Source organism: Peromyscus eremicus, chromosome 17, assembly GCF_949786415.1.
Source record: "Peromyscus eremicus chromosome 17, PerEre_H2_v1, whole genome shotgun sequence".
NCBI lineage: Eukaryota > Metazoa > Chordata > Mammalia > Rodentia > Cricetidae > Peromyscus > Peromyscus eremicus.
This window is the reverse complement of record NC_081433.1, coordinates 61,026,348-61,159,891: the sequence shown is the minus strand read 5'-3', so window position 1 is coordinate 61,159,891 and position 133,544 is coordinate 61,026,348. Positions and strand designations below refer to the sequence as shown.

The following is a 133,544-nucleotide window of genomic DNA, read 5'->3' as shown; positions in this document are numbered from 1 at the left end:
GGTCAAGGACAGCCTAAAGAAACGACGCCATCCCTGCTGTATCAAGAGTAGAAGACAAGATATTCTAGAATGTTCCAGAACATTCCAATATTTTGGGAACATTGTGGAAAAGCCCAGAATGTTCCAATAATTCCAGGTGGACATGATGTAGAAGGTCACAAGAGGTGCCAGAAAAAGCTCAGGGAAAGTGACGGGGCCACGGTGGCTCAGTGGGAAGTGGGTGAGGCGGAGCAGAGAGAGTGTCGACAAAGATGTATTGAGAGCGGCTTCCTCAGTGTGTGGGACGCAGCTGCGCCCGAGACGCCCAGTGTGTCGCATCTGGCAGAGGGACCATTTATTACACCAATCATCACGCAGTGAACAAGCAACTGCTTAATTGTCAACATGATAAAAACTATAGTTGAGACATTTTGACACAGGTTTTGGGCCAGAGTTGGGAGGCTCGGCAGAGTCCTTCAGGCCAAAGAGCTGGTCAGGTGTGCACAGGGAACAGCCTTCAACGCACAAGGAACAGCCCTTGTGGGGGCCAAGAGGCAGCTTTCGTGGGAATCTGACCTTCGCCACGTGCTTTCTCCAGGAGGAGGCCACGAGTCCCCATCCTCCCCTTACAGTGCTCAGGGTGTCCACGCTGCAGGTCTGCTGTACAGCACAGCTCTCTCCTTACCTAGCCCTGGCAACACAGCTACACCCCCCTCTCCCCGCTGCTCTGTCCCTGGGGAACGAGGATGCTGGTTCCCATGGCAACCCCCTGCTACCCGGACACATGGGTGTTCCTGCAGCTTGCCATGAGCCAGCCAGCCAGACACCTATTACCACTTGATCTGCATGCCACACCAGATGACGAAGAACAGAACCTTGGGGACAACTAGGGAAACTGAGGCTTCAAGGACTGCATCAAGGTTGGATGTCAGCCATGTAGTCAAACAGCCTTATCTCTCCTGACAGTCTGTAGAAACCAGTGGCTAGACAGCGGCAGGGAGCCCTGAGCTCCTCATGGGGTGGAGCCCTGCTTAGGATCCCCCAGGGAGGGGCTGGGGGCGTGGCTGGAGATTCCTCTAGTCTCCCTGCTCAACCCACTTCCCTAGGGCAGGCACAGACTGAAGCAGGCTCAGCCACTCTATCTTTTTTATTCACTTTATTTAAAGATTTACTCCTCCTCATCCCCTCCCAGCAGGGAGTCCCCATCCCTCCCTTTGGTAGGGCTGGGTCACCAGAGATAAAGGGAAAGAGCCTGAGCAGAGGGGAACCCGAGTCCTCAGACCCCAAGAGAGGACACAGAGAAAGAAAAAGAAAGGTGACAGACCAGGTTCATAGCCAGAGCGTGTGAGAAAAGCCAAAAAGCCAGCCCCAGAGAAAGCAAGACAGTGGAGTGGGGAGGCCAGTCAGGCCTCTGTCTCAAGGGGGCTGAAAGATGTGCTGGCAAGCGAGGGAAGCAGGACTGGGGGGTAGACGAGGCCAAGGCTGGTCCCCACCCTGACCTTGGACTTCAGGGTGCAGAGTGAACGAATATGGAGGGGCCCCCTGCAGGCCAAAGATTACAGCGTGGTCAAATCTAGCTTCAACTTGTAGGGCGGGGGGCTGTCCTCATAGGCAGGTGGCGGGGACGGGTACAAAGGCCAGGCTGACTCCATCAGGAGACCCTTATGCTGCTCTGCGGTCAGAGGCTGTAGGAATCGGGGCAAAAACCCTCATTTGGCTTACCAGGGCAAGCAGGAGTCCCCAGCCCTAGACTTCCTGCCCCACCCCAAGACCCTAGCCACCAGGTGCTACTCACTTGGAACCTGAGGTGCTGGCCCGGTGTGCTGACCAGGGTACAGCAACTCAGCCACAGCATGATCAGGACGGAGAGGAAGAGACAGCAGAACACCACCCACCGAGGCAGCCCGGAACGCCTGTCTCAAGGGCAGGCAGTGCTCAGCTGTCTGCAGCCTCATCCAGCAGCACCTAGCCCAGCCCAGCCCACGGGCACCCACCGGGACATGCAGCTGAAGAAGTCATTCTCTTCTTGGTCCTCAGACTCCACCTTGGCCTTGCTGGGCTTCACTCGGGTCTTAGCTCGCCTCACTTTGTCCAAGGTGCCTAGGGGATCTGGAAGGCGGGGGCAACTTAGCCCCCCTCCTCAGCTAAGAGGGCAACCTGGTAAGAAGTGGGAACGAAGGCCAGGACTTGGGCAGGAGGAGGTGTAGGGCCGGAGTGGAGGTGCAAGGGATCCTGGGAGATTAACTACAGAACGTGGAGACTGCCCACGAATCCTGGGAGACCGTGGAGCCCAGGACACTGGTTATGGAATTGTTGCAATCTTACCCATGTGCAATTCCAGGCCCTCAGGGTGGGACCCCCTCAGGGTCACCTCCACTCGCTGAAGACGACTTCCTTGGACAGCAAAGTTCTCTACCACAGGTTGGGTCTGAGCAGGGAATGAGACGTCACAGGAAGACCCAACTGGGCTAGAGTTCCTTGTTTGGGTGCCCAGGTAGCCCTAGGTCTCCTAGGGGTCAGGCAGGAGAACAACGCCCCACAGACCTTAAGCCCTCTGATAACCCAGGAATAGGAAGATACCCAGGCCAAGGACACAATTACAGATTGGCTAAAATGGTCACGGGACACAACCAGTGTGAACCCCTATTCAGATAAAACCCCACATGGGGAGCAGGTAAGATGTCTCAATGAAGAAGGGTGCTGGCTGCCAAGCCCATGACGGAGTTCTGTCCCTGGGACCTACATGAACGAACTGGTGAGAACAGGGTCCTAGATGTCACCTTGCCTGAAGCTTCTCACCAGGACTTCACATGCCATGAGGTGACCACTGGGTGGTTCACCCTTTCTCAGCTCTCACCTGGAAGACCACCACCTTGCGGTTGTCTGTCTGAAGGGAGTATGTCCAGGTGGAGGACACGAAGCCCTGGGCGGAACTCATGAGGCCATTGCACATTGTGGAAAGTAAGCTCAGCAGAGACAGAGGCCCCCTGGGCAGCTCCAACGCCGTTTTCTGGGAAGGGGAGGCCCAACCCAGAAATATCAGTAAACTCATGCTGGGAAACTGGGCCACGGGGAATTAGACTAACAGTCTAAGAGAGACCCCGTCCTCCAGTGGGTTAGCTGGCGTTCTCTGAGCCCTTCAGGGTTACCTTCTGCTCCGGCCGGGTCTCGGGTTCGGGGGTCTGGCCCCAGCATCCCTCACTGCAGGCCCGTTGCTCTGCTGCCTTCCCGTAGGCCTCAGTGCAGGCTGTGGGCCAAATGATGGAGAGTCACTGGGGCTGCTTCCCAGGGCACCGCTGCCACAGCCCCAGGTGCACCCAGCCCCGAGGACTCACCTGCTTCACATTCCGTCTCTGTGGCATTGGTCCCAGAGCTCCTGGCCACGAAGCGGCAGATGGAGAAAAGCCGACAGCCGCGTTCACAAGCACTGGTGAGGACGGCCTTGCTCTTCAGGGAATCTGAGGGGCCCTCCTGCTCACGCTGCGAGGGGAGACAGGGACTCAGGCAAAGGGCCTCAGGGAAGAAGACTGAGGTCACCTAAAAGTCCAGGAGACTGCAGTGAAGTTGTGGGGAGGTAGGATCATCATGGGGAGGGCTTTCTAAGCAGACTGGATAGTGAAGGCCCTAGTAGAAGGAGCAGTGGACCCCAGAAATCCCCAAGGTGGAGGCTGGCAGGGAGGGCTTCTCAGAGAAGGGCAGAGAGCTTGTCCTTTTGGGGATGGGTTGGGGCAGAGCTGGCTCAAAGGGGAAGGCAAGGAAAGGGATGTGGAGAGGGGAGGTGCCCACTGGTCCTCGCACAGCGGGGGTGGGGGGGTGGGGGGTGGGGGGGGTGAGCTCCAAGGCTTCTTAGGAGCAGGTCTCAGCCTCCCTTGGGCATGTTCCCCTGCACACACACACACACGCACGCACGCGCGCACACACACACACACACACACACACACACACACACACACACGCACACACTGCGTTCATCCCAGGTGTCAATTCAGCCCTCCCTGGAAGGAAGGACAGTTCTGAGACACCCCTCCCCCCTTCAAGTCACCCCCCATTGCAGGCACCCCAGCTCCTCCCCCTCCTGAAGAGCCTCCATCCACACTCCTCGCCACTTCTAGGGACTCTCGCGCCTATACAAGGGTCCTGCATCCCTTCCCTACTTAAGGAACCCCCATCCCAGGTCTCCTAGCAAGGACCTCTCCCCCACCCGAGGTCCCCCCATCCAGACCCTTTCCCCTTCCGGGGACCCTACTCTCTAGCACGAGCATACTAAGGATTCGCATCCCCTCCCCCACCCGAGGGTCCGCCACTCAGGCCACTCCCCGTTTCCAGGAACCGGTTCCCGGGCACCCGTCTCTTACCTGAACGGGTGGCGAGACAGAGTGGCTCTGGCGACACCGCTGCTGGCACCTCTGCGTGTCCCCGAGCTGCGGGGCAAAGGGGTCGCGCGCTGGCGCTGGGGCGGCCTGCGACGCCAGCAGCAGCAGCAGCAGCGGCAACGCTACCGCAGCCATGGCCGAGCGTGCGCAGCGCGGCCCGAGTGCGGGCGTCGGGATGCGGGACCGGGGGTTGACGTCACTGAGCGAGGCAGCCTGGGAAGGGGGGGGCTGCGGCGAGCGGGGCTGGCAGGTGAATCCCCACCCCGGCCCGGGACACCTTGATACTCATGGCTGTGCGTCTCTGCCCGGACTTGGACCTGCCGACCATGGAGACCAAGGAGGGGCCTGGTCAGATGCGGTAACACTTAGGCACTCAGGGATGGAGGCAGAGAACAGCCAGGATCCTTCACCAAGGAATTAAAAAACAAAACACACAAAAAAAGAGGAAGCAGAGCGAGGAGGAGGAAGGGGACCAGGAGGATGGACAGGCTGAAGGCCTAGGGAGATGATGGAGGAGGTAGAAGATGGGGGAGGGGAGGGGCAACACGAGGTGGTTGAGGACCAGGAGGAGGAGGGGTAAGACAAAGACTCTGGAATGGAGGGAAAGGAGGCTGGAAGGAGAAGGGAGGCCAGGAGGGACAAGAGGACGATAGGGCTGGAGCCAGAGTGGATTTGGAGCTTCAGAGGGCGCGGAACCCCACCCCCACCACCACTAGCCACAGTCTGCTGCTTCTGGGACACTAAGATTCTTGGAGAGATACCTTCCCGGCAGCTGCCTCTTCCAGGAAGTCCTCGGGGACCTTCAAGGCGCAGCACTAGGGTGGCCTCCGTCCATTCCAGCTCAGAAAAAGGCCTGAGGGAACCCAGTGTCTCCCTGGGACTAGGAGACCCCCACCACCCTAGTGAGCAAGGCCGCTGGGCCGCTCACTTTTCCAATTTGATGGGAAAACTTGAGGCAAACAGGGATCCTGTGCCGCCTTGGGTTCGGAGGTCCCCCCAGCTTTCTCTCCCCAGGAGCCGAGGCGGGGGCTCTGAGCCCCACTGGCCTGCTTGGCACAGGTGCCGGCGTCCCGCGAGCCCCGTCGCTCCGCCCCAGCAGACAAGGAGGCCGCTTGAAGGGTCGTCGGGTCACAGGGAGCCGCAGGTTCCGGCCGGGAGGAGGGGCTGGCGCGCCCCGGTCCCCGCCGGCCGCTCGCTTTCATCTCGGCGGCCCCGGCCGGCCCCCACGTGGCTTAATCAGGCGCGGCTGTGCCTGGCGGACCTGAACATCTGGATCCCGGCGCGGCCCCTCCCCCGCCCCTCCCAGGCTGGGCCTCCCTCCCATCAGCGCACCCCTGGCAGTCCCTGCGCACTGGGACCCCAACTGGCTCTCTAAGTCATACGCCTTGGCGCATGCCCATCATCCCAGCTCGAGGAAAGGCTGAGGCAGGAGGATCGCCGCGAGGTCAAGGCCAATGTGGGCTACGAAGTGAATTATAAGTCAGCCTGGCCCACAGAGTGAGACCCTGGCTCAATAAACCAAACACAAAGCCTGCTTCCCCAATTCACAGGTGGGAAACCTGGCATCCGGACGCCTGGGCAGAGCCGGAATTCAAGTTCACACTTGTCATTTGCAGAGTCCCGGGCACTTAACCCTCCCGCAATCACGGCCCTTCATTCATTTCAGACAAACACTCCTTTCAACAAAGATTTTCTTGCCACGACTATTTTTTTTCCTTGCAAAAGCCCTATAGGGTAGGGCTGCCCCTCTTCCAAATTAGGTCCTTGGAACTCGGAAAGGCACAGGGGATGGGCCTCGGTGACAGGATACGGGAGAGGAGAGGCTGCCAAGGTGGAGAGGATGGGGGCTCAAGAGAAGCCGGGCCTGAAAATTTCAACAAGGAAGGCTGAGGCAGGAGGATGGCCAAACATCTGAAGCCAGCTTGGGCTACACGAGGGGGAGGGGGGCGTCGATAAACGTGCAAAAGAACATCCCGTACTTTTTGCAAAAGGAGAAACTGAGGCATGAGGGGTTGGGTCGCAGTCTGGAGCGCCCCAGGGCTGTTGGTCCCAGCTCCCTCCCCCTTTCCGCTCCTCGAGGCCGCAGGGGGAAGCGGAAGAGGACTTGACCCCGGCCCCCCAGGTGAGCCCGGGCGCCCCTCCCGGCGTTCCCGGGGGAGCTGGTCCAGGTGAGGGGCGGGCGGCCGGCGGGCGGCCGGGGTCGGATTTCAGGAAATCCGCCGACATTCCTTCGGGGCTTAAGAGGGAAAGTTGACTCGCCGCCGCCCCGCGTCTACCCCCCCACTTCCTACCCCCCGGGGCGGCGCGGCCGGGGGCGGGGGGCGCTGTCCGCGTGAATCAGCGTGCTCCCAGCGTCCGGGAAGCAGCCACCCGGGTCAGGGCGGGCCGCAGACAAGCGCCCTTTGTCCCTGGCCGCCCTCAGCACGACCCTACTGACCCCCACCCCCAAGCCGAGCCCAGCCCGGCAAGGCTGGGTGGCGCCGCTCCTTGCTGACGTGGAGGAAGCCGTGAGAAGAGGGGTGCGATTCTCCCCCAAACAGCTGATCATCCCGGGACGCAGCACCAGCCTCTGAGGGTGCAGAGAAACAAGGAGCCCAGGCTTGGTGGCCCCAGAGCACACAAGCCCAGGCTGGGACCTCCCCACACCCATCCCTAGTACTTCGGTTGCGGCACACTATAAAACTGAAGTGTGGCATCTCCACTGTCTAGGCTGAGGCACCAGGGTGGGGAGAGGGCCTGGGGCACCCACAGGCCCCAAACCAGGCAATCAGACCTTCACTACCCCATTACCCAGAGCACGACCAAGTACAGGCGGGAGGGGTGGTGACCCTGGAGGAATGGTCAGGTCACAGGGAAGGGCATGGGTCGCGGCTCTGTCCTCAGACAGGCTTTGGTTTCCACTGGTCCTGTCGCTGTACCTCGGTCTCCAGTGGGTTTCATCTGATTTAAACCTGCCCTACTCCTGTACAGGAGACCCCTGGGTGAAGAGTTCAGGAGTAATGAAGAGCCCTTCCAGCCACCCCTTCTCACATTCCCAGCCACATTCAATGACTTAGGTCAATATTTGTCAGAAGGTACACCAAGAGTACCCTCCTTTCCTGAGCAAAGAGAGGGCTGAACCGGGGAGGAAAGAGTTAATTCCATGGGAGCGTGAGGACAGGGAATGGGTGGTGCACCTTATGGTCAATTCCCTTGGCCCAAAGGGCAGAGGTCAAAGACCAGAAAGGGATGTCTGCCAGCTTGGGTCACACAGCAAAATGAGGTGTGTTTGGCCTACTCCGAAACCCTGGGTCACATCACTTGCTGGGTCTGTTTTCTGGCTACTTGGAGGGCAGGATTCTTTCACGACTTTCTCAGGCCCTCACTGGCGCAGCACGGAGTCTAGGGCCCTCAGGTGTTCAGGACTTACACAGTTAGGTGCTATGGACAGGCGCTTTGATGGCCTGTGCTACAAAGACAGGGAAGGACAGTAAAGGGGACAGCAGGGGCTCAAAAAGCCACTCACGATAGAAGGGCTTAGAGAAGTCTTCCCGAAATCACAGCCCAAGGGCTAAGGCCCCTAAAAGCAGCGAGCAGGCCTTAGCCCAAACAGCCAGCAGGCTGGACTGTGGGACGCAGGCAGGGCAGAGCTGGGTCTCGCTTCTTTCAAAGCCCCTCTGCCTGTGGTTAAATCAAAGACAGGAGGGAGGCGGAACGAACCCCGGAGGAGGCCCTCTCAGCATCTCGGGAGGACGAAAGGCCTGGACCAAGACTGGGGAGGGGGCTCCATCTCAGAATGGGGGTGTGTTTTGGAACCAGGGCCAACAGGATTGCTGATGGATTGTCGGTGTGGGAAGAGGGGAAAACACTCCTCATTCAGCAACTCCCAAGTCGCTGCCTGCAGCACCTGGGTACGTGGGGAAGCTAGCCCTTTCCACCGGGGACTGGGGGAGGAGGGGCGTCCAGGAAAAAATGAAATAAAGATCTTCGCTGCAAAAGCCTCCCAGGAGCCGAGGTTCCCACCTCCCCTACCTATGCAGAGCAACTGGAGTGGAGCAGGCGCTGTGGGGGAGGGGCCGCGATGATCCTGGAGACCTGGCCCACTACCCCCACGTGACCCACTACCCCCACGTAACCCTCTCGGCAACCTGGCCACATTTCTCAGAGAGGACCTGCAGGCCAGTGGGCCAATACTGCACTCTTCTGTTCTCACCAGAGTTAAGGTTGGTTGGTTGGTTGGTTGGTTCTGGACATTTCTTCTGTACTTGATTCTTCCCATGTAAATTTTATAATTGTCCCCAAATTATCCACTGTGTAAAAGAAGAAACTGAGGTACAGGAGGCCTGGTTTGCCACCAGCAAATGGCAGTGGCTTCTTTGGTTTGTATTTCCCGCCTTTGTCATTTGAGGCTGTCCGGGGGGCCTTTAAGGGAGAGGCAAGCCTCTAAGGCAATCGCCGCTGGGTGGGAAGAGTTGAGCCCTTCACTTTCGGGGAGCTGTGGCTGGGCGCTGTTACCCAGTCTGGGGGTGAGACCACCCGGGAACTCTATTTCAAGAGCCACCTCACCACAGAGACCTTGCAGGCCAGAGACCTCCTTTCCCTTCGTGGGCATCCGGATAGGGTGGAGACGAAGAGATCAAGGAGATGAGATGCCAGGGCTGGGCTGGCCCGGGAGGGTTCCCTAAAACCCCAAACAGTGGCCAACAAAAATAACCCAGAGAAAGACTTAGGCGCTCAATCGGAGATAACTATGCGTCGCTGGAGGCTGCCCGCGTTACCTGAAGTTGGCGGGCGGCGGCTGCTGCAGCGATTACTCACCGCGTGGCGCACCCCACCCGCGGGCCGCTGAGTGGATTTTTCCGTGGGGGGATGTGAAGAAGTCTAGGAAGAACTCCTTTGCACCGATGCCCTCCTGGGAACTAGGAATGCGGGGTTCAGTCCCGTTCCCCAAGGGACACACCTCTCCCAAGTGCCCACACATAGGGGTTCCCTACGCACGCTACCGGACATCCCCAAACCTAGCACACGCAGAGGACAGGCGAGGAGTGGGACGGGAGGCTGGGGACTTGGCGCCTTCTGACTTTTATTTTTTCCTGCGCGGGCAGAAGCTGAGCACCGAGGATGGAAGAGAGAACGGAATGAAGACAGGGTGGGGACCGGTGGGACCCGCGCGCCCAGGGCGTGGGATTCAGGGACAACTTTCAAAGCCTGTGCGGAAGAAGAGGGACTGAAAGGGAGGATGGATGGGTTCAGGGACTGCTGGGTGTGTAGGGGGCACACGAATCCTAGAGGGTATAGGGGCCCCCGTAAGAGGGGCAGGGCGGGGAAGGCGGATAGGAAGGATTGGGGTAGACGGGGGGGGACACTGGAAAGGCCCCAGGGCTGCGAGCTAGGGACCGATGCGGAGTTAGGGGCACAGGGTCCCAGCCTGGAACGGGCGGGGCCGGAGAGGGAGGTCCCATGGGCGGGTGGGGAACGAGTGGGGGGCTTCACGCAGGAGGATGGGGTGCGCTAGGATGGTGGCGGGGCGGAGGCCGGCCGGGTGGGGCGCGCGGTGCCCGCGGGCGGTGGGAAGGCCGGTGCGGGGCCCGCGGTTCCCCCCCCAGGGGCCGGGCCGGGGGCGGGGCCGGGCGGGGCGAGCGGCGCATTAGCGCCTTGTCAATTTCGGCTGCTCAGACTTGCTCCGGCCTTCGCAGTCCGCGCCCAGCGACCTGCGGACAGCCCCGAACCCTAATCTGCACCCCGCAGAGTCTCCCCTGCCCCATCCCGGCGTTGCAGTCACCGCCCGCTGCGCGCCACCCCCATGCCCGCCGGTCGCCCGGGCCCCGCCGCCCAATCTGCGCGGCGGCCGCCGAGGCCGCTGTCCTCGCTGTGGTCGCCTCTGTTGCTCTGTGTCCTCGGGGTGCCTCGGGGCGGATCGGGAGCCCGTGAGTACCATGCGCCCTGCTCCCCACCTCCCCTGGGAAGCCAGGATCGGGCGCCCCGGGGGGCAGCCGCGGGGGAGGGAAGAGGGGGCGCGAGCGCCACCTGGACAGCCCGGGAACAAAGGAAGGCGGCCCTCGGGGCGCCCTCACCTGCGGGGCGCACGGTGCCACCACCCAGTGGCCCAAGAGTACCGGGTATGTGCCCGAGGCCTTCTTACCTGGGTCGCCTTTGCGAGGCCGTCCGGCCAGGCTCGTTTGGAGGGACATCGTAGTGTCCCGGAACCCTCTTCAGGGTGCTGGGACGCCTCGGGGAGCACACGTCTGCGTCCTGGAACACAGAGCGTAAGGGACGCCTCACGGGCCCGGGGCGCACGCTTGGGTGCTTTGGGTTGGGTGCTGGCACGGAGTGGGGTCCCCTCCCCCATGAAATGATGAACCCCGCGGGGAGGGTGGGGCTGTATCGGGGCCCCCCTGCTCTGACCGCCTGGCGTGCGGCCCAGGGGGGTCCCCCGGGACGTGCCTCTCCGCGGGGCCGACGCCGCCCCCTCCCCCCCGCCGCAGACCCCACGCTTTGGGATCCTCGAAGTCCCCTCCACCGGTGGGGCTCACAACCAGCCTCATTCAGGCTGCGCTGGGTTGAAAGCCTCCAGCAACTGAAATCTCATCTCGATGAGAAGGAGCGAGAGCCAGCGTGTCGGGGCACCGCGGGCCCAGACTTCATTGTGTAAGGGGCACCCAATGGGGCTCAGCTGCCGAGAGAACCCCACTGTCCCTGGAGGAACTCCTGGCCTTGGGCCCCATCACCCAACGCTTACCCTACTCCCCCATCCCCGCCAGGATACGGTCTCCACATCCAGACCCTCTCTGGGACACACCCAAAGACACACAAAAGAGCCCCGCTGGCTTGTGTCCCGTCACCCTGCCCTCCGACGCGCGCTGCAGCCCAGATGCGTATTCGCACACCATCGCGGCGCTCGCATTCCATCCTCGACACATACACACACACACACACACACACACACACACACACTCACACACACTCACACACGCACGCACTCGTGGTCCCACATTCATTCCACAGGGGAGGCAACACTGGGGCATGCATTTGGCCGAGTGCGCTGGACGACCTCTTACTCTCTGTACCCCATCTGAGGACACAGGCCACCCCGCTGGGGCACCACGCTGCGCTGCTGCTCCGGGGCTAGTAGCCTGTGATGTTTGGCTGTGGACACCGCCCCCCCCCCCCAATAACGGATCCACACTGTAGCTTGCCCAAGGCTTCTGGGCAGGTGATGGGGTGACAACCCGGGACCTTTCTAGGGAGCCGGTGTCTCTGCCAGGTCGTGGGTAGTCTTTGAATGCCACCATAGCGCTAAGCTTTGTTTCTGGGCGGGCTGCAGAGCAACAGGCGAAGGTGGCCGGGTGGGGGTGGGGGTGGCGCGCGTGTTTTTTCCTTTAAGGGGGAGAGAAATTAAATAAGAACTTCTCACACCTCTGCAATCTGTTTGTACTTACGGTGTGCCTTAACACCTGACCGGCCGGCCGGTGGGTCGTAAAAGTGTGTGCAGGTACCAGGGGGACAGGACATGGAGACCCCTGGGGGACGGCTGGGATGGAGGCCACCTTCCCGCTGGCCTTTCAGGGAATCTCACACTTTTCCCTTTTAAAACACATGGTGTTCTTTTTAATAACGGCAGCAACTCCGCATTGGGAAAGGGGAAAGGCGCTTGTTTAGGCCCCAGCTTTGTGAGGGAAAGGAGGGGAGAGGGAGGGAAGGGGGCTGTCTCCCTCTCCAGGGTTAGGGGGCTGCAGCCGGCTGCTCCTCTGCCGAGCTTGGCATGTGTGCGCCCCAGTCCCCAGTGGCCTTGGCCCATTGTTCGTGGAAGCCAAGGAGTAGGCTGGAGTCCTCTTGTCCTGGTGCTCCAGGGTGCCAGGCCTACGCTTCGCCCCTGTTCTCAGACTGGAGACGTCTTCCCTGTTTTATGGAGGATCTGGGAAGGGGATGCCAGGTGTCCTGAGTACTGCAGGGGGGCTGCACCCAGTTGTCCTGAGGAGAAAGTTGGGCTGTCCTGTCCAGGCTGGCTTAGCCTTGCTCTTCGCCCCCCCCCCCCCAGCCCCGAAGGGCAGCTGCAGCTGCCGGCGAATCCAGGCCAGGCGGGTGTGGTAAAAGGGCAGTACCCCCGCCAGGACCCCCCAGAGAGTCCCCTTCCTGGCCAGACAAAGGCCAGGGAAGAACAGAGGGGTGTGAGCATCGCCCCGGCGTGCAGACCGTGGGGTCCCGGGTCGGGGCAGTGCCTCCCACCCTGCTGAGGGGGGCGCCCGGGCAGGAAGCGGTGGGTGGGCCAGGGTACAGACGCTGGCACGTCCCAGTTCATGCCGAAGGAATTCTGAATTAGCGGGCGGCTGGCTGCCTGGGACCTCCGGGGCGGCCCCCTGGCCCCCGCCTCCTCCGCTCTGGCCTGCTCCATCGGCTCCTTCGCACGGACGCCGAGACCTCCCCGAGCCCTGGGCCAAGCCCCAAATACAACTGTGATCACAGGCTCCAGCAGGACCCGCCTCCTCCCAAGGCCGAGTTTGTCCGGAGAAGTCCTGCAGAGCCGGGCTGTGTCACCTCACCAATGTGGGGCATGAGGGACCGTCCAGGGCTTCAGTTTAGCTTACCAGGAGCCTGGGGTGGTGGGGGTAGTGATGGTGGTCAGGGCAGCCCATTCTCCCAGCCACTTGGGGAACCCCTTTTAAAAACCCAAGTCTCATCCCCTCTGACCCCCCCACCCAACCCGGCAGTCAGTGTTCCTCCCTAAGTGTTGAGAGCCCTGCAGCCTTTGCTAACTTCACTTCTGCCACAGGGCCTTTGCACACACAGGCCTCCTTGCCAAGTGTGGCTACTGACTCACCTTCCTTTGCCTCTTGCTTACTTAACTCTGGTCCCAGGGCCTCAAGCACACAAGGCTACAGTCCCAACTGTACTTTTTCTTCTCTTCCTCCTTCCTCCCCTCTCTCTTTTCTATTTCTGTGACTTTATTATTATTTTTTGGGGTCTTTCAAGACAAGGTTTCTCTGTGTAACCCTCCCTGGCAGTCTCAGAACTCGCTCTGTAGACCAGGCTGGCTTTGAACTCAGAGATCCGCCTACCTCTGCCTCCCGAGTGCTGGGATTAAAGGTGCAGCCACCAACCACAACCAGCGAGGAAAAGCATTTTGCTGTATTTTCATTCCCGTCGTGACCTCAGTACCTGGCACACTGTAGGCTCTGAACGAGTGAATGAGTTTTCCTACCCTGGGTGAAGAAGTTATCTCAGAGAAGTGAATGGAGCTAGGTTTCCAGACAAGCTGGGCACATTTGAAGCCCGGGACAGCCTGGCTTACCAGCCTTAGGGGGCTTCCTGTGAAACTTCCCTCACACCTCCAACCATCCTGTGTGGCCGATATCAGGATGGCCACTGGCCAGGAGGGGAAACTGAGTCAGAAGGGCTTGGAATATGTTCCCCTTCCCATCCCTGAGGCTTTGATGTCCCCCTGAAGTCCCAGCCTGTGGGTAGGACAGCTATGGGCCACCCTAAGGGAGGGCAGGCCGGCAGAGAGACTGGTGGTCCCAGGGATGGTCACAACATGGTTGAGGTCACTTCCTTAGTGGCATCACAGTGGCCCTGGGGAGTCAGTCCTCTCTCTACCCCGTGGATTAGGAAGATGGGAAAATGGAGTCAGAGGGTGCTTGGGAGTGGGGTTGGGCCAGCTCTGGTGACAGCGAGTGTGGGACCCGTCAGGTACAGACACGTGCCAGGCTAGGGCTTTCCTATCTAGATGCGCCCACTTTCTCGTGGCACATATGTGAGAGTTAGGGTGTCAGAGAACTCTGGAGGCTGAGGCAGGGGGATGAGGAGGGTGGCAAGTTTGAAGACAGCCTAGTGTGCCTAGCGAGACCTTGTCTCTGAAGGAAAGGAGGGAAAAAGTCTTACGGGCTGGTAAGATGGCTCACAGGGTGAAGGCGTTTGCCTCCTGACGTGAGTTCCATCAGTGGGACCGCATGGTGGGTGGAGAGGACCATCCCCAGCCAGCTGACTTCCACAGTGCATTATAGTACACACAGGGAGCTGTAATAAGTTAACAGAAAAGACTTACTTAGAGCCGAGTGGGCATCTATGACTAACTTGTTAAAAATTTATTTATTTTTGATGTTTTCATGTGGCATGGAGGTACTTTTTTTTTTTGGGGGGGGGGTCTTTCAAGACGGAGTCTCTCTGTGTAGCCTTGGCTGTCCTGGAACTCACTCTGTAGACCAGGCTGGCCTCGAACTCAGAGATCTGTCTGCCTCTGCCTCTGAGTGCTGGAATTAAAGGCGTGTACCACCACTGCCCTGCAGAAGTGCACACTTTTAACTCTAGCTCTCGGGAGGCAGAGGCAGACAGATGGCCTGTGAGTTCGAGGCCAGCCTGCTCTACAGAGTGAGTTCCAGTTTCAGGCCAGCCAAGGATACATTGTGAGACCCAGTTCTCCTCACCCTCCCTGCAAAAAATCCCAAAATGTATTTTGTGCTGGTGTATATATATGTATGTCACAGCATGTAAAAGCCAGAGGACAACTTGTGGGAGTTGGTTCTCTTTCCTCTACAATATAAGTCCTAGGTTCAAACTCAGGTCTTCAGGCTTAGCAGCAGTCACCTTTACCCACTGAGCCATTTCACTGGCCCCTGTCTTGGTTGATTCTTTTTTTTTTTTTTTTTTTTTTTTTTTTTGGTTTTTTGAGACAAGGTTTCTCTGTGTAGCTTTGCGCCTTTCCTGGAACTCACTTGGTAGCCCAGGCTGGCCTCGAACTCACAGAGATCCACCTGCCTCTGCCTCCCGAGTGCTGGGATTAAAGGCGAGCACCACCACCGCCCGGCTCTTGGTTGATTCTTGAGATAGGGTGTCCTGTAGCTCTGGTGGGCACAAACTCACTGTGCACTTCTGACTCCCCTGCCTCCACCTCCAAGAGCTGCAGTGATGGGCAATCGGTGCCTCTCCTGGCTGTGACTGGGAAGGTGCTGGGCTGTGGCGTCTCAGCTGGCTTTGGCCTTGACTCCATTGCCTTGGCTGCAATGGGTACTTAAGCCTCATTGGTTCTGTTTATCTGTAAAATGGGTGACGATTTGCACCTCCTCAAGACTTCCAGATCCCTGGATGTTCGAGAGGATTAGGGGCTTGTGGGTCCATCCCATGCCTGACAAGTGTCTCTCTTTGACCCTAGACACAGCTGTGATCAGCCCCCAGGACCCCACGCTTCTCATAGGCTCCTCTCTGCAAGCTACCTGCTCTCTATACGGAGACACACCTGGGACCACCGCTGAGGGTCTCTACTGGACCCTCAATGGGCGCCGCCTGCCCTCAGAGCTGTCCCACTTACTAAACACCTCCACCCTGGCCCTGGCCCTGGCCAACCTCAATGGATCCAGGCAGCAGTCAGGGGACAATCTGGTGTGCCATGCCCGGGATGGCAGCATTCTGGCTGGCTCCTGCCTCTACGTTGGCCGTAAGTGGGGCCCCAGGACACCCAGGGCTAGGTCTTCGGGAGAAATGACAGGTTTGGAGAGCAGAGTATGGGCCCTCTGTTACGGGGCGGAGCCATAGGCAGGCTGGGTTGGAAATGAGCGTGCATGCTGGCATGGTCACACCCAGGACAGGCACTGTAGCTCTGGGGGCAGCTGTGACTCCACTCTTCCGTGTGTACCCAGCGGCTTCTGAAAAGCTCTGTCACCTTTTCCCTCACAGTTCCCCCTGAGAAGCCTTTCAACATCAGCTGCTGGTCCCGGAACATGAAGGACCTCACTTGCCGCTGGACACCGGGGGCACATGGGGAGACATTCTTACACACCAACTACTCCCTCAAGTACAAGCTGAGGTTGGTGCCCAGCCCAGCCTTGCTGTGTGACTTCAGGCAGATACTTGCCTTCTCTGATCAAATATGTTCCTGTTGAAACCCTGGGGCTGCAGAAACTAGGTCTAAGGACTAAAAGGGGACTCTCCTGCCTCCACAGGTGGTATGGTCAGGACAACACATGTGAGGAATACCACACTGTGGGTCCTCACTCCTGCCACATACCCAAAGACCTGGCCCTCTTCACTCCCTATGAGATCTGGGTGGAAGCCACCAATCGTCTGGGCTCGGCCCGATCTGATGTGCTCACACTGGATGTCCTGGACGTGGGTGAGCCCCCAGTGTCCACCCGGTTTCTGTCCCAGACGCAATAGGACCTTCCCCTGGAATTGTTGGTTCTTCTAGGGATCTGACCCCCAGCCATGGTAGCTGCAAGAAGGCGGTGTCCACAACTCAATGGAAAGACCTTCCCCCCAAGACAATCAAGATCCCCCCACTCTTCAGAAAACACCTGGCCTTATTACTCTCCCCTCAGCAGCCCAGGTGTTCAGGAGGGAGTCCTGGGGGATCCAGGAGAGGGCGCCCAGGTCGGGAGGCGCCCCAGGAAGCCGAGGCCTGGAGCTGGGGGGTGAGGGTGGGAGGCAGGAAGTGGATGATCCCTGAGCAGAATTGGGCCTAATCTAATTAGGGTGTTCCCAGCCCAGAGCAGCCTGGGCCATTTAACCCTTTCAGTGCCTCACTGAGGACTCCGGGAGAGATCAGCTTGTACTCTCTCCATGGTCCCCAGAAGGGTTCCTGGGTGCTCCTGGCTTGTTCCCACATCCCTAGTCCACTCGTCTCTTTTTGGCATCCTGAAGTGCCATCTGACCCTCAATTGTGCCCTGTGGCTGGCAGAGCTGCCCCATGGAAGCTCTTGGCAATGTGCAGGGCAACAGAAGTGGACATGAGGTGGGGTACCTTTGGATGGAGCCAAACAGCAGCCTGGGGTGGGGTGAAATATGGTAACGCTTGTCATCCTGGTGCTCAGGAGGCCCAGGCAGGAAGATCACAATTGCCGAGGTCAGCCTGGGCTACATAGTGAGACCCTGGCTCAAAACACAGACAATAGCTTTAGCAGTCAGCTAGAGACTTGATACTTGGAGTGGGACTCAGGGCCTCACAGGTGCAGGGCGGTGCTCACAGGTGCTGGGTGATACAGGTGCAGGGTGATGCTCACAGGTGCTGGGTGATACAGGTGCAGGGTGATGCTCACAGGTGCTGGGTGATACAGGGGCAGGGTGATGCTCACGGGTGCAGGGTGATGCTCACAGGGGCAGGTTGATACTCACAGGGGTAGGGTGATGCTCACAGGTGCTGGGTGATACAGGTGCAAGGTGATGCTCACGGGTGCAGGGTGATGCTCACAGGGGCAGGGTGATGTTCACAGGGGCAGGGTGATGTTCACAGGGGCAGGGTGATGTTCACAGGGGCAGGGTGATGTTCACAGGGGCAGGGTGATGCTCACAGGGGCAGGGTGATGTTCACAGGGGCAGGGTGATGTTCACAGGGGCAGGGTGATGCTCACAGGGGCAGGGTGATGCTCACAGGGGCAGGGTGATGCTCACAGGGGCTGGGTGATGCTCACGGGTGCAGGGTGATGCTCACGGGTGCAGGGTGATGCTCACGGGTGCAGGGTGATGCTCACAGGGGCAGGGTGATGCTCACAGGTGCTGGGTGATGCTCACGGGTGCTGGGTGATGCTCACGGGTGCTGGGTGATGCTCACAGGGGCAGGGTGATGCTCACAGGTGCTGGGTGATACAGGTGCAGGGTGATGCTCACGGGTGCTGGGTGATGCTCACAGGGGCAGGGTGATGCTCACAGGGGCAGGGTGATGCTCACAGGGGCAGGGTGATGCTCACGGGTGCAGGGTGATGCTCACGGGTGCAGGGTGATGCTCACGGGTGCAGGGTGATGCTCACGGGTGCAGGGTGATGCTCACAGGGGCAGGGTGATGCTCACGGGTGCAGGGTGATGCTCACGGGTGCAGGGTGATGCTCACGGGTGCAGGGTGATGCTCACGGGTGCAGGGTGATGCTCACGGGTGCTGGGTGATGCTCACAGGGGCAGGGTGATGCTCACAGGGGCAGGGTGATGCTCATGGGTGCAGGGTGATGCTCACAGGGGCAGGGTGATGCTCACGGGTGCAGGGTGATGCTCACGGGTGCAGGGTGATGCTCACGGGTGCTGGGTGATGCTCACAGGGGCAGGGTGATGCTCACAGGGGCAGGGTGATGCTCACGGGTGCAGGGTGATGCTCACGGGTGCTGGGTGATGCTCACAGGGGCAGGGTGATGCGTACTCCTGTTTAGTGAGACCTCTGCCTCTAAGCTCCAGCCCCAGCTGGAGGGTTGCTGCTCTGTGCCCCTGAGGATAGGATTGTGTGTCTTCCATCAGAGACGGTAACGGTGTTATCAGCTCACTCTAACTGCTGCTGGCTGTTTCTGGAATCTTAAGTGACAGTGGTCTACCAGGCCTGGGTGGATCGACAGCAGGTGTGGGGGCGGGGGGCGGTCTGGCAAATGCAGGCAGGCATCCCAGGAGCCACTGCAGCCTGGATCACACCACGGGGAGGATCTGTCTCCAGACAATTCTCACCAAGCATTGTCCTCAGGGCTGGGCCCACTGTTGCAAGCCTTTAATCCCAGTATTTGGGGAGGCAGAGGCAGAAGGATCTCTGTGAGTTCAAGGCCAGCCTGATCCGCATAGCCAGCTCCAGGCCAGCCAGGACTACACAGTGAGGCCTTTTCTCAAAAACAACAAAAGAGACATCTCCAGTGACCAGGCCTGCTCCACCCTCAGTGACCACGGACCCCCCACCCGACGTGCACGTGAGCCGTGTTGGGGGCCTGGAGGACCAGCTGAGCGTCCGCTGGGTCTCACCACCTGCTCTCAAGGACTTCCTCTTCCAAGCCAAGTACCAGATCCGCTACCGAGTGGAGGACAGCGTGGACTGGAAGGTGCCCGTCCCGCCCCGGACCCGCCCCTGACCCCGCCCCCCGCATCTGACTCCTCCCTCACCGTGCAGGTGGTGGATGACGTCAGCAACCAGACCTCCTGCCGCCTAGCGGGCCTGAAGCCCGGCACTGTATATTTTGTCCAAGTGCGTTGTAACCCATTCGGGATCTACGGATCGAAAAAGGCGGGAATCTGGAGCGAGTGGAGCCACCCCACCGCCGCCTCCACCCCTCGAAGTGGTGAGCACCTCTCTGGCTGGCCCCACGGGAACCCCATTCCAGCCTGTCTCTCTCTTTTTCTTTTTGAGACAGGATCTCAGGTAGCCCAGGCTGGCCTTGAGCTCACTGTGTAGCCAAGGATGACCTCGAACTCCTGATTCTCCTGTCTCTGCTTCCAGACAGGATGATAGGCAACCACCACCACCACACTCTTGAGACTAGCCGTGTCACACTTGTGGCTCCGGACTCTCTTTAGCCTGTCGTTTGGCTTGGCGAGGGGTGGGAGGCAACAATGTGACCTATTGTAACAAAACTGAAAACAGGCTGTTTTCACCCAAATCTAGAGTCTCCAGAGAAGATCACTTTATATAACATAGAACGTTACAGCCCGTTACTGTACTGCATGGTGCCACAGCAGAGGGTAGCAGCTTTTGTCCCACACCGAGACCACGGTGCCTGTGTCTTCCGAGTGGGGTCTCTACTGCTAGCCACCCCCCCCCACCTTAATGTTTGGAATCTCCTTGCCTCAGCTTCCTGAGTGCTCAGAAACCAGGCATGAACCCCCACTTTTTTGAGTCCCTTTCTCAAGACGGGAGGGGTTGAGGTCCACTTGTTTGCCCTGCAGACTTTCTGAGCTCCTGGACATGCATTCCCTCCTATGAAACATGTTGCCTGAAATGTCTGACCTCAGTTTCCCTATCTGTCCAAGGCTAGTGCCCCCCTTAGTGTTTGCAGGCAGCTGAGGAGGCCCCCATTCCCTAGCCCCTTCCATCGGTCCCCCAAGAGGGAAAGAATGCTTTTTCTCTCATGAGGACACGGAAACCGAACTCACACAGACACATACGCTCAGTTTGGTGAGGATGAGATAATGGGGAAACTGAGTCCCGGAGAGAGTCCTAGAGGAAGAGAGGGTCAGAACCAGCTCTTGCAAGCTCTCCAGCCCCCATCCGGGCCCCTCCAGGTTCTGGGCTGGGCGGGAGTGAAGGCAGTCGGGAGGGGCCGAGCCGCGGAGCTTTGGCCCTTGCTCGTGCCCAGCACCTGCGATTCTTGCGCGGGAGCCAGGAGGCGGCTGCGTCCGCCCGGGAGACTGGGGAGGCCGGGGGTAGGGTGCGGGGGGAGGCAAGCAGGGGCTGTGGGGGCCGAGGCCGTGCCAGGGCCTGTCAGCGAGTCCCCAGCTTTATTTATGACGTGAAGCCGATGTCCTTATCCGCCGGCCTGCTGGGGGATGGCTGCGCCTGGGGGTTGGACCCGGGGCCGGCCTCCACCTGGCCCTCCCAGCCCACTCCCTGTCACACCCGATCATTTTCTCAGGCTTATCTTGGGGACCTGCCCCTTGAGCTGTGCTTGCTGTCTCTCTCCATTTCTGTCACCCACTTTCTCAGAGCCTTTTTTTTACACTTTCGTATAATTAAACAACTCTTAAGATTACTTGTTTTTGTCTGGTGTGTGTGCTTCGTGAGCCTGCGTGCCACAGCACACATGTGGAGGTCAGATGAGAACTTCTGTGAGTAGGCTTCTCCCACCGTGTGGGGCCAGGGCTGGTGGCAAGCACAATCGCCAACTGAGCCACCCAGCCAGCGCCCCCAGCCTGCCTCCCTCTGGCTCTCCCTCTCTCCGGAAAGTCGCAGGTAACCCAAACTGGATTTGACCTCGCAGCGACCCTGCCCCAGGCTGCCAGTGCTGGCATGACAAGCTTGTGCCACCATGCTCGGGGAGGGACCCTCTCTCCCAGTGACTGGGGGCGCAGCCCAGGCTCTGCCTTCTCCTTCTTTGTCTGGTCCCACCTAGTTCCCATTGTTTTCCTTTCCGACCGAATACCCGGGTTTGCCCGTCTCTATCGCCATCCCGCTGGGTGATGCCCGGGTCCACACCTGACACCCGTTCCAACTTCCCGGCCGCGGCAGGTCTGGTAGGGGAGGCCGCGGCTCCGCCCGCGTGCGCCCCCTGCCGGCTGCGCCCCGACACTGCTGCTCCACTCTCTTTAGAGCGCCCGGGCCCGGGCGGCGGGGTGTGCGAGCCGCGGGGCGGCGAGCCCAGCTCGGGCCCGGTGCGGCGCGAGCTCAAGCAGTTCCTCGGCTGGCTCAAGAAGCACGCGTACTGCTCGAACCTCAGCTTCCGCCTCTACGACCAGTGGCGTGCTTGGATGCAGAAGTCACACAAGACTCGAAACCAGGTAGGAAAGTGGGGGAGGTCCGCGCGGGGGCGCGGGAGTTGAGGACGGGCACCGGGTGTGCAGCCTCCACAACACTGCGCTCTTCTTTCCAAGCACAGGACGAGGGGATCCTGCCCTCGGGCAGACGGGGCTCGGCGAGAGGTAAGAGGGTCCTGGTGGGTGTGGACTGGGGCAGTCCACCCTCAGGTTGTTCAAATGGGACTCTCCTCTCACCACTTAGCATGTATGAGCACCTACTGCATACCAGCCTCAGGCCAAGCACTTTACTGCATGATCAACCAAGGCGCAGAGAGGGATCCAGGCTTAGTGTGGTCTCTTTTCTGCTCTCAGGCCCTGCCGGATAAACTCTAAGAGCAAGCCATCATCCTCTTGCCTCTTGCAGACCGGAGGCTCGCCCCAACTCCTCCGTACTCGCTTCGGGGGAACCGGAGGAACATCACTAGGGGCTGGGGCAAGCACAGTGAGCTTCCACAGCCACAGATCTGGTCCGCATGATGGTCAGCTTGGGTGTACCCCAGTGTGGATACGGTTGGAGTAATGACTTTGGTGACCCAGGGTCCTCCAAGAGTCTCCTTAAATAAAAGAGTTGTTCAGGTCCTCTGATGGTGTGTTTGAGGCCTGTGTGGTCTGGGGGATCGGAACATCCTCCACCTCAAAAACCAGTCCTGTTTTCCAGGACACTAGACTACCTGTCCTCAACTCCTTAGGGGGATGCAAGTCTCCCACCTGCTCTCCCTGTTCCCCTGGGGAACGGCCCCCAATCGCCGGACTCCACACCCCAAGATACAGAGCTGATGGGAACGCTGCAGAGGGAGAATTCTTTATTTTGTGAGGCGCGTTGGAGGGCAGCCCGGCGGGGCACGACCTCAGCCAGCTGGCGGTCAGGGCTGGGCTGGACGCCATGGGCCTCTTTTCCCATCTTCCTCTGGTCCCTTGGGAGCCGCCCTCACTCTGCAGATTCGGCATCAAACCTGAGTTCCTGCAGAACCTCGCTGATCGCCTCCATGGTTTTAATTACCCTACAAGAGCGGATGGAAACTATAAATAAAACCCAGATGGGGTGAATTAGCTGAGCCGCACAGCTAGCAGGGAGGGGGACTATGGCAAGCCCTGGGCCCTCCTGCCTGCCGCCAAACCTCAAGCCCGGCCTGGGAGCATGCCTGGGAGGCAGGGTGGCTCGGTGGGTCACAGTGGGCTCATGGGAAAGGCCGCGGTGGGGGGAGGGGTGCTTGCCACCAAGAGGTTGGGATGTGCGTGCTTGCCTGCCTGTGCTTGGAGACCTGCGATAGAACTGCAGGGGCTCACACAGGGGAGCAAGCGTGACTTTGGCCATGTTCAAACTCCTGAAAGCAGCAGAAACTGCAGGCGACACGATGATGCACATCCCGGGAAGCATGCATCTAGGAACGCCAGTGTGCAAATCAGAGCGCCCTCTTCCACTGGGCGGGTCAGCGCTGTGCTAACCATGGCCATGTGGTGCCAGTCTGAGGTGTTGGGCTAAGGGGCCCACAGGGCTCACTTTATTTTCAGCTGGCGCAACTTTTCAGGGTCCTCCTGTTCTGACACTCCCGGTGTCCCCATCACCTGCAGCAGCGCCACCTGGAGGAGCAAATGGGAGTCACAAGGCCAAAGCCACATTGCCCTTTCTCAGCTGATCAAGACAGAGAAGGCAGAGCAGGAGTAGAACCTCGGAGAGTGGAGCTTGAGTGTGTGTGGGGGGGGTGGGGGGTTGCTTTTAGGGCTCTCCTGTGGAAGGGCAGTACAGAATATGGACAAAGCTTGGAAAAGCCAGGGATGGATGGCAGGTGTGGCCCCCAACCCAGAGTCAGGGCAGGGCGTTATAATTCCAGGATGGAAATAAATGTGGAACTCAAGGCAGGGTTTGGGGTTCTGTACTATGAATTCTAGACCAAAGAGCTTCCAGTAGGCGAACCCTCCCTTACTAGGATTGGATATAAGAAAAGGGCAGGTGGAGTCTTGGGATCTGGGTCAAGGGACCTAGGAAGTTGTGCGTTAGGGTGTGTGTGGAGGATGTAGCTTGTGGGTCCCAACAGTGATAACCCAGAGGTAGAGAGAGAAAGCCACAGTGTTGAGGCCACGGGGTTCTTGGGAGAGCTCTCCAGAGGGACTGGAATAATTAAGCGGAATCTGGGAGGGAACTGTAGGCAGACAGCGGGAGAGGGCCCAAATGCACCGAGGTGTGTAGCAGAAAGTAGTGGCCGGGGTGGCCGGGCATGGGCTGTGGCCCATGCCCCACCCTGAAGAAGAGAGGTGGTAGTCTTACTGTGGCCAGGCGCGTCTGTTCCAGCTCCTGCAGGCTGCGCACGTGGCGAGCGAGCATCAGCTGCGCGCGAGGCCCCGCAAGTTCCGCTTCCACCGCCAGTACCTCCCGCGAGGCGGCGGCGAAGACCTGGGTCACCTCATGCACGACACTCCGATAACGCGGGAAGTCGTGGTGCTGGCCACTGAGCAGGTACTGGCGGTGAGCTCTGCGGTGGGCGGGGAGGATGCTGAGCCCATGGCCCTGACTCAGACTACGCTCCCTGCTCCAGCCACCTGGAAGACCCACCCAACTTGGAAGCGCCGAACCTGAACCCTACAGACTGGAGAGAGACCAGGGCGGCCCCATCTCTGCCCTGGAGAAGACAGGCTGGCTGCGGGCCACGCCCCCTCGGGGCCACACCCCCACTCCTCCCGGCCCCAGCCCCACCCAACTCCTCCAGGTGGACTGTTTCTTCCGAGTTTTCAGAACCACCACCCACGGCTCCGCCCCGCCCGTCCTAGACCACGCCTCAGAGCACGCCCTGCTCTGGGCGGCGCCTGGCCACTCCCTTGTATCCGGGACCAGATCCCCGGCCTCCCTGCTCCTCCAACCACGCCCACAACCGGGTCCTCTAGCCACGCCCCTAGCCCTGCCAACTCCGCCCCCGCAGGCCCCGCCCCGAGCGGCTGCCCGAGGCCCCACTCGGGCCCGTCTCCCAGGCCCCGCCCCTCGCCCAGCACGGCCGGCTCACTGGTCCAGGCGGCGGAAGGCCTGCGCGCGTTCATTCTGCAGCTGCTGGATCCTCCGTACCAACGTGGCGATCGGGGCGTCCCTCTGTGGGGGTGCGGGGCCATGAAGCCGGATCCCTGAGCCCATCCCGCCGCCCCACGCCCGTCCTGCCCACGCCAGGGCTCACCCAGGCCCACGGCGGCTCCGCAGATCCGGGGGCGTCCGCAGTAGTCGGCACCTCTGCCGTGGCGGTGAGCATGACTGCGCAATCCAGCGGCGCTTGGGAACGGCCGCAGCGCTCCCTGCCGGCCGGGAGGCCCACGACCGTCGCGCGCGCATCTGGCTGCCTTTGAACTCTATGGTTGGTTCCAGGACTGCATCTGCCGATCCTCGCGACACTCGTAGGTCAAATAGGGTCGCAATCGTAGTATGAGGTCACAGGAGTTTCCCAGTGTATTTCGGCATGAGTGATAGTAACGAAGTATAGCTGGGAGCTAGACCGATGTCTCAGCGCCTAAGAGTACTGGTTGCTTTTGCAGGACCAGACCGAATGCCAGCACCTACACACGAAAAACTAAAATCCCAGGAGATCCAGTACTCTCTTGATTTCATACGGTATCAAGCAATCACGCAGTGCACACGAAACATTGATAAACCTTTAGAATATAGCTGGACCTACTGTGAACTGGATCTGTGCCAAGGCTCTGGGAGCAGATGGCACCGTCCTTCCGAAACAGCACCAGTGGTGTGACTGATGGTGGATGCACAGTGTGACTGCAGGTTCTCCTGGCACACCACATTCAAACCTGCACAACCCTTCAAAGGCCGAGTTGAACTGGATACCTGACTTAATTAAGATGTGGAAGATGAGGGCTGGAGAGACAGCTCAGAGGTTAAGAGCACCAACTGCTCTTCCAGAGGTCCCGAGTTCAATTTCCAGCACCCACATGGTGGCTCACAACCATTCATAATGAGATCTGGCGCCCTCTTCTGTGTACATAATAAATAAATCTTTTTTTTTAAGAAAGCGTTTTTTTTAAAAGTTTATTTCATTATACATATACACAGTGTTCTGTCTGCATGCCAGAAGAGGGTGCCAGATTACATTACAGATGCTTGTGAGCCACCATGTGGTTGCTGGGAATTGAACTCAGGACCTCTGGAAGAACAGCCAGGGCTCTTAACCTCTGAGCCATCTCTCCAGCCCCTAAATAAATAAATCTTAAAAGATGTGGAAGATGAAAACCCTTGCCCCCTTAAGACTACAAAGTCGGGCTGGAGAGATGGCTGAGGTTAAGAGCACTGACTGTCCTTCTAGAGGTCCTGAGTTCAATTCCCAGCACCCACATGGTGGCTCATAACCATCTGTAATGAGATCTGGTGCCCTCTTCTGGCATGCAGGGACACATGCTGTAGACACAAATAAATCAAAGTCAGCTATGCTCACAGGTTCATGTGCAACAGAAAACTCAAAGATGGATCTAGCTTCAGGACCATAACTATGGTGTGCACTGCAGCATGGGCCTGTGATCCCAAAGCCCGGGAGGGAAGTCCCAGGGCTGTGCCTGACATAAGGCTGATCTCCGGATCAGCAGCCTAACCTGCATCTGGAACTGGCGTATGGACACTGGGTTGGGTGAGCTGGCCCTCCATACAAACCCCAGAATGTGAATGCAAGGTCACTTGGACATGATGGGGACAGAGTGGGGCAGAACAGAAGCTCCCTGCGGCAGTACTGTGGGCCCCACCCACTGGTCCACCTTCCTAGCACCTTCCTTCCAGAAGCAGCCGTTCAGATGTGCAGATGGGAACCATGTGCAACCAGCTGGGTGTGGCACATGCCTGTGGCTGGCAGCCTGGTCTACATAGTGAGATCCCCTTCTCACTGGGAACACGCCTCCCAGCCCATCCCCGAACAAAAGAGCCACTTATGACACCAGTTACTGCTCCAGTCGATGGAAGGGGACTTTATTTGGTCCCGGGGTCACGGGCCAGGTACGGCCCCAGCTTTATTTGACCTTCTTCTTGGGGCGCAGGTTGTTGGTGTGGCCGCACTTCTTCTTGCGGCAGTTGACCGCACGGGGGTGCAGGCGTGCATAGCACTTGCGGCAGATCATCTTGTCACAGTTGTACTTCTGGGCGAGCTGACGAAGGGACGGCTCGATGATGCCACCACGCAGGCGCAGCACCAGGTGCAAGGTGGACTCTGGGAGGAGGACAGAAGCTGAGCCCTGCCCCGGCAGCTCGGGAAGACCTCAAGGAGAAACTCCTCAAGAGGCTTCCCCACATTGCTGCCAGAGGCCAGACTTCCCTTGAAGGACTGAAACCAAGTTCATCCACTTTTGTAATGTACTGAGGCCTGAAGAGGGAGCTAAACAGCAACGCAGGCAGCTGGGAGCCACCGCGCAGTACAGGGAGCATTCAGGTCGTGTAGGAACACAGGTCAAAAACAAAACAAAACAAAACAACAAACAGGAAAGTGTCCAGATGTGGCCAGCCTGATACAGTGAGGTCTGCCCCACAGACAGAGCCCGAAAGCATTCAAGTGCTGTGACATCTCTGCAGTCCCACCAGCTCCTTTTCCTTCTAGGCTGCGTCTTGTTGACACACCCCAGTGCTAGGCAGGCAGAGGCTCAACAGGGACAAGGAAAAAAAAGCTGCCATGTGACAGTGGCATGGGCCTCAATCCCAGCACCCAGGAGGCAGGGGGATCTCCCGAGTTCAAGGCTGGGACTATACAGAGAAACCCTGTCTCAAACAAACAAGGGGGGAGGGGGGCTGGCAGCGGCACGCAAACCCCCAAACACAAAGATTCGATCATCTAAAAAGTGAACAGGCATTATGGCTCACACCTGCAACCCCAGCTCTTAGGGCAACACTGTGGGGCCAGCCTGGGCTAAAGCCGAGACTTAGCTCAAAACAAAACAGGAGTAAAGGCTTGGCAAGTGAAGGCACACCACAGAGGCCTGGAGACCTGGGTTCAATTCCTGAAGCCCACACACGGGTGGAAGGTAACTGACCTCTCACTTCCACACATGGCTGCCACACACACCCGTGGCAAATGAAAAGGGACAAGACATGCCACCGCCAGGCGACTGAAGCAGCACTCCCGGGGCCCACCCCTTCCTTACCTTTCTGGATGTTGTAGTCCGACAGGGTGCGGCCATCCTCCAGCTGCTTGCCGGCAAATATCAGCCTCTGCTGGTCTGGTGGGATGCCTGTGCACAGGAGAAACCAGGCTGGCGGCAGCTCCTCGCCGCAGGAGCTGGGACCACCCCAATCACTCAGAGGAAACAACGGACTCCGACCATTCCAGAGCCGGGTCAGCACTGCCATCAACACCACCCCGAGCAGCCCAGCCCACCTTCCTTGTCTTGGATCTTGGCCTTGACATTCTCGATGGTGTCACTGGGCTCGACCTCAAGAGTGATGGTCTTGCCCGTCAGGGTCTTCACAAAGATCTGCATGTCGGCGTCTGCGAAGCAGAGAGACCCACCAGTCACACGCTGCTTGTGCGTGGGTCTCTGCCTAGCGGGCCCAGTACCGCCCTCCACTGCCCCGGGGAGGCGGGGTATTCCTTGCCTACCGGCCCGAACTGCCCTCCAGAAGACCCAACCCCACTGTGGACTTAAGCTCAGTACTCCCCCGCGGCCAGTCCCCACCGTCCCAGCCAACGCCACCGGGTGGGACGGGAAGCCTCTCCCTGTCCTGCAACTCAAGGATCGAACACCGCACACTGTCTTCTCGATGCGGCAGGCGGGACTCTGTACCCGACTGCCCTGCGCCGCCGCGCCGAACCCAGGCAGCCCTCGCGGCCCTCGGGGCCCCGCACCCCACGGCCACCCTGGAACCAAGCACCGGTCATCTCTGGACAGGCCGCGGAGTCGTGCCGGGGCTCGGGCCGCAGCGCCCGTCCTTCCGCCGGGGCTGCGCCGGGGCCGCGCGTGCCCGCCGCGCGCCCAGGTCCCCGGCCGAGCCCCGCCGGGCGTGCGCGGGGCCAGGCCGGCGCCCACGAACCCCCACATTCCCCTCGCCGGCCCCCGCCGCGCCCCCGCCCCGAACCAGCCGCCACCAGCCCGTCAGCGACGCGGCCACCGCCAACCTGCTCGGCCGCCTCGTTGAAGAGAAAGAGGACGGCGGAACCGGAAACCCCCGGTCTCCTCTCAGAGCGCCTGCGCACTGAGCACGCTGCGCGTCGACGTCACAATCCACGCCGCACGTCGTTCCCGCCCCAGGCTTCGTCCGGCGCCATGTTGGGTGCTGGCAAGAGAAGCCGAGCAGCGGTCGGACTGTCAGGAGCCGCTTCCGGGTGGAGCTGCGCCACCAGGCGTGAGTGACGGGCGCCCTGCGGGAGCGTCCAGCGCCGCCTTCCCGCGTTCCTCAGCCGGTCGGGACACGCTTTTGTTTCTTTTAGGAGGTGTGGCTGGCGTGGTGGCACTCGCCTTTAATTCCGGCAGATGGGAGTTCGAGGCCAGCCAGTGCTCCATAGTGAGAGTCTGTCTCAAAAACCAAACAAAAATAATACAACCACTAGACCCTGGAAAGAGGGGACTTAAATTTCCCGTGGGCTTGGTGGTGTGGATCATCATTTCTCGAATACTCCCCAGGGCATCAGGCTAAAAGCAAATGTAAGCGGAACTATCTGGGAAGATACCCCCTTTTTTTTTTTTTTTTTTTTTAAATATATCTTCCCCCATACAATATCTTCTGATCAGGACTTCGCCTTCCCCGGGTCCTCCCAGATTCTCCCCACTTCCCTAACCACACAAACCAACACCCTTCTTCTCCTCTCTCAGAAAGACATATAAAATAAAATAAAAGCAGAACAGGACAAAACATTAAGAAATAAAACAGTTCGAGGCAGCCTGGCCTACAGAGCAAATTCCAAGACAAGCTCCAAAGCTACACAGAGAAACCCTGTCTCAAAAAACCAAACCAAGGGCTGGAGAGATGGCTCAGAGGTTGAGAGCACTGACTGCTCTTCCAGAGGACCTGAGTTCAATTCCCAGCACCCACATGGCAGCTCACAACCATCTGTAATGAGCTCTGGTGCCCTCTTCTGGCATGCAGGCATATACACACACTATATACATAAAAAATAAATAAATCTTTAAAAAAAAAAAACAACCAAACCAAATAAACAAAATAAACACAAAAATCACAAGAAACACAGACACACTCATACACACAGAGATCCCATAAAAACACAGAGTTGGAAACCATAATATACAACTAAAAGGCAAAAATTCCCAGACAAAGTGTAAAACAAAACCCTCCAAAATTACCATTGAGTTCACTTATGTGACCTGCCCTTAAAGTATGGTTTGTATGCCTAGAAAGACTCCATTAAGAGAAGACAAATTTTTCACTTGTGAGTGGTTATCAATTGGAGGTAGCATCTGGGTTAGGGATGGGGCATGTGTCCACTCCCTGTCATCACTGAGACCTGGCCTGACTTAGCCCTGTGCAGGCCCCATGCACTGGGCCAGTCTCTGTGAGTCCATGTGCATTGGCCACGCTGTGTTTAGAGACCTTGTTTCCTTGGTGTCCTCCATCCCCTTAGATTTTTTTTTTTTTTTTTTTTTTTTTTTTTTTTGGTTTTTCGAGACAGGGTTTCTCTGTGTAGCTTTGCGCCTTTCCTGGAACTCACTTGGTAGCCCAGGCTGGCCTCAAACTCACAGAGATCCGCCTGGCTGCCTCCCGAGTGCTGGGATTAAAGGCGTGCGCCGCCGCCGCCGCCGCCGCCGCCGCCGCCGCCGCCGCCGCCACCACCACCACCACCACCACCACCACCCAGCTCATCCCCTTAGATTTTTACACTCCTCCTCCCTCCTCTTCCGAAGGGTTCCCTGAGCTCTGAGGGGACGATCTGATAGAGACAGCCCATTTGGGATTGAGAGTCCCAAGGTCTCTCACTTTGCGCTCTGTCCAGCTGTGGGTCTGTGTTTGTTCCCATCTGCTGCAGGAGGAAGCATCTCTGATGGTGGCTGAGCAGACACTGACCTGATTCCCAGTCTGGTAGAGTAGCTCCTGGGAAGAATTTTTTTTTTTTTTTTTTCCGAGACAGGGTTTCTCTGTGTAGTTTTGGTGGCTGTTCTGGATCTCGCTCTGTAGACCAGGCTGGCCTCGAACTCACAGAGATCCTCCTGGCTCTGCCTCCCGAGTGCTGGGATTAAAGACGTTCGCCACCACAGCCCGGCATGGGAAGATATTTTTAATGACTCAAAAGGTATCTATGTTAATTTGGTTTCTCCTACTAGTTAGTGCACCCCGTGTGGAGTGCAGTGTCTGCAGGGGCCAGAAGAGGGCGCTGGAATCAACTGCCGTTCAGGGCATCCAGCCTGGCTGTTCTCTTTCTTTCACTGATGGTATCTTCAGTGCTGGAGGTGGCCCCTAGCTGGGACCTAGTGCCTACTTGTCAGGGGCTCTGCAACCAGGGTATTATGTCCTGGAAGGTTATCATTTAAAAGTGCTCCAGGGAGCTGGGCGGTGGTGGCGCACACCTTTAATCCCAGCACTAGGGAGGCAGAGGCAGGTGGATCTCTGTGAGTTCGAGGTCAGCCTGTCTATAAAGGGAGTTCCAGGACAGCCAGGACACAGAGAAACCCTGTCTCGAAAAACAAAAACAAACAAGGAACTGCATGGCATGTGGAGGCAGGTGTCTGCAATCCTAGCCATGTCAAAGTAGCCGTCCATCAGGAACAGCTTTCCAGAGGCCGCCAGGCCAGCAGCTGTCCTTGCCAGGGACAGTGATGTCTCAGAGGTGGTCTCAGAAAGGCTTGGCGCCGGCTTTGCCCTCCAACCTCACGGGGGTGCCTCTGGCACAGCCCTGTTTTGGTAGTTCACAGGGTTTGGTGTTTGGGCAACCCCCTCCAGCAGGGCCCCCGGTGACATCCAGAATCTGTCCATGCTCTGGGGTGTGAGCCCCAAAACAGACGCAAGCCACGGCATGCAGTGTTCCCTTTTAATAAGACTTTACCGGTAACTTCCCAACAACATCTGTAAACATCGATACAAAAATATTCCATTCAGTTCCTGGAGACGCCTGCTGGACCTGTGAGAAACAGCTCCCCACAGTCAAGGCTGCCTCTGTCTTGAACCTTCTACCTCTCCCAGAATTCAACACGACAGGAAAAAAAGTACTCCACAGAAGGCAGGGAGACCAGAGTTAAGTCAGCAGCTGCCAGCAAGTGGAGACAAGCTCAGCCCTGCAGGTACCTTCCTCCTCCAGGGGTCCCACCATGGTGTGGGGGACATTTGGCTTTGGTCTGGGGACTTTAGAAGTACTGTTCAAAGCTGGCCCAGGCTGAGCTCAAGGATACCTGTAGCCAGCCCCACTGCCCCAGCTGGGGTGCATGTCCTGGCATGGGGAAGTCCTGCTCTCAGGAGGGGGGCAGGAATTAGGGACCCTGCCTATGACAGAATGGGGCAGCAAAGCTGACTGACCCCAGGAGGACCACCGCTGCCCCGAGCCTTTCTAGGATGTGGGAAGGGGCTATTCTCCACGTGTCTCTTCCTCGTCATCTGTCTGGCTGTGGCCATTGATGGCAGGGGAACCGGGTCGAATATGTGATAGGTCCTCAAAGCCAGGGCTGAGAGACGGTGAGACAGTGTCAGGGCTGGTATCACAGGAGCCTGTGCTCTGCTCCGAGGTGGCGATGGTCGTGGTGATACTGGGTGGAATGGGGTCTTCATCTTCGTCCTCCAGGAATGAACCCTCCGGGATGTCTGGGGAAGGAACCCCCATGCTGGTCAAGTCACAGATCCAGGTTTTCCTGTAAGGGTGGCCCTGAAAACTCTTTCCCACCCATGGGTGCATGACTCAGCCCATTTTACAGAGGAGGAAACTGAGGCCTGGGCAGGTGAGTGAGGCTGACTCAGAATGAGCATGCCCATTTGTCATTCAGTATGGGAGACTGAAGCAGGAGGAATACAAAGAATTTGAGGCCAGCCAGGACTACAAAGTGAGAGCCTGCCTGAAAACTTAAAAATTGAGACAAACACAACAAATGCCCAAGTTAGGCTGGCCCAGGTAGGAGGCTGGGTTTGGCTCCCTCTGCAGCAGCAAGGCATCCCTGGGCCAGGTACCACACCTGCCCTGCTTCATCTTAGCACTCTATGGCGGAGGCAGGAGGGTCAGTAACTCAGGGTCATCTTTAGCTACATAAAGAATCTGAGGCCAGCTTGGGCTACATGAGACCATGTCTCAAAAACACAAAGCAAACAAAAGAAACCCCAGGAATCCACCTATCACTGGGGTGGAGACAGGCCCACTCAGCAGATGAGGTGACCTCAGAGAACCCTTTGAACTGCTGGGGTCCCAGTGATGTTACAGCCATAGACCTGAGAACTTGATTCTTCTAGGCCTTCTGGCGCCAGCTCACTCACACCCAGATAGTATCGCTTCCCTCTGGAGTTTCCCTTTGTGAAATGGGATGTCCAGTCCCCACCTCACCGGTGCTTAGGGGTGACAGCCTGGCTTACAGGGCCCCTGGGTTGCAGATAAGAGAGCTGTCACCATTTACTCCTCCCACTGCAGAGGCATCTCCACCCACCACCCATGGGACCCGGATGGGCAGCTGTCCAGGCAGCCAGTCCTCCACGAGGGTGCTGGCAGCAGCGGGGGTGGGTGGGGGCGGGGCCACACTTACGACTGAAGGCCTCTGGGTGCTGCCGGGCCAGCTTTCCCTTCAGTGTCCTGTGGGGAGGGGACAGACAGGGGTGAGCCACAGCAGGAACCCGGCTGGGCTCTGGGCACTTGTCTCCTGCCGTGCCGTGCCCACGGTGCCTGTCTCTAGGCTTGGTCCTGGCACCACCCTGGGGGAGGTGGGGGCTGGGATCACGACAGGAGGTGGCCACCACCTTGCTGCTTCCTGTACCTCATTCTTTCCCTTCTGGCTCCCAGGTGTTGGGGTCGGAGCTCTACACTGGGCCTTCTTCTGTCCACCTTGTATGTTCAGACAGGGCCTCCGTGGACGAGGAACTGGGTATCAGCTGGGCTGCCCGGCCAGCAAGCCCCAGGCCTCACTGTCCCTGCCTCCCCAGCACAAGGGTGACAGTCGTCAGCCACTGGCTGACATTCCTTTACAGCTCATTTTAACTCGTGTTTCTGTGCACGCGCACGTGTGCACATCCCCAAGGCTGACTCCAGTTCTCGGGAGCGACCTGACAGGGCAGGAGAACCAACCCCAGTCCTCTGCAAGAACAACGCACTCTTCACCACTGCCAGCCCCCAGCCTCTGCGCCTGACTTTTTTCATGTGTTCTGAGGATTTGAACTCAGGTCCTCACAATTGCTCAGCAAGTACTTTACCCACCAATTCCTCTCCCTTTTTGTTTTTAAGATAAAGTCTGGCTGTGTAGCTCAGGCTGGCCCCGAGCTCACCATGCAGCCCAGGACCCTCCTGTCTCACCCTATGCGTGCCAGGCGTGTGCCGTCACCCCGCTGGCTTTATTACCTTCCGAACTGGCTGCTGGTTGTTCTGCCCTGACGCCCTGCACTTCACAGGCAGCGGAGGGGCTTGAGAGCGCACAGCCTCCACCCTGACTGCAGCCAGCCTGCTGTCGTGGCAAGCACACAGCTGAGTCACAGCACATGACGCGCTGGACCTGTCTCCTTTCTGCGGAGCTAGAACACATGCTGCTGCCCAGCAACTCCTGGGGCTCACAGGGTTCTTGCCTACTCCCCAAACTACCTGCAGAGTCAGCCTGGCGTTGTGAGCCAGAAATGTGTGCTTAGAGAAGAACTTAGGAGCCAAGAGTGGCAGGGCATCTCAGCACTAGGGAGGTGGGGAGGCTGGAGCATAAGGAGTCCAGGGTCATCCTCATCTATATGGCGAATGTGAAGTCAGCCAATATCAAGACTGTAATAAAATAATAAAAAGAGGCCAGGCATGGTGGCACACACCTTTAATCCCAGCACTTGGGAGGCAGAGGCAGGTGGATCTCTGTGAGTTCTAAAACAACCTGGTCTACAGAGTGAATTCCAGGACAGCCAGAGCTATCTAGTAAGACCTTGCCTCAAAAGCAAAAACAATAATAAAGAATACTAACAAAAAGAACTAAAGCCAGGCATGCTGGCATATGCCTTTAATCCCAACACTTGGGAGGCAGAGGCAGGTGGATCTCTGAGTTCAAAGCTAGCCTGGTCTACAGAGGGAGTTTCAGAATTTGAAAATACTGATCTAGAACACCTAGATCTAGACTTCAAGGTAGAGCTTATTTTGTCCCCTTAGCTCCAACGAGGCTCCCCAGGCTTGAGCTGAAGGAAAGGTGCATCTGTGGTCTAGATCCCATGGCTCTAGCTGTCCTGGGTCTGGGCAGCTGGCTGTCCCCACAGCAGGGATGGGTGAGACTGTGAGGTACGCCTGGAGATCATGATCCGGGAGCCTGCGCCATCGTGGGAAGAACCAAACTGACCCTGACTGGCCTCTCTCCAGGACAGACCCCAGGGCCTCGTGCTCTGCAGGCCGCTCAGCCTGCCTTCAGAAGCGGAGGACCTGGCCTAACTACCCCACTGTCTTCCCTCCTGCCTCTTGTGTCAGGTCCAACTGTGTGGAGCAGACGCCAAATAAAAGGGAAATCCACTACTTCCAGTTCACTCCCTCAGAGGTCAGAACTGCCCTGTCAAACAACCGGAATAGAGCCAGGGCTGGAGAGGGCAGAGGGCAGAGGGCAGAGGGCAGGCTCCTGGAGGGGAGAAAGGGACGAGGAGGGGACTCAGAAGGGCGGGGAGAGGAGGCGAGGGAAGGGAAGGGGCCTCAGAAAAGAGGGACCCAGACACAGGCTTTGGAGAAGCGAGAACCCTGAAGGCAAGGGAGGGCTGCAGAAGGAGGGGCATTTGAGGGCCTGGGAGGGGGGGAGTGGGTCCGGTGGGCCTCAAGGGAAAGGGTGCGGCTTCGGAAGGGACTGAGGGTGCAGAGGCCAGCTAAGTCCCCGGGACGGGCCATCTCAAGAACTGGGTGACAGACCGGGAAGGGGCCAATACTGTAGGGTTGGGGATAAGGGTCTGGAGAAGATGTGCTGTAAGACAGGGCGTGGTCTCAGGATGGAGGAAGAAGATGCTGGGGCAGCTGGCTGTGGGGCCACAGGGGAGCTCTGGGGGGTGGGGCCACCTGATCCTGCGGAAGATGCTGTCCAGGTCCCTTTTCATATCCACCAAGGTGCGAGTGTGGTGCATGAAACGCTCGCTCATCTGTTGCAGCCGCACGCTGGACAGATTGTTGAAGTTCAGAAGCATCTCGTTGGTTTTCTCAAAGCGGTCCAGCCTAGGTGGGGAAAGGGTGAGGGCCCCTGCATGAGGCCTAGGAGCCTTAGCCCGAGCTGAGCCCTGTGAGGGTCACAGCCTCTGCATTCAGTTACCAAGGTACAGCCTGAAGATTTCTGTCTGCTGTACTGGTCACCCAACTCCTACTCACCTCTGTTGCAGCCTGAATCTGGCGTGAATTTGTGTGCGTGAGTTTGTGTGTGTGCATGAGTTTGTGTGTGTGCGTGAGCTTGTGTGTGTGCATGAGCTTGTGTGTGTGCATGAGCTTGTGTGTGTGCATGAGCTTGTGTGTGTGCATGAGCTTGTGTGTGTGAGTTTGTGTGTGTGAGTTTGTGTGTGTGCATGAGCTTGTGTGTGTGCATGAGCTTGTGTGCGTGAGTTTGTGTGTGTGCATGAGTTTGTGTGTGTGCATGAGTTTGTGTGTGTGCATGAGTTGTTTCTCACAGGTTCCTGCTACACACCCTGGACAGTGGCCCATTCTATGTCCCTGAGTTTGTTTTCTTTGTTTTTTCGAAACATGGTTTCTCTGTAGCCCTGGCTATCCTGGAACTCACTATATAGTTCAGGCTGGCCTCAAAAGATCTGCTGCCTACCTCTGAGTGCTGGGATTAAAGGCATGTGCCCCCACCGCCCGGCCCAGTCCACGTTCTAAGCTGACCTCAAACTGTTTCTACAGAAGTCCTGGGATTACAAGCGTGTGCCACTACATCCAGCTAAAAGACTGACATGTTTATTATTATTATTATTATTTGCTGCCCTTTTCATAAGTTTTGGGGCTTTCTCTTTGTTTTAGGTTTTTTTTTTTTTTTTTTTTTTTTTGGTTTTTCGAGACAGGGTTTCTCTGTGTAGTTTTGTGCCTTTTCCTGGAACTCACTTGGTAGCCCAGGCTGGCCTCGAACTCACAGAGATCCACCTGGCTCTGCCTCCCGAGTGCTGGGATTAAAGGAGTGCGCCACCACCTCCCGGCTGTTTTAGTTTTTGAGACAGAGTCTCACTATGCAGCCTTGGCTGCCCTGGAACTGAGAGTGCAGGGGTTTAAAGGTGTGTGCCACACGCTAGGCCCATACTCATTTCTTATTATATACACGGGTGTTTTGCCTTTGTGCATGTCTGTGCACCATGTGCACATGTGTGCATGTCTGTGCACCATGTGCACATGTGCACACAGCACCTGTGGAGACCAGAAGGGCGATCAGGCCCGGGACCTGAATCAGCTGCTGGGACAGAGCCTTGGCCCTCCTCCAGAGCGGCCAGTGCAATCTGGCATGGTGGGCACGCCTTTAATCCCAGCACTCGGGAAGGAGAGGCAGGAGGATCTCCGTGAGTCTGAGGCCAGCCTGGGCTACAGAGAGAGTTCCAGGACATATTGAGACTCTGTCTCAAAAATAACTAAGCAAACAATAGGAGGTGGGGAGCCCCAGGGGACGACAGCAGTCATCACCTCTGGCCTCCGCTGGGAGGGCGTCCTCTAGGGGACCCAAGGCCTCTTCATGATTGGCACCTCAGCCCTGTACCTGCCTTTCACCCCAAGCCTAGGTGAGACCAGTGTGAGGTGGTTCTAGCGAGGGAGAAAAGCACCCTAGGCCAGGCACCCTGCACACCGGACTGGGGTCTAGGTCCTGATGCCAAGATGCTCCTTTGCCTGGGGACAGGAGCTCCTTGGCACTGCCAAGCCATGCAAAGCTACAGGACCCAACCCCTTTGCCAAGGCCTGGTTTTCAAAGCAGGAAGGAACTGGCTCAGGAGCCAGGAACTCATTTTCATTAATTTATCACAACTGGGGGGTGGGGTGGGTGTCCTTCCCATGCTGCCCACGGCCTGCTCACATGTTCTTCTGGGCCAGGATGATGGCGTTGACGTCATCGGCGTTCACCATGCTGAGGAAGCGGCCACAGAAGACCCTCGAGGCCGAGTCCGGGGGGTCCATCTCTTTCTCCTCCCCTCTGATGCCTGAAACGACCAGACCAGGACAGGAAGTCAGCACTCGGCTTGGTGAGAATGTCAAGAGCAAATCATGGCCCCAAACAGGCACCGCCCCAGCCTCAGAATACTTAGGCTGGGAACTTGGAGTGTTTAGGGGCCTAACAGATCCATCCTTAGAAACACATAAGCCAGAGGAGCTGAGCATGGCAGCACACCTGTGATTCCAGCATGTAGGAAGCTGAGGCAGGAGGATGGAGAGGAGTCATGCTGGCCTAAGAACCTGAACTTGTCACATGCACGGGTTGGGCATCGCCATTTCCCCTTCACTGTCCTCACTGGACTCCACAGGGCTGTCATCCCACCTCCTGTCAAGCTCTGCTCCTGTGTGGCTGTAGGTTAGGGTTTTGTATTTGGCTTCTGTGGGACACGCATGGGTGCCACAGCACTCATGTGACAATACGGGACAAACTGCAGACGCTGCTCCTCCCCGGACAGAGGCCAGAGGTGACGGATGCCCTGGAGCTGAGCTACAGGCAGCCACGGACACAGTCAGAACTCAGGTCCTCTTCAGTGCAGCAAGTGTTCCGAGACGCCTCTCCAGTCCCCGTCCTCCATTGTTTGACAGGGCCTCTCACTGGCCTAGAACGTTACCACAGAGGCTAGGGCAGCAAGCTTACATACTTCCAGGGATCTGCCCATACCTGATCCCATCTCACCATCACTGAGCCCCAGCTTTGTGTGTGGTTTCTGGGGACTGAACCTGGGTCCTTAAGTATATTATCACCTGCATTATTGCAGAGAGTGCACCACCTTCCGTGAAGACAGGGTCTCACTATGTAGCCTTGGGTGTCCTGGAATGGCCTACGTAGACCAGGCTGTTCCTAAACTCACAGAAATCTGCTCGCCTCTGCCTCCTGAGTGCTGGATCAAGACTGTGTGCCACAAGCCCCATCTCTTGGGTTTCTGAGGCAGTTTCTCACGTGGTTGTGAGGGCTTCTGACTTACTGAAGAGCTGGAGACAACCTTCAATTCCTGAGTGCCGGGACAGCATCTCAAGGGCCAGCTGGACTCCATGGTGGGGGACAACAAACGTGAAAAAGACCTACGAAGTTCTGAGGCTGACCTCTGCATGTGCACTGTGGGACATGCACACCCATACTCCAAAGTTTCCAAATTCAGCTCTAAACTTGGTTTGGGGGCCAGCAAGATGACTCAGGAGTAAGCACGATGCCTTGTTTAAACCCAGGGACCAACAGGGTGGAAAGAGAGAACTCCCAAGAATTGCCCTCTGACCTCCACGTGCATGCTACAGCACACACATGTGCTTGTGCACGCACATGCTCATGAAATATACACAGAAATATGTATAAAAACCAGGCTGAGCAGGGCACAGCAACAGAGCACACCTTTAACCCCAGCACTCAGGTCGGAGAGGCAGGTGGATCTCTGTGAGTTCAAGCCCAGCCTAGTCTACAGAGCGAGTTCCAGGACGGCCAAGACTATACTGAGAAACCCTGTCTTGAAAAACCAACCAAACAAACAAACAAAAATGGTGGGGGCAGCCAGGCGTGGTGGCACACACCTTTAATTCCACACTTGGGAGACAGAGGCAGGGGAGAATGAATGGGGAGGAGGCTGGGTGTGTAAAGTGCTTGGATGGGAACTTGATGAGCTGCCTTGGGTCCGTCAGAGCTCATGTACAGGTAGACGTAGTAGTAGTGCCTCCATTTGCAAGCCCAGCACCTTCACAGGGAGACAGGAGGCAGAGGCAAGAATGCAGCTGGAATCTCCAAGGCCAGCTAGCCTGGCACACAGAAAGGTGAACACTGTCTCAAACACAGTAGAAGGCGAGCAGTGAGTGGTGCCCAATGGTATTCTCTGACCTCCACACCCCACACAGGCATACCAAAAGACAGAAGCCATATTTAAGCCTGGCGTGGTAGCAGAGGGCAGCCTGATGTACAGAGTTCCAGGATAGACAGGGCTACATATAGAAACCCTGTCTCAGGGGTTAAAAAAAAAAAAAAAAAGAAAGAAACTAGCTATGGGCAGGACATGGTCCCTTCCATCCAAGGATCACACAGTCCAGTCACCCAAGGTCATCAAGCATCACCTTGGGCAAAAGGCAGATACATGGTGGTAGACCCCAGCACATGGGGAGAGGAGGAGTAAGGCAGGATTCAACGTTCAAGACCAGCCAGGACTTCATAGAGCTTCCCAGGCACCCTAGGCAACATAGGAAGACCCTATTTTAGGAGAAAGATGGCAGTGACATGGCTCAGTGTCTAAAAGGTGCTGGCCATCAAGCCAGAGGACTCCAGTTCAAGTCTTGGGACACATGGTAGAAAGAAAACCAACTCCTGCAGGTTGTCCCCTGATCTCAAGACATGAAGGTGCATGCCCCATCCCCCCCCCCCCCCCCGATCAATAGAATGTAAACATTTCTTGAATGTAAATATTTTTTAAGAGAAAAAAAGACTTGTGGTTAAAGGGTGGAGTCAAACGGGTTAATGGCATCCCTCGGATGCAGAATTTTGACTCGAGATTTTGTTCTAGATCACATTATTAGTCTTGGACTGGGGCTGAATTGGTAGCACGCAGAGTGCCAGCTTGGGCCATACATACTGAATCTAGGCCACCCTAAGATGCATGAAGCCCTATCTGAAAACACAGGCCTGGCGCGACAGTTCAGGTTGTCATCCCCGACTCAGGCGGCTACAGGACTGCTGTAAATTCAAGGTTAATCGGGGCTACATAGTGAGTTCCAGGCCAGCCTGGGACAAATGAGACCCTGACTCAAAGCACCACAATACAGGCCAGGCGTGGCGGCTCTAAGCTTCTAAGTCCAAGCGCGCTCCAAGGAGCTCAAGGCCAGCCTGTCTCGAAGATAAGTTTACTGACTTTCCTCTAGTCCTGGGGCGGCTGAAGCAGGAGGATGACCAGGAACTGAAGGCTGACTTGGGCTACTGTCTCAACCTCCCCCAGGAACGCAAGGCTGGGCGGAAGGGCTTTGCGCCTCAAGGACACAAGCCAGGAGCACAAGGCAGCGTCGCGCCCGAGTCCCAACCGAACTCAACTCGACGACCCAAACTCCTCCGAGGGGGAAAACAAAGAAAAACCACACCGGATAAGGCGGGGCTCAAACGTGCACCGAGGCCCCGCCCCTTCTAGAGGGGAAACTGAGGCACGGGCGGGCGCACTCCGGCCGCTCAGGACTCGGGCTGCGGACCGTCACACAGCTCGGGTTCCCATCCGGTCCGCCCGCCCGCGCCGCGCCGTCCGGGAAACTGAGGCCGGCTCGGCCGCAGAGCCAGGCTGGGCCCTCCTTCCCCGCGGCGGCACGGCCCGCGGCCTCCCGCCACCCGCGACCCCGCCCGGCCCAGCACCGGCGTCGCCGGCCTCGGCACCTGCACATCTGGAGGCCTGCCTCGCGCTTCCGGGATGGCGCCCGCGCCGCCTTACGTCATCACGCAACATCCGTGCGCGACCCGAAAGCAGGAAGGGGTTGGACCAATATGTAAGAGGCGCCACAAGAACGTCAAAAGAGTGACCAATCACAGGGCGGCCGATGCGCATGCGCACTGTTTCCAAACCTGGCTTCCTAAGCAACCTAGAAGTAGGCAGTTAAATGTAGTATACGTATTATTCCTTTTTAAATTGTGCACGTGAATATAATGTATTTTGAGCTTATTTGCCCCCACTGTTCCCTTTAGCCCCAGGGCCACCCTCACCACTAATTTTATTTTAATTTTTTATATTTATTTAATGTGTTTAAGTGTTCTGCCTGCAGATACGTATGTGCAGCATGTGATTGATGGGTGCCTATGACGTCCAGAAGAGGGAGTCGGGTTTCCCTGGAACTGAATGGTTGTGCGTCTCCATGCGGGTGCTAGGACCCAGACCATGTTCTCTGCAAGAACAAGAAGCGCTCTTAACCACTGAGCCAACTTCCAGCACCATGCAGCCCAGGCTGGCTTCCAACTTTTCATGTGGCTGAGGTTACCCTTAAACTCCTGGTCTCCCTGCCTCTACTTCCTGATATGACAGATGTATGGCCACTACTGTGACTTTCAGGTTTTTGAGATAGCTCTAGCCCAGGCTGCCCTGGTGCTCACTATTGTGAGAGACAACCTCCACTCTAATATAAGACCAGCTAGTGCAAGAGAAGCAGTTTTGTTTTGTTGTTTTTGAGACAGGGTTTCTCTGTGTAGCCCTGGCTGTCCTGGAACTCACTCTGTAGACCAGGCTGGCCTAGAATTCACAGAGATCTGTCTGCCTCTGCCCCCCCCCCCAGTGCTGGGATTAAAGATGTGTGCCACCACCACCCAGCTAAAGTAGTAGTTTTTAAAGTCCTGATCATGAGAAACCTCTGGCTTCTTTTCCCCAGAGAGTTACAGTCTTTGTATACTTTTAGCATAGCCCCTTTAAATTCCTCATTCTGTTCAGGGGACTCAAAATTTCATCAAATGAATGTTCTGGGGCTTGAGCCTGACTATCCCTTCCCTGATGGCGGGCATGGGTCATAAAGCATAGTACCTGCAACTTTCCAAACATCTTGAGTTCGGAGAGAAGTAGACAGGAGCTGCCAGCTTGGGGCAAGAGGGGCCTAGCACTTCATGCTCAGTTTGACTCTGAGATGGATTCTAAGCATACTTGACACTGAAAATGCACCAGAACAAATGATCTCTTACACTATGGACAGAGAGCTGGCCTTGAGCTCATGGCCATCCTCCAGCCCCAGCCTCCCAGACCGTATCTAAGGATACTTCCGAAGTTCAAGTACCACAAGATGTCCCGTGAGGCAGGGCATACCTGAAGACTTAGCTTTCTCCAGCAACCTGATTTTGTTTTTGTTTTTATTTTTGAATAAAAATACTCCTATTATTGTATTATTTGTTTTGCCTGCATATATGTGCCATATATGTGTCCGGTGCCTGTGGCAGTCAGAAGAGGTCCTTGGGAAATGTCACTTTCTCCTTAGCTCCAAGCAGCTTGATTCTTCTGTTTGCTGTTTAGAAAGAATCCTGATTTTCGTTGCTCTATTTGTATGGATGTGCACTGACCCTGAAGGTCTGCACGCCATCCTTAGGTGTCTGAAAGACCCATTCCAAAGTGATGAATACGAAATGTGAAGCTGCTCACGTTGTTTCTACAGGACGGCACATTTTCCTCGTTTTCATCAGCTCTAGCTGCCTTAGAGCTGGGTGTGGTAGCGCACACCTGGGATCCACTTCTGGAGAGGCTAAGCAGGAGTATCACCACAGACTTAAGGCCAGCCTGGGCTCTACATGTAGTGAGACTTTCCCATCTCAAAAAGAAAACAAGCTGGGTGGTGGTAGCACAGACTTTTGATCCCAGCACTCAGTAGGCAGAGGAGGGTGGATCTCTGTGAGTTCAAGGAAAGAGGGAGAGGGAGGAGAGGGGGAGAGGCTGAGAAGGGGAGAGGAAAAAATAAGTAGTAAAATTAAGAAAAGAAAATACTTTTTTAAGTTGCTGTTTCCCAGAGAGCTCCAAACTGGCCGCTCATGAGCGGAGGTGTTTATTGCTTACGTCTAATTCATATGTGAGCAGGATGAAGCCGACCCGAGCTCGGAGCCACACCGGGACATGCCGCCACCCTCCCTACAGAGGTCCAGGCCAGAGTGCTCCCGTCTTCCACGGCCCATTACACCCCCAGCCTTCGACCCCTTTAAGAACAGCTAGCCGAGCCCAGCAGGAAGGAGGCGGCATCTGGGTCGCGAGACGGATGTGCTCACGAGCCAATGGGCGCGGCGGCCGCGGCGCCAACAGCCAATGGGCGTGCCGGGGGCGGGGCGGCGCGTCTGAAGCTGCTTCCCGAGGCGCGGCGGCCGCGGCTGGGGGCGGGGAGGGGGCGCAGGACCCCAAGCGGGGTCCCCGAGCCGCAGGCACGTGTGGCGGGGCGCAGCGCGGGAGCCGAGGCTGGGGCCGGGGCTTCTCGGGGCTGCAGGGGCCGGGGCCTCCCGGGCGGTGGTGGCGGCCGGGCGCGGGGCGGCGTTGGGGTGCGGGGCGCGCGGGGCATTGTGGGGGCTCGGGGCGGGAGGGTCTCCGGTCGGGGCCGGATCCCGGAAGGAGCCCCACAGGTGAGGGTCGCGGGGCAGGGACGCGGGGCGCCGGGGCTTCCTGGGGCTTCGGAGAAGGCCTGACTGGACGCGGGGTGCTGCGGCCGGGTTGGGGGCTCCCCACAGAGGCCTGCGCCAGGGAGACGCTGCGGGATTCCGTACTGGGGTCCGCACTACTCTTTGGCTTCTATTTTTCCGAGACAGTCCGGTGTAGTCTACGCTAGTCTCCCAAGCGGCTGTGTAGCTCAGGCTGGCCTTGAGCTCCAGGTCCTGTGCCCGTACCTCCCCAGAGCTGGGATGACAGGCGTGCACTGCCACACCAGGGTTGTGGGGGTGCTGCCAACAGCGTGCCTGCTAGGAGAGCGCTCTACCAACTCTTACAACCCTAGCGTACGGTTTAGATTTCTTGAGATGGGGTTTCATGCAGTCCGTGAATTTCATGGCCTTGAGTTCCTGATCACCCTGCCTCCGCCTCCCAAGTACTGGAATGACAGACCTTTGCTGATGCCTGGCTTCTGTGGTGCTGGGGATAGAACCCCGGGTTTTGTGCTTGGTAGACCAAGTGCCCCATCGGCTGACCTGCCTGCCCAGTGCCTACATCAAGCTGGAAACAGGCTTGATGATAGAGGCAGGTTGGAGCCAGGGTCCTTAATGTTGGGAGACCTCGGTATCTTCAGGGTACAGAGCAAGAGACATCCAGTGTCTGGCACTGATCCTTTCATGCTGGATTGGAGCCTTTAGCAGACAAGGTAGCCAGAGGCAAGAACTTCTAAAAGATCCACCTCTCTCAAGTGACCTAGACACTATAAAAATGCTGTTCCAAGGCCTCAGGGACCATCCCCACTGCCCCAATAACCTTAGCAACTTTTTTCTTGTTAGTCCAATAACCTTACTTTTCAGTCTTGGCCCCACTGTAGGCCTGCTGTGTGACCTTGGCCAAGTGGCTTTGCCTTTCTGGGCCTGTTCAGTCTGTTTTTGTGTAAGCTAGGGTTTCCCTACTTTTGGGGTATTTATAAAGATTACATAGTAATTAGTTTTAATAACAGCTAACCCAGCTGCAGCCTGTGGCTCAGAACTTGAGGTCTGTGTTTGTTCTTTCAACAAGCCAGGTTGGTAGGACGCCCAATGTATGGATGATGAATGCAAGCCTGGTGTTGCTGAGACACATGAGGGATCCCAGCTGTAGGGAATCGGAGCTGAGGGAATTAAAGGGGCTGCCTAGATGGGGTTGTCACCGTAGTGCTTGGCCATCTGTCCCCTAGGGTTAGTTCCTGATCCCCCAGCAGCATGGCGTCCTGGGCCGAGCCTTCTGAGCCCGCTGCCCGGCCGCCTGCGGGGGTCCCACCACTGGAGGACTTTGAGGTGCTTGATGGGGTAGAAGATGCAGAGGGGGAGGAGGAGGAAGAAGAGGAAGAGGAGGAAGATGACCTAAGTGGGCTGCCACCACTGGAGGATATGGGGCAGCTGACAGTGGAGGAGGCTGAGCAGCCAGGAGCCCTGGCTCGGGAGTTCCTGGCAGCCACAGAACCTGAGCCAGCCCCAGCCCCAGCCCCTGAAGAGTGGCTGGACATCCTGGGTAAGTGTGAACAGAGCACAGGGTCGGGGGCCACCTTGACCCAGGGACTTCTGTCTCCTGAGCTTCATTTCCCCTTCTCTGTGGGCTTGAAGTAACATTAGGACATCACTGGCTGATTTTTATTTATTTATTTTGAAATGACCTTACTGTGAAGCCCAGGCTGGCCTTGATCTTTGGACCCTCCTGTCTCACCGTCTTGGCCTCTTTAGTGCTGGTCTCACAGGCCTGTGCTATGTGGCTGGCTTCCCAGACTGCTTGAGACAGGCGTGCTTCTGAACTCTGTTCATTGGCTCACACTTTGGCATGCACACACAATTCGTAACAGGTTGCCTTTTACCTCCACTGCTGGTAAGAGCGGCTCAGAGGGGCTGAGTCACCTTCCTGGAGCCACACAGCCTTTGCACTGGGTGCCAGCAGCTCTAAGCCAGCTCCCACTGCATCCTTCCTAAGCATTTGTCTAGACGTGTGACAGGTTCTGAAAACTGTGCCACTGCTCAGCAGAGGTCTCTGGTTCTGTTCCACCTTCACTTGCTTCAGAGTGTTTATTTTTCTCTCCTAAAATGCCGTCTCAGGAGAGTGCCATCAGTAATTATGTTTTGAGGAGGACCTTTTTTTTTTTTTTTTTTTTGGTTTTTCGAGACAGGGTTTCTCTGTGTAGCTTTGCGCCTTTCCTGGGACTCACTTGGTAGTCCAGGCTGGCCTTGAACTCACAGAAATCCGCCTGGCTCTGCCTCCCGAGTGCTGGGATTAAAGGCGTGCGCCACCATCGCCCGGCTTTTTTTTTTTTTTTTTTTTTAACTGTATGAGTGGTGCAAGGGAATGGAACCCAAAGCCCCCTGCATGCCCGGCAAAGACTCTGCCACTGGGGTTTATACCCCCAGCCCCTCAAGGATTCAAGGAAGGGGTTCTTAAAATGCAGACCAGCAGGAGCTAGAGAGATGATTCAGTGATGAAGAGCACTGGCCTCTCTTCTGGAGGACCCTAGGTCAGTTCCCAGCACCCACATGGCTGTTAAGTGACTAACTCCAATTTTGGGGATCTGACACCCCTCACCTGAATTCTGCCAGCACTTTGCTCATGTAGTGCAGAAACGTAAATGCAGACAAAATGCCCGTACACGTGAAATTAACAAAACAAGTCTTAAAAATAAAAATCCTGAACAGCCATGTTAGCCAGACATCCCTAATGCTGTCCTGTGAGGGCACAGCCTAGTGATAGAGCTCTGGTATAAATTGTACAGGGTCTTGATTCTATCCCCCTGTCACCGAAACAGCAGCAGCATGGGAGGTGGCTGCTCCTGAAGGGTGGCTTGATAGAGCAGAGACCCGTGTCTGGCCACCAGATCACAGGCTCACATCCCGGCCCCTGCAGGGAATGGATTGCTGCGGAAGAAGACGCTGGTCCCTGGCCCGCCAGGCTCTAGCCGCCCACTCAAGGGCCAGGTGGTGACCGTGCACCTGCACATGTCCCTGGAAAACGGCACTCGAGTACAGGAAGAGCCTGAGCTGGCCTTCACGCTGGGAGACTGCGATGTTATCCAGGTGGGAGCTGGGTGGGCAGGTGGGCAGCACCTCACAGGACCTGGGTTCGTGTTGACACTTGTTGACCTGTCCTCTAGGCCCTGGACCTCAGTGTCCCGCTCATGGATGTGGGCGAGACAGCCATGGTCACTGCTGACTCCAAGTACTGCTACGGTCCCCAAGGCAGGTGAGAGATGGGCTGCACATTCAACCGTCCCTACCATCCTTCCCATTTCATAGAAAGGGAAACTGAGGTTTGGGCTGGCCAAGTCACAAGGCCCAAGTGTATTGTATCAGATTGCTGTGGGTAATTGACACGGGGCACCCCAGGGACCTGAGTCCTGGCCTTCCTGACAGGGAGGGTGCGGTGGTGGGTGTAGCCTGGTTGCCAGGTCTGAGTGTCTCCCATTGGTCACCTCCCCAGCAGGAGCCCATACATCCCCCCCCACGCAGCCCTGTGCCTGGAAGTCACCCTGAAGAAGGCAGAGGATGGACCTGACCTGGAGATGCTGAGTGGGCAGGAGCGTGTGGCTCTGGCCAACCGCAAGCGGGAGTGTGGCAATGCCCACTACCAGCGTGCTGACTTTGTGCTGGCTGCCAACTCCTATGACCTGGCCATCAAGGCCATCACCTCCAGCGCCAAAGGTGACCAGCCACTGGGATGTGTGTGTGTGCACGGGGAAGTCAGAGGATAGCTTGAGGGAGGCAGCCGTGTCCCCCCACCATGTCCTTAAGCTTTGCAGCACGCACTGTTACCAGCTGAGCCGTCTGGCCAGCCCGTGAGCGGCCAGACTTCTGCACTGTCCATTCTAGAATATTCCAGAATATAGACAGATCCCGTCCTCCATAGCCTTCAGGTCAATGGTTCCTTTCAGGGTTGTGGTGACCAGACACAGTGCTGGTACACATGATCAGAAGCTAAGGCAGGAGGATGACAGTTTGTATACTACATAGCAGGACCCTGCCTTGGGGGCGTGTGTGTGTGTGTGTGTGTGTGTGTGTGTGTGTGTGTGTGTGTTCACTTGCAGTTCAGGTCAGAGGTGGACACCTGGGGTTTTCCCTGCCCCTGCCCACCTTTCCTGACATAGTCTGTCATTGAACATGGAGCTTGGTAAGAGAGGTGGTCATCCTGCCTCTGCTCGTGCTCAGATTACAGACATGCATCTTCACTTGGCTCCTAAGTAAGCCCTGGGATGGTACCTTAATGCTTGCACACAGCCTCAGTGGCATGTCCCGTCAGCTCAGCGTCAGGGTGGACGGCAGAGTGAGTTGGAAGCCATCCTGAACCACTTGAGACCCTATCTATGATGTAAGGACTCGGGTGGCCTGCTTAGGGCTCTGGTGGTGTACACCCCGGGAGGAGGGTGGGGCTCCTTCAGCGTGACCACTCCCCTACAGTGGACATGACTTGTGAGGAAGAGGAGCAGTTGCTGCAGCTGAAGGTCAAGTGTCTGAACAACCTTGCGGCGTCGCAGCTGAAGCTGGACCACTACCGCGCAGCGCTGCGCTCCTGCAGCCAGGTGCTGGAGCACCAGCCTGACAACATCAAGGCCCTGTTCCGCAAAGGCAAGGTGTGCTGCAGCCCTGTGCCGGCCCCAGCCCTGGGTGCCCAGTTTGTGTATGGTGCGCTGTGACGACCGTGCCCAAGGGAAGACCTGAGCTTCCTCGCGGCCTTGGAGCTCTGAGCCTTGAGGGTTTCCCCTTGAGCTGTGTCTCCTGTCCAGATACCACAGGTGGCATGCAGACGGTGTGGCCAGTGTGGTTCTTCTTCACTCCAGGCCGGGCTGGGGACACTGGGGACACTGAGGACTCAGCCTCTCCTCCCCACTAGTTTCTAGGCCGGCTCCTCAGCACAGGCTGTCCCCTCTGCCTGGGTTGTTTGGGTCCAGTGCAGTTGGTTCTGTTCTGTGATGGTGTTGAGGATACAATCCTAGGGCCGCCCACAGGGAAGGTGAGGCAGAGACACATTGGGTGTCTGAGAAACTCCCCAGCTGCTGTTTATGAAGCGCTAACTGTGTGCAGGGAAACCAGTTGTTGTAACAGTTCTAGGAGCCTGAGTGTAGAAACAGGCCCCGTGGACCTGGGGGCCAGAGAGAAACCCACCGACACAGCCTAAGGAAGGATTGTAGCCAGGCACAGCAGCAAAGGCCAGTAGTCCCAGCACTCCGGAGACTGAGGCAGGAGGATTGTCACAAGATCAGCCATCTGGACTACAGCAGAAATCCAGAAAGATGGCTAGTTACTGGAACTGCTCCATCAGGGGAGCTGCCTTCAGATCCAGTGGGGTTCATAGGGCTGCGCGGTACCGAGTCTGACCTGAGGCCCCTGCACTCTGAGGGTGCCTGTCCCCAAGTCCCCTGCCCCAGCCCAGCGGTGAGGCCAGTGCCAAGTTGTTCCTCACCTTGATCAGCCTCCGCACCCTCCGCACCAAACCAGGCTGGGGAGAGCGGAGCTCCGGGTGGACACAGAGTAGGTGTCCCTCTCCCATAGGTGCTGGCTCAGCAAGGCGAATATAGCGAGGCCATCCCCATCCTGAGGGCTGCCCTGAAGCTGGAACCTTCCAACAAGGTAAGCAGAACTCTGGTGGGCTTGTCTGGTAAGTCCCCCTAGTTGTCTGCCTCTAGTTGTTATTACCATTCTATCTTCTGGCTTGCGTAGAGGTGGGGCAGCAGCTCCCGTTTGGTTAGAGCTGATGGGGCAGGTAGAACTCCCAAGTCCCGGGGCCCCCACACCTGACAAACCTGGAACCAGAAGAAGGGGACAGGAGTGATGACAGGCAGGTCTGCTGCCTCCTGCACGTGTCCACCCACTCCCACCCACCTTCCACAGACGATCCACGCGGAGCTCTCAAAGCTGGTAAAGAAGCGTGCTGCACAGAGGAGCACAGAGACTGCCCTGTACCGAAAGATGCTGGGCAACCCCAGCCGGCTGCCTGCCAAGTGTCCGGGCAAGGGGGCCTGGGTGAGCCTGGGTGTGGCTGGGCGGGGGGCAGTGCTGGGGACTCTGAAACTGCAGGGCTCATGGTGAGGTTGGAGGCTCTGAGGAGTGGGTGGGTGGTTGGGGTTTGGGTGTGTGTGCAGGAGTGTCTTAGACGTGGTAAAACACTGGCTAGGAGGCCTGTGTAGTGTGACTGGGGCGTGTGGCTGGGGCGTGTGGCTGGGGCGTGTGGCTGGGGCGTGTGGCTGGGGCGTGTGGCTGACGCTTGGGTATGCAGCCGGCTTTACCCTTCCCTTTATCCGCAGTCCATCCCATGGAAGTGGCTGTTTGGGGCGACTGCTGTGGCCTTGGGGGGCGTGGCGCTCTCTGTGGTCATTGCTGCCAGGAACTGACTGCCCCTGCGCACCTGGACCCCGACCTGTGCTCCCCGACTCCCCCAGGCTCCCTGTCCACTGCCCTCCCTGGCCAAACCGCCTCCTCTGGGTTGGGGGGGCAAGGATTGAGGGTCACGCACCCCAACAAGCAGGAAGGACTAAGGCCCTGAAGGGGGGTGTGGGGTGCAGCCCAGAGGGAGGGGCCCTGTTCCTCCAAACCCAATTGTCTCTGTTCCACACCCCTGCCCTGGGGGGAGGTCGGGCCTCGGTTTCTCCCTCTTAGTAGGCCTGGGGGTGGCCCTTACTACTAGTCCTGCCCACCTGCCCTCCTGTCCAGGCCCCACCCCCTCACAGTGAATGAAATAAAGCCTCACCCCGCACCCCACTGCTTCCGGAGCCTCCTTCTGCTGAGGCTGGACCAGAGAAGGCCCGAGTCACAACTGAGCCAGGCCGCGCACAGCGGCACTCCCGAGGACTTGTGCCCAGCTCTACTTAGTGCTTTAATTTTGTGGTTTTCTGCCTGGAATTGGGTCCTTTTGGGGTCGGATGGATTCTGGGGTCACTTATTTCGTGGGTGTTGGTCTTGATTGTATGAGGCGTTCTACAAGGAAGAGGTGGGGGACCTTGGCAGTCCTGGTCTTGGGGGAGGTCGGGTGGGCCGGCGGATGCTGAGGTTTGACCCAAGCAGGGGTTATGGTCACCTGAGCAGGTCCCTGTGTCTGGGGATAAGGAAGACTGGTCCAAGGCAGTACTGTGCTTCCCAACAGCAGTGACTGCCAGCTCTGCACACCTTACAACTGAGCCCAGAGCTGATGGAGGAGGGGCGGGCAGGAGGGCTAGGCCCTGCAGGCTGTCCTGTAGCACTGGCCTGCCTTTCGGCCTGCCTCTGGGAATAAGGCCACCATTTAGACCGCCCTGTCCCAAACCTGTGACCTCACACACCTGCCATGGCCAGAAGCGGGTAATGATCCATGTAAGTGCCTGGCTGTTGGGGGATTTGTATTTTGAGGTAGGGTCTCATGAGCTGAGGCTGACCTTCTACTCTTCATCCTCCTGCATCCACCTCAAGTGTTGGGATGGCATGTGTATCAGGGATATGACATACCTGGAACTTACAGTGTTTTAGTTTTCATTTAAAAAATGTTTAGAGGTGCTGGGGATGAAACTAAAGACCTGTTTCCCAAAACTTCTCAAGAATTCAGAGAGGAAGAGTGCTTTTCCCTGGGTACACAGCGCTGTCCCGCAGCTCTCCAGAGCCCCAGCTCCCCTTGCCTTCCTTTCCCAACCCTCTGGCCTACTCCAGTATTCACCTGCCCAGCCCTGGGGACCAGTGTCTGGGCAGCCTAGTGCCTGCCACCCAGAGCTGTTCTGACCTCAGCTGGAGTGTTGGGTGTGGGTTTACGCAGGTCCATGGAAAGAAGACACAGAGGCACTCTAAGGATTCCAGCTGCAGGGAGATGAGTCTCTGGTGGACTGACTCACCGTTGATTGTAGAGTCCTCCCCCAACCAAGTTCTGCATAGGCTTTGCGCCCTTAGGAAACTCTCAGACAAGACTGACATGTTTCAAACAGAAAGTGCCAGCGACAAAAGGTAGCAGTCACAAAAGCAGATTAAAGCTAGGTGCTGACACTCCCAGATCAAACCCGCTGCAGCTCTGCAGGCGCTCTCCCTACACTCCTGCCTCCTGAAGTACAGCCAGGGAGGGTGCAGTGGTGCTGAGATCTTTTAATCACACCCACACCCCTCCTGAGGCATCTGCTCACCAGAACCTGCCCTGGTCTGGCCTCCCCTACGCCCCTAGGTGCTTTAGTGTCACATTCCTCCTATAAAATGCACCCACACATCCTCTGTATGCTCCCGCCCCCTTCCCGGAGACAAGATTTCTCTGTGCAACAGCCCTGGCCGTCCTGGAACTCGCTCTGTAGACCAGGCTAGCCTTGAACTCAGAGATGATCCTCCTGCCTCTGCCTCCCAAGTGCTGGGATTAAAGGTGTGTGCCACCACCGCTTGGCCTCTGCACGCTTTTTTTAACCTTAGAGACAGGGTCTAGGCTGACCTTGGTACTGACCGCTGGGCTTTGGTGAGCCTCCTGCCTCAGTCTCCTGGGTGGCTGGGACCACAAACTTGCTGTCATGTCTGGCTTCCTTAGCAGCTCTGGGAACCCAAGGTTCATTACATTGTATTAAACTGTGTGTTGGGGTTGGGGGTGTGCAGTGGTACATATCACTTCCTCCTTATGCATCCTAGGGATTGAACTCAGGTCATCAGGCTTGGTGGCAAGTGGCTTTGCCCACTGAGCCATCTTGCCAATTCAAAGTCTTCTAGGGATGGATGGACCATGCCCCAGCCCCTCACGGGGCATCCTGGGCTGTGACAGCTAGCTGCCTTTGGAGGCTGGGTAGAAATAAAGTAAGATCCAGTGGTGAAACCCGCCAGTCATCCCAAGTCAGAGTCTGAGACCAGAGGATTCTGAGTTCAAAGTTACCCTCAGCTCTGTGGTAAGTGGCAGTCCAGCCTGATCTTTATACCTCAAAACAAGGGGCTGGAACATCGGCTTAGTGGCATGGGGGTTCACGACCACCTGTAAGTCTAGTGACAGGTCTGATACCCTCTTGTGGTCTGGAGAGCATCAGGTCGTACATGGTGCACAGACGTAAACACTCACACTCAGAAAAATGACTAAGAAGTGGGCGGTGACTCTCACCTACCATCTCAGTGCGGGAAGACCAAGGCCGTCTCAAACAAAGCATTTCCTGACAATTTCCAGGAAAATAGCCAGACATCAGCTCCTGGAGTCTGTGAAGCAGGCAGGTCAGACAGGCACCAGCTAGGACCCCTCCCCCATAATAATATGTATAAACGTCTTACACGGGGTGTGGTGGCACCAGAGTTCCGTCCCAGGAGTTCAGGGGCAGAGGCAAGCAGAGCTCTGAGTTTGATGCCAGCTTGCTGTACATGGTGAGTTCCAGGCCGGTCCGGGCTAGATAGTAAGAACCCGTCTTAAAGGTTTTATATATATATATATGTGTGTGTGTGTGTGTGTGTGTGTGTGTGTGTGTGTGTGTGTATAATGTATATATATAGTTTTTGTTTTTTTGCAAGACAGGGTTTCTCTGTGTAGCTCTAGCTGTCCTCGAACTCACTCTGTGGAACTCACAGAGCTCCTCCTGCTTCTGCCTCTGGAAATCTGTTGGGATTAAAGGCATGCACCCCCACCCCCTCACCCCCGGTAAAAGATTTTTTTAGTCAATGTGTAGGAGTTTAACACATCCCAGCAATTCACAGTCTATTAAACACTGTCCACAGGTGAGCAGTGAGCAGACACAGTGGACAAGCAACAGCTGTTGAATATTGTGCAGTCCTGAGGCCTCTGGATGTGTGACTGCACTATGAAAGGCCCACAAGGACACGCAGATCAGAGATGCCAGTGACAGGGAAGGGTCGGAAAACCGCAGACGGGGACCAGGCTTGTTTTTACCATGAAGGAATGTTCTGGAGCGGCCGGTGGTGGTGATTGCGCAACACTGAGGACGTGCTGAACGTCGCGTTAGAGTGTTACTGGAAAGCGAGCCCGTGGCGTGTGGGGGTTTCACCCTGTCACTGAACTTTCAGCATCAGAAGCGCTCAGCACACCGCCCTATCTGCATCGCTGCGGCCGCCGCCTCTGGGACTCCCCATTAGCTGGACCCGGGGCCCACGCGTACTTCGTCCGCATAGCCACGCCCACAGGCCCCGCCTCCAATAGGCCCCGCCCACTCCCCGCTCCCGCTGGGTCTGCACAGACTTCACCTAATGCAAGCTGGGAAAAAAACAAGCATAAATACCTGAGGTGGGGCTAACGCGCGTCCACGTGGTCAAGGCTCATGAATAATGCATGTGGAGGCGGGGCCTGAGGGGCAGGCCTGTGGAGGCGGAGTTGGGAAATGGCCGGCTCTGGGGACCTGAAAGGTGGGGCTCAGCGGCTTATGAATATGTATATATGTGCAGGGGCGGAGACGGAGGGCACGTCAGGACGTCAGGGGCGTGGCCAGCTGATGGCACACTGTCGGGGGGTGGCTTTCGAGAGGCGAGCTGCCGCAATTCCGGAATAACTCAGCCCGTCCTAGGGGCTGAGGCGACCTCACGCGTGCCGCGGGGTGAACGGGGGCGTGGCGGGCCGTGCATTTGGCGGGCAAGCGGTCGTCCGGGAGACCTCGGTGCACGAGGTGGGGGCGACCGGACCTACGTCATGAATAATGCAACGGGCCGGCCGCGGGCTCCATAGGCCCTCAGGGGCGCGGCCGAGCGCGCAGGGCGTGGGGAGCGTTTCCTCAGTGACGCAGGGTTCCGTGGCGGTGGGCGTGACAATGAACTGGGGTGGGCAGGCTTCGCCACAGCTCCTGGGCGTGGCTAGGTGCCTGTGGGTTTTAATTTTCTGTGTGGGCGGGGCCTCTGCAGGCCGGAGGCGTGGCCAGCCCGGGACCGTGTGTACGGGCTTCCCTCGGAGAGGGCGGGCTCTCTGAGGTGGGGGCGTGGCTGTGAGTTTGGGGGCGTGGCCAGCCCGCAGCGAGAGATGCTGCCGAGACTATCCTCGCGAGACCTTTGGGGCGGGGCCAGTGCGCTGCGGTTCGTGCAGGCGCGTTCCGAGGGCGCGGGAAAGGCGTGGCTAAAGCCGCCAGACTCGCCGTCCCGCGGCCCGAGGGCGTGGCCGTCAGTCAGCCTGCTCGGACGGGGCGCGCGTGGAGGGGGCGTGGCTGCGCAGGCCTCATGAATAATGCAGCGCGTCGGAGGGCGGCGCGGGGGGGCGGGGCCGGCGCGCGGGCGCAGCCGCCGAGGGGGGGGGCGGGGGAGTGATGGTTACAAGATGGCGGCGCTGAAGGAGGCTCGGAGCTACGGGCTGTCGTGCGGGCGCGTGAGCGACGGCAGCAGGGTGTCGGTGTTCCACGTGAAGCTCACCGACAGTGCCTTGAAGGCTTTCGAGAGCTACCGGGCCCACCAGGTGAGCGGCGCGGCGTCCGGGGGCGGGCTGCGCCGTGGGGGACACCTGTGGGGGGCAAGGCCGCGTCCGCACCTGGCGACACCTTGACCGACCCCGTGACATCTTCCAAGCTGAGCCTACTCTTTCGGCTTTTTATAAAACAGGTCCTTCCTACGTAGCCCAGGTTGGCCCTGGACTGACGGTCATCCTCCTGCCGCAGCTTCTTCAGTACCGGGATGACAGGCGTTAGAAGGGGTATTTTAAACAGAATTTACTTATTGACCCCAGGTCCTGCCGCCCGGGGTCATTCTGTCCCTGGACCCTGCTGGACTGTTGTGGTTTTCCGGAGACCGAGGCGCCGATGTTAGCCATGGTGGCGTCCCCGGCTGGACACTCGGGAGGAGGCAGCGGCGCCCACCACCCTTGGTCGGTGCGGCTCCTCTTCCACCCTCCTTTCGGGGCCTTTGGTGCTGTTCTGGTTGGGGGTGGGGGTGGGGACCCCAGCTGTGTCCCCTCTGCAGGGCCCCGGCCTGGGGCACACCTGGATGCTCCGCCCAAGCCTTGGCACCAGCCTGGTCCGCCGGGCCGGAGTTGGAGGTCTCCGGGGGAGGAGGTCTGGGGCTTCATCGTACCGGTGACCGGGGTGTCGGCCGTGTCCCTGGGACGTGTGTTTGCCTGTGCTGGCGCAGGGGGTGTTGACGCGGTCGGGTGAGCGGAGAGTAACTAGGAAGGAATGTGGTTTTCTTCCTGCCCGGGACATGCGCAGGACCATTGGCCCAGCTAGGAATTCCTTCCCCATTCAGCGTCTGGGGAGCCGGCCTCTTCCCGCCTGTCTTTCCATCACTTCCCTGAGCCACTTCCTGCCTGTGCTGGGGCCTCAGTTTCCTCCTTTCTAGGACAGGATTGAAGCTCTTTGGGAAGAGATTAGTTCTTCCCTTGTCGGGTTCCACATCGTGAGGCGGAAAGCACCCTGCAGATGAGGAGGGAGAGGTGGCAGGGACTCGGGTGGTAGCCACTGGGTGACCGGCCCAGCCACTCTTCCTGGTTGGGATTCCAACCTGGAGTCTTTCCCCTTGGGCCATGCCGACTAGTCCTGGAGGATCAGGACTTTTTCCAGAAACGGCTGGACCAGAGCGTGAGTCACCGCCGTCGTGGACTTGGTACCTGGTGGCAGCGGCTGGCCCTGGCCCTGCTGGCCCAGCACCTTCTCTCCAGCACCATGTCACACTGTTATTTTTAATTTCGGGTGCGCATTACATCCCCTAACTAAGCTTGGTTTTCCTCATGTGAGGGCGCTTGTGCCACAAGCTGTAGGCCGCCATGCACGTACCCCAAGGGAGCCAGCCATGTCTGCCGCACCGTGACTGACCACGAGGGAGCCTGGCTGGCAGCATTCAGTTTTGGGGCAGTCCAACCCTGTGTTTATCTGGAAAGCTGACACGGCACTTAAGTGGCAAGGCGACTTTGAAGTTTAATCTCTTGTCAGCATCGGATCCTCATTCTATGTTAAGTTGGTCTCAAACTCACGACTCTTTAAGTGCCAAGGTGGCAGACAGGCACACACCACTAGTCCAGCTTCGGAGATACATTGTTTGTTTGCTTAGTTTTTCAAGACAGGGTTTCTCTGTGTAACCCTGGCTGTCCTGGAACTCACTCTGTAGACCAGGCTGGCCTCAAACTCATAGATAGCCACCTGCCTCTGCCTCCCGAGTGCTGGGATTAAAGGTGTGAGCCACCGCCACCGCCACCACCTGGCTCCAAGCTCTGGCTGTTTTTTTTGTTTTGTTTTTGTGGGTTTTTGTTGTTGTTGTTTGGGGTTTGTTTTTTGTTTTTTGTTTTTTTTTGGGGGGGGAGTTCGAGACAGGGTTTCTCTGTGTAGCTTTGCGCCTTTCCTGGAACTCACTCTGTAGCCCAAGCTGGCCTCGAACTCACAGAGATCCGTCTGGCTCTGCCTCCCGAGTGCTGGGATTAAAGGCGTGTGCCACCACCACCGCCCGGCTTGTTTCGGGGTTTTTGTTTGTTTGTTTCTTTTCTTTCTTTCTTTCTTTTTTTTTTTTTTTTTTTTTTGAGACAGGGTTTCTCTGTGTAGCTTTGGGCCTTTCCTGGCACTCACTCTGTAGCCCAGGCTGGCCTCGAACTCACAGAGATCCACCTGCCTCTGCCTCCCGAGTGCTGGGATTAAAAGTGTGTGCTACCACCACCCTGCTCTGGTTGTGTGTTTTTAAGTCTTCACTACGTAGTCCTGGTTTGTCTGGAATTTGTCAAGTAGACCAGGCTGGCTTCCAGCTCACGAGATCTACCTGCCTTTGCTTCCAGAGTGCTGAGACTAAAGGTGTGTGCCTCCATGCCTGGCTCGGATTTAATCTTACCTCTGTGCATGGAGGGGACTGAGACGAAGGTAGCTTGACAGCAGGAAGGGGCAGGTTTGGGATAGTGGGCGGGAGGGACTTGGAGAAACTTTGGTGACTAGAGAGGTACTGGTCAACAACTGATGCTCACAGAGCCAGCACCATTTCTGTTCTTCCTGCTTTGAGTTATGCCCCATTAAAAGCAACCTGCACAGGTCGGTTCCTCTTGCTTTTCCAGCAGCCGTGTCTTGAGTCTGCTGGGCAGTTGCTCACCATTGAGCTGTGCCACCAGTTCTTTGATTTTTAAAGACATGGTCCTGTTCTGTAGCCCAAGCTGGTTGTGAACTCAGGACTCTCCTGCCTTAGCTTTCTGTGTTGGCTTAACAGTTGTGCCCTAGCACAATCCTGTATTTTATTTTGAATTGCCAGGAGCTTTTTCTTAACTTCAGGTGTGGCCAGAGCAGGGACTTGAAGGAACTACCTGTGGAACGGCTGTGCGTGGCCTGGGGAAGGGGCTGGGCATGTTTCAGTAGAGGTGGGAATGTGTGGTAGCCTGTACTGGAACAGAAAACTACAGTTCAGGGCACAGCCACAGGGACGACCAGAGTCCGTCCTACCTGGGACTTGGGGCTTCTTCTCTTGTAATGTCAAAACACACACACACACACACACACACACACACACACACACACACACACAGGCAAACAGGTAGGATGAGGCAGGAGAGTTAGGAGCTCAAGGCCAGCCTGGGGTAAACAAACTTTAAAAAGTTCCCAAGCCAGACTGGTGCTGATGTGGCACTTCTGTGTGTGTTGGGGCTCAGTGGGTGTGGCTTTAGAAAAGATAAGGAAATGTGGTCTTCTCATCCTTCCAGGACAGCTGTTTGCTACTGAGAGGCATGTCCCCTGACAGCCATGAGATGGGGACCCTGCCTCCACCTATTATTCCATTGTAGTTCATCCTTGTTGGCTAGATGGGCTCTGTGGCCGCATGCGCTCACCCTGTCCTTGGTGGAAAGACACAGAGAGGTCAGGGAAAATTGAGGGTTCCAGCAGGGTCCACACAGCGAGCCTTGAGAAGCTGTGGGCTAGCAAGGACCTGACTTCCTCCAGCTCCAGACCGGTCCTTCTTGGGTCTGCAGACTTCCACGCCCCCTTGAGTCCCAGCTTCTACTGAGAGTGGCTCTTGCCTGGATTCTGCTCTGCCCTTACATCTCTGGGCATCTGTCACTTGCCTGTAGGAGGCCACTTTTGGGGCCCATCCTGCACTGTCCTCCCAAGAAATAACCACCCTGCCCTGTCAGCATAGGGCTGGCCTATGGTCCCAGAGGCACTGAGATGTACCACTCATGTTACACCTGATGTTCTAGAATCCTCAAGAGTTGGCGGAGATGGGTAAGGGAGATCCACCACGGTAGACGCCAATAAGAAGTGAAGTAGGGCTGGATGGTGGTGGCGGCGGCGGCGGCGGCGCACGCCTTTAATCCCAGCACTCGGGAGGCAGAGCCAGGCAGATCTCTGTGAGTTCAAGGCCAGCCTGGGCTACAGATCGAGGTCCAGGACAGGCACCAAAACTACACAGAGAAACCCTGTCTCAGAAAACCAAAAAAAAAGAAGTGAAGGAGGGCTCTGATGGTCAGATAGGGCTTCGCAGGGCATTGGAGGCCCTGGCTCACTGTGCTGCGCCATGGAAAAAGCTGAGTGTGGGGCGAGAGGAGCCCCAGGTAAGCCTGCACCTTCCTGACGGGGTTCACTTTTCCCTGGGGATTCCAGCCTTTTGGAATTACCAGGACACTGCCCTGAACAGAGTGGGCTAGTGGTTCCTTGAAGCACACCCTGGACAGAGGGGTCTGTCTGTCCCAGGCTTCCTTTCCATGCACAGGGGCCTCAGGGCAGTCTGCCAGTGTCCCTAGAGAACAGTCAGTGGCTGAGGGACCTTCCCACCTTACTGGCATGTCTGTGCTGGGCCCTGTTTTCAGAGAAAGCTGGAGTGTGACAGGATCACCTCCTGCTTGCCTGTGCCATCCATTCCAGTCAGCCCCATCGGGGAGCAGTGTCCAGTTTTCAGGTGAGGTCACGGGTGGTGGCTCTAGCGGCTGAGTCACCTCTCAGAACCTCTAAGCAGGGAGGTGGCTCCGGAGCCAGGCATCAAGGCCTCAGAGGGCTGTGGCTCTGCCAGGCAGGGTGCAGCATGCTGGTGTGGGCATCAGAGTGTGGCGGCCTTGCGCCTTTGGCCTGCTGGGGCGTGGCTTCCCCATGCGTATCTCCAGGGAGGTGCTGGATGGTGCTGAGGCTGAGTACTCCGAGAACTAGAGCGAGAGGGAAGCAGCCTGGAGATGGAGTCTTCAGGGGCTGAGGTTGTGTGTGCCGAGGACTCAGCTCCTCCCTGGCCACTGTGACCCTTGATTGTGCTTCCGGCTGCCTGACTGTGGCCACGGTGACGGTGTGTAAACAGCAGGCACTCAGAACCCACCCCTCTGTTGACTCATCTGCAGGCCAGAGTTCATTACCCTGCAAGCAGTTTTGACAGCACACCGGGATTGTGACATCCTGGCGGCCTTGAGGGAGGAACTACCCAGCATGGAAAACATGGCTGCTTTTCCTACTCACCCAAGCCAGGCCCACAGGAGACCCTAGGATGGGGCTATCAGGGCACACACTGGACTCCTGCTAGTTGACCTGGGTGCTCTTGAGTCATATAAGTGGGTTTGTGTCAGCTCTGCAGTCCCATGGGTCACTTGGAGTGTCCCCAAGTAACCTCATACTAGTGTGTAGGCAGCCACAGCAGGTAGATACTCTGTCTGCTTTCATTCTTTTACATTAGACAGGTGTCATGTAGCACAGGCTGGCCCTCTCTGCTTCCCAAGTGCTTGGGTGACAGGCGTTTGCCACCACACCCAGTTGTTGTGTCACAGTTCAATAAAAAGAAGAGCTGGTATCCAAATAGGCCATCCTGAGGAGACTGTCCCACACTCAGTGTCACAGCCCTGTACTCTAATGACATCCTGCAGGCAGGAGGCTCCCTGGCCAAGGGACATGCAGCTCCCTGCTGAGTAACCAGGCCCAAGGGGTTGAGGTGGGGGCTGGCATCCACATGATCCCCAGAGTCCCTTTTTGTCTATTTGTAGCACATGGGAAACGTCTCCTTTTTACTGTGTGCACAGCTCGCACGGAGGAGCGCCACAGAAGACAGCTGTGACTGCGCCTACAGCCTGTGGGGCATCCCCATCCTCTCCACCCCTACCACCCCACTCCTGGAGACGGGGTTTCTCTGTGTAGCCCTGGCTGTCCTGGATCTCGCTCTGTAGACCAGGCTGGCCTGGAACTCAGAGATCTGCCTGCCTCTGCCTCCCGAGTGCTGGGATTAAAGGCGTGCACCACTACTGCCACAGACTCTTGATGGTCAGACATGCATGTAATTTTGTCTCTTTCTTCCCTGGTTGTAGACAAACAGTTTATTGTCCCTTAAACCTTAAAGCCTGTGTGGTTGGCCACCACTGAGCTGCACTCCAGCCCAAGCTTTCCTGGCTGGTCTGGTTTTTTTTTTTGTTTGTTTGTTTGTTTTAATTTTATTTTGTGCGAGTGGATGTTTCTATCTATATACCACTTTCATGCCTGGTGCCAGATAAGGATGTCAGATCGCCTGGAACTGGAGTTACAGATGGTTGTGGGTCACCGTGAGGGTATTGGGAACTTAACCTGAGCCCTCTGCAAGAGCAACTGGTGCTCTCAACTGCTGAGCCATCTGTCCAGTCCCTCAGTTTTGCTTTGTAATTCTGGGGATGGGACCCAGGCACTAGAGCATGCTAGGAAGACAGTGACCACTGAATACCCCAGCCTCCCAAGCTTTTCATTTTGATCTCTGCACCTCCCCCACTGTGACACTGTGTACCTTGGTCAAACATCAAGGTGTGGTGTGTGATCCTGGGAATGCCTGCTGTGGGAACCTTGAGTACTGGCGGCACTGGTGTGCTTTCCTGGTGCACACCAGTGCTCTGGGTGAAGGTGTCCTAGGGAAGGTCCGTGAAGTCAGAGGCCTGTAGTCTCTGAGGATGAGGCTCAGTGCTCGGAGTCACTGGTGCGGCCCTCGGAGAGGTATGCTGACCAGGGAGAGACAAGCTGGAGGCAGTGAGGCCCAGAGGAGGCCAGAAGCTCTGGGGCCTTGGCCGGTATCGTATCCCAGGAGCACGCCAGAGGACAAATGCATGAGGCCTGTCTGAGGAGGTGGGCATCTCACTTAGGGCCAGACTGGCCCAGAGTGTTGCCTTCCCTGCCTCACGCCTTGGTGCTGGGATGATAGGTGTGTGCCATGACGACCTGCTCTTCTTTTTCCTCCCTCCCTCCCTCCCTCCCTCCCTCCCTCGCTTTTCTTCTCTGTCCCCATGTTTGTTTTTCTCTTCCCCACTTCCATTCTTTCTCTTTTTATAGAGATGTCACCCCAGGGCCTGGACTTCACCCCTGGCTACATGTGTGCAATTAGAATTTTTTATTTATTTATTTATTTATTTATTTTTTTTTTTTAAAGATTTATTTATTTATTTTGTATACAGCATGTATGACCAGAAGAGGGCACCAGATCTCATTACAGATGGTTGTGAGCCACCATGTGGTTGCTGGGAATTGAACTCAGGACCTCTGGAAGAGCAGTCAGTGCTCTTAACCTCTGAGCCATCTCTCCAGCCCGAATTTTTTATTTATTGTGTGTGTGCATGTCAGGACAGCTTGTAGGAGTTGGTTTTCTCCTTCACCACACGGGTCCTGAGGATTGAACTCGGTGTCAGGTGCCATTACCTATAGTCATCTGGTGAGCACCATGTATGCAGTTTGAAGGTGGTTTGAATGGGTGTGGCATTTTGGAAATAGCCTGTCCCTCCAGGTTTTCAAGTGACTCAGCATCAGATGTTAGAGTCAGCGCATTGCATGAGTGTTGACTGGCCCAGTGGCAGTCAGATGCGGGAGGTGCTGAGGCCCGGGCTGGGGGCAGAGACTCCATCACGTGGGCAAGTGTGACTGGAAACGCAGAGAAGGTGGCTGCATGGTCTCAGTGACTCTTGGCCACACCTCCAGCTGTGTGTGGCAGCAGGCTTTGTAGTGTGCCCCCTTGGAGCCATGCAGCCCACCTAGGACTCGTGAGAGGTGTGGGTGCAGTTCCTGGAGGTCTAGTAGCCCTTCTGGTCATCCTTTGCACGGAGGACCAAGCTTAGTGTGGGGATGCCACTCTTTTATTCATTCATTCATTCTCTCTGTCTGTGTCTCTTGTGAGACAGGGTTTCTCTGTGTAGCCCTGGCTGTCCTGGAACTCACTCTGTAGACCAGGCTGGCCTCGAACTCACAGAGATCCTCCTGCCTCTGCCTCCCGAGTGCTGGGATTAAAGGTGTGCGACACCACGGTTGGCTAGATTTGTCTCTATTTGTAGTTAAGTAAGGATGTGTGTGTGTGGCAGTCAGAGGTTAGCACTGGAGTCCCCTCCCACCTTCATGTAGTCTTAGGAGCAGACTCAGATTGTCAGCCTTGAAGCTAGCACTTTTACCACTGGAGATTGGCTTGGGCTGTTGATTCAGAAGGGCCAAGTGAGAGGAAGGTCCTAGTGGCCTCCTGGCTTAGTGACGTGGTGTGACCACTGCCTGTTGTTGGAAAGGCTTCCAAGCCAGTACCCTTGGGATACAGGACGAAGAGGCTTGGGGAGAGCCTTGGTGGTCCTTAACCCATGGAGGGAAGAGGGTCTCCGTCGTCCTCACTGCTCCCCAGCCTTACAGCAGCAGGGCTCTGGCAGTGTCCCCCGCTTGAAGTCAGATTCAGCTCTGCCAGCCCCCTTGACTAGAGGTTGGCAGTGGCCTCAGGCATGGTGCTGGCCTTTCCTGGCACTGTGAAAGAGAAAGGTGGCCTGTAGGGAACTGAGATTTCTCCTGGCTGGAGCAGCACCAAGGCCATGAAGCCAGGAGCTGCCCTCTGGGGATGTTGAACAGGAGGGGCAGCCTTGGCTACCAGGCCTTCTTGCCTCCTTGCCTGTATGTTGTCCCTTCCCCATGCTGTCACTCCTAGACTGGTCTCATGTTGCTGGCTGGAGGTGAGTGGGAAGGAGGGGAGGAGTGAGGATTTCTGGTATTGAATTCATGGGCTGCTGGGAGAAGCCCTGACCTCCAGCAGGGGTGTGTGTGTACTCAGGTGCACATGGGTGGCATGACTGCCCTGCCCTGCAAACACCAGATCAGGCCCTTCAGTTCCAGAGCTGATCTGGGGGCTGAGGGAGTCCTCACCTGCCCTTCCTAGTGGAGTGCCAACCTTCAGGCCCAGGTAACTCAAGGTCTCCTTGCCTTCCCCCAAGTGGTTTTGGGGCATGCTCATGCTCTCCCTCTTTCTCTCTCTCCCTTTTCTCTGTCTGTCTCTCCCATGCTCCCCACCTCTCTCTCACAAATTGGTTCATTTTTTGAAGTAGGGTCTCTACGTAGCTTTGGCTGTGTTTGTCGCCAGGCTTGCACATCAAGTGTCACTGTCTGCTGAGCCAACTCTGTGACCCTCTCTCTTGGTTTCTCTGTGTAACAGCCCTGGCTGTCCTGGATCTCACTCTGTAGACCAGGCTGGCCTCGAACTCACAGAGATCTGCCTGGCTCTGCCTCCCGAGTGCTGGGATTAAAGGCGTGCGCCACCACATCCAGCTTCTTTCTCAGTTTTTTAAGGTAGGGTTTCTCTATGTAGCCCAGACTGCCCAAACACTTGAGATCCTCCTGCCACAGTGCTGGGTCACAGCTGTGCCACCTCCACACCACCCCCGCTCCTTCCTTCTTGTTCTTAAACAGTGGTTTTTCAGGGAAATTACGCTTCCTGCTATGGACCTCGTGGTCTCCCCACATCCGGGCGTGGCTTCAGGGCCCAGCAAGGCTCTGAGATGATGAGGACACTGTCACATCCACAGTCAGTCCTGAGGCTAGAAGGTAGGCAGGACCCTCAGGAGAGGACCCCAGGTGTTCCCTGTCCTCAGCTTCTGAAGGCTTGTCCCCAGGATTCTGATGGTCCAGGACGTATGTCCTTATGTGGCTTGCCCGGTTTTCCAGAGGGTCCTTACAGCCTCTGTTGTCACAGCTGTGAGGGGGACGATTCTTGGTGGTGTCCTGTGCTGCTCTTGGCTCAGTAGATGGAGAGGACACTGTCCCTGTGATTGCCCTAAACCAAGCCAAGGGTTCAGTCCAGGCTGCCCTGTCTTTGTAGATAATGCTTTAGTGTGACGTCATGTGAGACAGGCTGTTAAGCTGGGAGCGTTGGCCCTGACCTCCCATGTAGCCGCCCCTCCCCGCCCCCCTCCCTGCCCCCCGGCCCCCAGCCCCCCAGCTGTGGTCTCAGGGTTGTACTGAGACTGGGGAGAGAGCCCCATGGTTCTGGTGTCCTGTCAGGGAATGTCCATCTACGTCACATCGTCTACATGGATGACATTGGGTTTCCCCAAGGTGCTTACTGGGGACGCCTCCAGCCCAGGATACTCCACAGATGCCGCAGGACAGTGACAAAGCCTGTGCTGCTTGCAGAGGGACCTAGGGGACACCTGGGTGTCCATGAGCTGGCTGACACATTTGCTGTTTAAAAGCAGATGCATCCCTGCCCTGGTCCCTGGTGGGCTGGAGCCTTGTAGCTCGAGGGAAGGGGGCTTAGTGTCCGGTCTGTTGCCTCACTCTGGGCGCTGACCACAGCCCCTTCTCTCTCCCCACTCCAGCCCAGTGGCTGGTGCCTCCATAGGGGAGGTTGAGTGGTCTGCGTGGTGGCTGTCCTGCGGTAGAGCCAGCAGACGGGACAGCTGGGGTGAGTGGATGTCTGTGAGAGCTGAACTCTAGAAGGCTTGCCCATGCGTGTGTCCCCATGTGTGTCCGCATGTCTCCAGGTGGCCAGCATTCAGGGTGCTGTGACTGGTGGAGATCTCCCTGGGAGCTGTCTGAGGGCAGGGGCAGACTGCAGCTAGAAGAGCGTGTTCCTTTCCTGTGGCTCTATTTCTGGAATTGGCGTGAGGCACCCACCGCTTGTTCCAGGGAAATGTGCTTGGCTCGGGACATTTGAGATGGGGAAGGGACAGTGGGGGCTTGCGCCAGTCTGCCACAGGGGGTCAAGGGCGTTCACCCCCTCCCCCAATTGACAAGACTTCTCTGTTGGTGGTTGTCCACAGGTAGGAAGCCAGCTGTGCTGAGCAGGCCGGGGTCGAGGTCTGGCCCTCCCTGCTGTCTCCTCCTGCTTTCTCCTTTTTTCATAGCACCTCCCCCGGGGAAGATGCTCTGTTTCCTCTCGGCTAGGAAGGTCAGGCTCCATCCCTACAGAACAGGGGTCTCCAGAGCCTGGTATGATTGACAGGGCCCTAGCCACTACTGTTGTAGCTTCATGAGGTGGGCGCAGCCCCTGTTCTCAAGTAGTGGGACTGCCCAGGGTCTTGATTTGATGACTATCTGTCCTGGACCCCAGATGTCCCTACCCTCACTTTTCCTTCCCAGCTCCTCTACTGTGTGAGTACATTGAAATCCTGGCTACTTTAGGAGGTGGCAGGAATGCCAGTGAGGATGGCTGTGACTCCTGGAGGCTCAGAAGATCAGGAGAGCTGCAGGTGTGCCCATCCCCTGCCATATGCCTTACCCCAGGGTCAGGGCATGTGGTACTTCAGAGTGAGGTGGCCTACAGCAGGCAGCCTGAGGGGATTCGCAGATAACCAGAGGATCTGGACAGCAGGATCTGGTTCCCAGCCACCTGCAGGCCAGGTACTTTATCTAAGGTGTGGCCACACCAGGGCAGCAGACTGGCATGTACCAGTAGAAGCTGCCTACCCCCATGCGTCTGTGACCCATATCTGGAAGGTAGACTAGGATGAGGGCCAGGGCCAGGCCCCAGACCCTCAATCCGCATGCTGGAGTCCCCACATGTGGACCTTGGATGTCCTAGAAGCCGAAGGGTGGGTTGGTGGGAACACAGCCCAGTCACTGAGAGGCCTTTGTGAGGTGGCCACAGGAATCATATTTGCAGCTCTCCTGGGCCATAGTCCTGATCTGCCCTGTGGGACTGCCCCTCTGCTTGTGCTTGACAGGCAACCGGGGACAGCCAGGTGCCTTTGCTCTGAAGCCCAGGTCCCTGGCATCCCTTGGGAGGTAGATAGACACCATGGCTGACTCCAGGAAGGAGGTGATGAGGGGCTATGTAGCTGGCAAGGCTGCACCGTCCAGACCTGAGGAGGTGTGGACATTACATGGTTCAGCAGTCCCACCTTCCAGAGGAGGTGCTTCTAGCTACTTCAGTCCCTCTGTCTCTGTGTCCTGTGACAACTCTGGCCCTTAGCCACTTGTGGTCAAGCAGGAGGCTCAAATGATGTGTTTGTGCTAGCAAAGGTGCCGAGGTTGTCATAGTGCCCATTGGGAATGCCCACAGGCTTGTCCCACTTTTCTCAGGTGAGTGTCTGAATACAGGGGAAGCCCAGGATAGAAGGGTGGGGCGCGGGGCTCATAGGCCAGGTCAGGACTGACCTGTACCCGGTCCCTGTATTTGGTGTCCCTAACTGCACACCAAAGCATTTGATGAGAAGTGTTCAGTGCTTAAAATGGAAGGAGACACTAGAAGGAAGGCACAGACGTCACCACAGTCGTGGCCTGGCAGAGTCAGTGGCACTGCCCTTTGCTTCCAGCTGGAAGGTGGCTCTTGCCTTTAGTCCTCGCAGAGGCAGAGGCACTCTGTGAGTTCAAGCCAGCCTGGTCTACATAGTGAGTTCCAGGCCAGGCAGGGGTACGTAGTAAGCTGCTGTCTCTGAGAATATATATGTATGTATACATGTGGGGGGGGGCACACATGCCACAGCGTCTTTACAGGGCAAAGGACTATGGAGTCACTTGGTTCTCCCCTTCCACCTTTGTGTGGGGTCTGGAGGCTGAACTTGTGTTCTGGCTTGTGTAACAAGCACTTTACACATTGAACTGTCTTTTGGACCTCATTTGTTAATTTTTGAGACAAGGTCTCACTTTGCAGTCCAGGCAGCAATTTGTGGGATCCCCCTGCCTCAGTCTTCCCTGTGCTAGGATCCCATGTATGTGCCACCACGTACATACAGTGGGCGGGCTTCCTTTGGCCTGGGTTAGGGTTTCCCTTTGGGGACAGGAGAACTTCCCGAGTGGGGATCAGGTTGCTGTTGCCCCCCGTGGATCTGACCATCTAGACTGTCCCTCTCCTGGTGCACCCCCAGGGCTTTCTCTCCTTCTCTCCCTGGTTCCTCTTGTGCCAGACACCCAGTGGAATCTCTCCTGGCTCTAGTTTGTCTCCAGTGGCCTCTGTGCATTTCTCACTCACGCTGGCTGCATTTGTTGCTTCCCACGGGTGTCTGGCCCATCATGGCTCATGCTCCTGGCTCAGGTGACCCCCTGCACCCTGCTTCTGTTGTGTCAGCTTGCTGGGTGGTGGCATGGCCACTATTCTGAAAAGCTGGCTCTGCCTGCCCTTGCTGGACAAGTGGCCTCCCTGCCCTTGAGTCTGGCTACTTGGTGTGCAGATTGTTAGGACTTGCAGAGCTGGCCGAGCAGTAGAGCTGTGCTTGCTGCCCTTACCCTGAGCTCTGTGTGCCTCCCGGATGTGCACTGATCTTCAGTCTGTATCTGCTGCTTTGGGTGACACAGGGTCAGAGCCCAAGTAGCTTCCTTTATGGCCTTGCCCAGCATGTTGCTGGGTGATTTCTAGGTCATGAGACAGTTTTGGGCAAAGCCAGCCCACTCTTCCTTTCTTTGTTGGGGCCTGTTTCATCAGTGGCCCGATGGGGATTTTAGTTTGCCCAGCACTTTTCCTCCTGGTCCTTGCCCCTTTGGTCACACTGTGACCTTGGCTGGAGAGCAGCCTGGTGGATGACATATGGGATTCTTTGTTACTGGGTTTTCTTTTTTTAATTCATTTTTATTTTGTGTGCATTGGTGTTTTGCCTGCATGTATGTCTTGTGAAGGTATTTGATCTCCTGGAACTGAAGTTATAGACAGTTGTGAGCTGCCATGTGGGTGCTGGGAATTGAACCCAAGTCCTCTGGAAGAGTAGACAGTGTTCTCTCAACCACTGAGCCGTCTCTCCAGCCCTGTTGTTTTGACTACGTAGCTTTGTCGTCCTTGACCTCACTATGTAGACCAGCGGGCTGGCCTTGAACTCACAGAGATTGACCTGCTTCTGCCTTCCAAGTGCTGTACACATGGAATTCTGAGGCTGCAGGAGGCAAGCCTGTCACCAAGGTCTCATGCAAGGTTGTGGATTCTCTTCCTGACTTGGGCTATCTACAGGGCTGGCCGGGTCCCTTTATCAAAGTAGGTCTTGTTTTGTTTGAGGATTTTAAAGGAGCAGTCAGTAAAATGAGGCAGGAGCTGAAGGGAGCTAAGACTGTGTGTGTGTTGTTTGTGTATGCGTGTGTGTGCACAAACGCTGGCATGTATGTTGTGTTTTGTGTGCAGCTGGGGCTGTTGCACACACTGTTTCCACAAGAGAGTTAGATTTCTACCTCCCTATGACAAAGCCCAGAGAAGCTGAATATCTTACTAAGGTCACAGAGCTTAAAACTGGCCCACCCATGTTGGACCGGAACATTCTAAGCTCAGCTGCTTCCAGGGCCCTTGTGTCATTTCTACTTGGCAAGGTCGAGTGAGGCAGGGCTCCTGTATGTGTGTTCCTTGTTCTCCTGCAGCCAGCCCCGGAACACCAGGACAGGGACCTCTTGGTTGTCCTGTGCACCTGAGCTTCCAGTCCTGGCCTTGGCCATTGTGCCCAGGGTGGGGGGAGAAGCTCTGCCCCATTAAAGCTGATTGAAACCCGTCCTGGTCCTGGTGGGCCCTGCTTTCCCCACAGAGGTCCTCACAGCACTCAGTGGTGTACAATGTGAAGCGCAGGTGCCCCTGCCCAGGGGTCTGCCTACCCCAAACCTTATCTGTGAGAAACAGCATGTAATGGTTCTGCTTGATCCTCCTGGCTGGTTCCGAGAGTGGGAAAGGAGGACACATGGGTTTATATGGAGAATTAAGGGCTTTATTTATTTAAAGGCAGTCAGATAAAGGCCAAGCTTGCCTTGGACTCTGTAGCTGAACATGACCTTGAGCTCCTGATCTTCCTGTCTGAGCCCCTGAGTGCCGAGTGATGGGGGTGCAGTCTCTCTGTTTTTGTGGTGCTGGAAGCCAGGGCCACACACATGCTTGGTGAGCACTCTGCCCGCCCAGCGGATGTCTCAGCTCCCCAACACTTTAGAGCAGTGTTCATCTCACAGCGCACAGAGTGGACTGTTGGAAACATCTTTCTCTTACCTGCACAGCACATAAGCCTATGTTCATGTGGCATTGTAACAGGGTCCAGTTCACAGGACCGTCTGTCACCAACTAAACACCTGCCATTTTGACTTTGTTTTGAGGGAATACCAGCCAGCATATTAGGGAACCCTTGAAGCAGGAGGAAGCAGGGCTTGCCTGTACCCCTCAATATCTGCCCTTAGTGACCCACTTCTTCCACCAGATTCTACTTCCTAAAGCACACCCCACCCCAATACACACACACACACACACACACACACACACACACACACACACACAAAACAGTGCCCCTGGCTGGGGAAGAGTATGCCCACACATGAGCCTGTGGGAACCATTCACACTCAACATGAAGTGATCCGGGTGCTCACAGTCCCAATCCCTACAGTTGCAAAGGTTTCAACATTGTTTAAAAGTCCAGAGTCTCTGCTGAGTCTCTGTGAAGTCCAACCAGTTACAGACATGCAGTCATGCCTGTTGTTCTGGAAGATCAAGAGTTCAAGGTCATCCGTAACTATAGTCAGTCTGGCCTACATGAGACCTTGTTTCAAAAAACAAAAAACCTTCAAGTCACATGCTCCTGACATACAGTGGCACAGAGCAAAACTCCCCCCCCCCCCCAAAGAGGTATAGGCATGGCTAAAACACAGTGAGGCACAGGAAACTGGGATCTCTAGGTGGGTATCTGAAGCTCACAGCAGTGCCCTCTGGGCTCTGAAGGCTTGGGCAGCCCCATGGCCTGTTGTGGTGAGTGAAACCTTTGTTTTGGGCCTGCCCTACTCTGTGCCTACAGCTTTCCTCGCTGGGCATGTGTATGAGTTTGCTTTCTGTTGTTTTGATAAAACATTGACCAAAAGCAACTTGTGGAGGAAAGTAGTCCAGCTTGTAGTCATAATCCAGCATCAAGGGAAGTCAGAGCAGGAACTCATGATAGGAGCCGAAGCAGAGCCGAAGCAGAGGCCGTGGAGGAATGCTGCTTACTGGCTTGCTCAGCCTGCTTTCTTACACAGCCCGGGACCACCTGCTGGCTCTGCCCACGTGAATCATTAATCAAGAAAATGCCATGCCTCCAGACTTGCCTACAGGCCAGTCTGATGGAGGTGATTCCTCATATGACATTCCCTTCTCCAGATTGCTCTACCTTATGTCACATTGACAAAAAAACCTAACCAGCACAGTGTCCCGTGTTCCTGGCTCTCCTGGCATCCAGGTGTCTGTGTTGTACCTGAGGCTTCACCTTCCCAGCTTTGTGCCTCTCGGGGCCTTCATGCAGCTTGCAGCCTGGGTACACATTACCCAACTCACACACTTTTCTTCTGGAACTTTGGTTCCAGCTTCCATGACCCCACCACTGTTGCCTGCTGCCTGCCTGTGAAACCAAACCAGCACCACAGGGCCTTGGAACTGTGCCTGCTCAGCCGAACCTGGAGGACATGTCCCCAGGCAGCCATGCATGTCACAGCAGAGCATCCTTGCAGGTGGTCTTTTGAGAATCTCAAAGGAATGCTTTCCAAAAGGTTTCTCTGTCCTGCTCAGGAGTGTTTGAGGGTGGGGGCTGGCCTCAGGGCACTTTCCTGTTGTGTTGGAGTCAAGTCCGAGCCAGACTCTCATTGAGCTCTGAGCAGTTACAGTTCCTCTGTGCTTTGTGCAAAGCCACCTTGTCCACTTTAAATTGCTCTTTACCTCCCTCCAGACTGTGCATTGTCCACATTTTCCTGTTCCATTCTCCGCTCTCTACTTGCAGTCTGACTAAGAGCAGTGAGGAGTGACCAACCTGCAGCCTGGTGCTCTGCTCTCGAAATGTCCTCTGCCAGTTTATTTCATTTAGTTTGTTTGCTGAGTTAGGGTCTCCTTGTACAGCTCTGGCTGGTGTGGAGCTCACTGTGTAGACCAGGCTGGGTTTAAAGGATGCACTACTATGCCCAGCTTATTTTGTTGGTTTTGGTGCACCCTCCCTGAAGGCCTGGGTACAGGCAGGATGCAGGCAGTGGGAGCTGCTCGCTCGTTTTTTGGCATATGCTCCACATGCTCCCTCTCTAGCCTTCACTCAGACTTCTCACAGCAGGCCATTCCTGAGCCGGCCACTGCAGTAGCTACTCTTCTGTCACTGAGGCAGGACACCGGACAGGAACGTAACAATGCTCTGTTTTGGCTCTTGAGTCTCATGGCTGGAGAGGTTTGGTGTGTGCTGGCAGGAGGTATGGCTGGTCACACTGTGACAACAGATGGAAAACACAGCTCAGGCTACAAGTGGGGCTAGGCTACAGAAAAGCCTGTCCCCTAGGTCCCCCTTCCCCAGCTAGGTCCCACCCTTAGTGACTCCACCTTTGAACACAGTGACACAAGCAGGGACAGGCCGTCCAAACACTGAGCCTGAGGGACCCATCACGTCCAAACAGGCATGTGTGCATTTGTTTCTCTGAGATCTGATGAATGCAGAGTTCCAAAGCCACCAGTGCAGTGGTGCAGATTTTCCCCACCCTGAACACGGCCTGTCCTCTATCCCTTAATTCAGTCCTCACCCATTGGAGCAGCTATTTGCTTTTGAAATAGACTCACATAGCCCAGACTGGTCCTGAACTCTGTTTTGTGGAGGATGCCATGAGCTCCCACCTCTACCTCTACCTCCTCCTGAGTGTTGGAGTGACAGTTGTGTGCCTCCTCCTCCTCCTCCTCCTCCTCCTCCTCCTCCTCCTCCTCCTCCTCCTTTAATGTTTCTAATTTGATGCGTGTGTGCCCTGAGTTTATGTCCATGCACCATGTGCCTGGTGCTCTCAGAGCTCAGAAGAGGGGCTAGGGCCTGGAACTGGAGTTCCAGATGGTTGGTGCCTCCATGTGGGTGCTGGGAACAGAATCCTCTGCAAGAGCAGTAAATGCTCTCCACCACTAAACCACCTCCCCAGCCCTTTGTTTTGGTATTTTTGAGACAGGGTCTTACTTTGTAGCCCAGGCCGGCCTGCCCCTTCCATGTACTGGGGATACTGGGTCTGTGTCATTATGGTCAGCCTAGCCCGGTGTATTATAATACAGTTTATTTATCTGCCCCATGACACACACACATCAAACCCACATACCCAAGGACATCTTTGTTTTCCCACTTTTTGACACGTGCCTTTAACCCCAGCACTCAGGAGGTTTGAAGCCCACACGGTCAGCATTGCTCAGGGAACACTGTCTCGGAACAGAACAGAGGAGGACACCTTTTATGGGGGTCCTCCATCCTGCAGAGGCAGGCACTCTCTTGCTGTGTGCTGGCCCGCCAGCTTGAGGCAGGGTCAGGGATAACATAGCCAGGACTGCCCTCTAACTTGTTGTATAGCCAAGGCCTTCCTCGAGTTTCTGATCCTCCTGCCTCTGCCTCCTGCGTGAAGGGACTTTAGGTGTGTGCCACCATGCCTCATGTGACTGCAGCAGGCTTCTGTGTGTGGACACCTGCACCCCCAGGGCAGTATAGGGGAGTGAGCTTTGGGGACCTCAAGGTAGCATCTGCCATTTGTCTTAATGAGATGTTACCTTTGGCAGACATTACACATGGTGGTGCTGGGAGCTCCCTGTCACCACATCCTCACCGGCACCTGGCAGTGTTAGTAGCTTTGGCCATTATCTCATAGTTATGCCGTGACTTCACAGACCACAGTGAGTCCACCTCCTGCCTGCTACCACCTGGACTGCCCTCGTGGCCAAGGGCACAGTGTTCAGCAAAGCTGCTTCCTGCCCTTGACCTCAAGCTAGGAAGATGGCTATTGCCATAGGAAGGAGGAAGTGTGCCTGGCTGTTAGAGGCCTGGTCTCTGCAGGTTCCACTATTCTGGCCCCTGAAGGGTGCTTCTGCCCTGCTGAACTCTCTGAGCCCCAGTTCCCTTGAGTATGGAGCACATGGAATATTGATGAGGACTGCCTCCCGCCAGTAGACTTTGCTCTGTCTGCTCTGCCATTTGTCCTTACCCTTGGCAGCTCCTCCCACACTCAGTTCTCCCTTGAGGGTCCTGTGTCACCTAGGCATCTGCCTGTGGGACAGGTACCAGGCTCATGGGGACCATCCTGGAACTGGTGTTCTCACAAGGCCCTGCCCACCCTGGCTGCCACTGTGTATGTTGAGATCTTCTCCACAGCCAGAATGGCTGAGAAGAATCCAGTTGGAGGCAGCAGAGCCAGAGGCTCAGTGCAGTGAGCTGCTCCTTTCTGTCTCGGTGCTAGGGAACTGCTGGGAGGTGAGCTGCGGTGTGGGCTCAGGCCAGGACTGGATTCTGGAGCTTGTGGTCACCTCCTCCTTCAAAGACCCCTGAGAAAGCGAATAGGTGTGTCTGTGCACAGACAGTCTCTGTGCATGTGCGTGCATGTGCAACCATGTGTAGAGTGTGGATAGGAGGGAGGGCCGTGAGTGTTCTGATGGCAGGTTTGTGTGTCTGAGGGGGCACAGAGAGAGAGGCCTGTTCTCGGGGAACCGGTCAGCAGGTCACAGGACTGTGTCCTCCCTGGCCCAATTGCACCTGGTGACTAGGGGTCAGAGGACACCAGGGCTGCACGTGTGATCAATGTCATTGAGTGCCTCTGCTTAGCCAGACCTAGGGGTCCATGTTAGTTCAAGGATCACAGATATTAGGATGGGCTTCTGTCACTTGTGCCTCCCATACCTGCTATCTATGGGATACTGTGATGGTGCAAGGTTGCCAGCAAACTGGGAGTCAGCCAGGTAGACAGCTGTAAGGAACAATCTAAATGGGGCCATGGGCCTCACAGAGCACCAGTATGGGCACCTCTGGGCTACAAGGCCAGACTGGCCACTGTCCAGGCATTTGGGCTGAGATGACAGATGTCCTGGAGAAGTTTCCTTTTGAGGACATCTGGAAAGCTGTTGGAGGAGGCTGGAGCCTGGTTTGTGGGGCCAGAAGCTGAGATCTGAGGTCGTGGAGGCTTGAGCCATATGGAGGCTTGGGCACACAGGCTGACAGGTGTGTGTTCCCCCACTCTCCTCGGTAATCTCCTGACCCGATAAAACTGTTGAGAACCTTCCCAAAAGTGACTGTTTCCTGGGAGGTCGGCACTGCTGCAGAGAGCTCCGAGCAGAGGAGCTCAGCTACCTCCGCCTCATGCTTATCTTGTTCCCTTGAAGACCAGCCGGTTTTGTCTCAAGGCAAATAATAACTGGTGGCGGAGAGAAAGCTGAGGAGTCTAGGCTGCAGTCTCCCCGCCATCCCCATGGCTAGCCACCACAGACGGCTGCGCAAGTGCTGGTGACACAGGGGCAGGTGTCACAGCGCCATCTCAGACCCCGTCTTAGCAGAGAACCTGCCTTTCTTCATGTTTGAGTTGGGCCTGCTTGCCCTAGCTGGCTTTGGGTCAGATCGTAGCCTTTGTTATGAGGGCCGGTGGGTGCAGCCGCCTGAGCGAGCATCTCTGCTCCCTCTTTGAACTCCCACACCCTTTCTGAGCAGACTGTGGCAGCACGACCTGTCACAGCCAGCTGAGAAGCTGAGGGGTAGGGGGAGACCTGAGTGTGCTCCAATGTGCTTGGCTCTCTGTGCTGGGGTCAGTTATCTTCCTGAAGAGATGCCAGTAGACAGGTGCTGGACATCAACTTCTGCACAGACTGTCCAGAGGTCAGAGTATGTCACCCTGAGATAGGACACATGGGGTACAGTCCCTCCCCACTGATGTAACTGCTCATGCAGGCTCTGCTGCACAGTGTGGGGACAGAGAGGCAGAAGCAGCTGGAGTTGAGCCCGTCAGACAGCACAGGCCCATGAGTCTGAGCAGGTGGCTCGAGAGCAACGGTCATGACTTGATTTGACTCAGGAGCTCAGGCTCAGGGCGTTCTGTGCCTGAGGACCCTGAAGACCTGGTCACCGGGGTGGACGCACCAGTGCCTGCCATTGTGTCCATAGGTGGTCTCCTTGAGCTTGCATTTGAGGAGGGGCAGGGGTAGAAGGATGAAGCAAGGTGAGGCCTTGGGTTGGCCCAGGGACCCTCGCTCTCTGGGAGTCAAGGGCTGTGGTTGAGTGTGCAGGCCTGCTGGGAGGCGGTGTGTTGTTTAGCAAAGTTCTGGAGTTGCATGCAGGTCACGAGTGGGGCTGAGTTGCAACATCGGGTGAGATCAAATGGCGTGGTGGCCAGGCTGGGGTTGTTCAGGGATAACAGAACTTGCTGTCCTGTGAGGCTGGGTCCCTACACCCTCATCCAGCTCATGTCTTCTCTGTGCTTGTCCTGTGGTTGAGATTGGGGGTGGGCCTTTCAATTTAAGGGGGTGCGAAGTGCCTTGATTGTGGCTGAGGATTTGGTTGTGGTTTCCTCAGAGAGCTCACCAGGGCAGCCCAGGGATGGCCCTGACACGCTGCAGGAGTGGTGCAGGAGTGGCAGGCCCATGGGTGAGACAGGCCAATGTATCTGCTCTGTGTGCTCTGGGGGCAGAGCTGGGTAATGTCCTGGCTGTGACATCACTGGGGTCAGTGGGCAGGAAGCATGGCTGCCTAAGAAAGCTGCTCTGCAGGTGGGCGCAACCACTGAAGGGAGTTGGGTAGATGAGTATTTGAGAGATTGTTATAAAACTTGGCTTTTTGGCAGTGTGGTGGCGCATGCAGGTAGATCTCTGTGAGTTCCAGGACAGCCAGGACCACATAGTGAAACCCTGTGTCAAAAAAAAAAAAAACCTAATAAACTGAGCAACAACAACAACAACAAAATACTAATAAAGCACAGCTTTTCAAAAAATAGGTTTTGTTTTGTTTGTTGTTTTTAAAGAATAGCTGGTAATAGTGGCATATGCCTTTGATCTCAGGGAGGTGGAGGCAGGTGAATCAGGAGTTTGAGGCCAGCCTGGGCTACCTGAGACTCTTTAGAAATTAAAGAAGGAAAGTCAGGACATCCAGAGCAGGAGCCACCCACACAGGATAATTGCCCTAGAGCCAAAGGATAGGCCCCAGGCTCACCTGGGAAGTGGGTACAGCACTTATGCTCTTGGTGCTGCCCTTAGTGCCCCAGAAACAAATGCCCCTTCCTGGCAGCAATGGTGTAGTGTGTAATGTATGAAAGGATGACTGGACGTGGTGGGCACACTGTCATCCCAGCAGGTGGGGTTGAACCCACCATGATTAAGTAGCAAGACTCTTGACCTTAAAAACAAAAAAAGAGAGCTGGGCATGGTGTCGCACACCTTTAATCCCAGCACTCAGGAGGCAGAGGCAGGCAGATCTCTGAGCTCAAGCCAGTTCTGGTCTACAGAGTGAGTTCCAGGACGGCCAGGACCACACAGAGAAACCCTGTTTCAAAAAAAAACAACAAAACAAAACAAAAAAGGGAAAAGAAAAGCTAGACACACCTGTCTCCTTGGCACTTTAGACACAGAGGCAGGAGGATTGCAGAACACTGGGGGCTGGCCTGGTGTAGGTGTTGAGTTCCAGGTCCGTAAGACTTTACAGAGCTAACAAGACTGCAGCACCCAGCTGTGGGGCTCTGGTCTCCATCTAACACCACTTACCCAGGCACGGGGGCAGAAGACCAACAGTCCTGGGCCATTCCCAGCTACATAGGCAGTTTGAGGTAAGCCAGGAATGTGTGAGAACTGCTCACAAGAAAAAGAAAATTTAGCTGGGTAAAAGGAAGCAGTGGCCAGCAGACCTCTGAGTTTGAGGACAGCCGGGACTACACAGAGAAACACTGTCTCAAGGAAACAAACAAGTGAAAAAGAAATCTAGTGTCCTTGTAGGAGACAGACAAGAAGAGGGAGTGGAGGAGTCAAAGTGCCGGTCAGGTGGAAGGATGCTAGGTGGGGCTGCCTCTGCTTCAGCTCTGACACTGACCCAGGAGGACAGGTTTTCATGTTTGGAACTTCCGGGTCAGAGGCATTTGTTACACAGCCACAGATCCCATGAACTGTGAGCCCTGGGGACCCTTGAGAAAAGACACATTCACAGGGACAGAAAAGTGTTTGAGGGGGCTTGACAGCAGTTCTCTGGTTCCACGCCCAGGGCTGCAGGAGGGTAATGGTCCCTGCTGGGTGGTGTCTTCAGTTACAGCCTTATGAGTCTTGCTCGAAGAGACAGCAGATCTCTGAGTTCCAGGACAGCCACGGCTGCACAGAGAAGCCCTGTGTCAAAACAAACAACAAGAGTCTTCCTTGAGATGTCATGTTGTGAGCTTGCTGGGTTTCTCTTTGAGTTAGACAAACATACTTACTGTGGGTCACTAAGTGCATCACGCTCAGCATTTTGCAATCTACCTGCTCTGTGGGACCTGCTCAGTGACAGTGAGAGCCACAGCTGTGGGCCTGGTTCCCAAGCTCCAGTCACTCACAGGGAGGCACCATTCCCAGCAGGGTCCATAGCCTTGGCGACCACACTCATCCTGCCAGGAAGCCAAGGGAGAATTCCTTAGCAGCATTTCCCAACAGGCTGGACTTTACTGGAAAGGGGTGGCTGCCAGGAGGTCTCTGGCTAGGGCTCAGCCCCAGCAGCCCTCCCTCTCCTGCCTGTAAGCCTCTGAGAAGACAGCCTGTGGCCTGGCGCCCCGGGAGTGCTGGAAGAAGGGATCCACACCCTCCTTTCCCTGATCTTCTGTCCTGGATGGGGAGTAGGATGTGGATGGGGGGATACACTGCTCAGCACGGTTGACGTACAAACTGAAGCTCTGCTCCAGGAGAGGCCACGGCATGCTCTGCCCCCTTCACCTAGCTCACCTTGTCTGGCTCTAGATGGGACCCATCCATCACATACCTGGTCTTTACAGCCTTGAGACCAGTGTCTCAGACACAGCCCTGCTCTTCCAGACTCGGGGTGCTGCCACAACATAATTGTCAAGCTGGAACCATGTCTTAATAGCCACCAAATTGAATTGGGGTGCATATGCCTTTCAAATACATGACAAATTTTTTTCATGGGGGGTTCAAGACAGGGTTTCTCTGTGTAGCCTTGGCTGTCCTGGAACTTTCCTTTTAGACCGTGTTGGCCTCAGAGATCCGCCTGCCTCTGCCTCCTGAGTGCTGGGATTAAAGGTGTGTGCACCACTGCCCAGCAGCAACTTTTTTTAAATTTTAAATATTTGTTTATTTTATTTTTATTATTATTATTATTGTTTTGTTTTTCGAGGGTTTCTCTGTGTAACAGTCTTGGCTGTCCTGGAACTCAACTCTGTAGACCAGGCTGGCCTTGACTTACTTGAGACCCTCCTGCCTCTTCCTCCCAAGTGCTGGGATTAAAGGCATGTGCCACCACTACCAGCTGTTTGTTGTATTTCTGGGTGTGGATGTCTGTTGTGTGTGTTAGGTGCCTGGGGAGGGTTCAGGTTCCCTGGAGCTACAGACGCTGGTAAGCTGCCTTATGTGGACACTGAGAACCGGACTCCATCCAACAAAGAGCAGTAAATGCTCTCAATCAAGGAGCCGGCTCCCAGCCCTTGTTTCTTCTTCCCCTTAGAACGATACTGTATGGGTGCTTTTGCCTGCATGTTTGTCTGTCTGTCTGTCTGCACCACATGCACATCTGATTCAGGCAGAGGCCAGAAAAGGGTGTTGGAACCCCAGGAACTGGAGTTACAGACAGCTGTGAGCTGCCATGTGGGTGCTGGGATTGACCCCAGGTCCTCTGGGCAGCCAGTGCTAGTAATCACTGAGCCATCTCTCTAGCCCTGCCCCTTTCTTTCTTTTTCTTTTTTTTTTTTCAGGCAGTTTTAATGTAGCCCAGGCTAGCTTCTAACTCACTGTGTAGGCAAAGATAACCTGATCTCTTGCCTTCAGTTCTCAAATGCTGGAATTACAGGTGTGCACCACTATACATAGTTTATGGGGTCCTGGGAATGGAATCCAGGGTCTCATGCATGCTAGGTGAGCCCTCTACCAGTTGAGCCCCAGCCCCTTGCCTGTCCTCCCTCACCCTCCCTTCTTTTTGAATCAGGGTCTCTCCTGTGGTCTACACTGACTTTCTGTGGCAGCCATCAGGAAGCCTGGGCACTAACACTCTGTCCTTTTGCTCAGTGAAAGAGTCCCAGTCTGTCTAGCCCTGAAATTCCCAAGGTAGGTCAAGATGCTAGCTTCCCTCTGGACTGCCTGGGTACTGAGTATGAGCACCTTCCTCACCCTGGCCCTGCAGTACTGGATAGGGTGTCAGTGGAGCCTTGGCCACACTTCTGTAAACTGTCCCCTTGCCTTACCGCTTGCATAAACACTTCGTGTTGCCTCACCCAAGCTGCTCTCTGGAGATGGAGAGAGGACTCCAGCCCTATGTCCCGATGTTGGTCTTTGTGTCGAGTTGCAGGGAGGGGGTAGGGTGTCTTGGGGCCAGCCTCACCTATTCCCACTACATTGCCCAGGCCCCGTGACCATGACACTCATCTCACTGCCCCACAGGATCTGAAGCCAGCTGGCTCTCAGCCTCTTAACAGTGTGGACCCTGCTGGTGCTGTCAGCCAGATACAGTGGCCCTGCCAATACTCTGGCTCACGGCTGTGTCCTCTGCCAGAAGCGTGAGTTCAGCAAGCTTCAGGAGTGACACATGTCCCCAAAGAGTATGGCTATTGCTGCTGCCTGCCAGCAACACATAGTCAGGCTTATTAACCTGATAGGACCAGTTTGGGTGTCACCTCCAACCTACCCTAGGGATAGTGATGTGACCCCCTTAGCCACATAGGTTCTCCAGCACCCACCAGGATCCTTTAGGCCACTAGTGACCTCCCACATGTACTAGGGGCCAGTCTAGAAGTTACTGAGATTTCACAAAGTGTCACACCTGCTGTCACCTGGCCCATGGGACTGACTTTCTTGCTGTAGAGGTGGCACCATGAACTAGGACCCTGATGACAGCATCCAGATGGAAAAGCAACCCTGGACTGCAGAAGGGCAGGTCCCTGCCAGGACAGACAGCTGTCTTATACTTCCATGTCACTGTTCACTTACACACAGCAGGAACCTGGAGGCAGAAGCTGATGCAGAGGCCATGCTACTTACTGGCTTGCTCCTCATAGCTTGCTCAGCCTGCTTTCTTATGGAACCCAGGAACACCAGCCCCGAGATGTCACCACCCACAATGGGCTGGGCCCTCCCATATCAATCACTAATTAAGAAAATACCCTATAGGTTTGCCTACAGCCCAGTCTCATGGGACATTTTCTCAATTGAAGTTCCTTCTTTTCAAATGATCCCAGCTTGTGTCAAGTCAACATAAAACTAGCCAGCACAATTGATTCCTTGTCAGCTTAACACACACAAACATGTCACTGTTAAACCATAACCTTTCCTTTCTTGTTTTTCCCCAAGATCACACGTTAATTTCAACATTACAACATAAACATTCCAAATTTTAAAAGTCCCACATCTTTAAAAATTCAGTTTCTTTTTTTTTTATTTTTATTAATTTTTTTTTTAATTTTTATTTTGCAATACAATTCAGTTCTACATATCAGCCACAGATTCCCTTGTTCTCCCCCCTCCCGCCCCCCTCACCTTCCCCCCAGCCCGCCCCCCATTCCAATCTCCTCCAGGGCAAAGCCTTCCCCACAGACTGAGATCAACCTGGTGGACTCAGTCCAGGTAGGTCCAGTCCCCTCCTCCCATGCCGAGCCAAGGGACCCTGCATAGGCCCCAGGTTTCAAACAGCCAACTCATGCAATGAGCACAGGGCCCGGTCCCACTGCCTGGATGCCTCCCAAACAGATCAGGCCAATCAACTGTCTCACCCACTCAGAGGGCCTGATCCAGTTGGTGACCCCTCAGCCATTGGTTCATATTTCATGTGTTTCCGTTTGTTTGGCTATTTGTCTCTGTGCTTTATCCGACCTTGGTCTCAACAATTCTCGCTCATATAAACCCTCCTCATTCTCGCTAATTGGACTCCCAGAGATCCACCTGGGGCCTCGTCATGGATCTCTGCATCCAGATCCCTCAGTAGTTGGATGAGGTTTCTAGCATGACAATTAGGGTGTTTGGCCATCCCATCACCAGAGTAGGTCAGTTCGGACTGTCTCTCGACCATTGCCAGCAGTCTGTTGTGGGGGTATCTTTGTGGATTTCTGTGGGCCTCTCTAGCACTTTGTTTCTTCCTATTCTCATGTGGTCTTCATTTACCATGGTCTCCTATTCCTTGTTCTCCCTCTCTGTTGTTGATCCAGCTGGGATCTCCCACTCACCCAAGCTCTCTTTCCCTCGACCCTCGCCCTTCACTACCCCCACTCATGTCCAGGCTGTTCATGTAGATCTCATTCCATTTCTCTGTCGTTGGGCGATCCCTGTGTCTTTCTTGGGGTCCTGTTTTCCAGGTAGCCTGCCTGGTGATGTGAGTAGCAGTCCAGTCATCCTTGTTCCACATCATATACCCAAGGAATGCTCAACCACACCACAAGAGCACTTGTACAGCTATGTTCATATCAGCGTTGTTTGTAATAGCCAGAACATGGAAACAACCTAGATGCCCTTCAACTGAAGAATGGATAAACAAAATGTGGTACATATACACAATGGAATACTACTCAGCAGAGAAAAACAATGACATCATGAGGTTTGCAGACAAATGGATGGATCTAGAAAAAATCATCCTGAGTGAGGTATCCCAGACTCAGAAAGACAAACATGGTATGTACTCACTCATAACAGGATACTAGATGTGGAACAAGGATGACTGGACTGCTACTCACATCACCAGGCAGGCTACCTGGAAAACAGTTTCTTTAAAATAGCCAATCTCTTTTAAAATTCAAAGTCTCTCAACTGTGGGCTCCTGTAAAATCAAAACTAAATACTTTCTTACTTCAGGAGGGAAGAACCAGTGAGTGCACAGTCACAATCAAAGTAAAACCAAACCCCTACTGTGTACATAACTCAGTATCCAGCGGCACACGCCTTTAATCCCAGCACACAGAGGCAGAGGCAGGTGGATCTCTGTGAGTTGGAGGCCAGCCTGGTCTACAGAGTGAGTTTTAGGATAGCCAAGGCTACACCGAAAAACTCTGTTTCAACAAACAACAAAAATTAAAAAACAACAACAATAACTCAGTATCCAATGTCTGGGATCCAACTCAAGATCTTCTGGGCTCCTCCAAGGGGCGTGGGTCACTTTTCTGACTCTGCTCTGTGGCTCTGTGTACACAGTCAGTCTCCCAGGCTTAGGCAGCTTCACTCCACAGCTACTGTTGTTTTTGGTGGTCATCCCCTGGTACTGTCATCTCCAAAATGCTGGGGTCTTCTGCTACAGCTGGTCTGTACTTTGACCAATAGCCTCATCGGCTCTCCATGACTTCTCCATGCCTTCAGAACCAGTACGACTTGGGTGACTCTCACACTACCAAGTTTGATTATAAACAGGAAGTACAACATTGGCCACTTCTCACAACTTCTGTGTGCTCATCCTGGGAAAATACTTACCAGATTTCACTCAATGACGCCAGTCTCTTCTTAGTCACAGCTGGTTCTTCAGCCCCAGCTGAGCAGTGTCCACTGACCCAGCAAAGCAACAGTTTTACTTGCTAGTTCTGGTCTCTTGTTGATCACAGCTGATTCTTCAGCTCCAGCTGATCACACAAAAGAACTGGGAGAGTCTTTGCTTCCCTCCGTCGCTTGACAAGGCAGATCTCCATCGTCTGCATCGCTCTCAACATTCTTACATTCCAAGCTCCTGCAGAACAGCTCACTGAGCTCTCAACACCCAATGGCTTTTCTGGCCCAAAGTCCCAAAGTTCTTCCACAGTTCTTCAAAAAACATGGTCAGGTCTCTCAGCAATACTCCACTATCCTGATACCAATTTCTGTTGGTCAAGGTTACTGTTGCTGTGATGGAACATCGTGACCAAAAGCAACTTGGGGAAGAAAGCTTATTTGTCTTATACTTCCACGTCACTGTTCATCATTGAAGGTGGGGACCAGTGTCAATCACTAGCCCCTGGACCAGAAGGAAGCCCAGTTCCCACACCCCTGTTTCCATCCCATTTACCATGCCCTCAGGTGGTGCCTGCCCCACCCTCCACAGCCCCGTGTTTCGGTGCCCATAGGATAACAGCCACACTGATGTCTCCTCAGCTAGAGAGCCAGTGCTGGCCACTTCCTGTCCAGCACTCTCCTGCCACTGCTAACATGCTCTCCCACTTTTTTTTTTTTTTTTGTCACTACAAACCTGAGTGTCACCTTCCACCCTCACCCTGTGACATTACTGTAGCATTCATTTAGGGACATGTCCCAGTAGTCAGCCCATTTCATGGGGTGGGGGTCATGACACTGCTGTCTGGGTGTTGTTCTAACACCTGCCTGCCCCTCTTGGGGGTAAACTTGAGATCCCATGATGGATGCTCCCTCCCTCTTCTCCACTCACCTCCCAGGTTTGGTGGCCACAGCATCTCCTTGCCTCTTGTGTGGATACTTTCTTTCAGTCCCTCACCGACCCATTGGCTAAGAGAAGCCACCTCCCGAAGACCCATCCCGTTCTTTGATTGGGGACCCGAATGCAGTGTGGGTATCTTCTGAGTGTAATGGAGGCCCCTTCTGTCTCACTAGGACCTGTGGGGAACCAGGGCTAGTGTGCTGTCCTGTCTGCGTAGTTTCCAGTGGGAGGCATGCTAGGTCCCGACAGGGCTGCCTTTCTGTTCATCTGCCTGCTCACTTACCGTGAGTGCTGTGTGCTTGGTGCCTTGTTGCTTGGGTGGTCACTGTGTGCAGGTGGACAGCCTCATAGGTCTCCCCTGGCCCGTGACCCACTGAGACCCAGCCCCTGCAATGCCTCTCTCAGAGCTCAGCATGCATACATGTTACCGGGAGTCCTGTGCCCCTTCAGGATGGTCGTGAGTGATGTGTTAGTGGAGGTGAGGTGCTAGCTGTAACAGCCACAGCACCCTGCTTTAGGGTGGCAAGACCATGTTACTTCTTGGTTTGGTTTGATTTTAGACAAGGTATCATGTAGCCCAGGCTAGTCTCAAACTTGCTGAGTAGTTGGAATGACCTTGAATTCTGACCTCCTGCCTTTGCTTCTCAAGTGCTGTGTTTACAGGTGTGCACCACCATGCCTGAGTCCAGATTGCTTCTTTCTCAAGCCTAGAATAGCTGTTGGTACCACATAACCTGCCTGAACTGCAGACCCAGGGCTGTGGTCCAGTACAGAGCCCCCAAGCCCTGCCATCCACAGGCTTGCCTTCTCCTGCCATCAACTGGCACCTGTCGCTCACTGGCCAGATTGGGGTAGGGCTGGTGCTGGAGCTGTTTGGTGCTCTCAGCAGCCGGAATCTCAGAGGGCTGTGTCCCTTCTGACTGAAACCAGCCCAGGGGGCCGGGCTTCTACAGGGTCCAGACTGTAGTCCTTTCTAGACCTGGCTGGAAGAGTGAGACTTCATTCCAGAAGGCTCTTGGATGTGCCCGGTGGATCTGTATGTGGGTGTGTGGGTGTGTGTGGGGCACATTAAATGAAATTTGTGTGCTGGACCCCTGATTACAGCAGAGCCTCCTGACCGGGGGGTTGCTGGGGAGATGTGGTAGGAGTGAGTGGTTTAGAGCACAGGACACCTTTGGAGAAGCTAATTCCTCAGGCTTCTGAGGCCTTTGAGTCTGTGCTGTGGGAAGAGCTTGGATGTGAGACACCTGCCATCCTTCACATGGCCTGACTGCACTGTCCCAGGTCAGAGGGGCCAGAGGTGGCAGCCACAGCCAGCTAGGCTACTAGGTCCCTCCACAAGACCACCTGCTGGGCTAGTGGCAGGCATTAACAGAGTGGCTCACCTTGGTCACCTGTCTCCCCCATACTGACTCAGCCAGTGGACCTCCAGCTGTCAGGGGAATGGGTCAAGGCTGTCATGAACAGCTGTGGTCCTTGGTTTGTTGTGGAACACTGAGTGACACTCACTTTATTAATCTCTGTGGGGTCACTATGACCTTGTGACAGGTGTGGGTCTTGGCACTCTGCCCAGAGGCTGTTGACTTTGGAGGCAAGGTCTTGTCCTGCAACGCAGACTGACCCAGGATTCACCATCCTCCTGCCTCAACCTCCCTCCATGATGGCGCACCACCATACGTAGCTCGTTTTGTCTTGCGGGTCCACCCATGCCGTCCACAGCCCTTCGGTAGCTGCAGTCAAATGGCGGGTTTGGGTAGGTTGTTCAGGTGGCTGCTGGGCGGGTCTCTCCTCCGAGTGAATGGCTGCTTGTTGACAGGAAGGGCCCAGCCTGTATGGCTAGGAGCCCAGGTTTGTGACTGCAGCCAGGTCACATGGGGACAGCCACTTGAGGTCAGCCTTCCCAGGTCTCAGGAAGGCTGAGCTGGGCATCCCTGTCCCTGTCCTCTGAGAGTGAGCAGCCAGGAAGTCTGCAGAGCACGGGGAGTGCCCGTGTGGCCATAAGGCCACTCAGAGCTGGCACCTTGGGCTGCCCCCTCCAAGACTCCATGCATGTTGGGGAGGATGTATCCTTTCCTGTCTTGTCCTTGTCTCGGCCCTCAGAAGTCTGGTGGCATGGTTGATCCCCATGTTCTGCTTCTGCACCAGCCTCTGGAGAGCTTGGCCCTGGTGGCAGATGTGGGCCAGTGCCACAGTGACTGATGGTTCAGACAGCAGGGCCACCTGACCTGTCTCCTTTGCTCTGAGTGGTTCTGTGTCTTTCAAAGGCCTCCTGTAACCTGTCTTTTCATTTATGGTAAGATACGTCTCCAGTTACAGTCCAAGCATGTGTATAAATCTTGAAAAAAGGAAGTGGAAGGATAATGAGTGGGACTTCCCCTTGCTCTGTTGCCCCCTAATCCACAGAGACATCCACACAGGCAGGCAGTGCACAGAGGTGGCTCCCATACTGTCTGGCTGGTGAGGGATTTTGTTTTCTTATTTTTTAGTCAGGGTCTCACGTAGCCCCGGCTGGCCTCAAACTTTCTGTATAGCCAAAGATGGCTCCAGGCACTGCCTCATTCTCCTGTGAGCTGGGATTCACTCATGCAGCATGTGGCCATTGGACCCAAGGTCATGTCCAGCTCACATTCTGCTTCTGGATGGCTCCACCAGTTGCTAGCCCTTTAAATCTCAAAAATCTGAGCTTTGGCTGTAAATTCTCCCACTCTCCTTGGTGTGGCACACCGAAGGGTGCGGTGGTGCCAGGGTTGACTCAGTGACAAGTGTGCACCTGGTGTGCCCAGCATCACACAAGACCAAACACCCCACCACCCTATACAGCATGTTCGTACGTGGTTTGGTCCTGTGCAGGGGGGTAGGTTGTCCTCTCAGCATCTGCCATTTGTTGTCCCTGAGGACATGCCACCACTCACTGGGTAGGAGATTGGGTTGTGGTGTGGCTGTGACCCCGTGCAGGGGGCCTCACGTGTGTCTAGCACAACAGCCCTCATGTATGCTGCCTCTTGTACATGGTCCCGTGTGAAAAAAGGGGATGCGGGGTATTCTGAGATGTGGCTGAGCAGCTGGCCTGGGTGTGAGGGGCTGACCCTCTGGAACATGTCTGGAGAACAAAGAGGGTTCAAGGCTCTCCAGACAAAGGGACCCTCGCTACCTCCACCCTGGGGTCCAACTGTGTGCCATTTGTGGGGCCACAGGATGCTTCACCCTGTCTCACCTGCCCCTTGGCTGGCTGCTCCTGCCATGCCAGCTGGTGGTATTGGTTCTGGCTCTGGCCCAGTGTGCAGTGCCCCCTGTCCCCTCAAGGCCTGCCCTGCACTGGGAGGCATTGGCACTGCAGCTGTGCATCACCTCAATGTCTAGTGCAGAAGTGGAGGGGGCAGGAGCCTGTGGACAGCAGCATCTTTGAGAGAAGGTGGCCTGGACCCAGTGAGTTCAGGAGCAGATTGGAGGCTGAGCGATGTGGTCAGCCTGCTCTGGGCGGAAGCCCTTCAGTGCAGGTTTCCTGTAGAAGCTGCTGCATAGACACGGTGTCCCAAGGACTGGACAAGTGTCCCTACCCCAACAGCAGGAGTCGTGTGTAATGAGCACCTCAGTTGGGCTCATGGTTTGGAGGATCCTGCAACTGGTAGTGTTCTGGGCCTGGGGACTGGGTGATCTGCTCCACAAAGGCCACGGCGTTTTGAGCTGTACCCTCCTCCTCTCCTAGGGAGTGGGCCTGTAACAGCATCCAAGGCTCCTGATCTGGAGTTCAGCCCCTCCCCCTCCCTGTTGCTGGCTGCCCATGTCTCAAGGCTCTGCTTCTGTGACTTTGACTCTGGCAGTTGGAACTCCTACTGACCCTTCAAAACCCTTTGTGTCTCTGAATGCGCTGTGTGCTCTGGCCCTGTGTGGCTGGAAGGGTGTGTACTTTCTGTCCATTGAAGCTTTCCCTTTTTGTTCTCTTGTAGGATTCTGTGTCACTGAGACCATCCATCCGATTTGAAGGAAGCCAAGGAGTGAGTGTTTCCTGTCCTGACACAGACATGGGCTGTGGAAAAGGGTGGGCACGGGCTGGCTCCTGCCTGTCCACATGTGGGTGGCCCCAAACTGGACCCTGACACCCAGTGAAAGCCATGTGTGAGAGCAGGGTGGTCATCTCACAGTGATCCTTGGGGTGCCCTCTCATGGGTGGATGCCATTCCTGCCCCCAGGGAGGGCATGTGTGCGGTATTCAGATAGGAATGCCTCCATGGCAGTTTCTACACCCCCAACCACCTTGTGGTTCTGGGGAGGGAACCAGACAAGTGCTTCCCCACTCAGCTACATCTTTAGGCCTCTGTCTTAGTCCCTGTCCTGTTGCTGTGAGGAGACACCACAACTAAGACACCTCTTAGAATACATTAAAGTGAGGGCTTGCTACAGTTTCAGAAGGTTCGTTCATCATAGACAAGAGCATAGCGTCACAGGCAGACGTGGTTCTGAGAAGTGAGAGTTGTACTCTCTGGTCTGTATGCAGAGAGAGGCTCTCGGCCTGGCATGGGCGTGTGACACACCTCCTCCAACAAAGCCACACCTCCTAATCCTTCTAATCCTATCACATAGTGCCATTCCCTGGTGACTAAGCATTCAAATAGATGAGCCTGTGGAGTTATTCTTATTCAAGCCACCACACCTCTTTCTCTGTCCCACCAGCCAGCTCCCAAATAATGATGCAGAGACTTATTATTTATGAAGGCTTGGCCTTTAGCTTAGGCTTGTTGCTAACTAGCTCTTATAACTTAACCCATATTTTTATCAATCTACATTCTACCATATGACTTTTACCTCTGTCCCATTCTGTGTGTCTCTCTTGCACCTAGATTCATCTCCTACTTCCTCCCTCCCTGCCCAGAAGTCCTGCCTATACCTCCTGCCTAGCTATTGGCCATTCAGCTCTTTATTAAAACAATCACAGCAATATATCTTCACATAGTGTACAAATATCCCACAACATTTCCCCCTTTTTTTTTCTAAATAAAAAGAAAAGGTTTTGACTCTTAACATAGTAAAACTATATACAGTGAGAACAATTATCAGGTAAGAGTTACATTTACAATATCTGGTCCATTTGTATTTGGCAAATTCAGATAAAATACTGTATTATCTTTCCTATCTTAGTGAGTCCAAAGTTTTATACCTAAACCATTCTCTATCATAACTTGTATTACCATCCTAAAAATACCTTTTTAGACCTTAAAACATCTTTATAGATAAACAACTTAAGCTTTTTTGTTTCTCAACCTTATAAACTTTACATCTCTAATGTAAGTTTCTTTTCTGAATTTGGTAACAAGGAAAACTCTAAAGCTATAGCTATCTAGTCTTCAACCCCATCAGAGACCTGAGAAGGATATATTACCTGAGTAAGCAGGAAGTACAGGGCAAGCAACTTCCAAAACTAAGAGACAACAGAGATATCCAGCTGCCTGGAGAGTCACCCCAAGGTTCCTCTGCAACATTGGGGCATCCATCTTTGGCTTATAGGCCTAGAAAATCTGACAGACTTTTCAGTGAAGCAGAAATTTTGAAGGACTGTCCCACCTTGTCTTGACAAAGCTCTGCAGTCACATTCTTTTGTGTCCTGCTTGTCTAATATGGACAGCATGCTGTCTGCAGTCAAGGTAAGGGGAGTTTCTTGCCCAGTGGCTACTTTTTCACAATAAAGGCAAACTCCACATGGAGGTTCTTCAGTGCCCATCATTCTTTCTTGAAGTAGATTGGTGCTGCCAGGAGCAGATGCATCTTATTGATATGAAAAGCCTTATGTTATTAAAACATCTTAAATGCCATATTCCAGAGGTCTCTGAAATGTTTGAAGACCATCTATCTATCTTAAATATATTTCTGTTTGACCTTGAAAAAATACCTAACATGACCACAAATTTGATTGTTAGTGAGTAACTACTAACCTGTATTTCTTAATTATCTTAAATAGTTTGTAAAAAATAACTCTCGAGGACTAGAAATTTACATTACATTGTTAAAATAGCTGCATAGGTACAATACCTTAAATAAGAATAGAAACATATATACAATATAACAAAAATAACTTTAAGTTTGTGTCAATATACAGAAATCCATACCATTGTAAAATATTTGAGATTAATAGTTGCTTGTTTTTGTTTTTGTTTTGTTTCGAGACAGGGTTTCTCTGTGTAGCTTTGCGCCTTTCCTGGAACTCGCTTTTGAGACCAGGCTGGCCTCGAACTCACAGAGATCCGCCTGCCTCTGCCTCCCGAGTGCTGAGATTAAAGGTGTGTGCCACCACCGCCCAGCAATAGTTGCTTTTTAGTTTAAAGTAGATTCAGTAATCCAGCCCTTTATCCTATCATTCCTATATCCCCCTTTTTTCTTTTCAGAAAGAGATCTTGAATCTAACCTCTCTTGCTTAGTTTCCTCCTGTACCATATCCAGTAACAACCTTCAACCAACCCCCTAGACAATGACAAACATCCATAATCCATTGAACAACCAAAAACCATCCACCCCACCTCTAGAGAATGTGGGTGTTGTGTTATCTAGACTTCTTCTTCTGTTGTTAAGTCTTGGGAAAAGTAGCTGTATCGTTGGTTGTCCAGTCTCTGTGTGATGGGAAAGTGCATGGTTTATCTGCGGTCCTGGCTGGAGTAGTCTGTGAGGTTGGATCATCTCAGCTAGCAGCTTTGAAGTTGTTTTGGATGCAGGATTTTGAAGAAAATGCGATAGAGGCATTCTGAGAGGCTGGATCACCTAGGCTATTTGTCTTTATTGGTGTTTGGTCCTTTTTCTGAAAACACACGAACTTTTAAAGGTAAGATACATATCTGCATTAACACTAGTATGGAATGTGCAGTGTGCACAAGTCAGTTAAAGATGATTTTTTGTTCTATGTTTGAGCAGGAAAAGGCATCTGTTAACTTCATAAGTCTATTTGGACTGTATAACCAAACCTCTATCCTTGCCATATGAAAGGATGGCATGTAATAATAAGTCATAGGGACTCTGTAGCCAACAAGATTTATCATGTCTCATCCAGCATCAGAGTTGTTCCCATGTAGAGGGATCAGCATATAACTCACCTGTCCTGCAGTCTTTCTTGGTTTCTTTTTTCATGTCTGTAGCCAAGATTTGCAGGAGGTCTCACCCCGTCAAAGCTGATCTTCATTAATTTTGAAGAGCACCATAACATTTGTTTCCTGTGGAAACAAAGGCGTAACCTCTCCCCCAGTGCAACATATTTTCTGACTTGCATTCTGAAGTTAAGACATTCTTAAAATACATAGGTTGGTTTAATTTAGTGGTTTCCATAACCCAATGTCTGTCAGCAGCTATTGCTTTTTGTACATTAGCTTTTTGTACATTTGAAAAAATTCAAAGTTGACAAAACACCATACAGGATCCAGACGCCCTGTGCATTTCCCATCTTTACGTGCTTTATTCTTTTTATATCCCTTTATTCTTTCTTTAAGGACTTTTTATTATTTCAAAATTATTTTCTCTATGACTATCTATACCCATTTTTACTGTACTTATTTAGAGATTTTCTCAGTCTGGACCGCTTTACTGTGCCCCCTGCAGCCTTCTCTGACCACGTGAGCCGAGCCTTACACCTGCTGCGTGGGTTGGTCCCTAGCCAAGCCTGACGCCCGCAGCACCAACCTGGAGCAGACTTTCCCTGAGCCAGCATTGCTTCTGCTGAGCATGTGGACTGCTTAAGTGCTCGCTGTGGCAGCCGCACCTCTGTGAGCTGCAAACATTGGGTTCCTAGGAAGCCATCTCCATTTTTTGCTGTTGTTTTTAAGATTTCTCAGGCCCTATGTAGAAATACGTGCCCAGAGGTTAGGCACCACGTATAATGAGTCTTTCTTTGTCCCACCAGCCAGCTCCCAAATAACAAAACAGAGACTTATTATTAATTATGAAAGCTTGGTCTTTAGCTTAGGCTTGTTGCTAATTAGCTCTTAAAACTTAAATTAACCCATATTTTTATTAATCTACATTCTACCAAATGGCTTTTACCTCTGTCCCATTCTATGTGTCTCTCTTGCACCTAGATTTATCTCCTACTTCCTCTTTCCCTGCCCAGAAGTCCCACCTATACCTCTTGCCTAGCTGTTGGCCATTAAGCTCTTTATTACAGCAATCCCAGCAATAGATCTTCACACAGTGTACAAATATCCCACAACACTTTTTCCCCCTAATTTTTCTGCATGTCTGTCTGTGCACTGACTGCTCAGTGCCCGCGGAGATAGAAGAGAACTTTGCATGCCCTGGGACTGGTGGTTGGGAGCCACCACGTAAGTGCTGGAATCTGAACCCAGGTCCTGTGCAAGTGCTCTTAATGCTAAAGCAATCTCTCTAGCCCCTACTTTTTACTTTTATTTCGAGACAACATCTAGCTATAGTACCCAGAATTGGTCTTATACTGAGAATCCTCCTGCCTCATCCTATTGAGTAGCTGGTGTGGCCGGCCTGTGCCCTGGTCTTCTCCTTATATTTCTGTGTGGTTTTAGAGCCTTTCCTGGAACTCACTCTGTAGCCCAGGCTGGCCTCGAACTCACAGAGATCCACCTGCCTCTTCCTCTCGAGTGCTGGGATTAAAGGTGTGTGCCACCACCACTTGGCCCTTTATGTTGTTTTAAACTGAGAAAACATTGCTTAAGACGTTTCTCAGCTGTTAGCCTGCCACCCAACTTAGTTCCTATGGAAGACCCTTCCCCTCACACAGATCATCTTGAGCCAGGATTACAGGGAGAGCTAAACGGGTTTGGGGTGATGCCAGTGCCCCTGGTAGCAGGATGGCCCCAGGCCTCGGTCCTCAGGCACCGTAGAGTGGGCTTCACCCACCTCACTAGGCTCTGCCTGCAAATGCTGAACGTAGGCCACCTGTACACCTCAGACAACCTAGAGCCAAGCTGAGACCTCCCTAGAAGTTACAAGTGCCAGCTGCACTCCCTGCCATCTGAGACGTCAGCAGACTCTGAGCTACACATTGGGCATCACCCTGGGCAACTGAAGCATTCACCGAGGCAGATCCAGCCCCCTGGACCTTTGATCCCTGGCCTCATGCCCTGCACTGGTTCTGAGTAGCTTCCCTGCCCATCACTTCCACCCTGGCCTGGATGACATGGCTCCAGCACCCTGTATCCCCTGTCCCCGGAGGTGCAGAGCTCCCTTCTCGCCCCTCTCTCTGCAGGCTCAGTCAGAACTCCCAGCACTGAGTAGCACATGGGACCCTTCCATGGTCTGTGTACTACAGGACCTTGAGCTCAGGCTGCCATCCCTGTATGAGGGCATGTAAGGAGCCCGGCTGTTACTGGCTGTGACTCAGGTCTTGTGCCGAGGAATGTCTCAGCTACAGCCTAAGCTAGGAATACGTGTTGAGGACAGGTGGCATGGAGTCTCCACATACTGGGCCCATTCAGAAGTCCCTTGCAGTTCCCTGAGCCTACAGCCAGGTAGCTGCTTCCTGTCACCATTCAGTAGAGAGCAAAAGCCACAGCTGGGACCTTGGCAGATGGCACGAGTCTTGGTGATATTGCCTTCATGGCTCCTTGCAGGCTGGAGAGCCGGTGGGGGGAGGGGTGTGTATGTGTATGTGCATATGTGTGAGGAGTGTAAGTGTGTGTATGTGTATGTGTATGTGTGAGTGTTGTGCATGCACATATGAGGCCATGTGCTTGTGATTGTTGAGTGTGAACACCTAACACCCTGGGTGAGTTGTGAGAGGCAGGCCAGGGTTTGACGTCTCAGATGCTAGGTGCGGGCCACTCTGTCCCTCTGTAGACCTGATGAAAACGTCCCGGGCCTGGAGCTAGGGTTCTGTGGGTACAATACTCGTCTGCAGCATTCCTGAGGCTCTGAGTTCATCCCCAGTTGCCAAGCAAACCAGGTGTGGTGCACACCTGTCATCCCAGCCCTGAGGAAGTGGAGGCAGGACAGTGAGAAGTTCAAGGTCAGCCTGGGCCACGTTGTGAATTTGAGATGGGCTAGGCTAGAGACCCTGTCTCCAAGAACAAACACATTTGAGCTGGGCAGTGGTGGTGACACACGCCTTTAGTCCCAGCACTCCAGAGGTCAGAGGCAGGTGGATGTTGGTGAGTTCAAGGCCAGCCTGGTCTACATAGTGAGTTCTAGGACAACCAGAGCTGTTACGTAGAGGAACTGTGTCTCGATAAAAACCACACACAAAAACAAAAACCCACGTTTGCATTAAGGCAGACACAGGCAATGGGGCCTTTTAGGCTTGGTTGCTGAGCCACGCAGGGCCATAGGATGGAATGCACACCGTGTCTGTCTGCAGACACATGTTGGCAGGAGTGCAGGCTGTTGGCTGCTGTGGCAGCTGGATGCGTTCTGACCTTCATGGATGCCCCAGGTCAGGGCAACCCCATTGACAGGTGGGGAATCTGAGTGACACCCAGAGGCCAGTGGTTAGGGTGAGCTCCTCTGTTGCCTGAGTCTGACAAGAGTGTGGGGATGAGTTGCCATCCTGTCCCTTTATGCCAGGAGGTGCCACAGAGGAAGATACTTCCATGTCCTGCTGTGCAGGTTGCACACTGGCAACCGTGGCATGGTGTCTGTGGGGGTGAGTGGTAGCTTGAGCTGCAGCCTCCCTGTGCCGAGGACCACAGTGACATCCCCTCTCCCCACAGCACATCTCCATACCCCAGCCTGACTGCCCTGCGGAGGTACGGGCCTTCTCCTTCTACCTCTCCAACATTGGCCGAGACAGCCCTCAGGGCAGCTTTGACTGCATCCAGCAGTACGTCTCCAGGTAAGGCTACCTGCCCTCAGGCCCCTAGGCACCCCAAAACTACCACAGCTAGACTGTGCCTCTTCCTGCAGTACCCCGGGCTGGCATGGCATGGCTCAGGTGGCACCTCAATGGTGGCACTTCCTCTTGTTCTGCAGCCACGGGGATGTCCACCTGGACTGTCTGGGCAGCATCCAGGATAAGGTCACTGTGTGCGCCACTGATGACTCCTACCAGAAGGCCCGACAGAGCATGGCACAGGCAGAGGAGGAGACTCGGAGCCGAAGTGCCATCGTCATTAAGGCTGGAGGCCGCTACATGGGTGAGTGGCAGGCAGCATGCCGGGCCAGGAGCGTGGTCACGCTCTGCTCTAGGCAGGGTGGGGTCTGTCCACATGCCATGTTCACAGGTCCACATGTCCATGTCGGAGGGTGTTGGAGGGTAGGGGCTGTGGCTACAGGGCCCTGGGTCAGCCACCCTCTCCCAGTCTGTGGCCTTGGGGAACCTTCATCAGAGAAGTGCAGGGCTATGAGTAGGTCAAGGCCCTATTTAGTACTCCAGCTGACCCCAGGCACTCTTCCAAAGGGCACTGTGGCCACAGATGCCGACTGGGAGGTGGGTGAACTTGGCCTCATGAGGACAATCCAGCAATGAATGGGTCAGCACCAGGCATTACCAGGGAGGAAGGAAGGGCCTCCCTCGTCTTGCCGTATGATGTTTTTTGTGTAGTGATGTGTGTATTCCTGATACACAAGTGCAGCCTGCTCGGCCTGGGTGACGTTACTCACCCGGCTGTCAGTTGGTGTGCTCTTCCCGGGGAGACTGTTTCTCAGGAGCTCAGCCTCCGTAGGTGCTTGTAATGCTTGGTGCCAGGCTGAGGCCTTGTGGGCTTTGCTGTCCACTGTAGCATAAGTGGTGAGTTTGGGGCCAGCCTGGTCCACGGGAGACTCTGCCTTGGCGGGTGGGGAGGGGAGGTGGAGAGATGGCTCAGCGGAGGACCCAGGTTTGGTTCCAGGTGCTCCAGCGCCCTCTACTGGCCCTGCACATATGGGCTCAGACATGCACACAGGCAAAACACTCTGCGTATAAAAACAAGTACATCTCTAAAAAATAAGAGTTGGAATTTCACATCGCTTCTCCCCAACCCCACACACTTGCAGTGGGGCAGCTTGGGTAGGACTTCAGTCGAGCGAGCACGGCTGGACTTTGTCCTTTGTGCTGTCCCTGGTGACAGGCACTCTCAAGGTCAAGATGGGGTCTGCATACATGTAAATGGATCTGTGGTCCTGTGGACACAGTTTTGTTATCAACCTCATCTTGTCACACCTTGTCATAGTACCATGGTGACTTCTAAGACGGTCACCATTTAACTAATGGGCATACTTGTCATCTCAGCACCCAGGAGGCTGAGGCAGGAGGATGGTGAGCCGATAGCCTGGGCTACATAGTGAGACCCTGTCTCCATACCAGACTGAACAGATTGTGAAGGGAGTTCTCCTGGCTGAAGGCCTCTAGGTGCCGGGTTTGCTCACGATGGCTTTCTGATGCCTGCACCTGCCACAGAGTACTGGGCGAGGCTGCAGTTCAGCCACAGGCATCCAGGTCTCTGCTGCAGCTGCTAGGGCAGCCTAGATACCATGACCATACTGCCTTGAAAGCTGCAGGAGCAAGCAGAGTGGGGCTTGGGGCTCCTGCAGGGCCCCTGTGCCCGCAGGCTAGGGCTCCGATTTCACATACGCCATGGTGGTTGGCTCTCCTAGTTCCACAGGCCGGGACGTGTCATCTCCCAGTGCCTTCCGTCCTTGGGCTGTGGCAAGACGCCCACACACTCAGTTGCACAGTCTCTCCCCACCTCTCTTCTGTTGCCTACTGCTTGCTGTGCTGTGCTGTGGACGCTGATGCTGCTCCTGAGTGTTAAACCTGCTGCACCCTCCGTGGCAGGGTGTATGGCTGCCCACTGCACCCTGACACCCAAGCTCTCATTGCAGGTAAAAAGGTTCAGTTCCGGAAGCCAGCACCAGGGGCAGCCGATGCGGTGCCTTCCCGGAAGCGGGCCACCCCCATCAACCTGGCAAGTGCCATCAGAAAGAGCGGTGGAAGCGGAGCCAGCAGTGTGGTACAGAGGCCCTTCCGAGACCGGGTACTGCACCTCCTGGCCCTGAGGCCCTACAGGAAGGCTGAGCTGCTGCTGCGGCTGCAGAAGGACGGGCTGACGCAGGCGGACAAGGACATTCTGGACAGCCTGCTGCAGCAGGTGGGTACAGACCAGCCTGACCACATGTGCAGTGAGCACTGGGAAAACCGTTCTCCAGGCTTCCTGACTCGGAGGTGGTCTCAGGCCCAGCCTCCTGGAACTGCGGGCATGTCCTCAGTGCTTTCCTAGCAGGCAGTACCCACGGCCCCGTATGGTGTTGGAGCACAATTTTGGCAGGCAGCCACCGCCTGGAGACCTGCTCAGAGCTGTGTCCGTGACTGCTGTTAGCCTGCACTGTTCACACCTGGGCTATGCCTTCCTGCTGCTCCCACCCACGGTACTTCCTGGGGCTCTGCAAGGCGGGCCCTGCTGCTGACTTCCAGCCACTAGCCGGGGCTCAGGAGACTGCTCAGTGGGGAGAGGAGCTTGCTGTCTGGTGATGCAGTCTGTCACTTGAGTTCAGTCACAGCGTTTCCCACCCTAATAACTGAAAAACACATTCAGGGCCCGGTGAGACGGCTCAGTGGTGAGGAGCACTGTCTGCTCTTGCAGAGGACACAGGTTCCATTCCCAGCACTCCTGTGTTGGTTCACAACTGTAACTCCAGTTTCAGGGGATCTGACACCCTCTTCTGGTCCCCATAGGCACCAGGCATGCACATGGTGCAGACACACACATTTGGGCAAAATGCCCACACATGTAAAATTAAAAAATTAATAAATTTGACAGCACCAGCCAGGCCTTGGGGAACAGCATAGAGGTGGATTGGGGTTGACCTCGCCCTGTGCTCTGGGTAACAGCACAATATCAGGGGTCTCACAGAACGCTCTGGAGTCTGGAGAGACCGTGGAGTGCACACGGTGCAGCATGCGGTTCCCAGGCCTCTCTCGTGTAACCAGCCCTATCAACTGCACTTGGAGTGGGGTAGCAGAATCCCACAGGTTTGAGAATGGTCCTTTACAGCCTTCCCAGGTCAGCAGAGGCCCTGAGCTCTGCAGTGAGGAGCCTTGAGCACAAGCAGGGCAGTCCAGGGGCTAGACAGACCAAGGAAGCCAGAAGTCTGCCCTAGCAGGATGCTGGCAGTAGTAGGTGGTCAGACCACATGCCATCAGGGAAATGTGTCCATGCTGTGGAGAAGCTGTGGGTGAAGGGCATGGCAGTGCACCATTTAAACCTCAGTGCTATCATGAAGTCACCATCACTCAGCCAGTAAAAGGCCCTTGCCAGCTTGGCATGCTGGCACACCTATGATCCCAGTATCCACAGACAAGCAATTGTAAGTTCAGGGCCAGTCTGGGCTACAAGGCAAGGCTATATCTCCAAATCCCAAAACGCATTCCTCTCAAATGGCAGCAGAACGCAGAGTACTTACAGGTTATGGCCTTGGTACAGCTGAATGGCTGGTGTGTGCCTATGCCTCACTCTGTAGCCCAGCAAGGCTGGCACAGACGTGGCCTTGGCCCCTTCAGGCCTCTCTGATGAGATGCCCTGAGCCTCAGCTGACAGACAACCTGGGATGAGCGAGAGAGAACTGGCTGGTGGTCACCAGCCTGAAAGGGGCGGAGGCTTGTGAGGGGTTGTGGGTATATGGATGGCTTGCTGTCCCTCATCCGAAAGACAATCTAAACCTTCTGTGTGACCGGTGGTCAAGCACAGGGAAGCTGAGGTGGGATAGCGTGGGTACACAGGTGCCATCCTCATTCATGTCCCTGTAGAATCCCCAAGCATTCACCACCCCAGACTTCCTCAGTGACAACTGGATATCCTGCAGGTGGCCAGTGTAAACCCCAAAGACGGCACGTGCACTCTGAGGGACTGCATGTACAAAGATGTGCAGAAGGACTGGCCTGGCTACTCTGAGGGCGACCAGCAGCTGCTGAAGCGAGTGCTCATGCGGTAAGGTCCTGTGCAGACGTGGGTGGCAGCAGCCCCACCTCCAGCCTCCTCCAGCTCCAGCCTCAGAGGCCTTGGACAGGCCACAGCCTGACAGATGGCTCTCGATCATAGCTGTCCCCAACAGTGCAGGCTCCTCTGGGCCGGGGTGTCCCATCCATGTCCCCATGGCTTCTAATGAGCCTCTTGGGCCCACAGAGTACATGAGGCAGACCCCAGGAGAATGGCACAATAATTAAATGCCTCCCCTGGGCACTGGTGCTGGGAGTGGAGCAGCTAATTGGTTCTTGAGTGATTTCTCCCTGAGAGACTGCCATCGATTCCTCAAGTTTAGGGACACCAGCTTACTCTGGCGGCCTCGAACTCAGAGATCCGCCTGCCTCTGCCTCCCAAGTGCTGGGATTAAAGGCGTGTGCCACCACCGCCCGGGTTCTTTTCTTTTTTTAGCCAGGGTCTGAGAGAGACAATGCATGTCTGTCTTACCCCCTGACCTGCCTCCTGTCCCTGCCCTCCACTAGTGCTGCGCTGACAAGTGTGTGCCCCATTGTCAGGGTTACCTGCACCCAAGTGCTGAAGGTATCCACACTGGGCCTCTTACTGGTCCACAGGCAAGGGTATACTTCACCTGTGTGAGTGGTACTAGTCATCACTTCTAATGCCATTTCCCCGTGATGAGCCATTGGGTGCTCAGTACCAGGTCAGGGTGGGAGTGAGGGTGATACCTTGTGCATAGCAGGACCACATACAAGGTCACAGCTCACACACAGGATGGCCTTTGTGCCAGTGGGTGCCCCGGTGCTGACTGCCCACACTTCAGCATGCCAGAGCAGGAGTCCTCCCTGAGGACCCAGATTGGCTCTGCTGGGCATCTGTCCTGCATACAGCCCAGCTCTGGCTCTGGGAATCTGGCCCTCTGTGTAGCCATAGTCCCCAGGGCACAGTGGCAGTGCCACTATGGTGCCTCTACCACTCTTCTGCAGGAAGCTGTGCCAGCCACAGAGTGCCATCTCAGACTCCACTGCCTCCAGCCCACCCCGGGAGCACGGGCACGCAGCCTCACCCTCTCAGGTACCTGCCTGGGCATAGATGAGTGTGGGGTCTTCATGGTACCCCACAGCCCTGTGTGTCAATACCCACTGCCTAAGTCATGCTCCCTCAGGGGAATTGCTTTCTTCAGGGGCCGGGAGGGTCTGTCTGGGTGGCCATGTGCCCCCAGATCTTGTCCCTTCACCTTCCAGTGCCCACAGCCATGTATCTGCAGAATGCCTGTGAGTGGCCTGGCTCCCCTCCAGTCACTGCCCAATCAGGGCAGGCACCCGTGTGGAGGGACCGCCTTCCCTTGTGTGTGGCCTGCTGTGCACGGGCGCCCCCGTGTGGCCACAGCAGGCCCTGGCGGTGGTTACTAGTTCTTCTCTGCTCACTTTTCAGAAACGGCCACAGTCCACAGACTTCATTGACCCCCTGGCCAGCAAGAAGCCCCGGATCTCACACTTCACACAGCGAGCACAGCCTACCCTCAATGGCAAACTGGGCACCCCCAATGGCCATGAGACCATGCTGCCCACCCTGGGGCCCACCCCCACGGACACCTTCAGTTCTAGCCATCTGCCCCCACGGCTGGAGCCCCCACGGACCCACGACCCCCTGGCTGATGTCAGTAATGACCTGGGCCACAGTGCCCCAGACTACAAGCACCAGGAGGCCACCCCAGCCCCAGCCTCTCACCTCGGTCTGCCCCTGCTGACGGACTTTACCCAGTCTGAGCGACCTACTGGCTCCTCGCACAGTCACAGCCGACCCAAGAAGAAGTCCAAGAAGCACAAGGACAGAGAGCGGCCCCCTGAGGACAGGCCCCCTGAGGACAGGCCCCCTGAGGACAGGCCCCCTGCTCCACAGCCGGACGCCCCTGCCGCCCCTGCATTGCTCCCAGACACCTCAGGTCAGTACTACCCGGTTGTTTCTCTGAGCCGCTGGGGTGTGGGGTGTGAGAACAGCACTGGAGTCAGGACCTGGGGCCACTGTTTCTGGCCACCAGCCTGCTCAGTGCTTGGAGCTCGGGGCTACAGCACCCATGCCAGGTTACCATGGGAAGCAGCGTCTGGGAGCGCTGATGCCCTGGGCCAGTGAAGAGAGCGGCTGTATCCAGGGGGCAATGGCTGCTGGGACAGGAGGACCCCCGGGGAGGGAGGCAGAGGCATCTGGAGCCCTGTGTCTGCAGTCCTTGAGAGGAGACCTCTGTAGACCACTGCCACACCTGCTGAAGGTGCTGTCTCCAGAGGATCTCAGTGACAGACAGGGCACACTACCCTCAAAGAAACCACAGCCCCATCCTGACCAGAAACCAGACACAGTACACACCCCTGCAACAGAGCCCAGCACAGCTGGCTTCCCCGCGTGAGGACCAGTTGAGGTCGCCTGGCCCCATGTGCTTAGGCAGGATGTTGTGGCTGCACAGGACACTCCTTTTCCCTCCTTCCATTGAGGCCTAGCCCATGGGATGACTCTGCTCAAGTTCCGTGGGGCCTCAGCAGATGCCTTCGGTGTACCCCTACTCCGCCATCTCTGTCCCTGTGGAGCCGTTGTCAGCCTGGTCAGCTCCACAGTGCAAGTGTCCAGGGTCTCACTCAGTCAGCACCTGCCACTGGGCCCTGCAGTCTGTAGAGCAGCACCGGGGGGCCGGCCGGGGGCCTTGCAGCCACAGTAGGTTAGGCTGAGAGCATCTGATGGAAATGGGTGTGTGGGGACCTTGAGCTGCTGGCCCAGGGAAGCAGCAAGTGTACCCTGTCATCCCAGCCATGGAGGGTAGCCCAGGCTACCTGTAAATGAAAACCAAAGAAATGAATTAAATGGCTGGAAAATGGTACTCTGCCTGGCAAGCAACTCATGCCCAGGTACTGCCTGCACCTTGCTCTCCCCTTCCTAGATCCCACCAGCTCCTGGTGGTGGGTTTGGTCGGGAATGCCGTGTGGAGGACCCGCTCCTGGCCAGCCTAGCCCACAGCGTGTGCTGTGCAAAGGACTAGGGTCTGATGGAGTCCTTCCACTGAGTGAAGGCTAGTGCCAACAAGGTTTACGGTTGTTGTGCCGTCAGAGACAACATCTGCCCTGTTGTCTGCATGGCCAGGGTGTGTCTCCAGCCAGTGCAAATGCCCCACACTGCCAGCCATGTCTGGGCTATGTGGCTGTGGCCTGGACAGTGGGTTCCCACTCTGGCCAGCTGGTCTCAGCACAGGGTCCACTGCTAGTGCCCAGACTTGTGGCCATCACGCATGGCTTGCACCTCCCACCCCGACCCTGGACTAAGGGTGCATTGCTCATGCAGGTCTGAATGGAGCCTGTGCCAGTGTCCCCACGGCCACATCAGAGACCCCGGACTATTTGCTGTGAGTATCTTACCTAGGCTGTGCCTCCATCTGGACCCTGCCTGAGCCAGGTGCCGCTGCCCACTGTGCCCTTGAGCCCAGCAGCCCTTCTTGTCCCTCAGGAAATACCCTGCCATCTCCTCATCAGAGCAGCGTCAGAGCTACAAGAATGACTTCAACGCCGAATACAACGAGTACCGGAGCCTGCACGCGCGCATCGAGCAGATCACGCGCAGGTTCACACAGCTCGATGAACAGCTCAGGCAGCTGAGCCAGGGCTCCGAGGAGTATGAGGTAGTGCTAGCCATCCAGAGCCGGCAGTGACCGGGTCAGAGCGTGTGACCTGGGCTGGGTCCTAGCCTCAGGAGGTCTTGTAGCGCACACGGGGTTCTGGGGCATCCACTTCCCTGTGTGTCTTCCCCTGCCATGTCCCCTGCCTGTCTCGTTGGTCACTTCCAGAGAGGGCTGACATTTGGAGCTTTCCCAGGTGGGACATAATTAGTTCTTGGTGTTTCTCCCCAGACAACCCGTGGGCAGATTCTTCAGGAATACCGGAAAATCAAAAAGGTGCGTGAGGCAGAGTGGGTGCTGAGTGGGAAGCCCGCCCGGCCCGGGTGCTGGCTGGCTGGGTCTCACCCGCGCCCTGGTTCCCTGCAGACCAACACCAACTACAGCCGAGAGAAGCGGCGCTGTGAGTACCTGCACCGCAAGCTGGCCCACATCAAGCGCCTCATCGCCGACTACGACCAGCGGCAGCTGCAGGCCTGGCCCTAGCACACCGCCGCAGTCCCGAGGGCCCGCCTGCCTTTTCTAGTTTTCTATGAACTCGGCCCTTTGGCTGCCACAGAGACTGTCTATTTTTGTACCTTTTCTACTCCGTGCCTCCTCCACGGCCCATGCCTCCAGGGTTAGAGGCTCCAGGGAGAGTGGGCAGTGCCAGGGCCTGCCACCTTCAGATCCCCGCTGGCAAGGTCACTGCAGCTCCCGGCTGTGCCTGAAGCCCTCCGCGGTGGCCTCGGCAGCACATGGTCCTCAGCCCCCACACACCTGCTCTTCATGTCCCATGGAGGCTGCGTAAGGCTTGTGCTGCCGGCCTCGCTCCATCCCTCCATCCGTTGTGGGTCCTGGGGTCCTCTCTGGCAGGGGGACTGAGGGTGGTGCCTTGCTCGCCTTCTCCAGGGCGCAGGCCTGTGGCCCCCAATTGCTGCTTTCTTACTGTGCCTCGTCTTCTCATACCCCAGATCCTAGGGGCCATTGGTGTGTGTGTGTGTGTGTGTGTGTGTGTGTGTGTGCGCGTGTGTGTGCACGTGTGTGTGTGTATGCGAGCGCGCCCGTGCGTGGGTTCTGAGCTGTGCACATTCAGAAGGAAGCTATGGTGGGCATGTGCTGGAGGCTGCAGGGTCCCTGCACCCACAGCTGCAGAGCAGGGAGAGCAGAAGCTCAAACACAGATGTCTATTTTTCTAAACCTTGGGGGTGTCTCTGGATGGCTTCCAAAGAGCCTGGCTACCAGGAGGCACCTGCCTGGTCCAGTCCTACCCTACCCAGCTCTTTGCTTTTCTTTGGGACCCCTGGGGTCCTCAGACCCTATCGGAAACCAACCCTTCATGTTTAAACAGCTGTTGGTTTCTAAATGGGGCAGGGCTAGATTCTCGGCACAGTGCATGTCCCACGCTGCACTGCGCTGGGGCCGGCACCCCTCTCCTGCCCTGGGAACTCCACCCAGGGACTATCAGTTGAATTGGTCTGTTTTGTTCTGTTGTCTTGGGATTTATGAAGGGGAGTGCAGGGCCAGGCTCTAGGGCTGCGGGTGCTGGCTGGTAGGTTAGAGGTGGTCTAACTTATTGGTGGTCTCCGCCTTTGGACTGTACAGTGGATAGTCTACTTTGAGCCATGGAGTTGGTGTTTACAGTCTTCACTTTTGCCAAAACGTTACAATTGACAGGAGAGGCGGCGCCTCCTGGGGACCCTTTCTCAGAACCTGTCTTTTGTACACTAAGCAGGTGAACCGCCGACTTTTAAAGTCTATAATAAATTTGATGGAATCGAACCCTCTTGTGCTTTGTGTATGTCACTGAAGGATGTGCGGTGGTCCTACGTGAGGACTTGGCCCAGGGTCCCCTGTGGTGAGGTGAGGGATGAGGCCAGTCAGGCAGGCTGGGGTGGTCAGGCACTATGGCAGACTTGGGCACTCCTGTGCCCCGGGCACAAACAGGGTGGGCTCTCCCGCAGCGCCAAGGCCCGCAGGTGAGACCTTCACTCCAGCTACTAAGAAGGATGGGGCCTGCTTTAACAACAGCAGATCACAGCAAGGGGCGGTGGGGCTGAGCAGACAGCAGAGGCTGGGCTTGCACAGGGCAGTCTGTGAGCATGTTTGTTTTCAAAGGGAAGGGCCGGGGTCAGCCGGCCTCCAGGCCTTGGCCAGACTTCTGAGAGTTCTGAGGCGGCTGAGGAGGCGGAAGGAGAGCCAGGCGGCGCCCTGCGGGCCGCTGTGTACCCACCACCTGGGAACAGCCTGGCCTTGCTCTTCATCGCCGCCTCCCAGACAAAGCGGTCCCTGGCCTCAGCCCCCTCCCCCAGGAGGTCCAGGCCCCAGTCCTCCTGTCAGCCTTGCCCAGTAAATGTCCCAACTGCACAGTGTTTCTGCCTCAACCTCCCACATGCTGGGATGGCAGGTTGGCCGGTAGGCCGTATCATTACCTAAATCAGGCTGGCCAATAAATCACCCCGAGGACAGGACAAGACCAGCGGTCTGGGTCCTCTGCCCATGGGTCCCTGCTTGCATCTGAGCTCCTCTCCGGAGTTTTTCTTTAGGGGATGCTGTGCAATATGCCTGTAGTTCCCCCTTCACGGTCTCCTGCTCATACATCAAAACCCTTTCCAACAGCTCCGTCAGGGAATCCTGCCTGGGCCTCTTCACCGGGATGTGCTCAGTCCCCTTTCTGTCCCTTCATATTGGGACTGATTCAGGTTATCTGAAACGACAAAAAATCTGGACGCCTGCCTACAAAGCGCAGTCCCCCTCCCTTCGGGCAGACACTGCGGACGATCCACCTTTTTGGCCCAGCTCCAGCCGTGGAAAGTTCCGCTAGGAGGAGGCAGCTTGTTTTGGAAAGTTCTGGAGGTGCCTCCCCCGCCTGCCCGCCGGGTTCCCACGCTCCTTATCGCGGAGCCTGTCGAGGGGGAGGCCGCGCTGGCCTGGCCGGCCTGTCCCCTCCCCTCGGCCACGCAGGCTGGCGCCCGGGGCTGGGAGCAGGCAGGGCGGACCCCGGCGGCCGAGCTCAGCGCCGGGACCCCCAGGCCCCTCACCAGCTACGCCCCGCCTCCCGCTGGTGGCCGTCGCTCATTGGCTGCCGGGTGGTCCCGGTACAACGTGGTTGCGCAGCGAGCCAATGCGCACGGCGCTCGCGGCCAAGGCTGCTTCCGGCCACCTGGGTCCAAGGCACCTCGAACCCTGGGCTGCTCGTCACGCCCAGCAGGGGGCGTGGCCGGGGCGTGGCCTCCGTGCTTTTCTCCGCTGCCCGCGCGCCCTGGGGCCCCACGCCGCCCGCCTCCGTAGTCCGGTCCGACTCGGAGCCGGTGAGTGCGGTCCTGTCCTAGGGCGTAGGGTGGGCTCCCGGGCGGAGGGCCCGCCCTCACCGGCTCTGGCCCGCAGCTCGCCGCGATGGAGCCCGCCGCCCAGGTCCTGGTGGACAGCCCGGACGTCGTCTACAGCGCCGAGGCCATCAAGGCTCGCTACGAGTACCGGACCACACGCGTCGGCCGCGAGGGAGGCGTGCTGCGGGTGCGCGCGGGGCGTGGGCGGCGGCGGCGGACACCCGGGGCCCGAGGCCCCGCGACTCACGCCCCACCCGTCCTTAGGTGCAGCCCACGGCTACGCGCTTCACCTTCCGCACCGCCCGGCAGGTGCCCCGGCTCGGGGTCATGCTTGTCGGCTGGGGCGGGAACAACGGCTCCACGCTCACCGCGGCCGTGCTGGCCAACCGGCTGCGCCTGACCTGGCCCACGCGCACGGGTCGCAAGGTGGGGGCCCGGGCCGCGGAGAGAGCGGGGAGATGGCGGGGCGGGGCCCGGGGGCGGGGCCGCGAGGTGCGGGTGACGTCATGCCAGGGCGGCAAGGGTGGGGCGTGGCCTCGGGCCGGCGGTCCCGCGCGCCGGGGCCCCCCCCTGCTCAGCACCCTGCTCCTCTCGTCCCCCCCCCCCAGGAAGCAAACTATTACGGCTCGTTGACCCAGGCGGGCACCGTGAACCTGGGTCTAGATGGGGACGGCCGCGAGGTGTTTGCGCCCTTCAGCGCACTGCTGCCCATGGTGGCCCCCAACGACCTGGTGTTTGACGGTGGGCGGAACCTCGGGGTGGGGTGGGGGTAGGTGGGGGAGGCCCAGGGTAGGGGATGGGTTCAGTGTGAGGGTCCCCACAACCTAGGCTGGGATATCTCCTCACTGAACCTGGCCGAGGCGATGCGGCGCGCACAGGTCCTGGACTGCGGCCTCCAGGAGCAGCTGTGGCCCCACATGGAGAGCCTGCGTCCGCGGCCCTCCGTCTACATTCCGGAGTTCATCGCTGCCAACCAGACAGCACGTGCAGACAACCTCATCCCTGGCACGCGCGCGCAACAGGTGGAGGCCTCGGCCGGCTGCCCCCCCCCTTCTGTCCCGGGTAATGAGCGGCCCAAGCCTCTGGGGGGCTTGGACGATTCCACCTACTCTCTCCCCCATCCTTTCCCAGTTGGAGCAGATCCGAAAGGACATTCGAGACTTCCGATCCAGCGCAGGACTGGACAAGGTCATTGTGCTGTGGACCGCCAACACGGAGCGTTTCTGCGAGGTGGTCGCAGGTCGCAATGACACAGCCGGAAACTTGCTGCGGACTATCCAGGTGGGCGCACGCCCAGAATCCTGGGAGTCGAGGCCAGGCCAGAGGGAGCCTTGGCTGACTGCCTCTCTGCCCTCAGCTTGGTCTGGAGGTGTCACCATCCACGCTTTTTGCTGTGGCCAGCATCCTGGAGGGCTGCGCCTTCCTCAACGGGTCCCCACAGAACACACTGGTGCCCGGTGCCCTGGAGCTGGCTTCCCAGCGCCATGTGTTCGTGGGTGGGGATGATTTCAAGTCCGGTCAGACGAAGGTCAAGTCTGTTCTGGTGGACTTCCTCATCGGCTCTGGCCTCAAGGTACCTGGGGGCTTCAGGAGGTGCCAGGAGGGGGCCAGGAACCTGGTTTGGTGAGGGTACTGCAGAGCCGGGTGCACGTGCATCCATCATGACCCTGCCGACCACACAGACCATGTCCATCGTGAGCTATAACCACCTGGGCAACAACGACGGGCAGAACCTGTCAGCCCCGCTGCAGTTCCGCTCCAAGGAAGTGTCGAAGAGCAGTGTGGTGGACGACATGGTTCAGAGCAACCGTGTGCTCTACGCACCTGGAGAGGAGCCGGACCACTGCGTAGGTGGGGCTGAGGGCGGCCAGGGGCCTCGGTGCGGCCCACCCGTGGGGCTGTGTGACCTGATGAACCTCCACAGGTGGTGATCAAATACGTGCCCTACGTGGGTGACAGCAAGCGTGCCCTGGACGAGTACACCTCAGAGCTGATGCTGGGCGGAACCAACACCCTGGTGCTCCATAACACCTGTGAGGTACGGAGGGCGACGGGGTCGGGTGTGGTGGGCAGGGTGGGTGTGGGTTCGCCAGACCCTGTCACGCCTCTCACCAACCCCCACCCAGGACTCGCTCCTGGCGGCGCCCATCATGCTGGACCTGGTGCTGCTCACAGAGGTCTGTCAGCGCGTGAGCTTCTGCACCGACTCGGACCCTGAGCCTCAGGGCTTCCACCCCGTGCTGTCTCTGCTCAGCTTCCTCTTTAAGGCACCGCTGGTGCCCCCGGGCAGCCCAGTGGTGAACGCACTCTTCCGACAGCGCAGCTGCATCGAGAACATCCTCAGGTGCGCCTGGTGGAGGGCCGGGCACGGGCGGCAGGGCAGTCCTGGGGGCCCCTGCTGAGTCCACGCTCCCCCACAGGGCCTGTGTGGGGCTTCCGCCCCAGAACCACATGCTCTTAGAGCACAAGATGGAGCGCCCAGGCCCGGGCATCAAGCCAGGAGAGACTGCAGCCACCAGCCCACTGCCACATACGAAAGAGTCCACACCTGCTGCCACCAATGGCTGTACCGGTGATGCCAATGGGCATGCCCAGGCGCCGACACCAGAGGTGTCCACTGCTTAAGTCGAGTGATCCTTTCATCCCCAACCCTTCCCTTACTGTCCCCAAGACCTTGCCAATAAAATAAAGGGTCCCCATCAGGCAGGCCTCCGTGTGGCTTTTTACAGTTTCAGTGTGTAGCCCTGGCTAGCCTAGAATTTGGTATGTAGCCCAGGCTGGCCTCGAACTCAACCCATCCACTTGCCTCTGCCCAAGTGCTGGGGTTAAAGGCCTGCAACACCAGCCCGGTCCCTGTGCTGACGTGCTGAAGTGGTAGTTAGTCTCTCAGCTTCACCCCACTCATCTGAGCAGGGACTGAGGCCAAAGCTAGTGGTCAAGTGAAGGAAACCAGCCGTGCCAAAAAGACAAAACCAAATGTGTTTATTGGCAGTCGTCCTCCGCCCCAAGCCCTGTGACAGCACATAGGTCCGAAGGCCCGCACTTCTCTGAGGTCCTTGTGCGCGTCTGTGTGTGTGTGTGTGTGTGTGTGTGTGTGCGCGCGCGTGAGCGCGCGCGCGTGTGTGTCTGTGTGTGTGTTTAGAAAATGAGAAAGTCCTTCGTGGGGGCCCTGCTGGCCATCCAGGCTGGGCTGGCCAGGAGTCCGGGTAGCAGAGGCGCGACCCGAGACCTCGCCAGCAGGACACTGGGCTCAGGCCAGGGCTATCACACGCTCATGGTCATGCCGGGGGAGTACTGCAGAGAGAGGGCGGCGCGCGGAGCGCGGCTCAGCTCCGGCCGAGGCTGTGGCCCGCCCTCCCGGGGACAGGGGGAACCCGGGGAGGGTGGGGAGGAGGGGAAGGTGCCGCGGCCGCCCCCCCACCTGGCCCGCCGCGGTCACGGTCTTGCTCTGGCCCCGCGGCCGCCCCGCCGGGGTCTGCCCGCCAGGCCCCTCCGGCCCGCCGCGGCCGCGGGTGGGGAGTCGACGCAGGCGCTTACGCTTTCGCTCGGGAACGGGTGCAGGAAGGTCCCGGCGGCCGCCATCTCGCTGTCGTCGCGCGGGGTCCCCGGGGCGTTGCTCAGGCCGCCCACGGCGCCGGGGGAGTTCTGGGGGCGGCGCCGGTCAGCGCGGGGGTCCCCTGCCCCAGACCACCTGCCTCCACCCACCCAGCGCGCACGACCTCACCTTCGGCAGCCCGTCTATCTCGCCAGAGCCTGCGGAGAGACGAGAGGCTCAGGCGCCGGTGCGGAGCTCGGGGACGGGGTACCCCAGGACCTCCCGTTCCCGCAGCCTCGGCCCGGGCGACGGAGGGTGCAGGCGTGGCGCCCAGGGGCCGCCCGAGAGCCTGGGGACAGGGGTCTCTCGGCCGCCCCTCCCGTGGCGTGGAGATGAGGGCACTAGCGGGGCTAGGCGCCGGCGACCCTCGCAGCCTCCTGTCCCGGCGCCTGGGGTCACGGTGCCCGCCCACGGCGCCGCGAGGTGGCGCCCGGCCACTCACCCAGGGATCCGTTCACGTGGTGCGGCTCCATCGCGCTCATAGAGGCCATTGGGCCCTCGGGGCCGGGGCCGAGCGGGAACTGCGGGCACAGGGCAGCGTGGGGCTCGGGCCGGCCGCCCCCCGCGGGGTCCCCGTCGGGCGAGGCGCACCGGCCCCCACTCACGTTAGCCCTGCCGGCGCCCGGCCCGATGGGGTTCATGATGGTATACATGTTCTCGCTGGAGTTGGTGGAGTCTGGGGGCGAGAGCAGGGGCCGCGTGGGTGGGTGGGTGCGTGCAACGGGGACCCCGGCCCACTCCAACCCACGTGTTCCTCACCTCCAGGGCTGGGCATGATGGGTGTTCCGGGGGCCCCGCCCCCTCCTGCGGGTCCCTGCACGGAGACAGGGGGACTGTGAGACACAGCTCGTCTGGCCTGCACCCCGCAGGTCCCACCGCGCACCCGCAGGACTCACCGTGTAGCTGCCAGGCGATGAGGAAGCGTAGGGAATCTGGGAACAGGCAGGGGCAGCTGTGAGTCAGTGGCAGGCAGCTGGCCCGCGCCCTCCTTCCCCAGCTCACCCTGCCTGCCACTCACCGAGTTACCGCTGGGACTGGCCCACGGGCCACGCACCCCCGGACCCCTGGAAGAGATGGGGGCGCTGCAGCAGCCCAGGCGCCCAGGGCCCAGCAACCCGTCATTCCCTAGGGCTAAGTGACACTTTTGGCCTCAGTTTCCCCTCCAGACAGTGGGATAAACAATGCCCAAGTTGTCCCTGAATACACGGCCTGCCTCTAGGCTGGGTGACCACGACCCTAGGGCCTTACATGTTCATGGATGGCAGGACCTGGCTGGTGGCAAGGGAATTGGGTGGGGGCCGCATGCCAGCTCCATAGCCCTGTGGGGGCAAAGGGTTAGTCAGAAAGAACCCAGGGCGTGGCCCTTCTGCCCCATAATGGGTTGGGCCACCCCTTACCTGGGGCCCAACACTGGCCATGCCCCTCGGGGGTGTCACCCTCTGCATCGGGGCTCCCAGGCTGGGGTGCCCTGCGCAGACATAAGGAAGAGGCTCGGGCTTGGGCATTCCCAGGCACGGACGCCACATCAAGGCACGTCCGTGGAACAGCAGCTGGAGTGTGCTACTCACCCTGCGTACGCGGGGAGGGGTCCATGGCACCAGGGAGGAGGGGCTGGGAGCCAGGGAGGCCCACAGGAGGCTGTGGAGGGGCGCGAGGTACTGAGCCGGAGGCCACACCCCCACCCAGGTCCTGTCCCCCACCCCGCCCTCTCTCACCTGGCCTGGCATCCTTAGGGTGGGCCGGGCACCCCCTGGGAACCGCGCAGACATGAAGGGCTGGAAGAGGTGGCACGGGAGTCAGCCATCTCCGCTCGGGCCTCCCCTAGAGAAGCCCTGTTCTTACTATGCCTGGGGGCAGGGCAGGGGCTGGGGCCTCCAACCTTGCTAGTCCCCTGCCTCAGAGCCAGGTTGCAGACCACAGCCAGTTGGCACAGCTGCAGAAGTGGGCAGTGCAAGGTACCAGTGTGTGTGTGCCCACCTGACCGCGGGGTTCACCAGCGTGTGTGCCCACCTGACCGCGGGGTTCACCAGCGTGTGTGCCCCACCTGACCGCGGGGTTCACCACCAGCGTGTGTGCCCACCTGACCGCGGGGTTCACCAGCGTGTGTGTGTGCCCACCTGACTGCGGGGTTCACCGGCGTGTGTGGGGGGCCCCACCTGACCGCGGGGTTCACCAGCGTGTGTGTGGGCCCCGCCTGACCGCGGGGTTCACCAGCGTGTGAGCCCCACCTGACCGCAGGGTTCACCGGCGTGTGTGGGGCCCGACTGCGGGGTTCACCAGCGTGTGTGTGGGGCCCCACCTGACCGCGGGGTTCACCAGCGTGTGTGTGGGCCCCGCCTGACCGCGGGGTTCACCAGCGTGTGTGTGGCCCGACTGCGGGGTTCACTAGCGTGTGTGTGGGGCCCGACTGCGGGGTTCACTAACGTGTGTGTGGGGCCCGACTGCGGAGTTCACTAGCGTGGGGGGGGCCGACTGCAGGGTTCACTAGCGTGTGGGGCCCGACTGCGGGGTTCACTAGCGTGTGGGGGGCCCCACCTGACCGCGGGGTTCACCACCGCCGCTAGCGATGACAAGGTGCACACGTTCACACCCACTGTGGCGACCACCGAATCTGGCCTGCAGCTTGCCCTACCTCAACTGTGGGGACAAGAGGGGCCCCGGGCAGCCTACCTGAAAGAAGCCCGGCGCCCCAGGACCGGCCCCCATTGCGTCATTAGGGGCCATGGCGCCCATCACAGGGTTGGGGGCCGCCGCACTCTGCAAGGACACGGGACAGGATGGGGTGAGCCCACGGCAGGTGACTCCCTCATCTTTGCAGACGGCCTGGGGACAGTGTCAGGCGGCCAGACTGGGATGTCAATCAGGACCAGAGAAAGGGGAGGCTGACGTGGCACAGCCACCCCCGACTTCTCCACTGGCCTGCGTTCCCTGGGGTGGCCTTCTGATGGCGCACGCCCCAACTGCGCAGCCAGTCCTTGCCCAGCCCTGCAGGAGGCAGGAGCAGTACTCTGGGTAGGGGCCACAGTCCCCAACCCTCCTTAGATGGACAAGGGCCAGGCCTGACAGGCCCAGAGCAGGGGTGGGGGTGACAGGCCACTTCCGCTGCCTGATTCCATTCTGGCGAGAGGCCCCAAGCCCGGGAAGGCTGACCTCAGGACAGCCCTTTCCGCCGACCACCTCCTCACTGCCTTCTCCACAGGTGGAGACCTTCCGGCGTCCCTAGACTGCACTGGCTGGCACAGGAACGCCTGGGACTTCGGAGGAGGCTTCCGCCGCGATCTCTGAGCCAGGTCTCTGGTCCAGCCCCGATAATAAAAGACGGCAGCCCACGGCGAGAGCACACTCGCAAGGACCCCCAAGACCCTTGCGATCGCGGGTGATTTAGGGGTTGCCGTGACCAAAGCTCCCCAGGGTTCCTCGGTGCAGACCGGCCCGGTACTGCGGGATGGCAGCCTGATCGGGAACCCCACCCCCCGCCCCCGTCAATCATCCCACAGCGACGACGACGCCCGCCCGCGTTGCCATGACGACGGGCAGGGGCGCGCTAGCGTTTCCAGGAGACGCCAAGGTCGGGGCCGCAGCCGCGGGGCGCCTAAGACCAGTCGGCTCTGGCCCCGCCCTCCGACGCCCACGCTGCTATGGCAACCGGCGCCTAGGGACTGCGGAGCGGAGGCCAGGGCTGCCCACTGTGCCAAAGGGAAACTGAGGCCAGGGAGTTGGCCTTTAACCCCAACACTCCAGAGGCGGAGGCAGAGAGATCTCTGCGAGTTCGAAGCCAGCATGAGCTACAGAGGATTCCAGGATAACAGGATTATTTAGTGAGACCCTGTCTCAAACAAAAAAGGAAACAAAAAATTCCAGGAGCTGGAGAGGCGGCTGGGCAATTAGAAGTCTGGGCTGCTCTGGCAGAGGCCCCAGGTTCAGTCCCCAGCACCCACACGGCAGTCCACAGTAGTAACTCCAGTTCCAGGCATCTGACACCCTCTCCTGACCCCCACAGGTACGGCGTGCACATGGTGTGCAGCCAGACTTGCAGGCTTTAAAACATTCATACACATAAAATAAAAGTATTTTTAAAAATAATGGAGAGGGGCTGGGCGGTGGTGGCGCACGCCTTTATTCCCAGCACTCGGGAGGCAGAGGCAGGCGGATCTCTGTGAGTTTGAGGCCAGCCTGGGCTACAGAGGGAGATCCGGACAGCCAGGGCGACACAGGGAAACCCTGTCTCGAAACAAACAAACAAAAACAAAAGTGGCCCAGATCCCAGAGCCCTGAGACTCACATAGTCCTGGAAGACTTTGGCCTCACTGGAGTGTTCGCAAACCTCTCTGCGGTCTGGGGCTGCGCAATAAAGGTCCCAGAAGACACTGTGGGCAGCAGAGGGAACGAGGTGACCCCACACACCCCCGAAGTTCCCGCTTCCCTCCGTCTGCTCTCACGCAGGCACATACCACCACCAAGAGTGCAGGAAACCAGGGGGCTCGCCCAGTGTGATGTTCTTCTCCCAGCGGATCTACGGCGGAGAGGGTGCGTGAGGGGCAGGTACCCAAGAGGGACAAGCGGACAATTCAGGACAACACGGGGTGTCCAGGTAGAGTGGACGCTCACCTCGGACAGGAAGGTCTGTGCCGACTTCTGTGCCCCCACATGCAGCAGGTATTCGTATACATACAGAGCGAGCCTGCAGACAGGGTGGGAGATGGTTCAGGTTGTTCAGCAGAGGGCACCCACGGGCCGAGCCCAACACAAGGCCTCGATCAGGTTCCCCAGCCCCATACTAGATCCTCAGCACCACCAATCACAGGAAACAGCTTCAGTGACCTGTGGCAGCCAACTCCTATAGATCCATCAACACCCCACCTAAAGGCCCCTCCCAAGGGCCCCATCTTCATCCTTAGTATCCAGTGATAACCGTAACTTTCCTTTCCTGTAGAGTACTCAAGGAGACCATAATGGTGCCTCTGGGGAGAAGGGAGAGGTGAGGCAGAGGCGTGGCTGACAGGAGGGCCGGCAGTGACACATCCCCGCCACGGGGCCACATGGCGGGTTAGGTCATCCCCCCAGTCTTCCTTCCGTGGCAGCTCCCATCCCCAGCGTCACCCACCTGCTGGGCACTGGCTCACATATATGTTCTCTGGGTGTCCCCACAGGGGCATGAGGACAGAGGGACATCTGGGAGCTGGAGACACGGACCTGCAGGGCTCCAGGGGCCTCCCCAGCTGTCCTCACCCTCCCTGGCTGAGGGCCTCATCCTAAAATAATCTGCCTCTGGCTCAGGCCCTGCTCCCCCTCACACCCCAGCGTGGCCCCCACTAGCTCATGTCTGTCCCAGGACACACTTGGGGACAAATGCAGCGACCTTGCACCCCAGCCTGACCCGGTGGCTCTGCCCTCCACCTTGACATTCTTCAACCACCATCTATCTGCCCATCTGTCCACCTGCCCACCCGTTGTCCATCGGTCTGCCCTGGTGCAGTGGCCCACCAGCCACCCTCCTAGGGCCCACGCTGTTCTCTCAGACATACACGAGCAGACCTAGAAGGGCCGAGCTGGCAGAGGAGAGGCCTGTGTCAGGATCGGGGTGGGCTGGCCCAAGATGAGGGCCGTGCTTGCGACTTGTACCACGTGAGCTGTGTGGGACGGCAGCGTGGCCAGGGTGCCCTGCCAGCCCAATCCCCCTCCTGATAGCCAGGAAGGAGCTGTGGCCACCAGAGCCTACCATTCTGTGGCCAGAGACTGCGCTGGGGCCTGATAGGGATGACACAGCTCGGTGATGCCCGGATGCTCACTCCTCGACCACTGTGACGTCATTCTCCACCCTCTTCCCACAGCCTGCCCATCGGTGGCCTGACCCTGCTGCAGCCCCAGAGCCTTCTCTTTCTCTCTGGTTGGTATTTTCATCCCTGTGCCCCCCCCAGCCACCTGCTCCCTGGAAGCTCCCCCACATCCAAAGGGGGCCTCAGGAATTGGGGGTCACGGGTGAGCAGGCTCTCACCAGCACCCCAATCACAAAGGCTAGTACAACAGGGAGACCCCCTGGACCCAGCCACTGGGGTGGAGACGGGTCGCTGGAGGGACACAAGGCCAGTCTCAAGGGTGCGCCACTGCCCCCTCCCCCATCATGTCTGCCCTGCCTGCTCCAGGCCCCGCGCTGTCTGAGCTCCAGCTCGGCCCTCCGCTACCTCCTGCCTCCCACCCCAAGGCCTCTGCTGTGCCTCCCAACTCCAGCGTCAACAGTCTGAGGTGTTCCCGCCATACTCCACTCTGCCCATGCCCACTCACCCTATTGTCTCTTACAGGTTGGGGGAGGGCACAGCCACAGGTCCTGAGACCCGCACGGTCCTGGGTCAGCCCAGGCCTCAGTTTCCCCAACTCCCTTGCAGCGGAACGCCAGGCCAGGACAAAGCTCAGCGCCCTTCCTGCTGGAAGGGCTGAGCGGCCTGGGGCGCAGGCCCGGGCTGAGCGGCGTGGACAGCTTCATGTTAGCTGGTTCCCAAGGCCCCAAACACCACTGCCACGGCCACCATAATTACGGGGGTTCCTGTAAAGGTCACCCTACCAGCGCCCCTCAGACAGGCTGCCGGGAGCCGACAGTAACACTCCAGTCATCATCTAACCTGTCCCCAGGTCCTGCCAAGGTCTTCAGTGACCCTGTCACCCACAGGCCTTTCTCCCCAGGTGAGGGCCTTAAACAGCACGTTGTCACCTGTGTCAAGAGGAAGGTGGCTGTCCTGTGTCATCCTGAAGGCTGCTCAGAGAAGCCACCTCAACTGTTGGGCAGCACCAGACGGACACGTGCCCACGGCCAACGCTTACACACTTCAACTTACACAGGGTCCACTCAGACCCCAGCCTTACCCTGGCCACCCAAATGCGGGGTCCCCACAGCCAGGCAGACGCCGTGGAGCTGGCTGCCCACGCTCAGACAGACAGGCCTACAAGGCTCTAGTTGCTGAGGGGACAGAGGAGAGGGCACAGCAGGCCTGGAAGACGGAGGCCACAAACAGGTGAGTCCAGGGTACAGATGGGGTGACCCCTCACCCCACTTCTCAGAAGAGAAAAATCAGGGCTGGGCCAGTCAGTAATTGAGACACTAGAGTTGGAAGTCCTGAACTCAGAAAGGTCAGCCAACCACAGTGCAGTAAGTAAACTGAGGCAGGGCCACCTGCCTACCCTCTCTCTGAGGATCCCACAGGAAAGATGGATGACCGTACACAGCCATGTGCTGAGAGGCCTGGTTCCCGGGGCCTCATCCACCAGGACCAGCTCCCACACAGGCCTCCCGCCCACCCCAGCTCCCCGGCTCTGGCTTCAACCATCCCAAGCCTGGTTGGCCTCTCTGCTGTTCTCTGTGAGGCCCGCAGCCCAAATTCACTGTTTTTTCAGACGGCCTTGCTAAGTAGGTGAGTGGATGGGAGATCCTCCTGCCTCAGCCTCCTGTATGCACTTTCAAAAACACAAGCCTCCCTGTGGTCCACACTCAACTTCAGGACTTCTGCTAATCCGCAGCCCAGCCGCAGCTCCCTGCCTGCTCCTACCACAGGGCCTTTGCACACACTGAGCCTGCCACCATATCCCTCCCCTTCTCTCCCCCCTGCTCCCCTTCCAGCCTACCTTGAGGGCCCTTGCTTTCTGAATGTGCGTGTCCTCTCACATAGACCCCCCCACCCCCGCCTCATCCATCACCTCCCCAACTTAGCACAGGACTACTGACTATGTGAACTAGTCCCCAGGCTGGGGACTCACCAGGTGTTGGGTGACCCAGCCAGACAGCCCCTGCTTCCCACATGGGCAGCAGCCCGATGCCAGGATGGGTCATTGAGTTTACTGAGCCACAAATGAGGCCTGAGGGGCAGCCTTGCATGGCATCCCCAGTGACCCAGACTTCTCTGTGCAGGGTGATCTGTCCCATAACCAGGACTGTGCCGGGCAGCACAGCTTCTGGGTGACCAGCCATGTTCCCACACAGGCCTCTGCACACTCACCTCACCTCCAGTGTGAGTGTTGGGCCCCCAGCACACTTCAAATGTTCAAATCTTCACCCACTCCCCTGCACGGGCACCCAGGGAAGGAATGCCAGCCCAGGTGGGTGCTCACTGGAAGCTTGTCCACCTGGGCCACTCATCCTGTATGTCCAACACTGGGCAGTGAGAGCCAGAAACACTCTGGCCCACCCAGGGCTACTGGGTGGTAGCCCAGGACCTGCAGGTCAGACGCGGCCAGAGGCCACACCTTCCCTCCCGCTCTGTGCCCACACCTTTGCCCACGAGTGGCAGTGGAGTTCAGCTCAGGTCACACACGCCCGTGCAAATCTCACGATCTCCAACACCTCACGTGGCCCTAGGGTCCCTCAACCTCCGAGAACCCTAGGAGTCCCGCTGCAAACCTCCAGCTTGGGGCTTGCGTGCATGGGACCCCTGCAGCTCTCCATGAGCCCCACGGTCTCACAGGCCGCCCCTAATGCGCACACCTGTCAGGTCTGTGAGACCCCAGAGCCATCGAGGTCTCGCACCCCTCAGATGCTGTGGCTGCCCTGGGCGTCCTGTGACCGCTCGCATCCACGTCCTGCTCTCCCGCTACACCCTGGCCTCCTTAGAGCTCACAGCCCCCCGACCCCGCACCCCATCCACTGCCGTGGGATCCCAGCATCCGCTTTGGGGTCCTGTCTGACCCCTTGATCTCCTGTCCCCTCAAGTGTCCTGAGACCCCAGGCTCCCTTGGCTCTCCCACGCTGCAATCTCATGCCCTCTGTATTTCACGTGACCCTGAGCCCCTGGAACTCGAGTGCCCCCAATATATTCTGTCCTTTGTGTCTCCCGTGACCCCAAGAGAGCCTCAGGTCTCGCACGCCCACAATCACCCACGCGGGAGGTCTCGCATGACCCCACGAGCCCCTTGACCTCGTGTGTACCCCTGAAATCCCGCTCCATTCTGATCTCCAGCAACTCCACGAGCCCTCTGGATCGCGTGTGTCCCCCTGAAATCCCGCACCCTTCTGGTCTCGCGTGACCCCACGGCCCCCGGTCCTGCGTGGCCCCCGCGCCGCGCACTCACTTCTCGCGCGCCTGGCCGTCCGAGGGCGCGCAGCCCTTGCCCGCTTTGCCGTACATGCTCCGCACCTGTCAGGCGCGCGTGGCCATCGCTGCCCGCGCCCCGGGCCCCGCAGCCATGTCCGCGCGGGAGCTGCGGCCGCGGGTGGGTTCTAGCAGCGCTGCCCTCCGCGGGCTGTTCCGGGAAGCGCGCCACCGCCGCCGCGCGCTCCCGCCGCTCTTAAAGCGGCAACGGCGGGCGCGCGGGTGGGCCCAGCGCTGGGAGCGCGCACGCGCAGAGCCGCGGGGGCGGCACTGCCCACCAGTAGGTTGCGCGCGACTTAGCCGCGGCTACTGTACCTCTCGCAGACACCCACGCGGGAGACACGCTCTAGAGCTGCCATGTCTGAAAATCGGGAAGCTGAGGCAGGAGGATGACTGCGAGTTCCAGGCCCACCAAGGCTGTGGAGCGAGACTCCCAGTTGCACAGACTCGCGGGGCTGTGGGTATCTCGGCTTCGACTCGGGACATGCACCGGTCTCCTGACCTCAAAGTGCGTGCGTCCACGGCATTCTGCACCTCGGACACACACGGCGAGCCCACATGCAGCGCGGCCAGCTGTGAGGTTCCATCTTTTTCTTTTGAGAGGGTTTCACATAGTTCAGGCTGGCCTCGAACTAATTAAGCAGCAGAGGACGCGACCTTGAACTTTTGATCCTGCCTCAGCCTCCCTGCTGCTGAGATGACAGGTGTGCACTGGTTAGCCTGGGTGGATGGAACCCGGGGCTTTGTGCATGCCAGCGCTGGACCAACTGAGCCCCAGTCCAACCACATTTTGTTTGTTTTTCTGAAACCGTGTCTTCACTCGGAGGCAGACCTCTGAGTTTGATGCCAGCCTGTTCTACACAGCGAGTTACGAGACAAAAGGATGCATAGTGAGACCCTGTCTCAAAAGTCGGATCCAAACAAAACAATGTCTCATGTAGCCCAGGCTGTCCTCCAACTCCCTATGTCACTAAGGCTATCATTGAACTGGTGATCCTCCTGCCTCCAACTCTGGAGGACTGGGGTGGTACGCGTGCTCGCTGGGCCGAGGGCGTGCTTCCCTCTCCGCCCGCGCGCACGCGCACATGCATAACACGCGGGCACCGTGAGCGCACGTGTGGTCGTGGCACATGGGAGTCAGGAGGCGTGCAGGCGAATGCTCGCTGTCCCTGCAAGTGTCCCCGGTTGGGCAGCGACCGTTTTGGGGGGAACAAGTAGGAGATTTGCCCCAAGTATGTCTTCAGCTCCTGGAACCTCGCATGGCGCAGTCATGGGCGCAGGTTTCCCGTTGGACGTGTGTGTGTGTGTGTGTGTGTTAGTGTGACAGCCTGCAGGTCACCGTGGCCCTGGGTCGTGCGCGGTGTCCCGGATGCACGCAGATCCCCTTGTCCGGGCCTCCCCGCCCCCACCCTGGCCGGCGGGCGGGAAGCCGAGACGTGGAGGTTCCAGGAGCGCAGGAAAGGCTGCCCAGGCGCGCCCCGCCTCCTCCCCCAGGGCTCAGCTGGGCCGACGCCGGCCTTTCCCATTTCCTGCCAGGCCCGCCGCCCCCTCCCCCAGCTTCCTCTCCCCGCCGCGGGGCTGGCGACTGTTGGGTGCCTGCAAGGCCGTCGGGCAGCCTGGGCCCCCGAGGACAGCAGAGCTTTGCAGCCTCTGCTCTTGGCGAGGTACAAAGAGGGTGCGAGTGCCCGGATGAACAGATTCCTTCCACCTTCATCCGTGTCCCCAGCGCTGCCCAGGACGCCCGGTGTCCCCTTCCTCAGCCCCAGATCTGTGATTAAGTGTTTTCACCCACCCCCGGAGCCATTTATTGAGCGCCTGCTGTCTACCGGGCTCTGGGGACCCAGTGGGGACACTTTGCTACGACTCCTGGAGCAGAGAGTCCGCTGCGGAAAACTGGCGACACAAGCTGGGCAGAGGGAGGGGGGGACCGGCGGCGGCGAGGCCTGCGGGGCTCCCGGAGGAGGGTGGAGGCGGGCGCAGGAAGGAGGGAGCAGCGAGGCGGGGGCGCCCGCAGACCTGCAGGCTGCCGGGGAGGCTCTGCGGGCGGGAGCTCCTGCACCGTCGTCATGGCAACCGAGGCGCTCCCAAACACAGCTCGAGAGTCGGGGGAGCTGAGCACGCAGGACACACACACCCAGTTCGGGCATAGCCAGGGGCCCGCCCAAGTGAGAGAGGAAGGGAAGAGGATTGGCACCGAAGGGCGGGGCAGGAGTGCTCAGAGGGGTCACAGCCAGGCCAGCGGCCCTGGGGTGCTGGGGGCCGCGGAGCAGGGTAGGCGCAAGGACCGAGCAGCGGCCCGTGGGGTGGGTGAGATTCATTTCAAGAGCCACCGTGAGAGGCTGGTGCCGGGCTTAGAAAACTATGCCTTGGGCCGGCGAGATGGCTCAGCCGGTAAAGGCGCTTACCACCAAGCTTGATGCCCTGAGTTCAACCCCCGGGACCCATATGGTGGAATGTGCTGACTAGTCTTGTGACTCCCACACGCACAATGGCACCTGTGCTCACACACAGACACAATAAGTAAGTATGCGTCAAATAAAGCGATCCCCTCAATAGTGATGCGGCGACGGGCGGGAGGCGTTGGAAGCCTGATCCCTTTTCTCTCGGGTCTGGTAGGGACCAGATCGCCGGCGTCCGCAAGCGGGCCGGGCTCTGCAAACTAGACCCTGCTCCCCAAAGCACGCGAGGGCCTGGCCTGCGATCCCGGCTCACTGAGGAAAGACGGACCCAGCAGGCTAGATCTTGTTTCTTTCCTTGAACCTCCTGCCCGCGGCCGCCGGGTCCAGCGGAAGAGCGGGCTCCGCCGCGACCCCGTGTGGAGGGCAGCGGCACTGCAGGGCGCTCCTCCCTCCTCCCTCCCCCGCCCTGTCCCCAGCCTTCCCTGCCCCCTCTAGATTTCCACAAACGCCTTGGTTGTCGCTATAATTGACAGCTGGTGCACCCCACGGCCGGGACACAGCGCAGGGGAGCGGAACCGTGTGGACCCCGCGCCCGCACCCGCGGGCCACAGCCCCGCCCAGCTGTGCGTAGGAGGCGGCACAGCTGGAGCGCGGCTGTACTGGGAGACGGTTTCCTCTCCGCAGCTGTAATTATGGGTAATTTTCTAAGTGCAACACAAAAATTAAAACCCAAACACCACCGGGAAGGGAGCAGCCGCAGCTGCTGCACGCGATGAGCTCGGGCTGCAGAGGGGGCTTGGGCCTGGGGTAGAGGGAAGACGAAGACCTAGGGCGGCCTGTCCATCAGCCTCTCGGCGTGCAGGGCTCCGAAAGTCGAAGTACTGTGGACAGGAACTTGTGTGACCCGCGGTGTGGCCCCGTTCAGGTGCCCAGCGGCCCCTCTGCCCTCTCCGAGCCACTGGGTCAGGCCCCGGCCAGCGGGCGGCGGGGGAGGAAGCCGAAGAGGTCGCCCTCGCCAGACCGCAGCCCAGCGGGCAGGCTTCTCCCGGGGCTCCCACTGCCGGCCCTCGCCCTGCCACACCAATCCCGGGACCACTGCGGGGCAGGGAGACCCTTCTGGTCCGTTCCACCTGACCTCGGGTCCTCAATTCAGCCCCAGGCACAGGGCTTCACTGTTCAGCTGAGTCCTCCCAGCAGTGTTGGTACAGTTTGTTCTGGGAAGAAAAGGCGGGGGTCACAGTGACAAAGCAACCTGCCTGAGGATGCACAGCAGGGACCAGACACCGGATGCTCCTTTAGGGGTGTGTTGGTAATGCATGCCCCCCTCACATCCTCTCACTTCGTGTGAGAAGCCTCAGTACGTGTTTGCTGGGCAGAACCAGCTCCGCTTCGCTCCTGAACCCCGAGGGGCCTGGGTTTCCTGAAGACTGTCGGGTGTCCTGCTTCCTCAAAACAGCTGTGGTTCCAGATGCGGCCAAGCGATGGCAGTATTGGAAGACGCGGGCCGCCAAAGGGACCCTTGGCCTCGCGCATGCGCCCACGTGGGCTTCCAAACAGATATTTACATATTTATGCCAAACTGAGAGGTTGCGTAGGTCTCTGGAGTGCGCCATCTCCTGCCTCAGGTTATGAGAGCTGGGATCGCAAGCCAGCCAGCGCCACCAGCCTGGCTTAACTAGGCCTCTTCGGAGGCTGGAGAGATGCCTCAGTGGTTAAGAGCACTGGCTGTTCTTATAGAGGACCTGGGTTCAATTCTCACCACCCACCCGTGATGGCTCATAACTGTTGTTAATTCCAAAGATGGGAGGAGAAAGACCACTGACCCAGACCATCATGGCCAAATTAATTAAAGCAATTAAATAAAACAAGATTTTTATTCCTGTACACAGCCTGCCTCCCCCTAAGGCGGGGTTGCAGAGGTCAGCGCTGGACGTGTGGAAGACACAGCTCTTATAGCTCAGGAGTGGGGACATGATCGCCATCCTGGAACAGGCGGTACAGATCCATTTGTAGTTAAGGTTACAGGTGGGGCACAGGGCAATCCTTGAGAAACAGGTTTAATTATAAGCAGGAATGAGCCTAGTTTGTCTTTACCATAAGGTGGATTTTAAGCCCAAGATGGAGGCATGCTGCTCTTCCTTCCTCCCTTCCCTTACATGTCCCTGTCAACAGCATTCTTTATCTGCGGGACTTGGGGGACACAAAATTTGTAATGCAGCAAAAGATGCAATGCTCATCCATAAATTATACCTGTTTGCTTAGCGTAGACAGAACAAACATTTTAAGGCCATATAATCTTGGTATGCCAATGAGCTCTACATGTAGCCATTTAGTCCCCTTTGCCAGGGAGTTTCCTTGCAGCCAATATTCCAGCCCTTTGTTGAGGACAAGGAGTAACGTATTCTCTTCTGTAACTTCCTGCTGAAATCAGGATGTTGTTGTCAGGACCCAGGAAGGCTGGAATGTTAGTCAAAGGCCAGGAGAGGATGGGGGCAATGGAGCATTCATCAGAAGCATCTGGTAACCAACCCAGTTGAAGAGACACGGACCAATCACATCAGCTTTCAGCAATCCCAGGGCTCGCCTGGACCACCTGGGTCTAGCATGGCATAGATCACCTTTGGAGCAGTTCATAGTCCTCAGCTGATTCTGGATGGAGTCTGTCGGTCAAGGGGAACTCTGCAGGGGCAGAAGGTAAAGAATCTAGAGGAAAATCTTACATTCAGAGCTTCCCCTCGAGAATAGGCGGTAGGCAGAGGAGAGAGCTTACCTGGTTGCTGTGAAGGGTGGGGTCCAAGTCTGAGGACTCTATCGACTCCCTGAAGCTTACATTACCATTGTTTGTAATTTGTATTGAAATCCAGAATAGCTAACAGTTGTCTGTAAACAGCTGGAGTAGACTTACACCCTTGAGTCCTATCAAAACCTATGGCTTTGGGTTAAAAAGTATGAACATTTTTTTTCTCTGTCCAGAGGGCGGGTTAAAAAGTATGAACATTTTTTTTCTCTGTCCAGAGGGCTGGATACAGATTGGACAGAGATGTTATAGCATGAAGAGAAGTATCTTTAGGTCTATATTTAGAAGACAACCAGGAGCCGGGCGGTGGTGGCGCACACCTTTAATCCCAGCACTCGGGAGGCAGAGCCAGGCGGATCTCTGTGAGTTCGAGGCCAGCCTGGGCTACCAAGTGAGTTCCAGGAAAAGGCGCAAAGCTACACAGAGAAACCCTGTCTCGGGAAAAAAAAAAAAAAAGAAGACAACCAGAGGAAACTTAAAATCTTGAGCTAGTGACTGGTAATAGTGGTTAGTATCACCACTTTATCAGAACTCCATTGAGTACCAGGAACTCGCTCTGTAGCCCAGGCTGGCCCTAACTCAGAGATCCACCTGCCTCTGCCTCCCAAGTACCTGTGCCACCACCACCCACCCAGCTAAGTTTGAATTTTTGAAATCTTGGCATAACAATAGCATAGAGTTGTGTTTATATACCTTAAATTATTTCTAGAGCCTTGTAATTTATTTAGATTTTTATATCAGATGTTTATAACTTAAATTATTTTTGGATCTCTATAATTTATATAAACTTTAAAGTCTTTAATCCAATTATTTACTGTTAGACAGATATAAATGGTTGATTACTGAGAACAGTCATTGCAAAACAAGTTCCTTTAAACAGTAAAAGTTACGACTGAAACCTATTTATCCTTTCTCATGCAGCCTGTTAGTAAAGCAAGCCTGTGTGTGAGTTTGCCTTTTTATCAGGTGACCTAATAGATCTAGAAAGGTAAGGCCTGGTTTTGTTTTGTTTTTTGTTTTTGTTTTGGTTTTTCGAGACAGGGTTTCTCTGTACAGCTTTGCGCCTTTCCTGGAACTCACTCTGTAGACCAGGCTGGCCTCGAACTCACAGAGATCCGCCTGCCTCTGCCTCCCGAGTGCTGGGATTAAAGGTGTGTGCCATCACCGCCCGGCAAGACCTGGTTTTTATATGTGAAATGCATTGACCAGAGAGCTGCTGTTATTAAGTTGATGAAGCCAGAGTTAGTCGTCAACATCAGAGATCTGAGAAGGATCAATTAAATGTCAGACTTACTCAATACCTAGATGGCTTCCTTGGGGACAGTAGTGATAAGTCTTTAGCTGTCATACAGGACAGCATTAACTCTCCAGCTGCTGCACAGGACAGCATAGGCCTTTGGTTGCTAGACCCAGGCCTGAAAGATGTTCCTGTAGAGAAGGAACTTGGGGACTGACCTTACTGTGAAAAAGCAGGATAGAGCAATCAATCCAACAGGGTCCACAGTTTGTGCAGGGACTTGGTGGCAGGCAAGGCATGGGGCAATTCTGCCCAGTGGTTAGCATCACCACAGTCCAGGTGGAGTCATTGTACCCTGGCTGTCTTCTTTGGAGACCATACGGTTGCGGCCAGGAGCTGGGACCTCTGTCTGTCATAGTCAGTTTTTCCATTAAACACTTTAAATGCCACATTCAGCAGATCTTTGAAAAGTTGAGGGTTATCTATTAAGTGTACCTGATCTCAAACAAACCTTGTTTTTAGTAACTTGTTGTAGGTTCAACCTTGAGAACATATTATAGGAGGATACATAAAGCTTGTCTCCCCACTCCCGGAAATGAATTACGTTTTTAAATATTTTGATCATTTATAAGGTGACCATTAACCTGCATGTCGTCTTAATCACCTTTAACAGTTTATAATAAGCTAGTAGCTTATATAAGATTAGGATTTTATTCCTGTTAAGTTTAGCCTGAAAAATACTACAAGTCTTTTTTTTTTTTTTTGAGGGGAGGGATGGTTTTTGAAGACAGGATTTTTCTGTGTAGCCCTGGCTATCCTAGAACTAGCTGTGTAGCACAGGCTGGCCTCAAACTCACAGAGATCTGCCTGCCTCTGCCTTCTAAGTGCTGGGATTAAAGGTGAGTGCCACCACCACACAGCTGAAAATTACAATTCTTGAGTTGAAGTTCTTTCAGTATGAATATAAAACTTTAAATCTTAAATACAGTCCATAGGGAGACTGGCAACTTTATTTTCTAGTCCTTACATAGTACACCATTGCAGAATATCATTGTTAGAGTTCACCTAAAGCTAAAGCTTAACCAAGTTAGCAGAGACAACAGCCAAGAGCTAGGTAGGATTTCCAGGCAGAGAGGACGCTGGGAAGGAGAGACTCCAGGAGACAGAGCAAGTGGGATGGGCAGTATGCAGATGAGGTAAAGCCATGAGACAGATAAATGTTGATAGAAATGGGCTAAGTTATAAGAGCTAGTTAGAAACAAGCCTAAGCAAAGGCCAAGCTTTCATAATTATTATGTCTTTATGTTATTTTTTTCTGAGCTGGCATCCCAAAGAAAAGCCCTACTACATGTCACCCAACATGGGCACCAGATGAAGCATTTATCTCATTATTCTTTGTCAATAAAAACTCAGGAGTCCCCCTCCAGGTAGGAGGGGCAGGCTCACGAACTCAGGAGGTAAACAAGAGGCCACACGTGGGCCTGGAGAGACGGCTCAGTGGTTAAGAGCACTGGCCCTGGTCTTCCAGAGGCCCTGGGTTCAATTCCCAGCACCCACATAGCAGTTCACAACTGTTTGTAACTCCAATTCCAGAGGATCTGACACCTTCACACCAATGCATATAAAATAAATTTAAATAAATAATTTAAAAAAACCTCAGGAGATGAAAGAAGTGGTAGAGAAGCAACCAATGATATCTCTCTCTCTGTCTCTCTCTCCCTGTTTCTCTCTCTCTCTCTCTCTCTCTCTCTCTCTCTCTCTCTCTCTCTCTCTCTCTCTGCCTCTCTCTCTCTCTCTGTTTCCTCCCTCTCTCTCTCTCTCTCTCTCTCTCTCTCTCTCTCTCTCTCTCGCCTCTCTCTCTCTCTCTCTCTCTCTCTCTCTCTCCTGTTAATTCCTGTGTCGACTGTCCTCAGTGTAAGTGTTACAGCTCTGGAGGGAAAGTATCCTGGCTGTCCATACCTACAGCTCTGTTCTGGTGGGGATGGTTTCCCTCTCAGGAATGCAGTTCTGCTCCTGCTCCAGTGAAAGTTGTTACTTCTCTGCCACGCTCCATTCTGGCAAAAGAAGGTCATTACCCAAATCTCATTCAAGAGACTTATTAGGAGGGAGGAATCCAGGAGAGTGGCTGCCTCTGCCAGGGTGGATAAAGGCAGCTGCCAACTGAGCAGGCACAGGGTTTATATAGAGCTTCTTAGGTGCAGAGTTTTTCCAGGGTTAAGATTTTCAGGGTTAGACAAACTCAGAGATTGACTAGATTTCGTGCTCATGAATTGATTGGTTTTCCTGCTCAGGGATTACTTGGTTTCATGCTCAATTGGTCAGGGGCAGAGAGTTTCTTTGGCTGGCCCTTTTACCCTATACTCAGTCCTCCAAAACCTCTATGGTTAATTTTGGTCAGCTAGTAGTTATCTCTGCCCTCCGATTCAAAGCAAATTTTATCAACAGTCTTGGGAGCATCAGAATGCTATCAAAATTCACACAACAGAAGAATGCACACAGACGAGCAAACATAGACACAGCACAGTAACATTCAGAGTTTCGCCGTTTGACCAAAGAAATTTTCTTAACAAATAGGAGGCTTATTTTCAGTTGCCTCCCAAAATAAGCCCAGTGCCAGGAACCCACTGGAGGCTTCTTAAGTGTTCGGTTTATCCGGTAGTGTTAGTCCAGGCCTTCAACTTCCCTTGGCTCCTGGAATGCCTGATGTACCATGGACAGTCTCTCCAAATGCTCTGCTTGGCCCCCAGTGGACGTCCTTTTGGTTCCTTGGCTCTGTTGTGTGGCCCAGGTGTTGAAACCCTGCCAGTGGCCACTCAGATGCCAGGCATCTCCAATTTCCTAGGCCCCAGTGTCACCAGGGCATCCTCTGGGTCCCAAGGCAGATCAGAAAAAGAACTGGTGGTTCTGGCTGAACTCCCACCTAACCAGAAATAACCAGAGGGCTGTGGGACATCTCCCTGTGCCCTGGATGGGGAAATGCTGGGCCTCATCAGACCCCACCGCCCCCATGTACCCAGATCAGGGTCCCACAGAACCAGAAACCAAATGTCACAGAAAAAAATAAAACTTTCCAAGCAGGGTAGTGATGGCATACACCTTTAATCCCAGCACTAGGGAGGCACAGGCAGGTGGATCTCTGTGAATTCAAGGCCAGCTTGGCCTACAGAGCAAGTTCAGGACAACCAGGGCTACACAGAGAAACCCTGTCTTGAGAGACCAAAATAAATAAATAGAAGCTTCCATGACTTACCAGAGGAGGCCTCCCAAAGAAAGAAGAAGATGCTTGCTGTTTTCCTTTTTTTGATGTGGCTGTTCCCATAGGCAGTCTGACAAACCGAAGGCATGCCTCGGGAATTTGGAACATCTCCGTGGTATGCAACCCCTGAGGAGCAGCTCCTTAGTCCCAGAGGGCCAGAGGTAAGGGTTTGGCTTCTGACCTTCTGAATTTGGCCTGTTGTCTTGATCTCGCTGGGGCCTCTAAATGTTAATCCCAAAGACGTGATGAGAAAGACCACTAACCTAGATCATCATGACCAAACTAATTAAAACTTGATCTGTAGACTAGGCTGGCCTCAAACTCAGAGATCTGCCTGTCTCATCCTCCTGAGTGCTGAGATTAAAGGCATATGCCAACACTGCCTGGCTTAAAGCAAGATTTGTATTCCTGTACACAGGCTACCTCCCCCTAAGGCGGGGTTGCATAGGTCAGCACTGGACGTGTGGAAGACAAAGTTCTTAAAGCTCAGAGGAAGTGCTGGGGGATGTCTTTCTGTGTGCTGTGAATATATGTTGTTCCAATTGGTTAATAAGCTGCTTTGGTCTACGGCAAGACAGCTTACAGGCAGGCAGGAAATTTAAGCAGAGAGGAAAGAGACAGGTGGGGAGAGGAGACACCAGCTGACCTGTAACTCCACAGCCACATGGCAACAAACAGATGAATAGAAATGGGTTAATTTAAGATGAAAGAGCTAGCTAACAAGAAGCCTGAGCCATAGGCCGTACAGTTCGTAATTAATATAAGCCTCTGTGTGTTTACTTGAGACTGAGCAGCTGCCAGCCAGGCAAGACACAGGAAAACTTGCAACTACAGGTAGGGGGTTTCTAAATGGGGAAACAGGTGGGGTTACAGGAGCAGAAGATGAACAAAACAAGTTAGCCCTCCTGAAGCAAAGGTGGTAGTTATAACAAGGTAGCCATAGGTGCTCACATAGGCCTTTGAAACAGAGGTAGGGTTGCAAGATGGTTATAAATAACATTTAGAAACAAAAGACACAATTTCCATCCTGGAACAGAACCATTTGTAGTTAAGGTTACAAGTAGGGCATAGGGCAATCCTTGAGAAACAGAAATTTAATCATAAATGGGAACAAGCCTAGTTTGTCTTTACGATCTGATGACTTTAAGCCCAAGTTGGAGGCAGGCTGGTTCTTCACTCTCTGTACCAGTTCTAGGGCATCCAGCAGCTTCACACAGACTTACATGCAAGCAAAACACCAGTACACATGAAATGAAATAAAATCAGCTGTTTTACTAGCACAGTACACCCCAGCCAAACGGTGGAGATTTTGCTGCATCTAGTAGGTGCTCAATAAATGTTGGTTCTTTCCAGACATATAACACAATCTAGGACTGGGGTATGGCTTAGGTAAATTGCTTGCCCAGCGTGCACCAGGCCCTGGATTCTACCCCAGCACCACACACTTGTTACCTGTTAACTAAAGTTGGGGGGGGGGCACCTATATCCCACATTTTTTTTTAAAGATTTATTTATTATGTATACAGCATGTATGACCAGAAGAGGGCACCAGATCTCATTACAGATGGTTGTGAGCCACCATGTGGTTGCTAGGACTTGAACTCAGGACCTCTGGAAGAGCAGTCAGTACTCTTAACCTCTGAGCCATCTCTCCAGCCCTATATCCCACATTTTGCTGACTGACTGGTTAGAATTTCAGTGATTGCAGACAGTTGGAATGCAGCAGGTCTGGAGTTTAATTATCCTAGGCTACAACAGCCCATAAATGAGTCAATGTCCCTTCTGTATTGCACAAACTGGGCCCTAGAATCCACTAACCAAAGACTCAGGAGCAATGTGTGGCTGGAGAGACGGTTCAGCCATTAAAAGCAGTTGCTGATCTCAAGAGGAACCGAGTTCTGTTCCAGCCTCCAGTGGCTCAAGATGGCAGGGTACTCAGGGCTTCCTGGAGCTCACACATTCACTCACCCTCTCATACATGTAAATTTAAAAAACAAAACTTTTTGAAAGGCTGAGGGCCACAGAAGTCTGTAAACAATAGTGAAAGGCTTTGCTTTCCCAGGGGCAGGAACACTTTACAAACTTCTGGATCCAGGCAGCAGCATCACGGTGTCTGCTCAGATGTGCTCAGACCTTCTCTGTAGTTACAGAAACTAAAAAGCCAGCCAAGCAGCCCGGGCCTCTGTAGTTTCTGTAGTTTCTGTAGCAGACTTTCTTGGACTGCCACCATGACATGGAGACTTATTATTAATTATGAATGCTCAGCCTTAGCTTGGGCTAAGTTTTTTTTTTAACTTAAATTAACCCATTTCTATTAATCTATGTGCTGCCCCAAGGCTCGCTTGCCTCATCTACATAGTGTCTATCCTGCTTTCCTTCTTCCTCTGTGTCTGTCTGTCTGTCTCCCCTTTTCTCTCTGCCTGCCAGCCCTGCCTATCGCTTCTCTGCTTAGCTCTTGGCCATTCAGCTTTTCATTAGACCAATCAGGTGCCTCAGGCAGGCAAGGCGAAACAGCAACACATCTTTATGTCATTAAATAAATGCAGCATGAACAAGTGCAACACATCTTTACAAATATTCTATTCCACAGCACGTTTCCCCATCTGTGAAATGGGCATAATGTTATTACTCTCTCTAGGATTCTAGGCAGGGGCTGCACCCTGAGTCATGCTCCCAACCCCTCATTGGGGGATCCCAGTCTCCTTGTGTAGCCCAGGCTGGCCTGTCAAGCATGGGCAGCTGTGACCAGACAGAAAGTCCTGCTGTCCTAGGTCCTCAGTGGTGAATGTGGCCATGTTCTTGTGGTTCAGGGCTTTCTCTAACATCCTCTGGACCAGGGATCCCCACGGACTCCCATGTAGAAATGCAGTTCGGGGCTGCGCTATGTCAGCCCCCCTGGCTTCTGTCATGCCTGTTTTGTCTGTAAGTGGCTTCTGTAATTCTGTGCAGTCTCTACAGACACTAGGGCTGGCAGAGAAAACCCTGCTCAACACGACACAGGAACCAACCAGTTTCTGGAGTCTGACCCCGGGTAATCGACTGTAGCTATATTGAAGTACTGCACAATTTTTGGAAAAAGTGTCCTGAAGACGATGAACTTGATCCTGTGTGCAACAACAAAGCGTAATACTTGTTTACACTGAAGCTCTTTACAAAGTACATATGGCCTCCTCCGTAAGGGTGGGTCTGTGGGCTCAGGAACAAAATGCTCAAGAGAAGGGTGTAGGGACAATGACTGAAATCAACTGCAGAGTAGGAGTGACCAGTGCAGGCAGCGCAGGTCCCGGGACCTTAACTACCTCCACTCCAAGCTTTCTGGGAGGAAGACAGCCCTGCTGTTGAACGTTGCTGGTTTCCCTGGAGTTTACCTGTGAGCACAAGGCCCTCGTGCCCTCTACAAAATACCACCATGAGTGGCAGCACAGACCCTGGTACCCCAACCCTGGGGAGGCAGAGGCAGGAGGGTGACACTTTTGAGGCAATCTAAGCTACACTGGCTGAATAGATAAAAATCTTTGTTCAGAATCCTTTACTTCTAAATTCTTTCAGAACCAGAAACTGGGTTTGCAGGACACAGAGTGGGAGCTTCCCCTCAGGCGGGACGCAGCCAGCGCTTGCTCTCGGTGTCCCTGGGCACCTAGTACATCACCTGTCACCTCCCGTGGTCTTTGTTTGGCCCCTCCCCTTCCTATGGACAAGGATGAATTGTGCTCATTGCAGAGAGTCCTCGTGGCCCCTGTGGCCATCACAAGGAGGGTGGGCAGATCTGTGGTGTCAGCCTGGAGGGGGGAGGCAGCAGGGGACTGACCCCGGAGGCTGAGGGGACTGGGGCTCCCAGAACAGGAGCTCAAGAGGTTTTGGGATAGCAGGGCTCACTTGTAGGGTCATATATTGGGGAGCTTAGTGCTGAGAGCTCCATGTCTATCTGTGTCACTGTCTCTAAGGGTCTTGGGGGCGCGCGCGCGCGTGTGTGTGTGTGTGTGTGTGTGTGTGTGTGTGTGCGTGTGTGCGTGTGCGCGTGTGTGTGTGTGTGTGTGTGTGTGTGTGTGTGTCACTGGCATTTGGAAAGGATAGGGGATCTCCCGATCGATCTGAAGGTTTCAAGGGTGTCTCTGAGAGCCTTTGGATATTTTGGGGTATCTCTGAGCACATATGGTTACTGGGCTACCCCTGAAAGTCTGGGGATCGCTGAGTGTGGAGGACAGCTGTGACCTGTTTGTGGTGACACTGGAGATTCTGTGGCCTGGCCCTGCCTGTGCCACACCCAGTCTCCCAACTGTGAGGATCAGCTGCGCCCCCCACCCCTGCTTCCTTGTCTAGCTCAACTTTTTATTGTGCTCAGCAAACACACACACAGACACACACACATATACACACACACACATACACACACATACACACACAGACACACAGACACACACACATATACACACACACACATACACACACAGACACACACACACAGACACACACATATACACACACAGACACATACACACAGACACACACACAGAGACACACACATATACACACACACATACACACAGACACACACACATACACACATATACACACACAGACACACAGACACACACACATATACACACACACACATACACACACAGACACACACACACAGACACACACATATACACACACAGACACATACACACAGACACACACACAGAGACACACACATATACACACACACATACACACAGACACACACACATACACACATATACACACACAGACACACAGACACACACACATATACACACACACACATACACACACAGACACACACACACAGACACACACATATACACACACAGACACATACACACAGACACACACACATACACACAGACACACACACAGACACACATACACACATATACACACACAGACACACAGACACACACACATATACACACACACACATACACACACACACAGACACACACACACAGACACACACACATATACACGCACATACACACACACACACACACAAATTAAATAAATGAAATAATAATGAAGTGAGCAGCATTTCCCACATTCATTCTGCTGTGTGTCTGTCCTCAATGCTTCCAGGAGAATCCACTTCCCAAGAAGAGCCCCGATGTCATGAGCAGATCTGAGGCTGCTAGCGCCTGGGGTGGGGGTGCTCATGTCACTGTGTCTGACATCTGTCACTCAGTGTCACGAGTTCCTCCTCATGGGCATCATGTGACAGGGATATGCCTCCAGATCCCTCTGCAGCAAGCTCTCTCCACGGCTGAGCATCCTTTCCACGGGGCTCCGGGCCTGGGCCACCCTGTCTCCTGCCCTCAGTGCTGGGCCACCCTGTCCCCTGACC

At 56.1% G+C, this 133,544-nt stretch overlaps 9 protein-coding genes and 2 long non-coding RNA genes across 16 annotated transcripts; 4 read left to right on the top strand and 7 right to left on the bottom strand.

Annotated features, from left to right (window-relative positions):
- Positions 1-1,120: 1,120 nt before the first annotated feature.
- Tmem59l (transmembrane protein 59 like) lies at positions 1,121-4,849 on the bottom strand. The gene is made up of 8 exons (XM_059244601.1): positions 4,335-4,849; positions 3,315-3,459; positions 3,129-3,226; positions 2,837-2,989; positions 2,305-2,407; positions 1,974-2,088; positions 1,775-1,892; positions 1,121-1,664 (listed from the first exon to the last, which is right to left on the bottom strand). Exons 1-8 carry the CDS (start codon positions 4,485-4,487, stop codon positions 1,536-1,538), a joined length of 1,014 nt encoding a protein of 337 aa, XP_059100584.1. The 5' UTR covers positions 4,488-4,849; the 3' UTR covers positions 1,121-1,535.
- Positions 4,850-10,029: 5,180 nt separating this feature from the next.
- Positions 10,030-22,089, top strand: Crlf1 (cytokine receptor like factor 1). The gene is made up of 9 exons (XM_059245050.1): positions 10,030-10,258; positions 15,478-15,759; positions 15,999-16,128; positions 16,265-16,434; positions 18,945-19,102; positions 19,171-19,339; positions 21,304-21,491; positions 21,585-21,632; positions 21,822-22,089. The coding sequence occupies exons 1-9, from the start codon at positions 10,135-10,137 to the stop codon at positions 21,840-21,842; spliced, it is 1,290 nt and encodes a 429-aa protein (XP_059101033.1). The 5' UTR covers positions 10,030-10,134; the 3' UTR covers positions 21,843-22,089.
- LOC131894738 (uncharacterized) lies at positions 18,399-20,767 on the bottom strand. Its single transcript, XR_009374991.1, has 3 exons — positions 20,163-20,767; positions 19,164-19,268; positions 18,399-18,509 (listed from the first exon to the last, which is right to left on the bottom strand). It is a non-coding gene; the product is annotated as an uncharacterized LOC131894738 (long non-coding RNA).
- Positions 22,090-22,299: 210 nt separating the features above from the next.
- On the bottom strand, positions 22,300-24,823 carry Rex1bd (required for excision 1-B domain containing). Its single transcript, XM_059245046.1, has 5 exons — positions 24,671-24,823; positions 24,506-24,588; positions 23,776-23,980; positions 23,011-23,090; positions 22,300-22,510 (listed from the first exon to the last, which is right to left on the bottom strand). Exons 1-5 carry the CDS (start codon positions 24,740-24,742, stop codon positions 22,438-22,440), a joined length of 513 nt encoding a protein of 170 aa, XP_059101029.1. The 5' UTR covers positions 24,743-24,823; the 3' UTR covers positions 22,300-22,437.
- A 1,600-nt stretch (positions 24,824-26,423) lies between these two features.
- On the bottom strand, positions 26,424-28,721 carry Uba52 (ubiquitin A-52 residue ribosomal protein fusion product 1). Of its 2 annotated transcripts, none has more exons than XM_059245047.1 (4): positions 28,586-28,721; positions 27,848-27,958; positions 27,615-27,701; positions 26,424-26,689 (listed from the first exon to the last, which is right to left on the bottom strand). In XM_059245047.1, exons 2-4 carry the CDS (start codon positions 27,948-27,950, stop codon positions 26,493-26,495), a joined length of 387 nt encoding a protein of 128 aa, XP_059101030.1. In that variant the 5' UTR covers positions 27,951-27,958; positions 28,586-28,721; the 3' UTR covers positions 26,424-26,492. The 2 variants fall into 2 exon arrangements, with proteins under 2 accessions (XP_059101030.1, XP_059101031.1); XM_059245048.1 differs by having other exon boundaries at positions 27,848-27,962; positions 28,587-28,665.
- A 3,011-nt stretch (positions 28,722-31,732) lies between these two features.
- Positions 31,733-41,149, bottom strand: Kxd1 (KxDL motif containing 1). The gene is made up of 5 exons (XM_059244445.1): positions 41,079-41,149; positions 37,575-37,698; positions 35,597-35,749; positions 33,135-33,181; positions 31,733-32,211 (listed from the first exon to the last, which is right to left on the bottom strand). Exons 1-5 carry the CDS (start codon positions 41,146-41,148, stop codon positions 31,979-31,981), a joined length of 627 nt encoding a protein of 208 aa, XP_059100428.1. The 5' UTR covers position 41,149; the 3' UTR covers positions 31,733-31,978.
- A 2,300-nt stretch (positions 41,150-43,449) lies between these two features.
- Positions 43,450-50,538, top strand: Fkbp8 (FKBP prolyl isomerase 8). Of its 4 annotated transcripts, none has more exons than XM_059244659.1 (9): positions 43,450-43,577; positions 45,014-45,327; positions 46,699-46,868; positions 46,946-47,034; positions 47,275-47,492; positions 48,246-48,418; positions 49,338-49,415; positions 49,677-49,808; positions 50,090-50,538. In XM_059244659.1, the coding sequence occupies exons 2-9, from the start codon at positions 45,039-45,041 to the stop codon at positions 50,174-50,176; spliced, it is 1,236 nt and encodes a 411-aa protein (XP_059100642.1). In that variant the 5' UTR covers positions 43,450-43,577; positions 45,014-45,038; the 3' UTR covers positions 50,177-50,538. The 4 variants fall into 4 exon arrangements, with proteins under 4 accessions (XP_059100642.1, XP_059100639.1, XP_059100640.1 ...); XM_059244656.1 differs by having other exon boundaries at positions 47,272-47,492; XM_059244657.1 differs by lacking the exon at positions 43,450-43,577 and adding an exon at positions 43,660-43,772 and having other exon boundaries at positions 47,272-47,492.
- Positions 50,539-54,980: 4,442 nt separating this feature from the next.
- Positions 54,981-104,277, top strand: Ell (elongation factor for RNA polymerase II). The gene is made up of 12 exons (XM_059244935.1): positions 54,981-55,137; positions 87,975-88,022; positions 94,680-94,801; positions 94,939-95,102; positions 96,769-97,034; positions 98,746-98,870; positions 99,848-99,935; positions 100,296-100,806; positions 102,189-102,249; positions 102,351-102,522; positions 102,751-102,795; positions 102,886-104,277. The coding sequence occupies exons 1-12, from the start codon at positions 55,003-55,005 to the stop codon at positions 103,000-103,002; spliced, it is 1,854 nt and encodes a 617-aa protein (XP_059100918.1). The 5' UTR covers positions 54,981-55,002; the 3' UTR covers positions 103,003-104,277.
- On the bottom strand, positions 62,976-64,673 carry LOC131894631 (uncharacterized). Its single transcript, XR_009374977.1, has 2 exons — positions 64,298-64,673; positions 62,976-63,328 (listed from the first exon to the last, which is right to left on the bottom strand). It is a non-coding gene; the product is annotated as an uncharacterized LOC131894631 (long non-coding RNA).
- A 1,393-nt stretch (positions 104,278-105,670) lies between the features above and the next one.
- Isyna1 (inositol-3-phosphate synthase 1) lies at positions 105,671-108,526 on the top strand. The gene is made up of 11 exons (XM_059244370.1): positions 105,671-105,806; positions 105,883-106,011; positions 106,089-106,250; positions 106,433-106,565; positions 106,653-106,846; positions 106,956-107,105; positions 107,182-107,397; positions 107,507-107,671; positions 107,749-107,862; positions 107,951-108,168; positions 108,245-108,526. The coding sequence occupies exons 2-11, from the start codon at positions 105,892-105,894 to the stop codon at positions 108,447-108,449; spliced, it is 1,677 nt and encodes a 558-aa protein (XP_059100353.1). The 5' UTR covers positions 105,671-105,806; positions 105,883-105,891; the 3' UTR covers positions 108,450-108,526.
- A 422-nt stretch (positions 108,527-108,948) lies between these two features.
- Ssbp4 (single stranded DNA binding protein 4) lies at positions 108,949-118,639 on the bottom strand. 2 transcript variants are annotated; one of them, XM_059244241.1, is made up of 17 exons: positions 118,474-118,639; positions 114,028-114,100; positions 113,871-113,932; positions 113,702-113,786; positions 112,090-112,176; positions 111,135-111,194; positions 110,988-111,057; positions 110,817-110,887; positions 110,668-110,738; positions 110,438-110,483; positions 110,316-110,351; positions 110,179-110,233; positions 110,025-110,095; positions 109,862-109,940; positions 109,549-109,577; positions 109,362-109,469; positions 108,949-109,118 (listed from the first exon to the last, which is right to left on the bottom strand). In XM_059244241.1, the coding sequence occupies exons 1-17, from the start codon at positions 118,527-118,529 to the stop codon at positions 109,089-109,091; spliced, it is 1,089 nt and encodes a 362-aa protein (XP_059100224.1). In that variant the 5' UTR covers positions 118,530-118,639; the 3' UTR covers positions 108,949-109,088. The 2 variants fall into 2 exon arrangements, with proteins under 2 accessions (XP_059100224.1, XP_059100223.1); XM_059244240.1 differs by having other exon boundaries at positions 108,949-109,469.
- Between the last annotated feature and the right edge of the window lie 14,905 nt (positions 118,640-133,544).

Coding starts and splice junctions, on each gene's coding strand:
- Rex1bd (XM_059245046.1), bottom strand. CDS start 24,742: ATGCTCACCGCCACGGCAGAGGTGCCGACTACTGCGGACGCCCCCGGA. Junction 23,981..24,505: donor GCCTTCCGCCGCCTGGACCA/GTGAGCCGGCCG, acceptor CGCCCACCGCAG/AGCTCACCGCCAGTACCTGC. Junction 23,091..23,775: donor AACAGACGCGCCTGGCCACA/GTAAGACTACCA, acceptor TTGCTCCTCCAG/GTGGCGCTGCTGCAGGTGAT.
- Kxd1 (XM_059244445.1), bottom strand. CDS start 41,148: ATGTTGCGTGATGACGTAAGGCGGCGCGGGCGCCATCCCGGAAGCGCG. Junction 35,750..37,574: donor ATCCTGGCCCAGAAGAACAT/GTGAGCAGGCCG, acceptor TTCCCCACCTAG/GCTGGACCGCTTTGAGAAAA. Junction 33,182..35,596: donor AGCATCTTCCGCAGGATCAG/GTGGCCCCACCC, acceptor CCCTCCCCACAG/GACACTGAAGGGAAAGCTGG.
- Crlf1 (XM_059245050.1), top strand. CDS start 10,135: ATGCCCGCCGGTCGCCCGGGCCCCGCCGCCCAATCTGCGCGGCGGCCG. Junction 16,129..16,264: donor TCCCTCAAGTACAAGCTGAG/GTTGGTGCCCAG, acceptor CTGCCTCCACAG/GTGGTATGGTCAGGACAACA. Junction 19,340..21,303: donor CGCCTCCACCCCTCGAAGTG/GTGAGCACCTCT, acceptor CACTCTCTTTAG/AGCGCCCGGGCCCGGGCGGC.
- Ell (XM_059244935.1), top strand. CDS start 55,003: ATGGCGGCGCTGAAGGAGGCTCGGAGCTACGGGCTGTCGTGCGGGCGC. Junction 102,250..102,350: donor GAGACCCCGGACTATTTGCT/GTGAGTATCTTA, acceptor CTTGTCCCTCAG/GAAATACCCTGCCATCTCCT. Junction 102,523..102,750: donor AGGGCTCCGAGGAGTATGAG/GTAGTGCTAGCC, acceptor GTTTCTCCCCAG/ACAACCCGTGGGCAGATTCT.
- Tmem59l (XM_059244601.1), bottom strand. CDS start 4,487: ATGGCTGCGGTAGCGTTGCCGCTGCTGCTGCTGCTGCTGGCGTCGCAG. Junction 3,460..4,334: donor CTGTCTCGCCACCCGTTCAG/GTAAGAGACGGG, acceptor CTCCCCTCGCAG/CGTGAGCAGGAGGGCCCCTC. Junction 2,089..2,304: donor GGGCCTGGAATTGCACATGG/GTAAGATTGCAA, acceptor CCCGCCTTCCAG/ATCCCCTAGGCACCTTGGAC.
- Fkbp8 (XM_059244656.1), top strand. CDS start 45,039: ATGGCGTCCTGGGCCGAGCCTTCTGAGCCCGCTGCCCGGCCGCCTGCG. Junction 45,328..46,698: donor AGAGTGGCTGGACATCCTGG/GTAAGTGTGAAC, acceptor CGGCCCCTGCAG/GGAATGGATTGCTGCGGAAG. Junction 49,809..50,089: donor GTCCGGGCAAGGGGGCCTGG/GTGAGCCTGGGT, acceptor CTTTATCCGCAG/TCCATCCCATGGAAGTGGCT.
- Ssbp4 (XM_059244240.1), bottom strand. CDS start 118,529: ATGTACGGCAAAGCGGGCAAGGGCTGCGCGCCCTCGGACGGCCAGGCG. Junction 112,177..113,701: donor CCAAAGTCTTCCAGGACTAT/GTGAGTCTCAGG, acceptor GTGTCCTTGCAG/AGTGCGGCGGCCCCCAACCC. Junction 110,096..110,178: donor CATCATGCCCAGCCCTGGAG/GTGAGGAACACG, acceptor TCTCGCCCCCAG/ACTCCACCAACTCCAGCGAG.
- Isyna1 (XM_059244370.1), top strand. CDS start 105,892: ATGGAGCCCGCCGCCCAGGTCCTGGTGGACAGCCCGGACGTCGTCTAC. Junction 107,672..107,748: donor GAGAGGAGCCGGACCACTGC/GTAGGTGGGGCT, acceptor GAACCTCCACAG/GTGGTGATCAAATACGTGCC. Junction 107,863..107,950: donor TGCTCCATAACACCTGTGAG/GTACGGAGGGCG, acceptor ACCCCCACCCAG/GACTCGCTCCTGGCGGCGCC.
- Uba52 (XM_059245047.1), bottom strand. CDS start 27,950: ATGCAGATCTTTGTGAAGACCCTGACGGGCAAGACCATCACTCTTGAG. Junction 27,702..27,847: donor CAAGATCCAAGACAAGGAAG/GTGGGCTGGGCT, acceptor TCCTGTGCACAG/GCATCCCACCAGACCAGCAG. Junction 26,690..27,614: donor GGACTACAACATCCAGAAAG/GTAAGGAAGGGG, acceptor TCCTCCTCCCAG/AGTCCACCTTGCACCTGGTG.